The sequence below is a fragment of the Molothrus aeneus genome, chromosome 16 (genome assembly GCF_037042795.1).
Source record: "Molothrus aeneus isolate 106 chromosome 16, BPBGC_Maene_1.0, whole genome shotgun sequence".
NCBI classification, from domain to species: Eukaryota; Metazoa; Chordata; class Aves; order Passeriformes; family Icteridae; genus Molothrus; species Molothrus aeneus.
In genome coordinates this window covers 2,294,768-2,401,214 of record NC_089661.1, presented here as the reverse complement: position 1 = coordinate 2,401,214, position 106,447 = coordinate 2,294,768, and the positions used below count along the sequence as shown (strand labels likewise).

The 106,447-nt window shown below is 46.0% G+C and overlaps 1 protein-coding gene across 2 annotated transcripts; it reads right to left on the bottom strand.

Moving 5' to 3' along the window:
* Positions 1-17,973: 17,973 nt before the first annotated feature.
* Positions 17,974-104,274, bottom strand: ADCY9 (adenylate cyclase 9). 2 transcript variants are annotated; one of them, XM_066560518.1, is made up of 10 exons: positions 102,461-104,274; positions 56,137-56,309; positions 50,873-50,977; positions 46,069-46,286; positions 41,453-41,555; positions 37,867-38,075; positions 31,750-31,909; positions 28,763-28,911; positions 25,835-25,876; positions 17,974-20,097 (listed from the first exon to the last, which is right to left on the bottom strand). In XM_066560518.1, the coding sequence occupies exons 1-10, from the start codon at positions 104,157-104,159 to the stop codon at positions 18,909-18,911; spliced, it is 4,047 nt and encodes a 1,348-aa protein (XP_066416615.1). In that variant the 5' UTR covers positions 104,160-104,274; the 3' UTR covers positions 17,974-18,908. The 2 variants fall into 2 exon arrangements, with proteins under 2 accessions (XP_066416615.1, XP_066416616.1); XM_066560519.1 differs by lacking the exon at positions 50,873-50,977.
* Positions 104,275-106,447: the final 2,173 nt, after the last annotated feature.

Genomic DNA, 106,447 nt, shown 5'->3' with positions numbered 1-106,447 from the left:
TGTCACAAGTCACTGCATTTCAGGTGAACGTTGAGCCCTGTCACTCAGGCCAGATGAAAACCCAGCAACCCTGGGGAGAGCAGAGCTGCTGTGGGCTGACATGGGAAGCAACAAGGTGCTAGCATGGGCCTGGCACTGCCAGGGAGGGTTTGACAGTCCACAGCAGCAGCCTGGGGCTCCAGCCTGATGAAAGGGGGATGGATCCAGGCACCCTGAGCCCTCTCCCTCCCCAGCTGGCACGGGGCACTGAGCTTTCGGACCGGATGATCTCAAAGCACTTGGACAAGGCAAGAAATCCTCGTGGCTTCACCTCCCAGCTCCCTGCTTGCAGGCTGAGCCCTCCCTCCCAGTCTCTGCATTCCAACCCTGTGGTTGAAATGAGCTCATTTTGCTTGAAAGGCAGCGAGCCCCGGTGCAGGCACCGCTCCCCTCGCGTGCTGTCGCGCTCCGCAGCCACCGGTCCTGCGAGAGAGCTGCGGCTCATTTCAAGGTTGAATTTGTCCAGCTTCAGTCCCTGGGATATTTACATCTCTGGAAATGATCTGGGGATGCTGCAGTCAGTTACAGCAGAGCTGCTGCTTCCCTCAGTCAGATCGCTGGGCAAGTGCTTGGATTTTAACACTGCCATGTCCCCACATACACCCTGCTCTGTACCCTGTATTTTTTTTTTAAGATTAAGGAAAACATATTTTATTTTCAAGCTTTTCTTTGCAATTGCAAGCACCAGATACTCTTTCTAAATGACAAGAGATGAGAATCTCGTGCATTTGCATGACCCCAATGGTTTCAAAAACTCCTTTAACGAAACCATTGCCCAGATTTTACCAAAGACACGTGGGGCTGATGTACGTGAGGGCCACTGACACCCAGCACGGAGCACATGAGCCCTGAAGTACCTAAAATTATCTCATGTTGGCTTTTGAAGATAAGTCTCCACCCTCCATTCAGAATGACAACTTTTGGCAACAACAAGAAAACAGAAATGACAGATGGTAACAAAATCTGGTACACAAACATGACAGTAGGCAATATAATGAACATTTCACCCACTCCTTCATTTATGCTAATCGGTGCTTTTGAGCAACCGGAATTGTTCTGCCAGACAGCCACAGATCTGAAGCACAGCACAGCAAATCTCAGAGGGCCACCAACCTGAAACCAGGGTAAAACCCCACCAGGCAACTCCCTGTGAATGAAATTAAAGTATCACTAAACTCCAACCCTGCCAAAATCCCCCCACTCTTAAAAAGCACATCGACCTCTCCTCCTGCCCTGAAAACACCACATCCCCAAAACAGAGGCAGCTTGGTTTTCCTGCTACCCAAAGCTTCACCAAAATTCAGAGGAACCAGCAGAAATGAGAAGTAGCAACCTCGCAGTCAATGTGAATTGTGCTAAATAAATGTATTTGTTCCAGCAACAAAAATTTCCTTCCAAAAGCGTTTTTCTCCCAGACTCGGCTCTCTGGGATGGACTCTGTCCCTGCAGGAAAATGGTTACTCTTCCCTTTGAAGCCCACTTATCTCACGCTGACATTCTCAGAGGAAGGTGCTATGTCACCCACAAACCTCCTTTTATTTCCTATAAAAATGTAAATCAGCCTATTTTTTCCCCCCAACAACCTTATGTAATGAGCAGTGTCCTCGCTCAATCATTTTGAAGATGTGCTTTAGCCTCTATTTTATGCAGGAATCTGTAAGACTGAAACCATTCCTCCCTCTCCTTCCCTGATATTTCAGTGCTTGCTCCTTTGCCTGCTGATGCAAAGCTCTGTGGCCATTCCTGGCATGGGCAGGACCTAAAAACAACTCACAGGGCAACAACAACACCCTTATATTTTCCCAAGGATATAAAATAAGTTTTCCCACAAGTAAATTGCCAGTGCTTTCAGGAAAAGAGGGGCAACCTTGAGCACTTGCCCTCAGAGCCAGCTGGGATGTGTAATTGTACAAATCTGTCTATATTTGTAATTATAAATGAGGCTTGTTCTCCATGATCAAAATTTGAAGACACCATCCTTTACAGGACCCAATTTTCCTTTGCTTCCAGCACTGTCACACATTACCCACAGCAGATGAAATGCTCTCTTCTGGGGGCAGAATCACAGTGAAAACACAGGAAAAATAGGGAATTTTGGTCAAAACAATTCAGTTGCTTTTGAGGGCAGAGGTCTTGGTCGGTTTCCAGTAACCAGGTCTGCAAATCCTACACTTGGCCCCAGGAGAAGATAATCTTTGTGTCAGAGATTCATCCCATAGAACCAAAAATCTCTCACTGTCCTCATGAAGATCCTCCCAGACTTCTCTGACCTGGAGGAAACCTCACTTCTGCTTTCTGTCTTATTCACTTGTCATTTCCTGCCCTGGATGAAGCATCCCAGCCTGTATGGTTCTTCACTGGGTGAAAGCTACTCCAGTTCTTTAATTACCCTTGATGTCCATCTCCCTCTCTGGCCTTTTCTGTGCAAAGCCACATAGCAATTGTGAGTCAAGGGGATCTCAGCACATGGAGCTGTTGGAGCAAAATCCCACTGTGGATGGAGGCATGGCAGACCAGGGTTTCCTGTTCTCCTCTCTGCTTCAATCTCAATCATTCCTAAAAATAATTCCCAAATCAACTTCACACTTGAAATGCTGGAGAAGCACTGACCAGTAGGGCTGGGGTCTTCCAGAGACCTCCACACTGCAGCCCCTAGAAGCCTTCATAGCCCTTTTTATGGAATAGTTTGGCTTGGAAGGGACCTTAAAGCTCATCCAGTGCCACCCCTGCCATGGCAGGGACACCTCCCACTGTCCCAGGCTGCTCCAAGCCCTGCCCAGCCTGGCCTTGGGCACTGCCAGGGATCCAGGGGCAGCCCCAGCTGCTCTGGGCACCCTGTGCCAGGCCTGCCCACCCTCCCAGGGAACAATTCCTAATTCCCAATATCCCATCCAGCCCTGCCCTCTGGCACTGGGAGCCATTCCCTGTGTCCTGTCCCTCCATGCCTTGTCCCCAGTCCCTCTCCAGCTCTCCTGGAGCCCCTTCAGGCCCTGCAAGGGGCTCTGAGGTGTCCCTGGAGCCTTCTCCTCTCCAGGTGAGCATCCCCAGCTCTCCCAGCCTGGCTCCAGAGCAGAGGGGCTCCAGCCCTTGGGCCATCCCTGTGACCTCCTCTGGACTCACTTCAGCAGCTCCACATCCTCCTGATGCTGATGCCTCAGAACTGGAGGCAGCTGTGCAGGTGGGATCTCACCTGAACCCCAACCTCACCTGCTGCCCATGCTGTGGGATGAGCCCAGGATAACGCTGGGTTTCTGGGCTGCCCCTTCAATGGGGGCACCAAATGCCACCTGCTAAAAGAGAATCAAATCCTCTCCTTTTTTTGTGTTTTGTTTGTTTTTTAAAATTGTTTTGGCTTTTGTTTCAAGTCTTTTTCAAGTCTTTACACACACAGGCTTCCCATCCCCTACCATCCTGACTCTCCCTTTCCTCTGCCTCATTTCAGAGTAAGGAAGCCACACATGATGTTTTCTCTCCAGGACATGGTGAACTGGCTGGCAGGTTGTCTGATGAGAAGGGATCTGCCCCGGGACACCATGAAGAGGTGGGATCTTCTGCCTGTTGTTTGTCATGGAAAAGGGAAGATGGCTGGGTTCAGCTGCTGCTGAAACCAGGGATGCCAGCTCAAAACCGGGAACATCAGCTTGGGACAATGCTGCCCTGCTGCTGGAGGAGGCTCAACCCCACGTCCTTGGCCACCCAGGTGGGTTCAAAGGGGTCCCGGGGGTCCCTGGGTGCCGCGGCGCTGCCCGGCTGTGGGGTGTGTGGGGCACGGGGGGCCGGGATGTGCTGCTGGATGCTCTGGGTTGCTTTGCTGAAGCCTGGGCCAGGACCCCCGGCAGCCTCCGGCTCTGCCGGAGCCGTCCCCATGTCCCCAGCGGGTTTTGCCCGCTCGCTGGACACGCTCAAAGTTCACGGTGCTATAAATACCCGGGCACAGGGCTGCCAGCGCCGGCGGGCGCGGGGGGGCTGCTAAACCCAACCGGCTTGCGGTGCGATTAACCCTGTGCGTGCACGAGTCCCCTCCGAGCGCTCTGAAAAAGGGGAATCCTCCAATTCGAAATGTGTCTAAAGCCAGAAGAGAGCAGCAAACTCCTTCAGTGGGCTGATTCCTGCTGGGAAGAGCCTGGGATTGGAACCGGGACTGGAAGAGCACAGGGCGCTGGAGGAGGCTGCAGTGGATGGGAGTTTTGTGGCCAGGCACATCCACAGCTGCTGTGTGACCCCCCAGCTTGGGCAGCTCCTTGTGCTGGGGGTGCAGTGATGTGGATCCAGCATGGCTGGGGTCCCCCCATAAAGCAGAGGCTGCCTGTGCGCCCCATATTCCTCACAAGCATGGCCTCAGGCTACACAGCCCCATGCCCTGCCCCACATGGCCCCACGGAGCACAGCCCCACAGCCTGCCCTGTATGCCCCCATACACCCAGCCCTGTGTCCCCAGCACCATGTGCGGGACTTTTTGGAAGCGCTGAAACGCATCGGCAAACTTGGAGGGCACCAGAAATGCACTAAATCAGCACAGGCTCCAACCCCAGCTTGGGGACAGCCCCAAACCGCGGAGTCCCCAGCGGTGCCAGGTCACCCGAGGCAGAGCACAGCACTCACCTGCAGCACGGTGTGCAGCGGCTCCCAGGGGAGCCAAGCCGAGGAGACGCCGGTGACCCCACCCAGCTGTGCAGAGCCCTTTTGTGGTGCCAATCGTTATCTTTTTAACCATTTCCCTCCCACGCCTTACCCTGCCGGGCTGAGGGGAGAGCCAGTCTGTGAGGAAGAGCCTCTTGGCCCTTTTTCCTGCTCAAACCACGGGCGATGGGAAGCTCAGAGAGAACAGAGGAGGAGCCACAGGAGCTGAGCCCCGCGGGCTGCGTGCTACTCCCGGCTGCTGCTGAGCCCAGACACAACTCAGTGCACACATGGCTCATGACAACGCCTCAGCACTGAGCAAGGTCCTGCCGGCCGAAGGTGATCTCCAGTTCCAGGCCAGGCTGCCTCGAGCACGGGGCTGCACATCCCCATGGCCTCACAGGCAGGGGGTGACCCTGTCCCATGCCTTCAGGAATGTCACAGCTCCGAGGGACCCTTGGCTTGCTCAGGTGACACTGCCACCAGAACAACCTTATTTCAGCCTTGGAAATGTCACCTTTTGGGTCCTTTCAGGCCAAGCAAAGGAACATTCATCGCCTCACTCTCCACCATCTCCTCTCCTGCCATCACCACCGCAGCTCCTGCAATGCCAACTCCTCCTTGTTGCAGTTGGGTGTCGTGGCTCTTCCTGACGCTTACTTGAGCAGGATTTTCAGGTCATCACTCCTGTGGCCAACAGGGTCCCGCCCCACAGCTGTGCCCTGCCCCGTTCCCCACAGTCCCTGTGCTGTTCTGGTATGTGGCTGCCCCTGCCCCAGGGCTGGTCCCCCCACGCCCCAGGGCCGGATTCTGCTCGGTGCAGCACCGGAGCAAAGGAGCCCGGCGGGTGGCACTAGGGGGAGATGAAGGCCGGGAAATGCCGGGCCCTGCGCCCTTGCCAGCCCCTCCTGTCCCCTTGTCCCCAAGGCCACCCTAGCCCCAGCTGCTGGCGGGGACAAAGGGGAGAACTGCAGGTTTCTGCCTATCACAATCCCCTTGCTGTGTGGGGTCTTTCCTGGCATCTTCAGTCTTTGGGAAGCATCTTTGGCAACGAGGGGCCTTATGGCATTTACACCTTTATGCAGCAGGTATAAAAGCAAGAGACTGCCTTCTCCCACGTGCAGGTAGCACCATGTAGGACACCCCAAAACACCCATCCAAAAGGAGGAGAACAGATATAACTCCCAGAACGGGGGTCAGCAGGGAAGGATGAGTCCTGGTGCATGGCCTGGAAGCAGACAGTGACACATGCTGCAGACCTCAGCTGGAGGCTCAGCCTGTCACATCTGACTCCCCTTTCCCAATGCCCTTAGGTGCACTTGGCATCAGCACAGCTGTGACAGCCTTGACAGGACCCCACCACCAGCAAACTGGGCACCTTCAGGGCTAAAATCCATTTCAGGGGACCTCTGGGTCAAGGTACCATCCTGGTACCACACCAGCTCCTCTCTTCCCGTGGATGTTCCCTTCTACCACAGGCTCCCTGTGAGCCCTCTCAGCAGAGATGAGATGAGTGCAGCAGGCAGAGTTTGGGGGAGCTCCTGGCAGACAAGGAGCTGAACCAGCAGGACCTGTCCCCAACAGAGTGTTCATGCCCAGCTGGATCACAGTGGCACCTACAGGTGCAGCTGTGGCTCCTGTGGTGTGAATCAGTGCTGGATGCTGGGGCAGGAACTGTGAACAGCAGCTCTGCAGGCAGGATCCATGTGAGCGGGGCACTTTCCCCTTGTATTTTCTATGGATTAGAAAGAAAAGTTAAATGATTTCCTCTTTCTCCAGGAAGAAGGATTCAGAGTGCAGCTGGCACAGAGTTAACAAAAAAAAATGCTACTAATACATGTTTGTGCATCACTTGCAATGCTATCAAACCACTGTGCCCTGGGGGCCTGGGCTCCCCCCAGAAAACCCACACAAACTCCACACAAAAAACACCCCAAACCACCAACCTGCTGCAAAGTTATGTTTTCTCTTCAACTTCCCAGTTTGGTCACAACCACAGCACACAGAGACAATACTTGCCCTGCAGCCACATCTCTGGCTTGCTCATATTTACAATTATTTAGAGCTCCAGCTCCACAGTTTCCAACATTCTCTGTCCTAAACTCCACGACTGCCGGCGCTGGAGGGAATGGGGCTGGTAACGTGATAGGGGGCTTGGCCTGGGCCCAGGAGGCTGGAAGCAGAGGGTGGAAGGCAGAGGGGTGCCCAGGCTGGCATGTCATCCAAGCCCCTGCAGGAACAAGGTGTCTTTGGCTTGATGGGAGCTGGCACGAGTGAGAGGAGGGAAGGAGATCCTTCGTCAGCACTTTGCTATGCACTGTGCTCCCTGCTCTCCACTGCCCAGACACATGGACACCACTGCTGTGCTGGCAGGACAGCTGTTCCCAGGGCTGCTCATCCTGGGTCCTTTCTCCCCCTCAGACCTGCAAAATTCCATGTTCTGCTTCAGCTTGGTTCCAAACACATGCCCAAAAAGCAGAAACAACACAACATCACTGCTGTTCCCATGCCAGGAGGTGAGGGAGGCGCATGCAGCAGCACCTGAAGGGTCACCCAGTATGCCAAGTGTCCACTGACAGAGGTGGCTCCAACACAATTCTGTTGTATAGAAGAGCTGACAGTCTGTGCCCAGACCCTGTCACAGCCCCTAAACCCTCAGGGGGCTCTGGGGAAGTCTGGGGTTTGCATTGTCCCTAACCCAGGCAGAGCCATGGGTTTACAAACCAACCTAGAAGTACAAGCTCATTTTTTCTGCTATTTTTCAATAGCATTAAATAAGGACAGAAGCATTCCCTGAGACTGCTCAAGGCACCCAGTGCTGTGATTGCAGCATAGCTCCCTCCTGTGAAATGCATCATGTGCCACCACAGAATCCAGTCCATGATCTTGGGCCGCAAACAGGGATTGGGCTTTGTTTCAATTGTTTCCATGCTGGTTCTGCTTTTAACAGATCATTCCCAAGATTGTGCCATTCTGCCACATGTTCTACACATCATTTCCCATCTCCCAGCTTGGACACAGCCTTTGAAAAAAGACATTTCACCTCCAGTGTGCCCCTGGCCCTAACACAGCCCCTCTGCAGGCAGAGCCAGGCCCTTCCCAAAGGTTCCCTCTCTCAGGCACCTTGTGCCAAGCCCAACGTGGTCACTGTGTCATCGAGTGTCAAGTACAAAGCATATGCAGGACAGATGGGTATGAGGTTTATAAGATAATTAAGCATGCAAATGAAGCTCATTTGCATCTAGCTCTTAAATTCCCATAAACTCTGTGAGGCTGGGAAATGAGAAGTGCTGCTTGATGTCACAGAGCAGCAGAAGTTTAGCTACCAAAAGCAAAGTAGTGATTGATGAGTGAGACCCAGTGCTGCTGTGGCCAGGCTGAGCACAGCCCTGCAGGGCCCCCTGGCAGAGCCACCACACACGATGTCCCCCAGGCCACAGCCATCAATACAAACTGCTGTGGGCTTTGCTGGACTGAAATGTCACAGAACCAGAGAGACCAGGGGAAACCATTGCTCCAAAGAAAGATTTGACCCAGAGATGAAGGAAAAGCTCTTTTGTGTGAAAAGGAAACTCAGAGGCTGGTGTGGGAAGCCCACTTAGAGCACCCTCTCCATGGGCTGCCCCTGAAGCAGGACCAGGGCAGAGTCCTTTGATGAAGTTGTGGTGATGGCACAGAAGGGAGAGGCAGATGGGCATTCCCTGGTGTTGTCATTATATTGCAAAGGTTCCATATTGTTGTCCCCTTAATGCAAGAGTTTCATACCTCCTCCATGTTTCTCTAGGCAGCTCTGCTCTAAGCACTGACTCTTCCTTCTTCTCACAGCAGCCAACTGACTCCAGTTTCTCCTCAACCAACCAATCCACCCTTTTATAGCACTCTTCTTCTTATTGGCTACAGCTGTGGCCTATTAAAGTCAGGCCTGCTCCTAATCTTTAATAATTAGCCCAGCTGCAACTCCTTAGGGGCAAGATTACTTTCTATACTACCTTTATTTTCTTATATTCTATCCCCCTACACCTGGGCAGAGATGGAGCCCAGGGCTGTGACCCAGACAGAGCTGGAGCAGCCCCAGGAAAACAGGGGAATAGCTTGGAGTGGAGATTCCCAAGAAACCCTCAGGGCAGGAGCCAGATGTGCTCCACACCCACCTCCCACAGTGCTGGAGCTGGGAGGGCACTGGGGTCCTAAAACGTGGCCAGGCCTGGGCCAGAGGTCACCTGCAAGTTCTCACCTCCACAGGAAAGCTGCAATATCACCTCTGGTTAAGCAAGGAGGGCAAAGGCTGGGCACTTTCCAGCCACCCACAGGTCACAGGCTGGGAGATGGCTGCAGGTGCTGCAGCACCTCTCCATTACCCACAAGGTGATGGTGGTTCCTCAGAAGTGGAAACCCAAGAGTGGCACAGCCAGGCAGTGCAGAACCTGGGATAACACCAATAACCTGTGGGGTCGGGTACCCCTCACCTTCCCAGCACCCAGGGCAATCCTGGAGCCTCCTTCTACCAGAGGAGGAAGAAGCCAGTGGATCCCACAGAGATCCCATTCTGCAGCAGGCCTGGGGTGCCAGATCCCTGGCAGCACCTGTAGATGAGGGACATGGAACAGCCTCTGGGGTGGCCCTGCTGTCCCCCACTGTCCAGCTGGGCCAAGCACACCACGGCTGCAGGCTGAGCACCCAAGGCTCACTAGGGACAAACACAGCCCAGACTTCCAGGAACTGCTGTGAAACATCTCCCTGAGAGATCTTTGGGCTTTCCTTGTTCCACATCCCCACACAAACTCACCACACACAGGGTGGGTCTTTCAATGCACCCAACATTGGTGTACAACACGTCCTGACCATGAACCAAAGCACAGAGGGAAAGGAAACTTTAACATGGGCTTACCCAGGACAAGAAAAACTGAAAACAGCAAGACTGGATTAATTTGAAATACCTTGACCAGATTTATTAAAAAATATCCCTTGGCAGTTGACAATTACCACGATCCACAATCAGAACCTGACTGGACAACATTGGAACAGTTTTCACCTACAACAGAAGGCGAACACCTGGGAACACCCCAGCAAGGCCTGCGCACCCCTATTGGCATTAAACACTGGGCTGGCACTGAGGAGCTCAGGGCAAACCCTGGCTGTGGTACAATTACACCACAGGTATTACTGTGTGCTCTGATACTTACCTGCCTGGTGTGTGGGAAAAAAACAAATGTTCAAAAAATGGGGGAAAAGAATCAGTCCAGAGAAGGACCAGAGAAACTGGACACTGCTTTAATTCCAGCAGCTCTTGTGCTGCTGCAGCCGAGGGAGAGCAGGGAAAGGGAAGCTGGACAGGGTGGCTGGACACATTCAGGTGCTCTGGCTGCCTGGGGAGGGGGTTTGGTGCTGCAGGACACAATGGTGCTGGGTCACTGGTCCTGGACAGGCAGCAGGATCCACAGGAAACCTTAACATCCGCCAGGTCAAACCCTGATAGGGAACAGAGCCCAGGGCCTCACTAGGGCTTCCATTCCCCAGTGAAACCTGATGAACACACAGTGGGATGTTGACAAGAAACCCCGAGAGAGGTGGGGGGTGTGGGACAGACAGACAGACAGACACAGGGTTTGTTCTTTGGGCCAGATTCTGGTTTTGGAACTATCAAGGTTCCTCTTCTTGCCCAGCCAGTGCCACTCAGCCAGTCCTTGCTCTGTGGACACTCACTCTGGAAAAACTGCCTCATTCCCCTTTCCAAGCAAATTAAAGGGATCTGAATAAGGCACTGGAACTCCAGAGTAAACCATCAATGCTCTCTGCCAAACAGAAAAAGAACTATTTAAAGCACATCCCCAGTTTGGGCCAGCACAAGCTCCCTGTGGGGAAAGCTCTGCCCAACAGTGACCTAAGGTGGCTGCAGAGGTGGTGGCTGCAAGGCCCCTTCCCAATGCTCCAGAGCTGGATTAAAATGAGGAAAAATCAGGAAGGAGTTTTCTTCTCAGCCTGGGCCCTGGGAACAGGAAGGGCAATCACTGCCAACCAACATGTCAAAGTGCAGCACATCTATGTGACAAACCCCTTCCGGGTTTAAGATGCCTCCTAAATATGCACCTAATCAAAAATTAACTTGGTGGCTTCATGATTATCAAAGAAACATTGCTAAAAGCCAGATCCAAACCAAAGGGCTGAAAATCCTATTCCAAACTATTCTTCTTCCAGATCATGCGCCAAGGGCTGCGGCTGAAGCAGGGTTGGAGCAAAAATACGAAAGCAAAAACAATTTGGAGTTGACACAGTGTATTGTGAATTACTTCTCAGCTTTTCTACATCTAAGAGAGCATGAAATGATCGGTACAGTGGAGCAGTTTAATACACAGTTGATTACAGAGCCGCAGATAATACACGTTGGATCTATTTACACACACAGCTTAATATTTCACACATACAACTGTTTGTTTGCCATCTCGGTTTGTCCACGAAGCATTGGCAGAGTATTTACAGTGAGGCTGCTGCGAGGAAGCCCCGTCCCCCGTGCAGCCCCGGGCGAGGCTGCCCCGGCAGGGGGTGTAAACAGAGCGGTTCTGTCTTTCTGTAAGGGAGGGACAGGGTGGGAACACGGCCTGCGCTGGGCAGGAGGGAAAGGAACCAGAGATACCAGGAAAAAGTAATGTCCAGCTAACCTGGAGACTTCAAACCACTTAAATTTGCCTTTTAAAATATTTTAACTGGAAACTGTTCTCAATTAATTTTCAATTTGTACTTCAAGAATGTTTCAATGGCATTTTCAATTAATGCTTTCTATCCATCTGTATTTCTATCCATCCCCACGTGTGCTTGTGCAAGGACAGGGAGTGCTGAAGCCCTGGCTCAGTGCTGAGGGGGCTTCTCAAGGACGCAGGGGATGCTGGGGGCCTGTGCTGGCTCCCAGGCCCACTCCTTGCCCTTGGCAAACCAAAGCCAACCCTGGTTTCAGCTGATCACTCCAAAAATAACCTCCCTCCAGCTGTTTGTCATCAGCTGCCACCACCCTCGATGCCCAGTGATGGCTTTTACAGGGGGGTCACTGTGTGGCTGTCACTGAGGGTGGGCAGATCCAACCCCAACCCTTACCCCAGCCCCGGCCGGGCACAGCGCTGGTTCCCAGTGCCAGCTGAAATATGCTCCACGAGAAAATGGAGCCACCAGGCAGGAGGGGAGGTGCATTTGCAGGGTGTCCATGGCCTGGCTGCATGCAGCAGCCCAGGAGCAAACCTCCCCAGAGCCTGGGGACAGCCCAGCTGCTGGAGCTGCTGCAGCCCAGGCACCGCTATGGGACCCACATGGCAGCTCCTCCCTGGGGCTGCCTCGGGGGCACACCCAGCTCCTTCCTCCCTGTCCCATCATTTCCATCCCTGCCTTGCCCCCTCAGTGCTGGAAGGACCAAAGGGTGAGAAAGGAGGAATCCAGCCTCTGCCACCAGCAAAGACAAGGTTTGATGCTAAGTTAAGAACACTGTTCCATGGAAAGAAGGAGCTTTCCTGAGCAGTCCAACACCTAAAGCTCTCCAGCTGGCACTGGGCAGTGAGGTGACTTTCCTGAGAGCACACAGGGGAGCTTTTTTACCTGTTCCTGGGGAACTGGGTGAGGGTGGCCAAGGTCCTTGTCATCCTTGGACACTGCTGCTGCCTCCCAGCAAACCAGAGACACCTGCCATGAAGCAGGAAAAATTCCCAAATACTCAGCACGACCTTGGAACTGTACTTCTTGTCTCAGCAGCTGCTGGAGTTGTTAAGGCTCTTGGCTTTAAAGAGTTTATTACTTTGGAAGTTTAAAGCTGCACTTGCAGCAGGGTGCAGCAGGTCTCTGTCTCAGCACAGCTGTTATGTACCTCTGTATCTCAGCATGGGCTCTGAAACCAGAAGCAATGGAACTGGGGAGAGGGACCCTGGGACCTGTGGCTCCTGGAGCATCTGCTGCTGCCAGTGGGACCATGTGCAGTGGCCAAACATTGGCTGAGGCTGTGACACAGAGCAGAGCTGGCAGTGCTGCCAGCCCCTCCTTTGACATGATGGAGTGGTACAGCCAGTTCTGGAAATAAACCCTAAACACAGCTCTGGGCTCACCTGGAAAAGGCAAAGCTTCAGAGTCACTGCAGAGGCATTTCCCCTTGGGCACACCCACAGATGGACCACGTTATGTGTCCTTCCCTGCCCTGAGCTGCACCTGTCAGCACAACCCATACAAACCATCTTCAACTCCAAAGGTGGAATGCACCAAGGTAGAAACAAGTGAGACTTGAGTAACTGAGGGAGGAAAATGAGGACAAATTTGAGAAAGTCACTTTGATTCATCTGAATGAGGATTTGAGAATTGGTGGCCAAATCAGTGACATGCAAATGGTGGCACTGGCTTACACCACACATCCAGCAATGAGCTGGATGACAAATTGGTCAGAGCATCACCCATGAGAGTGGGAACTTAAACTTGTACCAACTGCTCCAACCAGGACCTTCTCTGCAGTTCAATTCAGTGAATGCTGCAACTTCTGGACATTAAAATCCATTACAGGCATGGAGATGCTCCAAGGGCTGGAGCCCCTCTGTTCTGGAGCCAGGCTGGGAGAGCTGGGGGTGCTCACCTGGAGAGGAGAAGGCTCCAGGGACACCTCAGAGCCCCTTGCAGGGCCTGAAGGGGCTCCAGGAGAGCTGGAGAGGGACTGGGGACAAGGCCTGGAGGGACAGGACACAGGGAATGGCTCCCACTGCCAGAGGGCAGGGCTGGATGGGATATTGGGAATTAGGAATTGTTCCCTGGGAGGGTGGGCAGGCCCTGGCACAGGGTGCCCAGAGCAGCTGGGGCTGCCCCTGCATCCCTGGCAGTGCCCAAGGCCAGGCTGGGCAGGGCTTGGAGCAGCCTGGGACAGTGGGAGGTGTCCCTGCCATGGCAGGGGTGGCACTGGATGGGCTTTAAGGTCCCTTCCAACCCAAACCATTCTGGGATTCTGTGCAATTGCTGCAGTGAGCCAGAGAACAGGGAGAGAATGCAGCAAAGCACAGCAAGGCAGGGACAGGAGATGCTGACAGTGGCCTGGGGCCTTTCCAGAAGTGCAGGACACCAAGGGCTGCAGCCTCAGACACTGAAGTGCAGCGTGGGACAGCTCCTGAGGAGGGGCTGAGCTGCAGCCCTGAGCAGGAGTGTGGGAAGACACTGAGCACCTGCCTCCAAGCTGGCTTAGGGCAGCACATGTTTAGCAGCTACAATAAGGAACCAGGAAAATAAAAAAGCTTTAAATATCTCCCACCAATCTTCCAAAGTAATCTTGTTTTGTCCAAAGTAATCTTCTTTCTCCCAAGCCAATATTGACTCCCAAAGGCAAGGAGCAAACAGTTCTGTACGTGCTGTACAGCCCAGCCCCTTATCAGGGCTGAGAACAAGTTCAGTTCACACCACAAAGACTTGGAAGAGATTTTGTACAAAATGTTTGTATTTTTTTTTCCTACCAGAGCCCTACCCAGCGTCTGCAAAGCACCTCAAACCTCCTCCCCATGGCACCCTCAAACTGCACCACTGTCAAGACAAGACACAATCCACCCATTTTATTTTCTCCTTCAACTTCTACAGAGCCTTTCATTTAATTTTAAACAAACTCTTCAAATAAGACAAAGGCAATAAGATCCTGCTGTCTGACTTTCACCAATAAAGCTCTCTGTACAGAGTTCAGGGGTGGTGTTAATGCAGATTTTAATAAAATCAGGCCGTTTTAAGGCTGTCTGGTTCCCCATCCCCAGAAAACAAGAACAGCTTGAGAAGCCAAGGCTCTGCTTCACACCTGAGACACCTCCCTGAAGAGCACTCCTGGACACACAGATCAGCCCTTGAAAGCAGCCAGGAGCTCATCCCACATTCCCCACTCCTTTCCCCCAGTTCCACAGCTGGAAGCACGTTACCACATGGAGCCAAAGGACACTGAGTCCCACCTACAGCTCTGAACAGAGACACCTTCACACCATGGCAGCACTCACACAGCTCCAGGCCTGCAGGAATTGCTCAGTAATGGTCACCAATTCCAAGTCTTTTATAGGATTTTGCAGAATCCCACTGCCACTGCCTGCACAGTTCAGTCTCAGCAATGGCAATTCAAGTTTTAGCCCAGGAAACAAACCAAGGACAGCAAGAGCCTGCAGAGAGAACTCAAAAGGAGAAAAGCATTGGAGCAAACGACTTTGCTGCCCAAACTGATGTTCCACAAGCAGCCAGTCAAGTCTCAGCAGCACTCTGAGACTTCAGCTGGCTTTTCACAGCTGCCTGGGCATTGAGATGGCAGTGCCATGGCACTGGGTCAGCCCTGCACCTCCACCTCGACTGTCCCCACATGCAAATCATTCTGTTCTTACAGTCAAACCACCCCTCTGGCATTTCCAGCAACTGGAAAAATCACATCAATAAACAACATCTGCATTTTTAAATTTAATTCTTAAATTTGACTGCAGGGATGTGCCTCTTCTGTATCTTCTGTCACCACCATGAGGAGGAAGCTGCAGCTGTGACCAGGCAGAATGGACCAAGGCATCCAAGCAAAGACATCTCCCCTTTGCTCAGGACACAGGGAGGCACCAGCAGCAACAGCAACACCTGGAAGGAGCCCTGAGCTCAGCTCAGTGCTGCTGTGCACTGAGAAACAAAGGTTCCCAAAGGTGAGGAGCAGAGGGCAACAGCCACCTGTGTGTCCCATGCAGATGGAGAGAATGAGACCACAGCAGGGAAGAAGGGAGAAAACAAATTTTTGAATTTGGCAGAACCTCCCCAAGCCAAGGTTCAGATTTAAACAGCCAAAGGCTGAAGTTAATCAATGGGAATGCCTTTTACCTGGTTCTCACTGAGAAATCTCTCACAGGAGCACAGGGAGGAAAAAGCATCTTGGTGTGTGAGCAGCAGATTGAGACCTCACTGCTGCCAGTGCTCTGTGCACTCCTTGTCACTCTGCACCCTGGAGCAGGGGCTGCAAGTGGCAGAGGGCAACATGGGGCTCACAAAAACTCAGCAACCTCCCCAGTCCCCTTCTCTGGACCATTTTAAATCACTGCCATTAAAACTCCCTGAAGACTGGAAGCACATCCACACATGGACTGTCCTTGTGGAATAAACCCTGGGGACCCAGCCAGCCCCCACACCCCCTGACAGCACTGCTGGCACCAACAGCACACACAGCACAGGCACTGAATGGAGTGAACTCTGCCTGTGGCCTCCCACAGCACTGCTAGAAACGCCTCCAGAGTCATTTCTGTGTCAGGAGAAATCCTCAAAAGCAAAAGGGAGGTGTGAAGGTTCAGCTCACACTGGTTTGCAACACAAACAGGCATCTCCTTGTACCTGGAAAACCTCCCCCTGCAAACCATCCATTGAGAACTGAGCTTCTTGATTTGGTTACTACCCTGCATTGAGGAGATTTAACCCCTGGCAGCCCCAGCTGTGGAATTCTTGCTGCTGTCCTGGCAAGGGGCAAAGGGGGCACCACTGCTCACCCATCAGGAGCCTTTTCCCAACCCAGATTAAGGCAGAGTACCATCACTGGCAGCTCCCAGAGCAGACCACAGTCCTTGATTTCTGAGTGCACCAGTGCTGCTGTCCTCAGTGCCTTGATTTGCTGAGTGCCAGCAGAGAGAGGCCCTGGTGGGTTTGGAGTTTGTATTTGGATGTTCCCATAAATCCAAAGATCCCACAGACCCTTGGGAGCCTTGTGTACTTTATGGGCTGGAGGAGAAGGATTCTGCATCCTGAACAATGAAGGGGAAGGTGGTTGGGGTTCAGGGTCCCATTCCAGCACCTTCTCCTTTCGGGTTTAACCAGAGGTTGCCAGCCTCTCCTGGAGCAGGGCTGGGGCTGCTGGAGGTTTGGTTATTGTGCAGGTCTCAAGGAGCCAGTGCCTCCTGAGTGAGCTCTGCCCTTGCACCCAGCTGAGCAGGGAGACAGCAAGGATGGGCAGGGTCTGTAAAACTGTGAGAAAGAGGGGTCAGGGAGAAAGGCTGGAACGACTCTAAGATGATAACACTGGAAGGCATGTAAACAATTCAGGATCATGTTAGCTCCTTGACTGTAGGAAAAGGAATACTGACACACCTTAACTGCACCAAGAACCCTAACAATGGTTTCAGGAACACATTCTTCAGATGCAAGAGGTATTTGCAGAATTACTACCTGAAAGTTGGAAGTACAACCCACTGTGGGGAGGGGGAAGTTGTAACCTTGGGAGTAGGAAGCTGCTGGAAAACTCTGCCCTCAAAACACTCACATTGCTGCTCATTGGGAACAGCCTCCAAACAGGCAACAGCATCTGTGGCACAGGGATTTGGGGGTGAGGATCCCCTGGTTTGTTGTGTGCTGGCAGATTGAGTGAAGAAGATGAATTCTGAGCAGCTCTGCTATCAAATGGAATACTGACATGGATAAACAGCAGCTTTGCAGGACCTGTGCACAGAGCTCTGTTTAACTGAGATCCAGAAATCCCACAGCCTCACATCTCAGCAAGGCTTCATGGAGTGGAGATGGATCTCCACCAGCTGAACAGGAACCCCACAATGGATACATTTATTACTCATACCCCAAAATCACATGGGGATGAGAGGAAGATTCAATACATTCTGACTCGAGTTCAGATGGAAAGAGCCCCCAGCTTCCATCAGCAGCCAGTGCAGCACCACCTTTCCCCAGCTCTTCCCTGGCTGATCAGCTTGCTTTGGGAATAAAAATCCTTTCACTTGATTTGGTGTCAGAGGGAGTTGGCTGCACTAGAACAGTTCAATGGTCAGTAGGATCCCCAGCAGGGCATCAAATGCCAGAGAGGGAGGTGGTGGAAGCATGCAGGGGGCAGCCTGGCACAGCCCAAGCCCCCAGGCCCAGAGCTCCCTCCTGGGCTCCCTCTGCTCCCAGGGGCCTGCACAGAGCTGTCTGCAGGGTGGGAAATGATTGTGCTTCTCAGCTCACTACAAGGACTCTGCTCCCTATTCCTGCTTGCAGCAGCAGGAAGGGAGCATTCTCATTTCCTCCCTGCTGCAAAAACACAGAGGGGTGGTGTGTGTGTGTAAAAATCCTGAAAAGTACTGTGCAGCACCATTGGTTCAGTCCAGAGGGAAGCTGGGATACTCAACTGTGTTTGGTGGCTTCTGAAGTGTCACCAGCTTGGAACCAAATATTGCCTAAGGTAACATCCTCACAGTGGTTGGTAGTTCAAAGAGGCTCAAACACTCACTGTCTTCTCACTCTCATGAAACCCATGAACAATTCATCTCTCCCAGTCCCTTCCATGAAAAGTCCCAAACGAAATTAACAAAACCCCAAAAAACCAAACAGGAATAAAATAAATAAATAAATAAAGGCATTCCCAAAACATTTATTTTGCTTCTCTCTTTGTCCCTCTCCAATCAGCTCAGAGACACCGATGTCACCTACCTTCACCCACTGAGCTGCGTGCAGGAGCCCTGAACTGCAGCGCTCCCGTGGTCTCTCCTGCTTCTGGAAATCTGTCCCCAGAGCTGGCACTGTCCCAACCCTCCTTGCATTCCCAGGATCAGTAACTCATTGGCTATATGGAAAAGAAGTGTATCCAAAGCACACGATGGCACATGGAGGCTGCAGAAGCATCGGGAAAGGAGAACAGAAGGGCAGCAGCTGTTCCTCCTGCCCTAACTAAAGGCTGAGCCACGGCACAACTCCCCTCCAGCCCGGCCCAAAGGGTGCCACCCCTCGCCCAGACATTCTTGTGGTGCATTACTGGCACTTTATAGCAGTCTCATATGGTAGATACATGCACATGTCTGTGTGTTACATACAAAAGGTCTGATAACAGTAAAACATTGTTCCGAGAGATATAAAAAACCCAAGGAGTTGCATTAGCCAAAAAAAGTGTTTTGTGAGAAACGACAATAAAAATGATATAACCACAGCTTTTCTTTTCTTTAAAATTAGATAAATACCCAAAGCTATGATTTCACTTGGGGCCTCTGTACCTTGACAGGGAGTCCAATGGAGTATATCTGAAGGCACTTAATATCCTCTACTCAGCTGTAAGATGGTTGCACAGGGAGCTGGGGAGCTTGGGATGTGGTTTGGGGCATGGAGGAGAGAGATGGATGAAAACAAGCCCTGAAGAGCCATGATCCACACAGCCCCAGGTGCCGAAATGAACACAAACGTACAGCCCAGGTGTGGAGAAGGTCTCTCTTGGAAAAGAAAACTGCCAATTGCAAAAGTCTGTGTGTTTCTATGGCCAGAGCACTTCATGCAACTCTGACAGTTCATCATACACTCTTAGAGATATTTAGCTTTGTCAGTTCATTGACCTCCTCAGTCCCTGTCTCCTCACAGTCATCCTTTTCCACGGCTTTGCCAAACCTGCACCTCTCCTCGGCCTTGGCCGCGTCTTTCTGGAGCTTCTTGGCGGAAGGAAGGATGTCCTTGGCTTCTGAGCTATCTGTGCCATGGGCTATCTTATCAGAGTTCTGTACAGAAGGCACCAGGTTGGCAATCTCATCCGTCGGAGACCGCCCAATGCTGCCATCCACTTGAACCCGAATGTCTGGAGATATGGACAACTGGTGGTGGGGCACGATGCCGTTGTCCATGCACTTGGGGTAAAGGTAGGTCTTCATCTGACCCTTGCCCTTCACATTGACCGTCCCCCTGTAGTCAAAGTCATAGCCCATCTTGCTGAGGATGCGGTAGCTCTCCTCACTCACCTGGATGCGGCACTCGACGCCGGTGGTGTCCATCCTGCTGGCGATGTTCACAGTGTCCCCCCAGATGTCATAGAGCAGCTTGGTGGTGCCGATGACCCCGGCCGTGAGGGGGCCGTGGTTGAAGCCGATGCGCAGTTTGAAGTTAAACCACAGCATGTTGTTGTTGAAGTCATCCACCACCCTCATCATTTCTTTGGCAAATTCAAAAAGGGTCTGCAGGTGCCCGTGGGGATGGCTGCTGTCCTGGCACTGCGAGGTGTTCAGCCCCGAGGCCGCCATGTAGGTGGCCCCGATGGTTTTGATCTTCTCGATGCTGCTGTAGTGGGGTTGGCTCAGCAGCTCGTCGAAGTCCCCGATGAGCTCGTTCAGGACCCGGTAGCACTCCTTGCCACCCTCGTAGTTCTCCTCGTAGAACTCGCTGAAGTTCACGATGCTGGCAAAGATCACCCCGCCGCTGTCGTGGTTTTTGGAATAGCTCTGGGACACCTTCAGCTGCTCGGCCACGTGGTAGGGGATGATGTTCCTCAGCAGCCAGTCAGCCTGATCCCTCATGCTCTGGATCTTGGTGCGGTGCAGGTCGGCCTCCACGTCCCCGTGGTAGTGCAGCCGGTAACTGACCTCGAACTCGCGGTTCAGGAACCAGACGAGCAGCAGCAGCAGGAAGGACACCAGAACCACCTCCTGGCCGATCAGCTCCGCCGGCCGCCGCGCGTCGCTCGGCACCGAGCCGTTGCACGGGCTCTTTCTGGAGCTGCACGGGGCGAGAACACACAGGGGCATTTTAACTTAGGGCATTGCCATCCCTGCCCCACAGTTAGGAATGCTGGAAAAGGAAGTGTGGGAAGTACAGTCACATACTGAATTATAAAATATCCATTGAAAACTTCAGCTGCTGTTAAGGAAATGCCAAAGAATTAATTTAATTCTTAAAACTCACCAAGTACTTCCATAAACCCACCAAGTATTTCTTTATCATCATGTTCAGTGGCACAGGCCAATCCTGTTTTAAGGACTTCACCAAGGAAACAGTTATTATTATATCTAAATATATAACTAAAAGCACTGTATGTAAATTTGTACCTGTGTGTGTGTTTAGGTACCTGAGTGCACTGAATGTCTCTATGTGGGGGTGTCTGTGAGTTTCGTGGAATTTATCTGGTTTTGTATTTTTTATTACCTCCAATACTCAGAACCAGCTGCTTTACACTCCTGTGCCTTTCCCTTGTGTCCTCACCAAGGACCAGGAACCTTTGCCAAGTGCCTTTAATGCTACACATGAAGGGTTTGGGAGAAGATGACCCTGTAAAAGACACATTGTGGAGAACCCCATGGCAGGAGGTTGGAACTTCATGAGCTTTAAGGTCCTTCTGACCCAGCCCAGTCTGGGGTTCTATGAACGGCATGGAAGTGGGGAACATGGCTGTGCTGACATCTTTTCTATGATAAAACCACTTCAGCTTTTCATGGCAGAGACAGAAAGTTTCTCCACGTGCCAAGATTACATAAAATAATCAAGAATTCCAGTCTGCCATAGATTGGGAGCAATATTTCAGATCCTCTCGACAGTTCACTGCCTGCCTGTGCAGATTATGAGGCGCTGATGGAGCAGCTGCCAGTGCCAAACCACCCTGAACGAGGAGACATCTGCACTCTCCAATCTCAACTTTCTGCTGAGATGCAAAGGCACAAACTGAATCTGAGCAGGCCCCACCTATGCACTCCCAGAGGCGCAGGCTGAGCGCAGACAGCTTGGCATGCAGTCATTTCTGCAGGGATCCAACTGCATTTTGGGATAAAATTGTGCCAAACTCGAGATCTGGTATGAGCAGACACACGCTGAAGTTTTTTGAGTTAAGAGAAGGTTTGAAAAGGGAAAGCATCACATTAACCTTGCTCCTGGAGAGCCAAGCAGGAATCCATACTCAGCACCTGCCTGCATTTCTCTGGGAAGGCAGGAAGGGATTAAAACTCAGCACAACTGGAGCAACAGCTCAAGAAGAGAAGGCTGAATTTGTTACTGTAACATATGAAAACATTCCTGAGTCAATTTTGTTGCTTCATGTCCATGGGGGACAGGCTTCCACTTTGGATATATTTCAGAACTGAACTTCATTACAGACACAGTTTTTTCCTGAGTTTCATTCTCAAATACTTGATTGACAGCAAAGTGTGATGAAACAAAACCACAGCACAGCTGTGAGACAGATGAACGTGCCCCACATCCAAAAACATTTCTCTGTGCCATAGTCTTTGTATCTGTTCCCTTTTCTACAGAAATCCTATGGGGAAAAAGTTTCTGGTGAGTGAAATATTTACAATACAGAGAGTGCAGGTTGAATTTCAGATGAAAGATAGGACAGATTACATTGAAAATTACTTCTTTTGTTTTCTACCATAAATACACTTCTCCCAGGAGAAGTGAAGGTGTATTCATTTATTCCCTCCTCACAAGGGGATCATGAAAGGAGGGGATGTCCCAACTCAAACAGAGCCCCACCATGGGGTTCCTGTAATTGCTGTACCAAGACACTCCTCCCTCCCTGATTCTCAACAGAACCTCTGCTATGAACCTGTTTATTTCCTGCCCTGAAAGACAAGTCAGAGACAAAGACAAAGACAAAGACAAAGACAAAGACAAAGCCAAGGTTTAGTGGTGGCCTTGGCTGGGTTAATGGTTGAACTCAATGATCCTTGTTGGTCCCTTTTATTCTGTGATTCCTGATCTTGGAGGTCTTTTCCAGCCTAAATGATTCCATAATTAATGACCAGAAGGGAACAATTCCTGAAATACAATCCCTGCTAATCCCCCTATTTTGGAGGTGACAAAATGCCCTCCTGGCTTGATGGGCTAATAAAATGATGTGGGTAAGAGAAAATATCTTGGAAAATAAGAAGAGGTGGGGGAAAGTGAGGAAGGAATCTGGATTAAGGAGCACAATTCAGGTTCTTCTCTGAATCTGAGTTTATTATTTCACACATCTTGTGGGCAGAGATCTGTTACTGACTCTGTTACTGCTCTGAGAGTTTGATCCAGATAATCCCCTCTAACATCAGACATTCCTGCCACAGGGATTTATTTAAGCCATTAAGGGCTTTTTATTTACAGTTTGCTGTACAAAACACTCCCAAAGCACTTTAACTCCTCTGCAGTGAATGAGGTGAGCACCCAAATGTTCTGTGAGGAGCAGTGGAAGGCAGGATCTGCCTCCAGGGAAGGAGCTGCTGCCTCCCCCTCCCCTTTCCTGGAGCTCCCCCTGAGCTGCTCAGCATGGCCTGACCTCGTGGGCTGAGATCTGCATGGGCAGGGAGGGACTCACTGTGCCCTGAGCTCCTCCCATGAATGGGGAATGGGCTGGGATCCCTTCTCCAGAGCAGGACATTTGATCCCATTGTGCATCAGCATGGAAAGCTCTGATTCCAGCCTGAAGGAGAGAGCAACTGCATCAGCCTCATCTGGAATTCCACCCTGAGATGTTGCAGTGACCAGGGTACAGGAGCTGCAGGGCTGGAAAACCCCTCAATCACCTCTCCCAGGCAGCAGCCATGACCTGGAGCCACCCTCTGGGATGAAAAGAAGAAAAACTCTCCCAACACCTCCAACAGACAAAATCAACCCCCTTATCCAATCTTTCTCAATTCTCCTTTTTATGAGGTGCTGCAGCAGAAAACTGACTTTAAAAATCATTCCAATTGAGATCTTGAGCTGACAATGTTTCTTTAACTCAAACTGGTGAAATGCTGCCTGGCACAGCCCCCTCACTATTAACTTGGCACCTCCATCCAGGCTGTGAACATGGAACAAGTGAGACTCCAGAGACAGAATCTCCATTGGCTTGATCACAAATCATCAAGATAATGGCTTTCCACTTACAGAACTTTCTGGAAAGCCAGTTTGCTTCTGAGCCAGTAACCCCTGTTTGCATTTGGATATCTTGCTATATTGAAAGAGGATGCCTCTGCCTGCTAAATCTGAGAAGAATGCAAGGAAGGAAAGGTGTGGAAAAGGGGATCAAACTGCTGCTGTCCATGAAAAACCTGCAGTGGGTGCCTACAAACCCTTCCCTGCTCCCAGGTGATTGCAGTCTCCCCTCAGGGGCCAATTGCTGCTCCCCTTGAGCAGCCACACTGGCAAGTGGCACCTCCCAGCTGCTCTGAGGTGAGGAAGGAATGAAAAGGAGAAATATTTCCTGCTTCAAAGACAAAGTGCATGCTTGTATCCTTTGGGCTGAAGAACTGGGCTGCCTGGAAAACAAGGGAAACTCCACATTTTTATTTACAGACAGTCCAGAGGTGAACTCTGTGCTAAGGCTTCATTACCATCACTACTGTCTCTCTTCCCAGGCAACATTAATATAATCTCTATTCTTGATCAAGGAAAGGAATAACCTCATTACAGACAACACACAACCTTGTCTAGCCCTCTTAGAACATGGGAAAACTTTAGTGCTGAGTGGGGTAAACAAGGAACCTGATTGATGTAATTCTGGCAGAAAGGTGCAGCAAAAAATTTTGTTAGGCTAAGAGAGTTTCACCTTTTGTTAGTCCATTACCAGAAAAAAAGGGGAAATTCTGTACTCTAGAAATGTGGTATTCAATAATATACAGCATAAGAGCCCTGAAGAAAGAAGCCAAATTCTGTTTAATGGCAGAAACAGAATAGGATTAACTCCCAGTTCTCTCTTTTAACTTCCAATGTTTGTTAATGTCCAGGTTTGGGCAGGGTCAGGCCAGGAGAGCTGGACTGTGCTGAGCAGAATTAACACATGGGTCTCTTCCTCAGCTGAAGGAGCACAGATAACATCCTAATAAAAAGGGGAAAATGAAGTTTAGGAATGTTTAACAGGTGACATTTTCTGCTCACTGCCCTACTTGGCCTTTAGATCACAAGCCAGGCCTTGCAAAGGAGGGAAAGCCTCACTCCACAGCTGCTCACCAGAGACACCTCCATGGTCTGCTCCTCAGCAGCTCTCACCTTCCCCTGTCATCAGTCAGAAGTTACATATTTATGGAAGAAAAGTATCTGCAGGAAAACAATGCTTGGCAGGTGATGTTTGCAGAGATTTCTGTCACTGAGGGGAACTCCCAGCTGTCCAAGGTTTAAGGCAGGTTCAATCATTGATCAGTGATTAGCAGCTGGCCAGGAGCCTGCTGGGGAAGAGCTTTGGAATTCTGAGGAGCACAAAAGCTTCACAAACAAAAAAACAAGGATCCAAACTAAGGCTGATCGTGAGACACTACTGGAGTGATCAGCACACTGATGTTTACCCAAAGAAAAACCAAAAAACCCAAAACCCAAAAGCCCCCTCTATTCTTTTGGCTTTAAATTTCCATTCTGGATTCAATGAACTGGAATTCTCTTACTAAAAAGAACTTTCATTAATCAAAACTAGGAAAAAGAAAAATCCATGTAAGAAAAGCCAGAGCCCCCCCAAACCCCAACACTGCAGTAAGAGCTGAGTCCTTGGTGAAGAAATACCCAAAGAAACACTGCTCTCATCCCTCTGTACCAAACCCCATGTGTTTTATAAACTACCACAGCATTTGTGGAGATGAGAGTTATTAGAAAGGAATTTTGTTTTGACACATCCTCCCAGGACAAGCAACGTGCTCCTGAAAATCCCTTTTACCAAAGTCACAGATCCACAGTTCAGTCAAACCCAGCATGGCCCAAAAATTGCCCCCAGATTTGCAATGAGCAAACCCAGACTAGGCTAATACCAAAGGCCAGTAAAAACACTTAAATGGTACTGCAAAAACTTGCAATAAACCCATGAGAAACTCAACACTGAAGTCACCAGAGTGAATCTGTAACACACTTCTTTTAAGGGGCCATTAATTACCCAGGAAGGGATTTTTGTTTGCTTTGAAAGGCTCCAGGTTAAATTTCCTTTGCTCTCAGTTTTCTGCCCCCCTGCCCTGCCCAGGGAAGGGGACAGCCAGGCCCAGACTGTCCCATCCCAGCCTGGGGAGGCAGCTGGCTGCACATCCAGCTGTTCCACAGGAAAGCACATCCAGCTGTTCCACAGGAAAGCACATCCAGCTGTTCCACAGGAAGCTCCTCTACCCCAGGGAATTCTCACCTGCCCAGCTGTGAGAGCATCCAGCTCCCACTGCTTCTGAAAGGTGCAAATCAGCCAAGGAAATCAAAGAAACAGCTCGTGGTGGACACATAATGCTCTAAAAACTGCTGCTACTGGAAAAACAGATGCTGTTCTAAATAGTTCCTCCACAGTTCTATTTCCTAGAAATCCAATTTAAGGAGAAAATATCATTACACAACTCTGTGACTGCAGCAGCAGCCCTGATGAGTTTTGGTCATACCCAAGTAATCTGTAAAGGAAATTACAGGAGAAGCTTAAACACAACTTGCTGAACCAATTTGTTGAATTCCCAAGTCATTACTGTGGATGCAAAGTTTTGCTCCATGTAATTCACTGAAAATGTTTCTATCCCTAAATATAAAGATGGTAATTTTATAAAAAGCTTACCTAAAGTTCTGTGCCAAATCTAGATGAGGAGCTTCCATGGAGCTGAAATGAGAAAAGCACTGATTCAGAGGGAAAGTTAAAGCAATAAACAAACATCCTGCAGCATTCCAGACAGAATTTTCAGTTCCCTATTGCACAGACCAGGAACTGCACTGCAGAGCTGATAAATGCACACAAACTTTGTCTGAACATGACTTATCTGCCTGGGAGAGGGAACCAGCCAGAACTGCAAATCCCTGGAAAGGGAAACTGGAACTTGGTCATGCCTGGAACAAGTAATTGTTAAACAATCCCATCTTACCCGGAAATAGGGAAAAGCAATCCCAGAATTCTAAAACTCCATTATGCCTTCATCTTATGTGAGAACATAGCACAAATATTTTAAAAATAATACACAAAGAGACAAACCCCAACATCTCCAAACAAAAACCAAAACAAAAAAACCCCAAACCAAAAACAACAAAACAAACAAACCAACCAACCAAACCATCCAAAACCAAAACACCTCCCAAATCCCCAAAACCCTAACACAGAACCTATTTTTTATGATGCCATTAGAGAAAATAAGTAATTCAAACATTTTGCTTATTTATTTGAATTACAATTTCTATATTGCAGTCAAGTAGCAAGAGAGTATCAAACTCTCAGGATTAGTTACAACTGGAAAAGGAAGTCAAAGTGCAGAATGGATCAGCCTGTGGTGCAAACAGGGCTGCAACTGCCACCATGATGAAAAATATTATCAGAATCATGGTAAGAGACAAACAAAAAGATTATTATTAACAAACTGAAGTAATGGGCTTCACTGACTAAACCTGTGTGACTTTTGTTCAGGATTAATTCTATCAATCACCTTTTCAGACCTGCAGCTGAACAGCTCTATTACTTGAAATATTTATTTTTGAGGGATGAAATAACAACATATTCCATAATTTCTGAACCTTGTCCACTAATGGTCACTGCTGTTCATACCACAGGTGGAAATAAGAGAATTATTAAGAGAATGGGGTTTCTTACCATTCACAGAGCCCCTTCAGCACTCAGCAAGAGCTGATGCTGTGACCTGACACAGCAGCAAGGTCTCCACCTCCCACCTTTGGAAGAGCCATTCCCAGTCCCTTAATAAAGCTGAAATGCAGGGAAAATCCCCAGTTCTGGATCTTTCTCTCTGCACAAAGTCTCAACTCAGAGCTTGTCCAGGAGAGTGCCCATGGCCCCTTTACCAGGCTGTGCCAGGAGCCCCCAGGAGCTCCAGGAACTCCCGCTGGGGGAATCAGGGAAGAGCAAGCAGGGAACCAAGAAATGGCATTGAGGGTCTGCTCTCCACTAATTCCCCTGGAAAACCAAACCTGGGTTGAGTTTGGAGCCAGGGGGGTTGGGCTCTGCTCCCCAGGAACAAGTGACACCTCAAGAGGAAACAGCCTCAGGTTGTGCCAGGGGAGGTCTGGATGGGTATCAGGGCAAAAAAAGCCTTAAGCAAAAGCCCTGGCACAGCTGCAGTGCTGGAGTCCCCACCCCTGGGGGATTTAAAAGCCCTGTGGATGTGGCACTTGGGGACATGGGGCAGTGCTGGGGAACACTGGACTTGGCTGTCTCAGAGGGTTTTTCCAAACTCAAGGGTTCTGTGATTCCAGGGCTCTCAGTGAATCTGAGCCAGTGCCACAAAGGGAAAAACCACAGGGGGAGATCTTTGTGACTGGGAGAGGGTCACTCAGGGCTGGGGACAGATGGGGGATCCTGAGCCCAATGGGACAAACCCATCAGGAGACCAGGGAGGCTTCAGAACCAAACACTCCCCTCCTGCACTGCAGCTGGAGAGATCTCCCCTGCCCTCCCTGCCCAAGTCCTCTGCAGACAGACAAGAAAGGGATTTTTCTGTGGTCAGTATGATTTAGGAATCATTTGTCAACTGACTCCAGCTCCAGGATATTTTGTTCCCAGGACTTTCTCCCTTTAACCCTTACAGACACCTCAAATCACAGATGTGAACAGGTGTAAGAGGTGACTTTTATTCTCTCTTTTTTAAAATATAAATTTGATCAAGATTAAAAGAGACCAGTGAAGACACTTAAAAGAGGCAATTAAGCTAAATACTCACTAAAATATGTATCTGCACACTCTTTTTGGTTTGTTTGGGGGTTTTTTCATGTTTTTCACCTTTTGATTCAGCAGGTCTCTGAAGGAGAGGAACTGACTGATTGAGGAGAAGACCTTGCTAAGTCCATCCCAAGGGGGGGTCTTAAGCCACTGAGAAGTGCAAGTTGATTATAAAATTTTGCCAATATGAGTAGAAGGCTGGAAGGACCCCCTTGACTCTCTTGGCAAGAAAACAGGAGGAGAATACTGCAAACAAGTTCTCCTTGTAGAAAATCATTTATGAGAGGAAAACTGGAAAAATTTAAGGTTATTGCAGAGAAACTGCATTATCTTGATTCCTCTGGTTACAGTTCTGCAGAGTCCTCTGAAAAGGCAGGAAACTGAGAATGGAACTGGCTATTAGATCCCATTAGATCCCATTAAACCTAAGGACCTGCCTTCCACACTGGAAAATGCATTGAGGAAGGAGGTGGAAGAATATGTGGATCCTAAGGGCAAAAATAAATCCAGAGGGGTGTTGGGGAGCAGTTGGGCTCTCTGGCACCACCAAATACCTGGGAAATTCCTTAATAAAACAGATTTTCAAACTAATGGTGAAAGGCAATTCTGTGGGTCTGTAACTTTGTCCTAGAAACACATCAGGAAGCACAGAGAGTCACACAGAAGAGGCACCCCTGAAATCCTTCAAAAATAAACAAATAATGAAGAAATAAAATCATGAAAGTTGAAATGCTGGAGAAAGTCATGGCAGACAGAAAGTCCTGTGCACCAGCCCCTTGTTTCCCTGGGAGGAGCCCAGCTGAGCTCCCTGCAGCCACGAGTGAGGCTCACCTGGAGGGGCACAAGGAGACGTAGAGCAGGATGAGCAGCACTGCTCCCACCACCGTTGCCAGCAGGGATCTCATCCAGGAGCTGAGCTGGCAGAAGTTACAGTACTGCACAATGGTGATGAGAATGGCACAACACATGAACATGGTGTACTGCAACAGAGAGAGAGAGGGGGGTTAACAGCTGCCCAGGGCCCTGCCACACAGGCACCATGGAGAATTCCTGCTGGATGATGGGCACAGGGAGTGATCCCACGTGGAGATGGAGATCTTCCCTTCCAGCAGCAAGAAAACCTTTAGCACTGGTGCTTTGTCACTGTTTTCCCTGGATGGAGGTTTTATCTCACACCCATTATTTCAATGATTTCCAGAGCCTCCAGCTTACCTTGGTCAAAGCTCAGTGCTTCTTCTCATTCACAAAAAGGGAAAAAAAGAAGGTGAAAATCCATGGTAACCTCCTCTCCACTGCTGGGGTTAGATCCTGCCTGCTTTGAACTGAATATTGAAATTCCATTGCATTGGAAATGCAGAGTGCAATTTCACCCACCTGCCTGCTTCTAGAAACATTCTCAGAGAAGTTCCCCCAGTGCCCTGTACCAGCTGAGTCCAGGAAGGAAGGATCTGCCTCAGTGACAAAAGGCAGCTTCACTCACTGCCAAAGGACAAGCTCACATTTTCTGTTCCAAATGCCTCATCTCAAAACCCCTTCACCTGTCCACAGCTTGACTGGATAAAGGAAAGAAAATGCAGATGCATTGCCCAGAGCACCTTCATTTCCCCAGGTACAACCTTACAGTGCTCAAAACTCTCAAGTGTGCCAGTGATGTGCCAATTTTGGTTTCCCAAGAATATTCATGACCATCCAAGCCAAACTAGAGACTCCACATTTGGATGAAGGAGTTCTGGTCTAGCTTTATGCTGTGTTTCACAGCATGAAGTGATCATTCTCTCCCTCTCCCTTAAGGTGTCCTGTGCAGCTGAAGTGCAGCCTCTGCAGCCTGGCAGTCCTGTGGCATAACAAACAAGCATGTGATTGAGAGCAGACACAGAGCATGGGAAAAATCCTTACATCATTCACCATTTTTAAACCTCAAACAACAATTGTTGGCTTTTAAAATGACTTAGAAAAGGATAAAAGGAATTTCAGAACCCCATAATTTAAACTTACTTTTTTCCCCCCATTTCAGGTCTCCTAAAGTGGCAGGGCACTGGTTCTCGCTCCAAGTGATGCCCCAGCATGAAGCCAGCCTATAGAGGGTCAGGATGTGCTGGATTTTACTATGGATGCATGGCTTTGGAAAGTTTTGTTTTTTTTTTTCATGGCTGTTTTTGTTAATTTTCATTTTATAATTATTTTAAATCCAGGGAAGGTATAAAATGCTATGAATAAAAAAAAACTTTGCAAAACCATGTCATAGTAAAGGTGGAGACTTACCTGACCCTCTATAGATTGACTCCATTTCCTAGAGCTCCATGAGTGTGGAAACACTGAGCACAAGCTGAGCTGGGACATCTCTTGGAGAGTGAGCCAACAGCCCCAGGACTCTGGAGCACCTGCAAGAGGAAAGAAAGCAAAGTTCATTCTCAGTTTGGTGATGAAAATCACCATTTTACTGCTGCTGCCTGAAGTGGTTTGACTCAACCTGACCTGCACTGAGAAGACACTCATAAAGTGGTTCTGATATTATCTGAAACATCTGGAGAGATGATCAAGGATGGTGATGAATGGGATGGTATCAAAATCAATGGACAGATTTGAGAGATTTGAAGGTTTTCAGCTCCCTTCCCTTGAGGAAAACATTCCTATGGTTAGTTTACTGATAATCATGGAGGGGAAAGACCATCATTAGACTGAATGAACAAATAAATCAATTTACAGCTTCAAATTTCTTCCCTAAAGCTCCAAAAGGTAGAAGCTGCAGAATGATCTTAAGCATGGGATGGAACAGAATGTCAACCACACCCTGCTGTGACTGTGACAACCACGGGACGTGTGTTTAAATCAGCAAGGACCAGAAAATGTGTGGTCACATGTTCCCATGGAACAAACAGCCCCCAGAACCCAGGAATAAGCTGTGATAGGAAGAGTGAAGAGGATCTGGTCATTACCTACACCCAGGGCCCTGAAATAGCAAAGCTTTGTGAAGTAGAATTCCCTGAAGATCCTGCAAAGGAAGGATTGCACACTGTGCTGCCTAAGAGAAACCTGCAGAGCAACAATCTTTCATCTCCAGCTTGAGGCCATTTTGTTCACAGGTTTTAAGCCTTGATTTTATGCTACAGTTGGCTTTTAAATTAAACTGTTCTCCCCCCTCCTCACTGCTGCCCATGGCTGCAACAAGAGGTGCCTTCCAACCCAAACCACTCTGTGATTCTATGAATGTTTAACCCCTTGTTCTCTCCTTCTGAGTGCTTTTAATAACAGAGGCACCAAATTCTCTATGGATCTCTGTGTCTGGGTTAAACATGCCAATTTCTTTCCATTCCTTTTCAGAAGGCAGTTACTGCATTCCTTTAGCCATTCCCACAGCCCCTGCAATGGCCATTCCTAGGCACCAAGTGCTCTCTCCTTTGAGTCCCTTCATCTCACTCTGCAAAGCCAAAACACCCCCCACTAATCCTGTTCCCATTGTTGAGGTTCACTGATACAGCTTCTCTGACTCCAAACTCCAAATCCAGCCCAGGACAATAATTCTGAGATAAACCACTTGCATTATCTCAAAAATATTCCTGCAGAAGTGCTTGGTCTAAGAGAAAAAGTTATGCAGGCAGCAGGAATTTCTATGTATCCTCTCCCCTTTTGTCAGAGAGTTTTCACCATGGCTGTGTTTACATAACAGACAAGGAATTCCATCATCCACAAAGCCCCATCCCTCCAAGGGATCTCTATCAAACAGATGTAAAGCAGGAGGGAGATGGAGGAAGGCAGGCAAGCAACAAGCTTGGGTAGCTGCAAACACTCACTTTAGGGAATGGAGTTCAACAACTTACATGTATATTTGTTTCAAAATCAGAGGTGAAGTGTGAAAAAACTGCAAGAGCTGGGAGAGAAACCAGGATTGCACCGAAGAAGTGTCGAGGCAGCCAGCCAGATATCACCTCCAGGAGACGCTTGGTGCAAGTCATCACCTCCTCCAGGAAGAAAGCCATCCTGGAACACAGGAAAGCAGGGATCCAGGCATTAATGGCAGCACATCTCCCTGTACCCCTCACTTACCTGTAGGAACACACCTTCAAATCCACCACTGAGGTTCTGTGAGCAGCCAAGCCACAGCACCTGCTGGTGATTTCAGGGAATAATCCAGCCTGGCCGCCCGAGTGTTTGCTCCGGTGAGGAGGGAGGCAGAGCCTTGGCATGGTGGCTTTGAGGAAGCAAATTGAAAGGCAAACTTCACTTCCTTGGAAGCTTAAGCAGAGGGAAGACTCCTCTCCATTCATAAATAAAGCAGGCAGGGAGAGGGGAAACTTTCACAAGTTAAAGCTACTGAAAATAACAGCAGGAACGTTTGAGGAGCAGAGCAGCTCCAGCACCCATCACACTGCAACCCAAACCAGTTCTCCCAGGTGCAAGCAGCCGGTCTGCAGGCAGCTCCCTGCCATTAGGGAAGGGGAAGGGGAGCGTGGGCTGCGGGCTGGCAGGAGCCGAGCCCGGCTGGCACCGCCCCGCTGGGTCCCGGCAGCCCCGCGGGGAGAAGCCGCTCTCGCCTGGAGCTGCCGAGAAAAGCACGGCCCCAACCTGGGCAGAGCTGAAGGAGCCAAGTGGAAAAGCTCTGGAGAGCAGCTTACCGGAGATGCTTCTCAAATGAGAGCAGCTCTAATTGCTAAAATGAATAAGGGAAGGGAAAAGGATGCTCAATGCTCAAGGGCATTGCATAGAAAACGAGTATTTATCCACAGAAATAAATCTTCGGGATAACTTCATTCTCAAAGCTCAACATTAGTCACTTGAGAACAACTGCAACTGCTGTTCAAGTGCCTAATTATTTTTAAGAAGCTGTAGAAAGGTGGTGGAGCACAGTTAGCTGCATCCAGAGCCATTAATGGCATGGGTGGAGTTATCAGACTCAGGCTAAGCAGGTGATTCTGGACTACAGAGCCCAAACAATACAGAATCACACCTTTTGTTTGGACAGACATGCTCACAGCTGAAAAAAACACCCAAAAAACACCCACTAAATACAAAATTCCCAGTCTCCAAAGTCACATAAATTACCCCATATCACCTATATCTCCAAAAAGAAAAACTGTATCTACTCATTTTTAACCCTGTTGTCTGAAATACAAGGTTTTATATGGGATAAAAGCCTGACACAAACAAGCTGAATTTAAATTTCTATATGCCAGTTTGACACTCATTCCACACCTTTAAATATAAATTGTTTGTGAATGAGATTTTAATTCTCCAGTCTGGAATTCTGTGACTTGCAATCACAAGTATTTTGTGAAGCATAAAGAACTCTTCTCTAATTGCATGTGTTGAAATCTGAAAATTATAGTTAAATTCATGGGAAAAGAGGAATTTGGGAGGAGGAAATACACTGTAATTCATTGGGAGCCCACGAGAGGGTGCTCACAGATTTACCAGTTTAATGGACTTCACTCACACCAAAAATTCTAACTGTATTCCATCTGAAAACAGAATTTCCAGCAAAGCACAGAAATTTCAGAACTGGATAGAAAAGATTTTTTAAAAGGCTCTCTAGAGTAAGACCTGGGGTTTCTGAAGGGTTACAGAGTGTCAGAACTGTCCCTGTGCCCAGGGGCAGCCCCTGGTCCAGGTCTGAAATCACCCCCCAACTTCCCCTCTGAAACCAAGCCCCATTCTCCAGCGCCGATGGGCTGGGATTGGCACTGCCAGGGCTGAGCCGGGAAGGTGAAGGGATGGCAGCCCAGGGCTCCCTGTGAAGGAAGGCAGCAGTGCCACCTGTGCCCACGCTCCCAGCTGCTGGCACAGCCCCTGTGGCACACGCCCAGCTCGTGTCTCTCACCCCAACCCACGCAGCAGGGACTCCACGGTTTGCATCTCCTCTGCTGCCAAACCTCCATGCCAGGAGAAATTCCTGTGGGAACCACAGCAACAACCCCAGGGGTGAAGCTGAGGGGTTAATCCTGCCAGGAGGACACTGCTTTATTCAGGCAGGTGCAAATTCCAGGGCAATGCCACCTTTCTCCTGCTGATCTTTACCTTCTTGCACTGATTTTTACGGGATGGGATTTAGCCTGGGGCTCTGCACTCTGGAATTACACGATGGAATTCTCCTCCTTAGCAGTGAATCCAGCCCAATGCTCCCAGCACAGGAAGTCAGGGGTGCATAAATCCAGACAGCAGTGAGAGCTGCAGACAGATTTAATGGCTACAGGGCAGTATCAGTAAATAATGCAGTGTCAGTGGGCAGCTCAACAGGGCTTAAATGCTAAAGCATCTGAGCTGTTTACACAAGCTGGAGTTCAAATTAGTAACTTTGACATAAATGATTAATGGCTAATGGAGACTGTTACCATCATTTTTGTATTTACTGGCAGTTTAAAATCAATTCCCAGAGTTCAAATCAAAAGCTTTTGGCATAGCAGCAATTTGGTGGGATATTAAATACCAGATGTTAGAAATAAATAAAGGCAAACAGACTACATTGTTTTCCTCAGCATCAATACTCTGTATCAGTTGTGTTAACAGATCTGCTTCATTAGGCTCGAGGGGCAGAAAGCAATTTCTGCTCCTGGCCGTGAGGAATTTAGGAAGATCCAATGCTGGCCACAGGTCCTGGCTGTGGAGAGACAGGGGTGGCACCTCAGCAAGGCTGGGAAGGCAAAGCACCAGGAAAAGGGCAGCTCTTTGGTCAGATAACAGCACAGCTTCCCTTCTGCTGCTGGACTGCACTTGCTTTCTTCATCCACAGGATTCTTTTCTGCTGTCTAGAAAGGTCCTTTTAAATTCATGAATCAACTGAAAGTGCTCCCACCTCTCACTTTCTTGAACAGGGCTAAACACTCACTCTTCTGCCCTCAACCCTTGCCTGAAGCACACTATCAAAAGCAACACATTTCTTGTAAATAAACTTATAAATAAGCAGTTTTATTCGAGGGCAACATATCAAAATTACCTAGTGAACAAAACTTCTATGTTTACACTAAATATTGGGCAGCTGCTGGGCAGAATCTCTAACCCCTATTCCTGCAGAGCCACTCCTCAGACTCCCAAGTGGAATCTCACACATCGTTGTACATTCAATGACAACGGGTTTTTTTTAAATACCAGAACTTTAGCATCTCTTACACTTCAGCTGAGCTCCTCAAAGTAGCTACATTTCAAGTGGGCAGAAGGACATTCTTCAGAGAACATTCACAGAGGAGATGACATCTTCCACGTGCTCACAAGTGAAGCACCAATTTTTGCTTGCAGCTTTATACAATTAATTTTCGAGTGGCTCTTGTGCTAACAGTGGGATGCTCATCTATAGGTACTCCAATAATTTATTATCAGACACTTCAGAGGAATCAAAACATCCTTCTCCCTCATAAGCTTTGCTCCATGAGGACTTCTGCTGCTGCAGAACTCAAGTTTTAAGGCCTTTCTCACTGCCCAGGCTGTGACAGTGCTGGGCTCTCCTCTCCCCTCCCACAGCTGGGCTGAGCCAGGGGAGCCCTTGCTAGGCTGAGCCCTGGATTTAATTACAATTTAGCTGATTTAAAGGCAGGGTGTTTAGCATCATGATAATGAAAATACAATGTGAAACTTAGGCAAGAATTTTCTGGTCTTAAAATAATCCCTTTTCCTGAAATTCTGGGATTGTGCCCAGCATTGTAGTCCAGTCTCCTCCCCAAAGATATCTCAGTGGTATTCTGTGATTGTCATTTGGGATGACATTTCTGCACAGGAAGTTCTGCACTGTTTCTGTGCATAATGAGTGGTCAGAGGGAGCAGTTCTCACTTGGAAGAGGATTTGAAGAGGAAAAAGATGATTTTCACCTCCCTGCCCAAAGGAACTGTAGAGAGTGTGTGCCTCAGGTTATGGAGACTGGGGTGGCCCAGAAGTGTGTTTTAGGTATTCACTATAAAGCAAACACAGAATAAAAATTCAAAACATCCCTGCTGGTTTGAAGGAGAGGACAGGGAAAGGCAGTGGTCACCTGCCCCATCCAGCCATTGCTGGTTCCCAAGGTAACCAGGACAATTTGAAGGGTCTGGAGATCCCAGGTCAGGCTGACAGCAAACCCCTGCACAGCCACTCACACACAAAACCACTCTGCCAACTCTATACAGACTGAAAACAACCATTTTCCTTCTCCTTAAGGAACCCATAAACCACCAATTACAGAGCAGGACTGCAATAAAATCTTATGTATCTACCTATAAATATTTCTAGGGTTATACCAATAATTTTTATAAATGTACAAAATAAAGCAAAAGCAATGTCCTGTGAGGAAAACAACAAATTGAAAAATACTAAAATGAAGTAAGAATTCACCTGTAAAGCAAGTGAACACAAATTTTCTCCAAATACACCTGGACAGCAGAAAGCAGCACTTCTGGAAAGTAGTGGTTGAGCTGCTCCCAGCTGAACAAGTTCATGGCCACCAAACCCAGACCACCTGAAAGAGCTGCCTGCAAACTGCCTGAAATTAAACTTCTGCCCCACCCAAACCAAAGTACAGACACTTCTGCAAAGGGGAAAATGCATTTCTGATGCAAGAGAGAGGACACATCAATAATTAACACAGTTTAGAATGACAGCTCTACCAGTTCAACCATCTCCCATACAGCTTTTAACTCCGAGTTTCTAGACTTTCTAAGAACTACTCAAATTGCAACAACCAAACACACCTGCTAAGAAATGCTATCTTTACAGCATTTCATAGATGGCTTCTCTCCACTCCACATGCCAGCTTTGATGTAAATCCACTTGCACACATTTATATGCCCAGTGAGGTACAAATTCCTTCAGTGACTAAAGCATTAATTCAGTATTTTTTACCTCGACCCTGCAAAGCCAAAATGAGAGTGCAAACTGCAATCTTTTGTTACTTTTGAAACAGCAGCAGAAATTGCTTCCAGCTCATAATTACAAAAGCATTTTGACTGACACATTCCTGACAGATCTGCAGAACTCCAGGAGAGGACACCCACTTGCAGACACCACCCTTATCCTGCTGCTGTGTCAGGGAAGGGCAGGGAACACCAGGATGAGGAGGGCAGAGTGAAGCGGCTCCCACAGGTCCAGACAAACAATCAGCTCATTCACAGGTCGATCCCCTGGGTTAATGACAGGTTACACCCAGGAGAGCAGGAGCTGCACTGAGCAAAGTGCTCTGAGTGTGTGAGTAACCCTGGGCATGGAGGAGTCACCACAGCAGTGCCCTGGAAGCCCAGAGCAGCCCAGCACTGGGGTGACCGGGCACAAATGGGGAATGAGGAGCTGCTGTTAAAAACCTGGCACCTGCAGCCAAATCTGCTGAGGGCACAGGAGAGGCTGAGGGGCAGGACAAGGGCTCAGGTGTGGGCTTGGCACCTCTGAGCACAGCCTTGCCAAGTGTCACCCCTTCTGCAGAGACTGAACAGTGCCCCTTCCCTTCTGGGGAAACACTGGACTCCTGTTATATGTCAGACGCAGAAAACATGAACTCCCTGTTAACCCATGAAAGTGCCTTCAGCAATTTCTCTTCTTTCCTTCTTTGAGGGGAGCATTGCTCTTTGCAGCCCTGACACATGATGTCAGTTTTAACCCCAGAACTCTGTCCTTTTATCTTGGAATTTAAAGGAGCAGTTTTCTGGGTGGGTTTGTTTGCAGGACAGATCAAAGTTTGCTGTTTGAATTCTGACAGTCCTGTGAGGAAAGAAGACATACAGTGGCACGTGGCATCCCAAGAACAGTCAGAGGGGCAGGGATGGGTTGAGGAATCCATCTCCCTGTGTGACCTCTATCAGAGTCCCAGTCCTGCTGCAGTTCCTGCAGGCAGAGCTCTCCCTACACAGGCTGTGCCATGAGCCTTGGCTGCACTGCCTCTGCTCTTACAGCCCGTCCCAGGCAGCTCCTGGGATGCTGTCAACCAAATGTCCCTGAGCCAGGCACCAGTGCAGCCTCTCTGCAGGCTCTGTCACCCTGTCCTTACCTGATGGAGATGACGAGGGACAGCACCTCCAGCAGGATGGCGATGACGAAGACGGCGACGGCGGCGGGCGGCGGCGGGGCCGGCACCATGCCGTGCCTCAGGAAACACGTGATGGAGAGGATGAGGAAGACTGTGGTGGACAGGAACACGTCCAGGAGAGAGCTGAAGGTTGCACTGGCAAATGTCTTCACTGGAGCATTCCTTATAACCTGTGTGGAGCACAGGGATTGAGGGAGAGGATGGAAAGGAATAAAGGATATTTTGTTGAATTCAACTGGATGATGAACAGCAGCTTCTAACAAATAAAGGAATGAGGGAATTCTGGCCACTTCAATAACCCAGTGTAAGCATGGGTTGGAAACAAGGAGCAGAAGAGGTGGTTTGATGGTGTCACAGCTCTCTGAGCAGACCATGTTGAGAAGAAGTATTGGTGGCACAACCCCCACACCTGGGGTGGTTTTTACACACTATTATGATATAGAAATAAAACAACAAGAAAATTGACTATTCTGTGCAAAGAAACATAAATATAATAAGTAGAAGATTAGTTATGGGATATTTTCTTCTATTATTTTAATTGAAAATAATAACAGATTTTACTATAACCTTTTTGACCTTAAGAAAACCCTCCTAACACCACTCCACAGACACAACTCCTGTGGCAGAATTCACATTTCCCTTTCAGACCAGATTAAAAGCTGTGTAATCCAAATTGACCAGAGCCCAGGACATCCAGTTCTGCTCTTCCATAACCCCTCACCACACATTCCCATCCCACCCTGGCCTGGCCCAGTGCTTGTGCAGCTGTGCTTTGTGCTGCCATGGCCAGTCCTGCTGAAAACCCCATCATGAGCTCCATGTGCTGGCTTATGAAGGTGAGCCCAGTCCTAGGAGTGTTTGTATCTGCCCAAGTTTAGAAAGCAAGCTCCAAAGAAAACCAGAAATTCTGTTATCAATGGCACCATGAAGGCGCCCAGTTGGAGCACTCTGGTTTAATTTGGAAGTTTCTTTTGTTCCTCAGAACACTTCCTGTGCTCAGCAATACTGGGAAACAGAACTTCTTCCTCATTTGCACCTCTCTGCAACCTAACAAATCCAGCCAGCATCACTTCAGTGCCAAAATGACCTTTTAACTTGAAGAGGTGGCAGAATCCTGTTCATCCACACAAAGTCCCATCAATTGAATTAAGGGAAGCAGCACTGTGTCCCCAGGTGACAGAGTTAGAGATGCTCTAACAGTGCTAAGTAGTGCCTTCATTTCCAAATGAGAACAGATTAAGGCTCTTGGGAAGCAGAGCTGATTCCAGAGAGGGATCACAACCTGAGCCTGCAGCTGGCACTGTATAATCAGAGGTGAATTCAGGGGTGCTGAAGTCACTTTTAGCAGCATTGACTGTCAGGCCATTATAGAACCTGGACTGTTGGCAAGTCTTTTCACTCTCCAAAATATTTCATTGTTGTTTTGAACCAGAACTCTGCTAACATTAAAACTTTAACAGGTTTTTGCCCCAGTGCTGCAGAGTTACTATTAGAGAGTGAAAATTCCCACTCTCAAGGAGGTTTATGTATTAATTTTCAAATTATTAGCTTGCCACTAACAAAGTGCACAGGCCACATTTCTGCTCTTTCTAGGAATTTCCTATATAGCTACATTAATAGGTCCGTGTGTATAAGCTTTACTATCTCTGCTTTGCTTCTCTTTCCAATCTTTCCACTGGAAACTACTTCATTTACTATTTTCTTTACAGTTTGCAAATTTTGCAGGCTGCATCCCACAGGAAGTTTCTCCCTGTTGTTGCTACAGGAACTTTATGCAGAGAGACACCACAAAATTACAGTGCTGCAAAGTGAGCTCCTGACCAAAGTGAAGCTCCTGACCAAAGTGAAGAGACTGAACTGCAGCACAACTGGGCTTTCCTTTGCTAAAACACAATAAATTAAGTGAGGTGTCACCTGGGAGTATTGGAAAACAAGCAAATATTGCTAAGAAGAATGTGACAACACTGCCCAGAACTGAAAGCAACAAACAGCAGAAGCAGAAATCCTGCTGCCCTCAGATGCAGGACACACTGGGAAGAAAAGAAACCCACCCCCAATTTCTCCAGATGCAGTTGTGCAGATGGATCACCCACATGAGCAGCTCATGCTGCTGGAAGGGAAGAGGGTCCACTCCCCTTCTGCTGCCGGACGCTTCTCTGCGCTGCTCGGGCACTGCCAACCCCTCAGAGCTGCTGCTGCTGCTTCCACCCAGCACAAAACAGCCCCAGATGGAAAGAGAAAGAGCCCCAAACAGAAAATAAAAAGAGCCCCAAACAGAAAACCAAACCATGAATATTTCATGCTAGGCCAGTAAATGAAGTGCTCAGAGCGGGGAAGGCTGAGAAGCACCAGAGCCATTAGAAGGAGCAGGGAGGAGGAGGAGGAGGAGGAGGAGGAGGAGCAAGGGGGGCAGAGCAATTGCCTTTTCTTGGCAGCAATTTTGCAGCTCCTGGTGGAAATGCAGCTCAGTTCTAACTGACACCTAATGTCACTCTAGGTAAATTTAAACTATCTTGCCAGTTCCTATCAGTCAGGCAGGAAAATCCAGTGCTGTGGAAAGCCTGTGATATTATTAGCCCCCAAGGGAATGAAGGAGTTTTTAGACTCAGTGCAGAATCCTGAAGAAAACACCAAGTTCCTTACAATTTACTGCTCCCTACAATTCCAGTGTTTTGAGCTCCACACTTATGGAATTAGGACATTTGAATTCAGGTTTGGATTCCAGAGGGATAAGCATGAAACTGTGACTAAACAAGAATCAAATTCCAAGTTACCATTCTCAAAGTTAGAATATTTGATGAGAAGACAAGCAGCAATTGCTCCTATCTCAGCATGGCTCTCTGGCCACCCTAAAGACTTGGAACATTAACCTGGACCTGGAGATAATCAGTGTACCTCACATTTCCAGCCCAAACACTGGGCCAGACTCAGGGCATGGCAAAAGATGCTCCAAGGACTGGAACTCCTCTGCCCTGATGTCAGGCTTGGAATGCTGGGGGTGTTCAGCCTGGAGGGGAGAAGGCTCCAGGGACACTTCAGAGCTCTTCCAGTGCCTGAAGGGGCTCCAGGAGAGCTGCAGAGGGACTGGGGACAAGGCATGGAGGGACAGGACACAGGGAATGGCTGCCACTGCCAGAGGGCAGGGCGGGATGGGATATTGGGAATTAGGAATTGTTCCCTGGCAGGGTGGGCAGGCCCTGGCACAGGGTGCCCAGAGCAGCTGGGGCTGCCCCTGGATCCCTGGCAGTGCCCAAGGCCAGGCTGGGCAGGGCTGGGAGCAGCCTGGGACAGTGGGAGGTGTCCCTGCCATGGCAGGGGGTTGAAATGGGATGAGTTTTATGGTCCTTTCCAACCCAAACCATTCCACAGTTCTATAATAAATTGAAAGGAGACTCTTCACAGAGGCAGCAATATCAAGCAGCAAATCACATTTGACATTTCATGACCCTTGTGAGGAAACAACTGCAACAAAATGTGTTAAAAACCCCAAGGACAGACAGTGGTTTAGACAGATCACAGACAGAAAGCAATGCCAGCAGAAACACACCTCCTCCTGGTAGCTTGTCCTGTAGGCCATCTCCAAATCCTGATCCAAGAAGTTGAGGCTCAGCTTGTTAATAGGTGGTTTAAAGAAGTAATCTTTCATGAGGCTGAAGAGAGAAGACAAAATCAACATCAGATTGTTCAGCTGTACCTCCTTCAGGCCCCCCCAGACTGTGGCTGCTGTTTCCAGGGATGCTGGCACTGGGCTTTGAAGTTCCTGTGGTTTTTCTTCTTTCTTGATCACCAAAGTATCCTCTTACCCACATCACTTGCTCAGTGAAAGGAAATATTCCACAAAAAAAGCAGACTTTTATATTTCCAGGAAGAGTCTAACAAGTCCTTCCAGAGATTTACCAGATCTAACTGATGAGTACAGATAATTGTAACATAAGCCAGCAAATAGTAAAGGTTAATTGCTGCTGCAGACACACAAGCTCTGGAGACACGTGGCTGTGGGATATTTGTGTCCTGGGTGGAATTCTATGGCTCAAAGCAAGCCAAGGATGACAAAGGTGACAAATTGTTATGGGGAAAAAAAACCCCATTGCCCATTTTAGAAAACAGCAGTTTCTTGTTATTTCAGACACTAAAATAACTCAGTAACTCAACTGGGAACATTCCCTTAATGATCCGGGCTGCAGAGAAGAGATGGAGAGTTGAGATTTACTTCTGAGCTGGGAGATTTGGAATGACCAGCACCATCACCAAAGGCACTGCCAACTAATGATATCAGGGCTAAGGAACCCAGAGGCAGCATCTACAGAGGGTGTTTATGCCCTCCTTCACCTTCATCTTTTCTACAGAAGGTGAGAAAATCCCACAACAACATAAAAGAGACTTCAATCATTGGAAGCCAGGTTTATTCCCCATCCTCTGGAAGAAGCTGTCTGAGTTTTGCATCAGCAGTATGAGGTTTATGAATGAAGTGTCCTGATGGCACTTGGTGCCAGTCTTTTGTCCCTGAGCAGGTGCCAGGGAGCTGAAGGGACTCCAGAGCACTGAGTGCTTCGTGCCCAGGGTCACAGAGCAAGGTCACACCTGCTTGTGGCACTGGTGTGCCTTTCCCCCCTGCTCTGAGCAGCTTCCACACACACTCATCCCTGCCTGGGAACCTCCTCTCATTTCCAACCAGCTGGGTTATTTACATGGGTTATTTCCAGGTTATTCCATGGGTTATTTCCAGGGAATTGTTTCTAAAATCCCTCTGAACCCAAGGCTCCTTTCCCAGTGCTATTCCCACCCTGGGAGCTGCAGCACCAGAGCCACAGGCAGAGTGGGCAATTTCCAAGCTGGTGACTCTGAGCAAAAACCAGAGATGCACATGAGGTCAAATTCCAAGCTGATGAAGAAGCTGAAAGAAAGATCCTACAGAGCTTGTCTGTGCCTGAATTCTTTTTTTAAGGGGGTTTGGTTTCGGGGTTATTTTCTGTTTATTTTTAGGGAACTCTTGCCTAAGAGGTTTTCTTGGAAGCTCCCAGCACAAGATGGCATGTGGGAAGCATTTTTTTTTTAAATGAGATGCAAGATCAACCAAACACACATTCCTAGACTGATGCTAGAGAAGACAAAGGAGTCTAAGCATGAATTTGGCCAATACTTGGTAACCTTTAAACATTCTGGCCTTGGCCAATGCATTAAAAATATCAGGATACTCTCACTTGAGTCACCCCTCTCTCTTTCATCCTTGTCTTCAGTCCTCACCTTTCTTACACATTTCTAAGAGCATCTTATAGTAAAAATTTTGAAAGTTTTTGGGTTGTTATTTTTTTAAGTCCTGTTGAATCCCCTTTTTCCTGCAGGGAAGCTCAGGGGAGGTGGTGATGGTGCTGCTGTGCTGGTGAAGGGTGTAGGAGGATCAGTCCAGCTCCACATGCAGCACGAAACAGAAGGTGGAACACGATGGAGCCAGGGGGAAGGCAGCATTCCTGGGCCTTCTCAGCTCCCTGTCAGCTCATTCTGGCTCCAAAAGGAAGATCCCACTTGATGAAACAGTCAAGTACAGAATCTGTTTCCCAGGAGGCCTCTGCCTCCCAGCACAGGGTGTTCCCCAGATCAAGCAAGACTGGGAAGTGGGAAATGAAAGAAATGAACAAATTTTAAAATAATAAAAAATTATTTCAACAAGAAACTGCCCCAAGGAGGGGATGAAGGGCTGCACAGAACCCAGTTCTGGGGGAGCTTCAGACATCCCTGAGCTTCTGCTCTGGAAGTCTGAAGAGATCATTGTGAGTACTGCCCTGATCAGGACACCAGTACTTGCTTCTTGTACTTAAGGAGGTTTATAACCTAAGGAATACCCAATTTTTGTTGGAAACAAAAATCCTCAAAGCAAGAATCCTTTGAGGATATTCCCAGTGAAATGAAATTCAAACATTCTAAATCTTACACTACAGTTTTCTTTTAAAGAGCACAATAATGTGCAGGTTACAATGAACAAAGAACAGGATTTTTACAGAAGTAAAGCCAGATTCGAAGCTGAAAGTATTCCCTGTTTGTCAAATATAGAGAATCAAGTTGTAAGAACTGGTAACTTTCATAAAAGAACTCTTTTGTAATGTACTAATACAAACATGCCACACTAATACTGCCTTTATTAATATTATTTTTAAAGAACATTGGAATTGTGCCCAGGTATCAGCTCCAAGGTGAAATCTTGGCATGCAAAACCCTCTCAGGCACACAGCTGAGCTCAATATCCCCAGTGTCCAGCATTTCCTCCCAGCCAGCCCCAGGCAGCTCCCTAATGCAGTCTCCAGGCTCCTGAACCCCCCCAGGGTATGTTTAACCCTTCCCAGCTCTGCAGGAAGCCTGTGGCATTAATTGATGCACTTTAGCACCGTATCTGGGTTAAGTAGTTTCTGTTAACAGGAATTTATATCCAAGTGCCCTGCAGTGGAAATCACTGCTTAGTGCTCAGGGAAGATCACTTGGCTTTGCAACAGCTTCAAACCAACACAGCAGAACTCAGTGAAAATTGGGATTCCTGTAAAATGACCATGAGGAAATTTGGTCCTCTCTCTGAGACACCTCAAATTCCCCATTCAAAAATCCTCAGAAATACTGGATTCATCAAGACCAACATTATGTTTTACAGAAGGGGACCAAGAACGTTTTTTAAATGGCTTATTCCATATAATTTCTCATTGAGAAATGTTGAAAAAAATCAGTGTAAACTGGTAGGCTTAAAGCATTTCGCATAGATCTAATTAATCAGAAGATTATTTTTGGAAAGTTATGTTTACATGAACTGAACTCAGCAGAGAAGTTTCCCTGGCAACAAGAAATGGCCCACTTAATATGGTAATGATGATATTTAATTGGGACCAAAAAAAAGCCAGGCTTTGACTGATCTCAAATCATGGTACTCCTTCCAAATCAGAAAAAATTACCCATTTTGGGAGTGGAGGAGGAAAGCACCAGAACACAAGAACTTGAGTGAGGTATCTTCAGCAGACCAACTGCATAAATTAAGCTACTTCTGTATCTTACAGTTTGCAGAGTGCTGGTTACATTTTTTAAAATATTAAAATATTCCTATTTGTTCTGGCCAATTTCTGCCAACACCTGGACATTCCCAATCCATCTATTTTCTGATATTTGGAAATATCAGCTAAACCCCCATTCTCAGCCACTAGTGACACACCACACACTGAGAAAAACAATAAAGAACCCGAAATTTTGACTCAAGTGGCAACAGGAGAAAGGTAAACTGACAAAATCTAGGAAGAGACTGGAGAGGGACTCCTGTCCCTCCTTCTCACTTCTCCCTGCCTAAGTCATGTTTCCATAAAGGTGATGGTGTCCCTGTTCCAAGCAGCTGAGTCCACAGGAGAACACAGTTTCAAGGATATTAGATAAAATACCCTCAATCTGAGTGGAAGCAACGAAATAAAAATAAAAATAGTCATAAATAATAACAAACTCCAGCTATCTGTTTAACTGTTCCAGTCAAGTCCCTGCCATAATGGAGATACGGTTGTGTGTTGATAAAAATCCCACACTACTAAATGTTAAAGAATATTTCCTCTGCCCAAAATAAGCTTTTTTGTTTGAAACAGAGAGAGAAACTCACTTTACAATATCTAAGTAGATAGCAAATCCATGAGAATTCACTCCTATTAATTCTGCTTCCAAGCCCAGTAGGATTTCATGATTAGCCACATGTTATCAGACATTCTTCTTTTACTATTAAAAATGTGAGGTTTGTGGTTCAGATTTTATGTTGCACCCTAAACTGCAGAGGAAGGTACACACTACATGCATTAAGAGGACTTTGGATTATAAAATGGAGCTCAGCTTCGTGCCAAGTGATTCAAAGAGCAATTTCCCCTTCAAAGACTCAGCTGAAGGAGGACTGACAGGACTGTTCACCCTGGAAGCAATGAAAAACTGGTTTGGCTTATTTTAAACAGAAAGTTTCTGACATCAGGTTTCTACTGTAGTTTAAGCAGAATAAAGACTAAAATCAAGAAAGTTATGATATTATATATATTGACAACAATTACTGAAATCAGACAAAAAGCACACAAATACTAAAGATATGAAACCCCAGTATGTCTTCTTGGGATTTTCCATTATACCTTTACAGGGTTTTCCACTGCCCAGCTCCATTCTCCTTACCTGTCTTCTTTAATCACATCCACAAAGTGGGCATCTGTCTTTTCCCTGATGTTTTTGAACCTCAGGGGGAGCAGAGCTGACTGGTCCAGGCTCACGCCGCCCCAGCGCCCCTTCTCCTGCAGCATCTCATACAGAGAGGTTTGGCTGTTGCTCAGCTTCTCCTCCTGGGGAGGACTCAGGAGCCCATTCTGGGTCTTTGGGCTGTGTCCTCCTGGAGCCTGGACAACAGAGAGCAAAACACAGCCAGGGAATGTTAGCAGAACAGACAGGAGAGGTGCAAGGAACAAACACTGAGAGGAGCTTTTCCCTCAGCACCCTGAGCTCTGCCTTGGCCACAGAGACCAAGCTGCCCCTGTCCTGAACCCACTCACATTTCCTGGGCTTGTACCTCCCACACCTCCCAGGTGCCTCTTCAGGTGCCACCTTTGTGCCTTCTATGAACCAACTCTCCAGGGAGCAGAAAACAAAGCACATTTTCACACATTACTCAATGACAACCAACCACAAGCCCAAATTTCATTCACTTATCTTATGGAAAAGATTCTTCTAGAAAGCTTTTAAATACACATTTAATTGGTGCTGACTCTCCCTGGGTCATGAGACAGCTCACTCTGCCAGCCCTTGCTGCTTTCCCAAAGGTTCCCCCCCTCTTCCCCACCTGTGGGATCAGCCCTTTTGTACATCCCATCCCACAACAAAAACTCCTGCATCTCATCCTACAAATTAAACATTCTACAAATTAAACTCCTGCAAATTAAACTACATCTCCTTCTCTAAGACATACTTCTTTTTTTCTGGTTTTCTTTTGCCTTGGTGTTAGTTAAGACAGCTTTAATTTTGACAGCAGCTTGCAACATGGCTTAGGCACACATTATCACCAATTCTGCTGTCATTGGAGAGCACAAATTACTTTTAAACAAAAATAATTCTATTTTTGTGGAGTCTGAAGTTCCCTCTTTTACATTTTGTTTGACCTAGACCAATATGTACTGAAGCAATTCCAAAAGAATTAGACAGCTAAGTGTGGTTAGAATGAAAATGAACTGCAGTTAGTCAGGATCATTTTCAAATGCAAACATAGAACAAACTTGGCATATTTGAGTGCTCATCTCCCCCCCTCCATATCTTATCACTTATCATGTAGCATTTATCCTCATCCTGAAGCCCACTCATGACAGAAGTTTCTCCATTCCTGCTTGTACAGAAGTGACAAGCTCCTCCAGAAGACTATTCTTGGATGCCACCACAGTGACCATAAATAAATACCATAAATATCACCACCACCCCAACCACGTGCTGAAATATGTTACTGACATTGTAAAATCAACTAAGTTAAAGTTAAAAAATATCTTCTTTCTGGCTGTCCATGCAAAATCAATTCCATTTCCTTGTGTGATCTGTCCTGTGAAGCAAAGGAGGCACATGAACACAGAGAGGTGAAGGGAAAGGTTCAGACACAGCCAAGAAAGAGGAGATTGATGGGGCAGCAGGAGAATCCTGTACAGGGAAGAGTCAGGAAACCCTTGGGCTTGGCTCCTGTCACAGCCAGGAGCTCCACTGCTAAAGCCATAACAAGGTGTGTTGGAATGGTTCCCTGGAGCTCCAGGAAAAGCAGGAGGGAGGTGGGTTGTGCTTCCCCTTCCTCCTCCCTCCCAGGGGAATGGGGATCCCCACCCTGCGGGCTGCCCTGGCCTGTGTGAGCCCCAGAGCCACGTGCTGGGAGCCAGGAGATGGAAGGAGTCCCAGTCTGGTCCCTTCTAGCCCTCACAGCAGTTGTTTTGGCAGCTTGCAGGTGCTCCCAGCACAGTGACAGCAGCTGAGGAAGGAATAGGAAATGGGGTGGTTTCCTTGGTGTGCTGCCAATGCTTTGCTGCAGACCATAATCACCAGAAGGGAAAGGGGATTGCAGCCACAGATCCCAGCAGGGGCCCACCAGGGGACACAGGGACACTCCTGAAAGGCAGAGGCACAAGAATTTCTCACATAAAATGTCACCAGGTTCTTTTCTAAGAGAAGACATCGAGCAACTCCTGAGCAAGTCCTCCTACACCTCTGCCAGGTTATCCAGCCTGCCCAGAGGGCACGGGGCTATGGAGCATCCTGCAGAGCCAGGCTGTAGCCATGATATTTTCTGAAAAATCCTTTCCTTAAGATTTTTCCTCCTGAGAAGCTGAGAAGCCTCAAGAACAAAATGTAACCAATGGTTATCTGCTGCTGTGGAATGCAACAGGTGCATCTGGGATTGGGCTCATGTGGTTGTTTCTAATTAATGGCCAATCACAGCCCAGCTGGCTCAGACTCTCTGTCCAAGACCCAAGCCTTTGTTATCATTCTTTCTTTTTCTATTCTTAGCCAGCCTTCTGATGAAATCCTTTCTTCTATTCCTTTAGTATCGTTTTAATATAATATATATCATAAAATAATAAATCAGCCTTCTGAAACATGGAGTCAGATCCTCATCTCTTCCCTCATCCTTGGACCCCTGTGAACGCTGTCACACCAGAGCAAACCCCTCTGGTTTTGAGGTGAGGAGGACCAGCAAAGGGAAACCAAATCAACTGACCAACCAGCTCTTAGTGAAGAGCCTTCATTGTTTGGTGGGTTGGTTTTTCTTAATTTATGCTACAGATTGTATTTGCTTAGAGCATCTCCCAGATCAACCTGAGGCCTAAAAAACCCTGAAAGTCATAGCTACCTTTCTTCTTCTTCTTATCTTTTTTTTCCTTTCTCTTCTTTGTCACCACTCCAGCCACTTGCTACTTGAAAAGCAGAAACCAAGAACTCAGTTTTTGCCATAATCACCTCAAATAAAAGATTTGGACTCCTAGGCACTGTCTGCTTTCCCTGCTGTTCCTCAAGATCATTTGAAAAATGCACTGAAAATTTCTCTCTTTCAAAGAAGGTCAGCATGGACTTTCTCTTTAGCTTCTTGGCAAAGGCTCAAATCCCCAAGAAAATTCTTCCCTTCAGTCAGCTCAAGGTTTCTCTGTGCTCTGTAAATCTTAACAGGCAGGGATTAGAGTATGAAACTGTTTGTGTAAGAGAAAATCCCTATTTATTAAATGTTGTTAGCTCCAACGTTACTGGGACTTCTGAAGGCAGCAGGCTGTAGGGTTTCCCTGAGAACTTGGAGGCTTGTGTGGAGTTTCCTCTCATCAAGAGACAAGGAAGCTCCAGAGGCTGTTGGGAGCCCTGTAAGTCCAAGGATATGATTAAACATCATTAACATTCCCTAAAGACGGGGGACTTGAGTGCAGCATGGCTGTGGGAAGGGAACACACATGGGCAGGGAGAGCTTACGTCTCTTCTTCCCAAGAGAGCTGAGGCTGCAAGGAAGTCTTGGGAACCAAATGCCACAGCAACTTTGTGCATGTGGCTGTCCTCTGAGCTTCCAGTTAAACAGGCATCCCAGACTTACTGCCAGCCATGACACAGCTCCCAGTTTTGGCTGAGCAAAAACTGAACCAAACCCAAGAAGGACGTGAGGTTTGGGCTCCACTGGCATTCCTCCAGTGCAATTACAGACCTCTTCCTCAACTCTGTATACAAATCTCCTCCAAGGAAGCTCTGGTGATTTGCTGATTCACACACATGAAGCCCATGCAGGTACAGTAGGAAGCAATTTAAAGCAGGCAGTTGGCACCTAAGGACAATCAATCCCTCTTCAGCTGGTTCTTGGAGATCCCTGCTCGTGGGCAGAGGCCACCTGGGGAAGAAGCATCTCCTGCCTACCATCTTGGCAGCCCAGGCAGATCTCCCACATGTTCTCTGTCTTGGAGATCTCCAGCTGGTTTGAGACAAGTCCCTGCTGACACCTCCCTCAAGGCTCAAGAGATCATGATTTTATTCTTTTCTTAGGCTGTTTCCTGGAACTCTGGCACAGAACTGCTGTGTAACACACCCCTCCATCCCAGTGAGGCAGGCCCTGCTTCTGAGCCTACAGTTCCAGCATGAGACAACATGTCAAGCACAGAGAGGGACAAACACAGATTAATGCAGTGGCTCAGCACTGGCAAGTTTTTCAATCAGCTTTACTGGTGAGAAGAGCTGTAAGACAGACATGAAGAACAAGCTCACTGTCTCAGAGCATGTCTACGAAGTAATTCTCTCCAGGGAGGGAAAACATTATATTTATTTGAATATATAACAACCAGGTAATGAGCACTGTCCTCAGTCTGCATTTAGCTGAACATTCAGGGAGGAGTGAGAGGTGACAGGCAGAGCAGAGAGGCTGCAAAGGCCACAAACAGGACGACAAACAGGCAGTGTCTGGCATGGCACAGGAATTAGGTGGCTTCAGTGAGAATATCAAAGCAACAGGCAAGGAAACAAGTGTGGCAGCAGCACAAGGAATATGAGAGAGGCTTTTCTGTAGGTCAGGAAAGGATGCAAACTGATTTAAAGCTGTGAATTCTGTGTGTGAACAGGAACGGTCTCGTCTTACAGTGGTGATGCAGGAGATGCTGGAGAGACACAGAACTTGTGGTGAGGTGACCCAGCCTGCTGCTGTGAGGATGGGGAGTGTGGAGTGCTCCTTGGGCCTTCCTCTTGGGGTACCATCAGCATAGTTTAGAGAGTCCTAATCTTAGGTCCTTCTCAGAATCAAGCTGAGCTCACAAAATTACTAAAAATTTTGAAAATTGGGGCAAGGAGACTCAACTAAATTTTTGAAGACAAAAAAATAAAAATCAGAATCAGTTCTGCTGCTTAAGAGCTTGGATAAAAGAATAGTGGTGCAAAAATAAGAAAGCTGGGGGAAGCAGAAAAATAAGGGGAAAAGGGAAGTGAGAACTACTTCAATTACCTTGGTACTGTTTTTATGTTCATCCTGACAACCATTTTGGATAGCTCCTTCATCTATGCTGACATCGCAGTGGGGAGCAAGGGTGGTACTACATGAAGGGCAAGGCTGAAATGAGACAAAAGAATTTTAGCCAGGAATGTTCTAGTGTCCTTGTAGTATGATGCAATTGGTAATTCAGTCCACTTGTATACTTGCAGCACGGTTCAAAGATAAACAAAGCTACAGAATGGGAGGCAGGGAGCAAAATTTGCCTGGAACAGAATGCGCCATTTCAAAAATAAATCACAGATTTGCTGTTTGCTGGAGCTCAATCTAATCCAGGAAAGCTTCACTAGTGTAAGATCACAGATAGACTGTAATCACTGTGCACAGGCAAAGGACTTCCCCAAGAGGAATAAAACACTCTTTAGTAGGAGAAGTGCAATTTCCCTGGGTGGAACCTGCCTGTGAAGGGATCTGAATGCCATTAGGAGAGAAGACAGCACAAAATGCAGCAAAATCCAGAAAAAACATGAAACACCATGATGCATTATGAATAGTCCAGGGAAATGGAGAGCAACAAATCTGAAATGAATAAAGGCAAATGCTTTTTCATACAGAGCCCTAAGACAGGGGAGGGGAGCTCAGGCTATTGGAGCCAAACACCCAGCAAATGTCACAGGGAACAAGGAAAGCAAAACCATCAGGATTTGTACCAGTTTCAGGTTGTGTATTTTGGAAGAAACTTAAAATGCTGCATTTGAGCTTTTAAAACAAGCTAATTCCTTCAAGTTAAAATGCAACCTTCTTAAGGGGAATTAAGCCTGGAATTTTATCTTCCACATTCTTCACTCTCTTCTCCAGTGCAGGCAGTGTTGAGGCAGGACCCTGCTCAGAGGGACCCCGAGTTCAGTTCTTTGGTGACCAGGCTCACCAAAGTCTGCTACTAAACACCACAGCAGGTTTTCCAGCAAGAACTTGAGCCTTTTGTCACATACTCAACATCCCATTTAATTTTGTCTGTTTGCTCTGGACATGTTCAAGCCTCTCTAGTCCAAGCCCACAACTTCTGCCTCCAGGTTCACTCCCCATTTCAGAGTTAAGTCTTTTCAGAACTAACCTTTCACCTAATGCTCCTTTTCCCCCTCTGATGTCCCACCTGAAAACACCCAGCTTGTTTCCTTTTCAGATGTTTCTCCCAGCCCACTCTCCCTGTGACATCTACCCACTCAGCAATGCCTCTCAAAGGCTTTCATGTAGGACCTGGAGCCTCCTCAGCAGCCAGCAGACCGTGCTGTCTGCTGTTCCTCAGGGACACAGTCCAGCCTGGGCACTGAAATTACTCTGAGTTTTCTAACCTGGCAGCAGATAAACAATTTACATCCAGTTCTGAACCTTTGCAGTCTGAACAAATACCAACACAGCTGAAGAAACTACGGAGTTGGTTCTCAAATGGTTTTGTTTAAAAATAATCTCTGACTAACCATCACAAATGTCTTGGCCACTTGGTGGAAGGCTTTGCTAGATGGACTAAAAAAAAAATTGCCAGTGGGCTACCAAGCCTTACTAAGTAACCCTCTGGGAGTTAGATTTAGATTTATCCATGGCAAAAGTCAGGTAATGGTGACAAAAACAAATACCTCTAACAAAAAATGAAGAAACCACTCCCTGTTTGATCCTGCTAATAAATTAGCAAGACCACCTCCAACACTCAGCTCCCAGGGTGAAGCCAGAAGACAAAGGGCTTGGAAAAGCAGCCTGACCTTTGAGAAGAGGCAGAAGTTCCTCTGACTTTCTCCATGTGTTCAAGTCAACATCATTAACTTCCTTCTCTATGGCAGGCATTCACAGGCTCCGTGTGCTGTGACCTCAGTGCCATGAATAAAACATTAATGCACTTCCAGCAAACACTAAGACAAGCAAAGGACTTTCTGTTTTCATACCAAGCAATCATTAAAACATTTTTACAACAGCTTATGAATCCCTGTCAAGTGAGGCATGTCATAAAGATGATAGGGAAGATAAACTGACACCAAAACCACTTCAGCAGGGTAGAGTGTTTTCATTCAAAAACCCACCTGCTATTATAGATTTACTCAGAGTTCTTACCCTCTGTGTTCACCATTTCAGTAATGTAAACACATCTTATTGACATTCAAACTGCAACAAGGTTTGCAGTTAAATGCACTACAGATACACCAGAGGAGGAAATACAATTCCTTTCATGGATCAATGACTGTTGCACTCTCCCTCCTGACTTTCCTTTACAGATTTTGTCCTCTAGAACATCCTTTTAAGCCCAAAATGTGAAAGTCATCCTTTGCATCCAATATAGCCACTTATTCCCTTTAAAATAAAAATATTTCAACTCGCTTGTAATTTTGCCTCTCCTGCTTAAGTCTCTTTTGCAGAGCTGGAGTCATCTCCTCCTACACTGACACCATTTACAGCTTTGTATTTAAAACAGTCGGCATGTAAGTCATGATTCTTTTGCAAATGATTATCTCCAGACCCTACCAGCAAGCTGCAGGCTTGAAAAAAAACCCTCACGAAAAACCCAAAAGCTGTAAAAAAGAAACCCACTCCTTTTCAAAAATTGTGCATGATCTCTGATCAAACTGCAGTCATACCTTGTGGGGGTTTTTTAACATACATATATATTTAAAGCAAAAGAGAGGAAATTTAAATTCAATACAATGAAGAAATTTTTTACAATGGGACTGGTGAAATACTGGCACAGGTTTTCCCAAGGAAGGTGGTGGCTGCTCCATCCCTGGAAGTGTCCAAGGCCAGGCTGGAGGAGGCTTGGAGCAACCTGGGATAGTGGAAGGTGGCATGGGGTGGAAGCAGATGGGCTTTAAGGTCCTTCCAACCCAAACCATCCCGTGATTCTGTGATTCTCCCCAGCAGAGAGAAGCTGGTGCACATTCCCCTCAAGAGCATGGTTTAGAGTCAGGAATCCCTGCAGCTGTGCTGGGAGAGGCAGGGCTGCTCCCCACTCTCCTGTGGGCAGAGACAGGCTCAGAACAGGTTGTTAAGGCAATGCTCACACAGTCACAGGGAAACCTGGGCTCATCCAGAATCCCCTCAGCACCAGGGCCCTGGGGCAAGGCAGGCTCAGGAGTCACAGCTGTGAGGCCACTTGGGAAATCCCTGGCCAGAGATGCAGTGCTGAGGGTGGTGAGTAAAAGCAGGCACCTCCAGACACAAACTGCAGCAGCTGGAGCACAGCAGGGCAGCCCAGGCAGCTGAATCTGGGCTGGCACTTGTCTGAGATGCTCTTCTGAGCAGCTTCTTTCAGTTTCTGCTTCTCTCACTCACAGCCATGCTGGTGTTTCTGCACTCTAGAGACTTTCACTCAGCAATGAAACATTTCAAGGGCCAGGAGCTGGACTGCAATGATCCTTGTGAATCCCTTCCACTCAGGATATTCTAAATTAACACCCAGCAGCGGTTCCAGAGCAGAACATCAGGGACAAAGCATGGTGGGGCAGCAGCATGTTCCACATCACATCCCAGCTGCTCAGAAGAGTGGTGCAGCTGTAGCTGCCCTTGTGCAAGGTAAATCACCCCACACCTCAGAAAACACAACAGAGCTGATCCTTAACACAGCCCTCATTTTGCACCCAGATCATTTTAGCAAGCACCAGCCCAGGTTTGTACACAAGAATGTTACCAAGCCCCAGCTGCAGGGGGGTCAGCCCCACCCTCCAGTGCAGTTTCAGTGCTCAGTCACAGCCTCCTCTGCTGTCTGACATTCCCAAGGCATCCTCACTGTCTCTCAGAACAGCAGCCACAGCTTCACTGCTTGGCTTCATCCCTCCTCTCTCCCTTCTGCTCCACACTGGCAGCTCAGCAATCCTGCTCCACTTGGCACATTCTTCTTCCTTCACTGCTTGAAATGAAGGAGTTTCTGTCACTGCCACACCTGGACCTCTGCAGGACCACAGCCTGGGCAGCACTCACAGGTTTACCTGTACAGCTCCCCCCAGCTCTAAGATATATTTTCCTGCCTTATTTGCCTTTGCCTTCACTGAAAGGCAAGAAGGAGCTGGAAAGCTGGTGCCAGTAGGATGCCAAATATATTCTTTCTTACACAGGAAAAGGAATAGCAACATATCACCAGTAACTTGGATGCTGTCAAACCACACTCAGTGCACATTCTGGGGAGGGATAAAGATGGCTGCAGCTCCCTTCTGTGGTTAACAGCCTGGCCTGCTCTCTAAGGAGCTCACTCCACTTTGGACCATCTCTTTGGGTCAGCCCTCCAGCTGATCTCACTTGTAATCCAGTGTTTTTACTTCAAATCTTAAAACTGGGAGCAGAGGCAGGGTAAAGGTGCCCTACTCATGCTCTTCTAATCCAGAAAAAAATGAGAAGCAGTAAAAACGAAGTAGAATGAAAATTATCCCCACATCAACTCTGTCAGCTGAGTCTCCAACCTGAGCTGAAGAGATCCAGTCAGGACTGAGCACACTGAAGTGTAAGGACAGGGACCTGCAGATGGCCACCCCTGGCTCTGACATTTGTGCCCACCTCAGCAGCCCAGGAGAAGGAATTCTTAGCACAAATGAAGAGAGAGAATAGACATCTGTTGTTTGGGAAATCTGTTCTGAGATGGAAGATGGAGAGTAACAGCAAAGCTCTGAAGCAATACACATTGTTTCACAGATTTCCTTGTCAAGAGATCTTGTGAGAGGTGTGAACATAACAAAGTGTCATCATTCCTCCAAGCTGAATCCATACAAATCCTTGCCCTCAGCTCCAGATATAGGTTTCTAGAGCAAGCAGATAAACCAATCTGCCAACCCACCAGAGCATTTTCTCCCATCACAAAAACAATCCAATTATCTTTTGCAGGATGTCTGTTGAATACTCATGGAAAGGCTCACAGGTACATGACCTTCATGACAGAGGAATGGCAGAAGCAGCAAAACCAGAAAATCCCAGAAGTTCCAGTAGCTGCATAAATCATATTCTTCCCCCCCCATAAAATCCAGACCATTTAAAAAGCATCATTGACCTCTCAGTCCTGAAATACAAATAGAAATATTTATGTGAAACCACCTTTGAGAAGTGCTCACCTTATTTTAGGGATTGTTTGCCAAGTGGAAAGCAAGCCATTTAACTTGGTACATTTTTCCTCCCTCAAACTCTGTTTTGTCACTCTATGTACACACACCCATACATATGTAAATATGTAAAGCAGTGCATAAACAAGCCCATAAGGTTTCCCCAGCCCTGCTATGAGATCTGTGCTGCTGGGCTTTGAGGGGACAGCTCACCTTGGGCTTTTCCACCTGTTTGGTTGTCTTGGAGGGGTCGCTGGAGCTGTCGGCTGCCGACGTTCCCGGAGTCCTGGCTCCGTCTGCAGACTCCAAGCCAGGAAGCAAAGCTTGAGAACAGCTGCACTGGGGCTCCTTCACCTTCTGACCCGAGATCAGATAGGTCTTTAAACCTACAGGAAACAGAAAAGACCAGTCAGAACTACAGAAAGGCAGAGAGAACACTCCATTGGGCTTCTCAGGCACAGTGACCACCAAAGCACTGCCACGACTCAGGAATACAGCACACAAAAAAGACAGTGGCTGGGAAAAACAACCAGGAATACAAATGTGATCTGTGCAAAGTGGTGGCAAAAAGGGTTCCCCAAATCTGCTGTTCCACACACAAGAGGTGACTCCAACATACAGCAACGTGCACTCTCTTTATTCCATTTTCACTCATGTACTTCTGAAAAACACAGCTAAGACCTTATGCATTTGCTTCTAAGTCATAATTTGAGCTTTCACTTTAACTCTTTACTTCTGGAAAGGATCTGCAGCCTGGTTTTCACTGATATCTGTATTAATATTCTACTTCTGAAAAAGCAGCATGTACTCCTTCACTTGCCAGAGAGATGTCGTGAACATTACTTAGTGCTGGTAGCACATTGAGAAAGGAAATGGCATTTAAGTGCTAGAAATTCTGATGGGTTTTCATAGTTAGTGCAGACTTCACATTTTTAAAGAACAAAATCAATCTCCCTCTCTCGCACGTACACCCACACACGCCCTCTGCAACTGGTGTATGAATTGAAGCATAATTGGAAAGCAGATCCAATATTAAAGGCCAGGCTGGTAAATAGCAGGTTGTATCAAGCTGAGCTGTATCAAAAACCTGTTCAAAAAATGAAAGATTGGAATATCATTTAACATAGCGCTTCTTTTACATCCTTGAACTTTGTGCTGCGGTGTTCTGGGCTATTTCTAGACACAAAGGCTGAGAAGGAGCTCTTAATCCCAGCTTTCTGAATTCACAGGAGTGAATTTGATTGCCACTGGATGGGGCAATGTCCTGCTCAGCATGGAGGGGAACCAACGTCCCCCAAAAGGAGTGTGCACAAGGGCAAAGTGCCCCTTTTTCTGTGGTGCCAGAGCCCACGTTCCCAGGGGATGCTGCCCCAAACCCTCCCTGCCCCAGCCAACCCTGGGATGGCTGCTGGGTCCCATCTGGGTCAGCTCTGCACCCCCTCCCTAACCCTGAGCCTTGGCTCCCAGGGCAGCCAGACAGGGCTGTCCCAGCCACCGACCCATGCAGTCGGCTCCATCCACAGGGTGAGCGCTGGAAATAAATGGGTCAGGCTGCAGCCTGAGGAAGAGGGCAGGCCCCTGCTCCCTGGGATAAGGTCACTCTCTCATAACCCCCTTCACAGACAGAAAATCATATCCCATAAACCTTGCTTTAGGTCTGGAATACGTAACACAGACTGTACGTGGCCAAAACCTTTCCAATAAAAATAACTCAGGCACACTGAGAGCAATTTTGCAGTTTCTCTCTTTATTCCACTTGTGCTTCAGCTCCTGATCATGACAAGCAGCACAGGGAGCCACATCCCTGCCCACCATGTCCCCCTCAGGCTCCAAAGCTGCTGGGAAAGCTCTGCTGCTCTCACCCAGAGCTCCAAAGCCAGGCTCACTTGCTGGCATCTCCAGATGTTACACCATAGCCAATCTTTATTTTTATATCATTTATAGCAGTGCTCAGATTTTATTTGGCAGTGCTGCTTAATAAAATCCTGACTGCTGCTGGCTTCCAGATGTCGAGCTCTCTCCTGCAGACTTCTGCTGATGGGGGCTGTTGTTTAGGAATTCACCACAATCAGCTCACAATTATATGTTTACTGTGGTAAAGGCTGGAGCATTAACTGACTACTCCTATTTTTAAAAGCTACCTTAAAGCAACAGGAGCAATTTCCCTACTCCTATTATTCCTCCAATTTTTTTTTTCCTACACAAACATCTTTTCTTTGTTTATTGTACTTTTGAAAAGGCACTTTTCATGTCTTACTGTGCCGTGCAGGAAAATTATTTTGTCAATCTTGTTGCATGCAGTAAAATTATCTTCAGTTTGAGCTCCACGCCGAGGAAAAGGAGGAAAAGGAGGAAAGGCTACAACACACCAGACATTGCAAATGGATTTGGGAAAGCAGAATCCTGCCTGAAACATCAGCTCCTTGGCCCCACTCCCCACCTTGTCCTCTCTATCCCTGGCAAACCCAGCAGCCCACGGCACATCAACAGCCTCCAGGCTTTAAAGGTGCCTACAATGCTTGGTTGTTGGCACCAAAGACTCTAAAAATCTCTTTATTCCCTCCTGGTGCTCCCCAGCCCCACCACACCCCTGCACATGGAGTGTTACTGAAAAGGGGGAATCTGAATTGGGACAGAAAGAGAAAAACCAATATCCTGCAAGTGTTTTGTGTGGAGCCAACAGGAGAGCTAGGAGGAGAAAAAAGATTATTTTTGTAAAGTTTTGGAAAATGAAGAGGTGTAAAAACCTTTAATCTTTACAAAACTTTGCTAATACTTGTTTGTTATTAAATCCCTATGATGGGAAAACTCCATTTGCTTCAGTGTTCCTTGGAACTCAGTGACACTCCACAAAGCATCTGCCAGGCTGAGTCTGAAATATTTTGGTATTAAAAAGGGTCATTAGTTGAGTAGAACTGCACTGGTGTAACTAAAATGCATCGTTTGAGAACAGTGTTCTCCCTCCTTTGACACTTCCAGGGAATTGGTACAACCAACACTGTCATTCTCCACACAGGCAGCGTAGGGAGTGAAAAACATCCACACCAGCACGTTTAAATCAATTGAGTAACATGACAATAAGGAATGAAGAAATAGAGGAGCTGCTATTTTATGTGAAAATGCAATTTTTGGGCTGCGTTGCTGTGCAACCAAGTAACTCAAGACATGGCAATGCAGAAAATGATCTGAGGTGCTTGGAGTGCTATTTATAAAGGCCAAGATCAATCTTGTACTCACTTCCTTCCCCGAAATTTATCCAAAATAAATGCTGAAGCACAACCTCCAAGTGCCTGATAGCAAATCTGTCCTCTGGCAAGCTTTAACCTGCAATTCTGCTTTTTCCAGAGGTGGTTCTTGGAAGCAAAGACAGGGAACAGGCTACAACAACCCCAATAAACCAACTGAACACAGGAATATTTTCTGCCCTGGGAAAAAAAATTCGCTCTCTCGTGTTTCTCTGAGGAACACAAACCATTCCTTTCACTGCTCTTCAAGGTCTGAGATCCTGTAACATTATAAAGAATAACAGCTCCTGCACACCGAGCCAAAACACTCATTGCTTGAAGTCATCTACTCTGAATATTGACATGGCAGTGTTTGCAAAGTGTATTTTTGACAAAATAATAACAGATGAGATCTTCACAGAACGACTGTGGCTTTCTTAGGTCCTACTCCTGTGGAATTTCAGAAGCATTAGTGAGTCTCTGTACTTGGCTCCTTCCTTCAGATTGCCTTGCTTTGATCCCTGGCATTTCTCTGAGCTTAGAAAAACAGCAAACCCACCCCAACCACTAAAAACCACCCCTAACAGCAACAAAAAATCCTATGCATGTGCTCACACACAGATTCCTTTCCGTCTGCACAAAAATAAACAGGAGTTATTATAAATAAGGCTGGGTATAAACATCCCAGGCTTCCCCCAGGTTGTGGTGGCGTGAGAAAAGCCAGGGGCTGTGAGCAGAGGGGATTCAGGAGCACAGGGAGAGCTGCAGCTCCCTCCTGCCATGAGCAGAGGGGATTCAGGAGCACAGGGAGAGCTGCAGCTCCCTCCTGCCATGAGCAGAGGGGATTCAGGAGCACAGGGAGAGCTGCAGCTCCCTCCTGCCCTGAGCTAAGGGGATTCAGGAGCACAGGGAGAGCTGCAGCTCCCGCCTGCACTGAGCAGAGGGGATTCAGGAGCACAGGGAGAGCTGCACTCCCTCCTGCCATGAGCAGAGGGGATTCAGGAGCACAGGGAGAGCTGCAGCTCCCTCCTGCAGTGAGCTGAGGGGATTCAGGAGCACAGGCAGAGGCTGCAGCTCCCTCCTGCCATGAGCAGAGGGGATTCAGGAGCACAGGCAGAGCTGCAGCTCCCTCCTGCAGTGAGCAGAGGGGATTCAGGAGCACAGGGAGAGCTGCAGCTCCCTCCTGCCATGAGCACAGAGGATTCAGGAGCACAGGGAGAGCTGCAGCTCCCTCCTGCCATGAGCAGAGGGGATTCAGGAGCACAGGGAGAGCTGCAGCTCCCTCCTGCAGTGAGCAGAGGGGATTCAGGAGCACAGGGAGAGCTGCAGCTCCCTCCTGCCCTGAGCTAAGGGGATTCAGGAGCACAGGCAGAGGCTGCAGCTCCCTCCTGCCCTGAGCTAAGGGGATTCAGGAGCACAGGCAGAGGCTGCAGCTCCCTCCTGCCCTGAGCTAAGGGGATTCAGGAGCACAGGCAGAGGCTGCACTCCCTCCTGCCATGAGCAGAGGGGATTCAGGAGCACAGGGAGAGGCTGCACTCCCTCCTGCCCTGAGCAAAGGGGATTCAGGAGCACAGGGAGAGGCTGCACTCCCTCCTGCCCTGAGCTAAGGGGATTCAGGAGCACAGGCAGAGGCTGCACTCCCTCCTGCCATGAGCAGAGGGGATTCAGGAGCACAGGCAGAGGCTGCACTCCCTCCTGCCCTGAGCAAAGGGGATTCAGGAGCACAGGGAGAGGCTGCACTCCCTCCTGCCCTGAGCTAAGGGGATTCAGGAGCACAGGGAGAGCTGCACTCCCTCCTGCAGTGAGCAGAGGGGATTCAGGAGCACAGGGAGAGCTGCACTCCCTCCTGCAGTGAGCAGAGGGGATTCAGGAGCACAGGGAGAGCTGCACTCCCTCCTGCAGTGAGCAGAGGGGATTCAGGAGCACAGGGAGAGCTGCAGCTCCCTCCTACCATGAGCTAAGGGGATTCAGGAGCACAGGGAGAGCTGCAGCTCCCTCCTGCCCTGAGCTAAGGGGATTCAGGAGCACAGGGAGAGCTGCACTCCCTCCTGCAGTGAGCAGAGGGGATTCAGGAGCACAGGGAGAGCTGCACTCCCTCCTGCAGTGAGCAGAGGGGATTCAGGAGCACAGGGAGAGCTGCACTCCCTCCTGCAGTGAGCAGAGGGGATTCAGGAGCACAGGGAGAGCTGCAGCTCCCTCCTACCATGAGCTAAGGGGATTCAGGAGCACAGGGAGAGCTGCACTCCCTCCTGCAGTGAGCAGAGGGGATTCAGGAGCACAGGGAGAGCTGCACTCCCTCCTGCCATCCCCAGGGACACCCAGAGCAGCCCTGGGTGAGTCCCCATCCCCAGCAGTGCCTGCAGAGGAGAAGCAGCCCAGGCAATCTGTGGGAAGTTACTGCAGGAAGGAACAGGGACAGGGAGAGGAAAGATTTCTGATCCTTCAAGCCCTTCATTCAGTCATTTATTCCTCCCTTTCAGCTCATTTATCCTCACTACTTCAGGTCACAAGTTGCTGTTATCCAATCCAATCTGATTTTTACAGTAGGAGAGGACATCCCTCCATGCATCTGTTTAGGACAGGATGTCTTTTCCCACAGGAAATGAAGGATTAACACAAATACTGATAAGAAATTCGAATTATTCAAGTTTCAATTTTTGAGGCCTCACCTGTTTGGAACTGGAATTTTTTACCCCTCTCTTGATAGCACAAAGGAAAATTTCTTACTCTAGCAAACGTTTTTACACTTCTCATGTCTCTGTGTAAGAAATTCCAATTCTTTTGAGACCCTTCTCAGCACTGATTTGAAGAGACACTAAAAGCAGTGACAACATTTCAGTGACAGCCTTATGGATCCATTTAATAAAAATACAGTTCACATACACCCCTGTTCCTCCCTCCCTGGATCACTTCACCTTTTCAGCTGCAGTATGGGCAGTTTAACAGGTGAGCATCTTTTTCTGATTAAATGTTTGCCAGTCCACAGCCCTCTGTGCTGGGAGACAGCAATATTCCTTCTATGGATGTCATAAAATCCAAATTGTATTGATTACAACCCCTTTGACCAAATAGCTTTACATTAATGCTGTTCTTTCCCTATTTAACTTTCCAACATTTCCCTTGCAGTCTCCATGCTTTAACCATTTAATCATAGCTCAGGTCTGAGCTCCTTTCTGAACTGATGGAATACATATATATGTATTATATTTCTGCAATTATACATATTACATAATATATATATTATATACAATACATATTATTATATTTATGTAATTAAAATAAATATAAATTAAATATTAATTAAATAGATTAATTAAATATTTAATTAATATATTTAATTAATTAAATAAATATATTAATTGAATATTTATATAAATAAATATAAATTAAAATAAATATAATACATTTATTATATTTATGTAATTATTTTATTATATATTTTAGAAATATTCTAAAATATATAACTCATTGCTGGGTTGTGCTTCTCTGCAATCCATCAGCTTTTTGCTTTCTCTTTTTACAAAGACAATAAAATGTTTTCTCCATGCCTTTCAAAGACATCTTTGCACTTTATTGTGAAAATACTGATATTCAGGCATTGCCAGTCTAGGGAAAGGAAACACAGACCAATGCTGAGGTTTTCTCACACAATAAAAGGTGCTGCTACACAATTTCATTAGACTGACTTGCTCTGTAAAATAAATTACTAACTGTGATTTCTGGAATGTAACATGACTGGCAAATAGTAATTAAAAAAATCCCACCAATGTATTTACTTCTAATTGCAGGGTTTTTTGGGCATCTCACTTCTCTGTGCTGGTTGTTTTTTTCCCTTATCAAAGCTCAAACGATTTTTCAGGCACTAACCTACTGTCCATGCAAGAAATAACCCAGCACAAACCACCAGCCCAGGAGCTTTAGCATCCTTTGGGTCCAAGCTGCTGCTGAATCTGAAGATGATTTCCAGTAGCAAATATTCTCCCCCATCCTTAAAGTTCAGCAGTTGCCAAATCTGTATTTATGGGGACTGTCTTCTCACTTTATTAGAGCCAGGGAGTTCACTCCAACTTCCTCCTTCCTCCCTGGACAACACTTCATCTACTGAACTGGGAACTGGGATTTTACACCACAACAAAAACCCTGTTGTTTTGTCACTACTCAAGGTTTGGTTTGGGAATTAGGGAAAACCTTTCAGAGAAAGGGCAGCTGGGCATTGCAAGGGCTGCCCAGGGAGGTGGTGCAGTCCCCAGCCCCAGGCATTTCCAAGAATGCCTGGAACGGCCCCTGATGTCTGCCCTGGGGGCTGCTCACAGACAGCACCTGCTCCAACCCAACTCACGGGGTGATTGTGTCAACCCCTGCTCTCCCAGCCTTGTGCAGCCCCAGAGCCCACCCTGCTCCCTCCAGCTGGGCTGAGGCTCAGAGCCAGCGCTGGCCAGGCTGCAGGGCCACCAGGAGCCCTTGTCCTGCCCTGCCCTTCCCCTTGTGCTCCTCACGCTCACAGCAACCTGGGCCCTGCCACCACAGCCAGCAGATTCCTTCCCACACGCTGGATTAAGTTCTTTTTAGACTTAGAGATGGGGTAACTGAGAGGGGTTTTAAAAATTTTTATTCTGTTTTTAGTCTCATGATTAGGGTGAGACAATACAGAGGTTATAATTCATGCTATTACACTTAGAAGCTATTTCTTAATTACTATATATATATATAGAGAGAGTAATTATTTATTATATATTTTATTTATTATATTTCTTAATTACTATATATATTTCTTAATATATATATAATATATAATATATATTAATATATATTTCTTAATTTCTTAAAATATATATTTTTCTTAATTACTATATATATAGAGAGTAATTATTTATTATATATTTTATTTATTATATTTAGGTAATTATTTTATTATATATTTTAGAAAGATTCTAAAATATATAATAAAATAATTCCATAAATATAATAAATATATAATTATTTATATGTAATTATTTTATTATATATTTTAGAAAGATTCTAAAATATATAATGAATAAAATATATAATTATTTATATGTAATTATTTTATTATATATTTTAGAATCTTTCTAAAATATATAATGAATAAAATATATAATTATTTATATGTAATTATTTTATTATATATTTTAGAATCTTTCTAAAATATATAATAAAATAATTACATAAATATAATAAATAAAAGATATAATTATTTATATGTAATTATTTTATTATATATTTTAGAAAGATTCTAAAATATATAACAAAATAATTACATAATACATATAATAATGAAATATTTAGAATATAAATAGAAATATAGAAAGAGATATAATAGATATAAAGATATAAATAGATATACAGATATAATAGAAATATTCTATTTCTCGAAAGTATTTAGTTTTTTCATAAGGCTAGTTTTTGAAACTTGTTTCTAGTTCTTTTTCTCTCTCAGCAATGTCTGTCTTATTCTATAGCATTTCTCAGTCAACATTTGTCTCAAAGTTTACAGACAAATGTATACTATGTCAGCCTTCTGTCAAGAGTTAAAAATTTTCTACAAATTTTTTCCCACAGACACATAATTAATGAAGAGTTTTATGTTAATTCTTATAACCCCATAATAACCCCATGTTTGGAGTTATTATGAATTTATTATTATAAATGATATTATTATAATTTATTATTATTATTCTATTATTAAGAATGTTAATTCTTATAAGCCCAGCTTACCATTTTCTACTCCTCCTGTGTGTGTAACATCACACACAGCAGTTCACTGAACACTTCCAGATCAAATACACCCTCAAGACCCCACATCATCAAATCCATTCCTGAAAAACAGCCAGGGAAGCACCAGTAAAGGTAAACACAATGCATCTGACTGCTCTGATGAAGGCTGTGCAAAATGACATGAAAAAAAAAATTCATGAGGGTTTTTTTTTCTATTTTAAAGCCCAAAAAATACCCCTAAGAGAATTGCAGCTTTTTATCTGCAGATATTTCAGTGATAAAGCTGGAAGCCAGAATCACACCACTGCCTTTTGTACAGCAGGCTTTGTGTCACTCACACTGCAGGACTGCACAAAAGGACACTGGATAACTCTGAAAAAAACTGAATTTTTACAACCTGCAAGTCCCACCCTCTAACCCACAGAAACCACTTCCAGCTCAGTGCAGACAAAAGCCTGCAACCCAAACCACCCAGATTCCAAACAAGCCTACCTGGAAAAGCACTTTGAATGTATGGAGCAACATTTCCTGTGGCTAAAATGAGAAAGAGAATTTCTGAGCCAACTTGCTATCTTAGGTCTCTGGAAAGCAGAAACAATGATAATAAGAAACAGAACTTTATAGACTGGAAAGACAAAAGAAACTCAAAAAAGCCAAAGCCCCAAACCTATCCCCATAATGTCCAAGGAAGAGCTGCAAAGAGCCAGAGAAACCAGAGGCATCTTCTGTATTATGGCAAACTGCTGTTTGCCTTCTGCCTCCTTTGTTTAGCAAAATACTGATTTTTGATCTTTTGATCCTCTAACAGACAACAGTGGGGTTGGAAAACGCTGATCAACAACACATGTGTAATTTTGGTATTCAACATCTGCCAGTTTTAAGTGGGGAACCCTGGACCCAAACCCACAATTTACATTTATAGCTAAGCTGCAGAAAGGAACTTGCAGGCTGGTAATCCATCCTTGTTCAGTGTCTTTTATCTTCTTCTCACCTGGGTGAGATAAAATAACCCAGCCAAAGGAAAAATACAGCAGAAAAAGCCTTGGCAAACCCAGCACAGACATGCAGCTCAAACACACTGGTCCAGCTGCCACTGATGGCTCAGGAATAAATATATATAAATATATATATAAATATATATATATATTAATAAATATATATAAAATATATGTTATATTATCATTAATATATATTATATGATTTATTGTTTATTATACAATTAATATTATTAATATATTATATTATATATTTATATATTATATAAGTAAATATATAAATATAAATAAGATATATATTAAAATATATAATAAAAATCTATTTATATTTATATTATTTTTATATATTTTTATATTTATATATTTTAATATATATTTATATATATACATATACATATATATATATATACACCTTTTTAATATTTATTTATATATATATATATATATATATATATATACACACACCTTTTTTTTTTTTTAAACTCTCCTGGGAGATGAAAGAGGCTGAAGAGAGACTGATCCCCACACTGAGCTTTATGACTGCCCTTATTTATGTTCAGCTCTGCTGGTGCCCAAGTGCCTCTGACCACAGCCTGAGAGTGAACAGCAGATGAGCCCATTCTCAGCGGTGACTCTGGGTTTTTAACTCATTTTTTCACCTCAGTACAGCTCACAGCTTGTCACCTTAATAGCAGAGAAAAGCAGCTTTAAGGAAAGGTAAGCCTGGGATTTTGCAGTCTTGCCAGGGGCAAGGGAAGCTTGAAGTCCAGCAAATTTACAAACATGCTGCAGGGAAGAGATTCTGTCCTAAGGGGCCCTCACAAAACCTAGGAGATATATCATGTTCCTCCATTGAAAGCTAAGAAGAGGCCCTAATTCCAGCTCTAGGATGTTGGGGATTAACTGGTAAAAACACTGTCTGGCTTTTACTGACACTGCTCAGCCATCCTGTAAACTCTCCTGCAGTCTGGGTCACGAAAACAAATTCCATGATGCAATCCCACGCCTGAAAAGGCATCTGCTGTTATTTTATTGACATTATTTTTCACATTTATTGACAATCCCTTTGCCCTCTGTGTTAATTTTAACACCTGGAAAGGAATAAGCACGCTAAGAGAACCAGAAATGTTTGAACAATGCAGGTGCCAAAGCATGAGTCACCCAAGCACACAAGGGCATGGTACTTGCAGGGGGGTCCCAACACTTCAGAAATGATCATATTCCTCCCACAGAATGCCTTTTCTGGAAACAGAAATGATAATGAATTAGAAACTGAACCTAATAAAGATACAGCCCATTTAGAGTTCATCATTTCACTGCTGGACTGGGAATGAGGTGCTGGAGCAGAGGTGGAAGAGCAGAAGGAGCAGCAGGGATGGGGAGCAAGAGCCTCAGCCCCAGGGCAGCCTCTGCCAAGCAGTGCCCAGCTCCCTCCTCACCCCCTGCCAGCTGGGGGCTGTGGGCTGCAGAGCTCCATCCCGTGGGTGTGCCTGCAGTGATGGGAACCAGGGTAAATACACTTTAGACACACAAAATGCCACTGCTGGCAGCTCAGGACTCTGCTTCAAGGAAAATTATAAGGTCACAGCACTGTGAAGTCTTTTGAAGACATTACTGAGAATCTTTTTCTTCCAGCTTCTTGTTCAGGATGCAAATGTGGGTTTGGAGTTTCTTCTCCCCCCTCATCATTGACAGGAAGGTACCTCAGAGCCCAAGCCCAGAGAGCCAAGGCCATAACCAACCCCAACAGCTCCAAAATGTCAAACACAGGGCACAGATCAGCCCCTGGAGCTCTTCTGTAACACAAATCCATTAGACACATCCCTGTCCATAGCTGAAATCCCTGCTGCATGGCAGCAGCATGACAGAGGAAACCTTTGGGAATAGTTTTCTGTATGGCCTCTGCAATCCAAGCTTTTGGGCAGGATCTGTCCATGTTTCCCTGGTGAATTTGTACACATGGGAAGTTCTGACATTCCACATCACCCAAAGAGTGCAGCAATCCTTTGGGATATGTAGAATAAAAAACTTCCTCTTATTATAAACAAAAAAAGCATTTCCAACTTAAAACTACTGTGGGAGGGAAACAAGCAATCTGAACACGGCACAGGAGATATCTCCAAGGCAAGGACTTCAAACAATTTATTTAAACAGCAGTGTTATAAACCAGAGATCTACGAACAGATAAGGATTTCTCAACAAAAATTCCACTGCTCTAGACAAGACAATTATACAAAGCCACAAACATCCAGAAAGACATCATATATATTACATTTTCTTCCCACACAGTAGCTGGCATATCTCAGGAACTATGGATGGCTGCACCAGCCTCTGCTACACACAGGCAGAATTAAAAAGAAGTCAAAGAAAGGCTCTAGGTGCAAGTTCTCTTAGCTCCAGGCTCTCAAGAATGGAAAATCATTCATTTTAAACTAAAAAGGCGAGGCCACAGTGAAAGCAGTTAGAAACTTATTAGAAATCCCACCCAGGAAAATTCCACTTGGGACCAGAGGATGCCACGGATCTTTTTGATTGATATTTTAGAATTAATGAATAACAAACGTGCAGGATGAGGAGAGGACTCCAATAAAAAACAATAGTCTGATGCAACTGGAGCCTGCTTGGCCCATGGTAACCGAGCGAGCTATTGTGGCTCTCTGGACTAACACTTTTTAATAGAATCCAGATTCAGTTTAAACAAGACTTTAGAAGCCTGTTTTGTTATACTGCTGCAATCTCTTTGTGTTGACAGGGCTACGATCAGGCAAATTCTTTCCCTGTTGCATAATGCAGGTAGCTGGATGCTTAATCAGCATTTTCTAGGGAGCAGGGCAATCCCACAGGCTGGCAGTGCCCTGGTGCTCCAGGGCTTCAGAGGGAAGTAAAACCCAAATCAGTAAAATCCATGTGCAAAGCTGGTGGGCTCTGCATGGGGAACACAAGTACCTTCCATGTTGTTACCTGGAACAACAATTCATTAGCTTGATTAGCCTTAAGACATACTCAGAGAACATAAAAGATTTGCCCTTAAGGGATCAAATTAAAAGAAGTAAATCTGCATATCTTAGATAATTCATTCCTGCATTAAAAATAGTTTTTTAAAAAAGTTGTATATGTCTGCATATCAGTGCTCCAAGCAAAGAAAAATGTCACCAGGGGTCCCCAGCCCAGGAAAAGGACATGGGCCACCATTTCCCCACCTGCCATCAGAGCCCACCAACACAGTCTGAAGACTTAATATTTATACCAAATACTTGTTCAACACATTTTATCATTACATCAGTTAATAATGGTATTTCTTCCCTCATCCAAGATCTTTGGTCAGAATTGACAAGTTACACAGTGAGCAAGCACAGTTTTGACAGAGCCTGCAAAAAAATGTTGCTCATCACATGGGCTGGAGTTGAGCACTCATATTCCAACACTTGGGAAGCCAGCATTCCCCCCAGGAGCACTGGCTGAGGGAATCATGTGAGCACCAGGGTATTTATTCAAATTGGCTGCAAGAAGGCAGCCAAACAGAAATAATGTTGCAGTAGTGAATTCAGTCATTTCACAACTCCCCCAGCGCCGAGCCTTGTGCAATCCAAACAGGCAGTTGTAATTCCAGGTAAGTTGTTATTCATAACTTACACACCACTTGTTTACATGTGGTTGACAGTTTTAAATGGTTACTAATTCAGTACTGAAAAATAAAGCTAATGCAAATAAAACTGCTGCAGGAGGCACTTCAGAATAACAATATCTCACAGTGGTATAAACACTGGGGAGGTGGTGAAGAAGAAACTCCCAAGAGCTGCCACCACCTAAGTATGTATCACTATACAGCTGTATTTTAACTGGCAGGCTTCACTTCACTTCAAATACTTTACTGAGTATTTGCAGTGTTTCTAGCTCAAAATAAGAATAATTTCAGAGGCACTGCTCTTTTCAGAGCAGCTACAGGAGTGTTGTGTCTCCCCCAGGCAGAGGATCAGCTTTTCAGTTTATTCCCCTCCTTAGGTAAAATTGTAAACAAATAATCATTTCCCAAAATAAAAACAATCTGAAAGTCCAAAACCAAGGTTTAACAGGAAATATTGCCAAAACTGTGTTTATTTACCCAGTCAAAACGTTTCTGAAATTCCTCCCATTTCCTCAGTGTACAACACTGAGGCAACCTCCAGTCCTGACAGGCCACATTTGAATTGTCCCCTCCTCTCTGCATACCAGGGTGGATCCACAGCATGGATCTCCTCCACCCAGGTGACACTAAACCCATCCTGGAGATGCATCAAGTGTTGCTCCACATGGAGCAGCCCTCAAGGCCACGGGGCTGCAGTGATGGCTGGCTGCAGGCCAGCCCTGTCACCCGGTGGAAAGGACACCGTGCTCTTGGCTTGGCACTGTGGTGGGAAAGCCATGGCCAGCTCTTCACTGCAAGAGTCTGTCCAACAGCTGATTCAACCCCAGTGAAGGTTCCCACCTTGTGCTCCTCAGGCTGTGGCCTCTAAGTGTGCCAAGGCACCCAAACTCTGAGGAGTCAGGAAAGCACCACCAACTCCAACCAAGAATCAGGAACTGTGGAATGGTTTGGGTTGGAAGGCACCTTAAAAACCATCTAGTTCCAAAATCCTCCTGCCGTGAGCAGGGACTTCTTCACTAGACCAGTTCCAACCTGGCCTTGACCTTCTAGGACATCTCCTACGGCTCTCTCTCTCCCACTGGATCAGTGTCCAGTGGATTTCACTGCATCTCTTATTTCAGGAAAACACTACGATGGGCAAAAAGGGTGATGACACCCCCTACCCCCAAAACTGCAAGGACAGAAAACAAACTCTCTGTCACACAAGCAGCTGTCGAGGGTTTCAGCCCATCCTTCAAAGCTCCGGGGGTGAAGTCATCAGAGCTTCCAGAGAGATCTCATGCCAAGCCTTAAACCATGTGTGGTGACCACAGGTGAACCTGTGCTCCTGTGCACTCACTGCAAACGCTGGATCACTGTAGCAGCACGTACTGCACCAAATAACACAGCATGATAGATTATAACGTGATTCATGCCCATAAAGAACATAACACAGGCAATGAATCCTTTCATGTAGCCACAGAACACCCAAGGAAACAGATATGGAGATTTGTCACTTGTTACCCAACAGATTTGCCTGATCATCATTACATCATGGCAGTAAATCTATCCAGTGGGAAGGACATTAAATAACATGCAGTTAAAGAAACATTCTCTAAATGCACATCCATTGAAACATTCTATTTGTTCTTTTGAAATGAGCCCACCCTCATACTCCCAGCAGCAAATCTCTGCCCAGTGCTGATGCTCAAACCTATTTTTAAGAGTGGAGGAGATACCAGCACCACCAGACAAACGAGTAGAAGTCCTTCAAGTGACATAAACCAGATATGGGTAAAATCAGCACTTCTGTTTCTCCAAGGTTTGAATATTCTATAAATCATCCATTATTATTCTCTGCACTTGGACCAGTCCTGGCAGCCTAGTTCATACCAGAGCAAGCCCCCAACCACCAGCTCCTCCATCAGCTCATGGCCCACATTTGATTTTTTCATCCTTTGCAAAAACATTCTCAGACTTTGCGCTAAAAACTAGCTGATTACATTTCAAACCCTCGGGCTAAAAGTTATTACTGGGGACTGCAGGAATGTGTCTGGAATGCAAAAACAACAGGGGTGAAAAATCAGTGGGCTCTGATCTGGTATAAATAGATAGTTCCCTGTGGAAACTCATCTCCTCTCAAAAACCAAACCCAAAGACAGTGGCCCATATCTCCTCCAGTTAATCTCACTGGAGAGAACCGAGCCATCTCCCAGCCCTGAGGAAGAGGCATGTCCAATCTCCACAAATACAACATCAATAATGTTTCTGTTGTGCTTGCATGCCAGACCCAGAAGCAGCCTGCGTAATCTGCTGATAAACTCGCGTAAGAGACAGTAGTTTCGTGAAATGCCAAATACTTCACATCTTGGAAAGAAATGGGGAAAAGTTCTTCTTAGGGAAGCTCTCTCTGTGGTTGAATGATGGCAGGTTTATTGACACAAAGTTTCTGGTATGCAAACTTACTGTGGCCCAAGCAAATTCCTGCATCAGCCTCCACCTGGAAGTTGAAGCTGATATTAAACCATGAGAGCACCACTGAGGTCTGGTCTCTCTCTGCAGTCTCTGCACTCAGCCAGAGAGCAGCCCTGCAAGGGCTTCAAACAGGATTTATGGCATCCATGGAAATCAGGGATCCATCCCTCCAGTTTGATTTTTGGGGCTTTGTGCTGCCCCTGTGTAACTTACATCCCTTCTCATTTGCTCTGGAGTTATTCTCAATCACTTGGAGGTATAGAGGACACTGGGGAAACTAAAGATTACAGGTCTCCAGAAGAAGATTGTTGTAAAAACAACCTATTTATTTGCAGCCTTTAGGCAAAAAAAAAGCTTTAAAAAACAACCTAAAGAATTAAGATCAAATGAAAGCACAGAAACAAAGAAAATACCCCTTTCCCATCAAACTCAAAAAAAAAAAAAAGCTCTTGGCTGTGCTTAGAAAAACTGAGAGAAATCCAACAAAGACTAAATATTTCCCTAACCTCTGTATTTGCCTCTCTGATGCTGCTGCCACAACTCTGTTAGAATTGGAAGAGACAACTTCATAGCCCAATGCCTTTGTACTTCCACAGAATCACTTGCCTAATGAAGTCTTTCATGGCTTATTTGAAGATTTAAGCATTCAAAAACAAAATTCCTCAATGAAGAATGAAGTGTTTTGTGGGATTACTCTTTCCCTGAGGTTAGGGATCAAGGTTTCTCAGAAACACCATGAGTCACAGTGGTTTTAGCTTACTCATCTTAAAAAGTGTGGCTTTTTTAATCTGATAACAAGCAATTCTTTTTTTTTTTTTTTCAAAAGTATTTGAGACAACTTGTTTGAATGAGAAACAGAATATGCTTTTTGTTACCCTCACACTTGTGTAAATTATTTTATGTAAAGGGAGGGTTTTATAACCAACTTTTGACATTTTTCAGCACGACCCTGAGATAACCAGTATGAGCTCCTGCTGGTTTAGAAGCAACAGCTTATCTAGAGTGCAGCAAGGCAGCTGCACACCTCAGAGGGGCAAAGCAAAAAAGCAAAAAAAAAATCCCAGTGCTAAAATCACCATTTGATTTACAATGTCTTCCCTCAAGGAAACTGAAATTCAAGAGACTGATATCACAGAATGGTTTTAAACAGAGTGCATGACTTACAGGTGAGCTCACAGCTTGATCAGTCTATCTATTCCTTGGCACCAACACCAAAATCCACTCTAAGTTTTCACATCACTGTGTGTACAGTGAGATCTCTGCTCTTTATGGACATTTTGCTTTCCTGAGTGGATTTCTGACTTCATTTCACTTGTCCTGTTGCTCTTGCACACTTTCATTCCTTAATCACCAATAGATAAATCATAGATTAATTTGATGTCAAAACTAAAGGTACCCTCCTAAATGATTAAGTCTAAAAAGCTTTGTTAACAAACTTGTTTAATGTTAATACTTTTCAATAAATGAAGAAAGATGTTGTAAAAGTAGATTTTAATATAAAGGAAGACTTGTTAGTGCTGTGGGTATCATAAGCAGGAGATTTTTCTCCCTTAAAAAGCATCAGCACAGGGTATCTCAGAAACACCAAGAAAACCAGAAGGGTAAGTATATTATGATACACAGAAACATGGAAATACACATTGCTAATACAATGGGGTTTGTTCCACCTGGGACACTTCCCTATGCTGGCAACCTCTACTGATGGCTCTTAGGAAAATGAAGCTTCAAATTGCAGAGCATTATCTTCCTGCAGAGCACAAAACCCAACCTATACCATTTTTTTTTGGTGCTAAATCCCTAATTTTATTTTTTTTTCAGTCAGGTTCCTAGTCCAAGAAACGACATTTCAATTTCTCAGTGATCTGTGCCACTGGAATTTCATGCAAGACTTTGCTTGGGAAACTGGAATGGAACTCTATGAACTTAAAAGTGAGAAAGGAAATATTTTTCTAATAGTTACTGGAGGGCTCTACTAAGTCCCAGCCATCTACCCAAGGTACTACACAACAGCTGGGTGTCCTCTTTGCAGAATACAGGGAATATACAGAATATGGAATTCATACAGTATTTCCTAGAAAGAATTCCTCATACCAAGCCTATACAGTAGTTTTAATTTTCTTTTTTTTATTTATAAAGCTGCCACAGTGTTAAGGAGCAAGGTCTGGTTTTAAAAGGAGGTGTGCTTTTCATCTTTTCTGTCAGAAGCATAGAAGTTGTTTACTTTAGAGGAAAACTGATTATTTGAAGTCTGCTCTCCCATTAGCACCACAGCACAAGCAAAGCATTTATCTTTTCTGCTGGACTTGGATTGTGCATGCATCCAGGGAAGCTGCACTTTCTCTCCCAGGCAAACCAGCAAGCAGAGAGGCCTGGGGGAAAAAAGATAATTAAAAATAAAATGTAGCTGTGCTCACTGAATCCTGAAGCTGTTACTGCAGTGTGAAAGCTGTGCTGGCCCTGGACCCTCTGGATCTCTGGTATCTCCCCAGTTTGCACATCCCTGCTGTGCCTGCAGCTGGGGCTGCCACAGGAACCCCTGGCTGGAAATGAAAACAAAAGGTGCTCCTTTCCTCCCTCCCCTGCTCGTGTGTGTGATCAGATGGATCATCTGTGCACCTCCACATTTCCGTGGTTTTATTGCCTGTTTCACTCCAATGAGAAGAGATGAAATCCATCTTGCAATTACATTTTGAAATGTTTCTCCTGAAAAAGAGGGGATAAAGCAAAATCTATGCTAAGGAAGAGCACAAGTCTTCCCAAAGCAGCTGAGATCCTCAGTGCAATCTGCAGGAAGGAGGTTGATTTTAGGTTGATTTTCTCTCTCAGCCTGTTCCACTGCGTTTGCCTCCGCACAGATGAGCCTCAGCGGCTGTGGGGAAAGGGATCCTCTCTCCTTGTGGCTGTCTCAGCCTGAAAGCAAGATCTGAGAGCAAGGTTTGGCACTTCCCCTCCTCCTTCCGCTGGGATTTACCAAGGTCTGTTTGCTGGAAGCTGATGAGGTGAAGCACTGGGGTCTCTCAAATGGAGATTTAGTCACCAGTGCTGCACACAGGTTTATTGTGGCTCCCTGCCACACAGAATGAGAGCTCAGTGTGCAGATCTCAGTCTGAGTAAGATGAAAACTTCAGGTCACCACTGAGTTCACAGCCAAGACCAAACTGGGGTGGGGGGGGACAGGACACAATGCCAAGATGGGAGCAATCAACAGACCAGGCTGCTCTTCAGAGAGACCTCAGCCCTGAGAGCATCCCGGTGAGCACTCAAAACAGCACCTGGAAACCACCTGCACCTCTGGGTTCCCTGAGATGCAGCTGGTGACAGCAGGCAGGGCGACACCAGGCAGGGCGACACCTGGGAGGGTGACACCAGGGAGGGTGACACCAGGGAGGGTGACAGCAGGCAGGGCGACACCGGGCAGGGCGACACCTGGGAGGGCGACACCAGGCAGGGCGACACCAGGCAGGGCGACACCAGGCAGGGTGACACCAGGGAGGGTGACACCAGGGAGGGTGACAGCAGGCAGGGCGACACCAGGGAGGGCGACACCAGGGAGGGCGACACCAGGGAGGGTGACAGCAGGCAGGGTGACAGCAGGCAGGGCGACACCAGGCAGGGCGACAGCAGGCAGGGTGACACCAGGCAGGACCCCACAATGATCAGGGACTGAGGCACTTGGTGTGCAAGGACAGAGCTGGATTTTGGGAGCTTTGAGAGATGAAAGCTACAACCACCTAACAGAGCAGGTTCTCCACAGAGGAGCACAGCACCAGGACAGGATGTGATGAGGACAAGTTACAGTGGGAGAGATCCTAAAACCCAGCTCCAAACCTCTGCTGAGCCCTGGTTTGGGCAAGGCACCTTCAGAGGTCCCTCAACAGCCTGTCTTATGCTGTTGAACCAAACCAATGGAAATCAAATGGCTGCCACATAGAAATCTACAGGAAAAGTCAGATTTGCCTCCAAGATCTGCTGTGTGCCCCTCTGGTTTACATTGTCACTGATGCAGCAGAACACATAGGCAGGTAGAAGTTTTCCAAGTTTTTGTCATCCTTGACTTTAAAATTCCATTTCATGCTCTAATTTTCCCAGAGAAAGGTCATATTAGGTGAATTTTTTGAATTCAGGTAAATATTAATTGCTTTCAGTTGAGATTTCAACATTTTCAGCATTTTTCCTTCAACATTCTTACTTCTGTTTCTTCAGAAACAACAAGTAGGTTAGAAATGAGAAATTCACTCTCTGTTCTGAGGAATTTCCACCATAACCTCACATGGCCTTGGAAAACACTGCCCACATTACTGGGACTGCATTTATGCACCATCAGTGAGATGCCTGTGTGGGGCAAGACCTCCTGATTCACAGTGGGAAATCCAATTTTCAGCTCCTGTTGTTGAAAGGAGAAAAACTGCAGAGGTGAACTGCTTCACCTGACTCAAAGCATGAAGGTTACAGCTGAAAAGTATCCATGTGAAATGCCAAAGGAGTTATTTTTATCCCTCCCTCTCATTTAAATTTAAAGCAGGACAGCAGTAGTGATACTGTGAGGTGCTAATGTTGTTGAAATGCAAGGGGAATCAATAGTTTTTCCAGGAAGAGAGAGCTTGGAAAAGGGATGAGCAGTTTAAAGTCTGCTTCACCTCTGCCAGCAGCAGCTTCAGCCACCTCCTGGATACTCAAAACCCAAATTATCTCCAACACCTCACTTCTGCCAAATACACTAATTTTTCTCTCATCATCTAACAAGTCCTTAGCTTGCACACTCTCAACAGCTCTTCTGAGTTAACATAATGAATAAAAAATATGCAGCATATTGAATTAAAAGAAAAAAAACCTGGGAACAGCTCTGGCTCTGGCATGCAGATTTGATCCCTCCTGCACAGGAGGCAGAGCACACTCACACAGCCACCCACCCACCTCCCAGCTCAGGAGAACACAGAGCTCCCATCAAGTGCTGCACTCCACATTTCCAGGCTGCAGGAGAGGCCAGAGCACAATTTCATGAAAAGTGCTTCTCGTTCTCACTCTCCATACGTGCCTCTGGAAACTTCCCACTAGGGCTATACATCACAGCTTTTGGGGTTTTTTTTTCTTTTTTTGGTTGAGCAAATTAATTATTGTGTTTGAATTGGCTTCCTTTAGAAACCTGTAAAATTCTTGTGTGTCGGGGCAGAAAAAAAAAAAAAAAAAGGAAGGGGAAAATGCAAACAAGTGAAGTCACAAAGCTTCCACAGCAAAATCCTTTTGAATTCCAATTCAATTGGAATACAGCAGCCCTGGAAATGATGGTTCTAAACCACAAACAAGCAAGGGAATGTTTGGTAACCCCAAGCAAAAATCCCCTGGCCTCTGCAGCAGCCCAGCTCAAGCCTGCAGCTCTCCATCTATTTATAGACCTGGGGCACATATCACTACAATAGCTGATTGTGCTTTGCAGCTGTTTTGTATATCTAGAAGGGCAGGAAAGAACAGACTGCACTTTGATCTTGCCCTTTTTTGGAGCAAAAACAACAACAAAAAAAGGCCATTAGGAAGGACTCAATATTTGGGAATCACAAGGGTCCATGCTCCCAAAGCCACAGCTTACACTTGGCATGGAGGGCTCCCAGCACATGTCCAATTGTTTACTGGGATTAGAAATCCAGTCAATATTTATTCTAGAAGCATGCAAACTATTTCACCTTGCATGAAAACATATGTCAAACCTAATTATAGGAATCCTTCCTCCCCAGAGCATCTGTTAAGTGATACACACATGAAATTAAGAGTCAACCTGAATGCAACTGCATCATAAATTAGCACTTTGTGTTTCTGGGAGATAAAAGAAATTAAATATTTGCTCAAGATAACATTGTTTGATAAGAATCAACTATGTACAACCTGTACAACATGTTGGGATTAAAGCTTTATAGATTATACAAATGTATTGGAGCTAATGCTGCTGAAGACAGAAATATGTTTGATTTACAGAAGTGAAATCAGTAATCCCTAGCTCAGGAAGTGAGCTGGTCCTTCCTGAGCTCTGAAATTAGGGAGGAAGCTACTGGAAAACTCTCACCTCCAGCATTCAAACACTTGGATGATGGGCAGTACTATGAGGAGAAAAAAAAATCGATTTTTTTTAGCACTAAAAAGAGAATAAGCCTAAAGCAAGCACCCTAAGTACCTGACTGTACCATATCCAGAATACCTGAAGAATATTTCTAATCAGTTACTGATGAATTTACAAACTGTAATAAAATATGAAATGGGATTTAAATGTGCTGCTTACAGTTACTACCTAAATGAGTTTGAGTACTTTGTTTCCAAACAGCCACATGGACTGAAGTATGTGAATATGCTTAAAACAAACACAGCAAGTGAGTCTGTAGAAGAGATTTTAAAAAGCACCTTTAGGAAAAAATAGAAGGTAAAAAGTGTGGATAGAAGGAAATAGAAGGGAAAAGGCTTTCACTTCTCTTAGCCCACCACAAGGCTCACCAAGGCTGGTGTGGGCTAAGAGAAGTGAAAGGCTGAGAGAACTGGAATTGTTCAGGCTGGAGAAGAGAAGGCTCCTGAGTGATGGAACTGCCCCTTCCAGCTCCTGAAGGGAACCTGCAGGGAAGGTGACAGAGACTCTGGACAAGGACCTGGAGTCACAGGACACAGGGAATGGCTCCCACTGCCAGAGGGCAGGGCTGGATGGGATATTGGGAATTAGGAATTGGTCCCTGGCAGGGTGGGCAGGCCCTGGCACAGGGTGCCCAGAGCAGCTGGGGCTGCCCCTGCATCCCTGGCAGTGCCCAAGGCCAGGCTGGGCAGGGCTTGGAGCAGCCTGGGACAGTGGGAGGGATGGAATGAGCTCTGAGGTCCCTTCCAACCCCACCCTGGCTGATTCTGTGATTCCAGGATGATGAGCCCTGGGGATCTCCCTGCTGCACAGCAGCTGCAGGGCAGCCTTGCTCTTCCACTGTCACAGACATCTTTTATGGAAAATCCTTTCCTTAGGATTTTTCCTCCTGAGAAGCTGAGAGGCCTCAGAAACAAAATGTAACCAATGGTTATCTGCTGCTGTGGAATGCAACAGGGGCATCTGGGATTGGGCTCATGTGGTTGTTTCTAATTAATGGCCAATCACAGTCAGCTGGCTCAGACTCTCTGTCCGACACACAAGCCTTTGTTATCATTCTTTCTTTTTCTATTCTTAGCCAGCCTTCTGATGAAATCCTTTCTTCTATTCCTTTAGTATCGTTTTAATATAATATATATCATAATAAATCAGCCTTCTGAAACATGGAGTCAGATCCTCATCTCTTCCCTCATCCTAAGATCCCTGTGAACACCATCACATTCCACAGCTCCCAAATGCTGATTCTGGAATGTCAGGGAGAGCAAATAAATGATGGAATTAGGGAGATGGAAAAGCAGCAGGAGGCTGCAAGAAATGGAGGAGAGAACAAATCTAAGAGAAGAGTTGGCAGGATTGGTCTTTTGTTAAGTGCTAAACAGCCTCTGAATTATCTGTATTGCATCATCAGCACAGCACATTTGATCATTCTGAACAAAGCTTTTAGACTTTTAAGTGTCTAAGATGGGACATTAAAGAGTACTCTCTAAAAGCTCATTTTGAAAGAAAATATTTAGGTATATTCCTATCCTGAATACCAATTCATTTCTGCAGTGAGCTGTATCTCTCTATCTTGTTTATTGAAACTAATACATAAAGGAATAACTTATTAATTAATTATTTCTATTGAGGTAATAACAAAAATGTGACTCACCTGAGAAGGGCTATGGGAGTGCAAGAGCAACTCTTTATTGCTAAATGTTTAAGCATGTTTCACATAAATTACAAAAACCAATAAATTAAATAAAAACCAACAAGAGAAAGCATGAGCTGACAAAGACAGCAGGGGTGTCTATGGGGCTCTGATAATGAGATTTAGAACCACTGACAAAGTTATTAACCTGGCCCAAGCAAACTACATTTCAGAAAAGGAATACTCTGAAAGGTTCCAGTGTCTTCACATCCTACAGGGCAATCCAACACTGAGGTTTTTTCATTTCAGACTCATTATTTTAAGAGATGGAAAAGCTGAAATTCAGAAGATCACTCACATTATTCTCTTCCAGAAAACTTTTGGTAAAAAACCTGTTTTCAGTACAAACTATAAGCAGATTTAGCTACAGTTACCAGCAGGATCACTAATACCTGTTACCACAATAACTTCTCAACAGAGGGATGCCTTCCTACAATATTATTTCTACAGCAAAACACGTTAAACATTAAGTTCAAATGTCAGGTTGGCTCAGCCTGAGCTAAACTTTAGCTCTGAGTAGTTTACAGCTCTTGTGCAATGTCACAGCACTAAAAGCTGCATTTTTGTGCCCATGTGGGAGCCATCCAGCCCTCCTGACACAGAATGGACAGGAAAATTGTTCATTGCTGCTGAACAGAACTGAGCTAAACCACCACTGGGCTCTTCCCTAAACCCACAAGAATGGGGATTCTAGAGGAGAGAACTCTCTCCAGAGGAGTGCCTTGACTGGGGCTGTGGGACAAGTACTCCAAGACACAAGGTAGGAGAAATTCCCTGCTCTTGCAAAACACAAATGCTAAAGATCAAGTTGCAAAGAAAAGAAGAACCAAACTGCACTTGTTGAGTGAGATGTCTGGGATAAGTGAACTCCAGTATCTCTGAGGGGGAGCACACACATCCCCCAGAGCAGCCCCCAGGGAATGCTGCTCTGCTGGAGCCAGGCAGAAACCCTGGACCTCAAACGACTCCACACTGGCATGTGACAAAGCCAGCTCCCATTCCCCGACCATATTCCTCATTTTCTCACTGGACAGCACCAAATCCAGCCTGGAATAGACGGATAAACCTCCAAGAATTGTAAACTTCACTGCCCATCAATTTGTGCTGCTCTGACCTGCACCGGGGCCGAGTGACAAACACGTAAGGGATCCATGTCAGAGACGTATTTGTGACCACTCTGGGATCTACTTTCCAAAACAGAAATGCAGCTTTTGGAAAACATTCCCATTTTAACAAGCAATGGTGCACACTAATAGAGTCCTAGAAATAGTTTTACAATTGAAACATTACACACAGTAACCACTATTTATACTTCAATATGTCAGCCTTAAATATTTACTTTTCCACTCACTTAGTTTACATGTTGTGCCAGCAGAGCACTTTCTTGCATCATTTAAAGAGCTTATAGAAATTTAAAACTATCAGAGCAATGAAGAAAAGTATTATGAAGCAAGAAATTAAATGATGAGGCAAAATATATTTGCTACATTTATGCAAAAATTAATTTCATGCAGAGATGCACGATTTCTACAAGTAATTAGGTACTTCACATTATTTGTTCTGATTAAAAAAAACAACTTTTTTTGAAAAGCAAACTGTTTTGAACTTTAAACTCTATCCAGGCTTTCCATTGCTACATGGAGACCATTCATCAGCTGGCAGCATTATGTTATTCCCCTGCCACATGGGCTCTGAAAAACCAGTGAGTGAGTTCAGAGTAAGTAAATGTTTCTAGGTAGAGCTGCACATCACACAGCTGTACCAGCAGTTACTGGCCATTCTTCCCAGAAAGCAAATGGGCTGGGCAGCTGTATTTTGACAAGAAAAGTTGTTTCCTTTTATGGGCCAGAGTTGGTGGCTGTGGTCTGGGGTGGGAAGGCAGTGGGCAAACACCCCAAGCTTCGTCCAACAGCGCTGCCATCCCTGGTCCAGCTGGTCTTTCCAGAGTCACCCTGATGGTTCCCTTCTAGCACTCACTTATTTTCAAGTGCAGAAGAAACACTCCAGATAGGATATTGTATTATTTACTTTCCCTTCTGCTCTATTTTAGGTCCCATAAACCCAGAGTTTAAACAAACGACTCGGACTGAAAACCGTTTATGGGCACTTCCCAGCCCACCGGATTTGGGCTCCTCTCCTGCAAAGAACCAAGGACAGGCTCAGCTGCTCTGCCACTTTTCCATTTGTATATTTAAATTTTTGTGCCATTAAAACCAGCTAAAATGGATTTTGAAGAACAAATGGCCTGGAAATTCACTGCCAATTCACCAAGACTGAGATTGCACAATGTCCCATGTCGTGGCCGTATAAAATTAAAGGATGACTGTGACCATTTCCAATCAAGTTTTTGGCTGTTTCCTTGGGAATTCTGAACTGATGGGCACTTAAACTGGAACAACTGCAAGGAAGAAAGCAAGAGAGCAGAGGAAGTGGGAAAGCCCTGTAGCAGATGAGCTGCAGATAGACAAGGAACACCTGTCCAGGAGATCTGCTGAGCAGGATCCCAACCAGCCTCCCTGCCTATACTTACTCCCATTCCTTCATTTACTTCAGCTCTTCACTTGCATCAAACGCTGAACCAGCCCTTTCTCATGGCTTTAATCTCAGTGTGGAAACCTGGAAGGAAAGACTGGAAGGAAGAAAAGGGCAATGGGGAAAAGAAAGACGCTGGAGGCATGGAAGAAAAACATTTCTATAAGGAAGATAAAACAAATTTTCCAAAGGGTAATTGGAAATTCAACAGTTCTAATCTACACGGAAAGTGGAAGGCCAAGAAATCAGGGCTGAACAGTGTCTGCATCATATTACAAACAGCAAAGCATAATTACCTCCCCTACTTAAAAATGCTTATCTAACTTCTTATCTTTTCTAAAACAAAGCAAAACTGACATTTTGATGAAGGCAAACTCAAGCAGCATTCACAACCACTGCACAAGCAGAGGGGAACCAGCCTCTTAAACTGAATGAGCTTTCCCATGTGGTTCCTTATTGAATAAAAGAGAAGAAAGGGGGAAAACCAGAGTGCAAGTGAGCAGCAGGAGCCTGAGGGGCATTAGTGCTGAGCCTGGAGGCTGAGCTGTAGGGATGGAGCTCTGCTGGTCAGTTATTTGCACAAGCTTTACAGGCATGGGAAAACTGCAAAGGTTGTCAGGAAACACAAAACCTCCTGTGATGGAAAATCCTGCAGGGAAACACATCCTGGCCACTGCCTGAGCCCCAGCCTGGTTGGGCTTCTCTGCTCCTCCTGCAAACAATGTGCAACTCCAGCAATTCTGAAAAAACTGGGCTTGGAAACTGAATGGAGAAATTAAAAAACTCATCTCCTTTCTGGCACAGGGTGCCCAGAGCAGCTGGGGCTGCCCCTGCATCCCTGGCAGTGCCCAAGGCCAGGCTGGGCAGGGCTGGGAGCAGCCTGGGACAGTGGGAGGTGTCCCTGCCATGGCAGGGGTGGCACTGGATGGGCTTTAAGGTCTCTCCAACCCAAACAAGTCTGGGATTCCATGATTCTGTGAGAAGGAGGGATTTAGATTTTTGGAGTAAATCTCATTTCTATTCCAATTACATTGATCCCACAGGAGTGGGAGACTGGACAAACAGGCCACCAGTTCTCCCCATTGTTTCTTGGGAATGTGATTATCATACCAAGGGTTTCTTCAAATGAGTGAAATTATTTATACTTTGCTTTTCTTCCCCAATTCAAATTTAGAACTCAGTTTCCACAACTTGTAGATGGAGAGATCAAAATGAGTTAGGGACACAACTCCCACTAATTTTAAATTGCAAATTTAACGCAAGCCATAGCCTGGAGAAACTTGGGTCTTGTGAAAGTTCAGTGTTGTAGGAACTGTTTAAATTGTAAGAAGGTTATAATGGGAAATTTAAATAGTTAGATCTGGCACTGTTACATCAGACTTGAACAAAACCAAATAAAAAATTCAAGTTTCAAACTTGGAGAGAGAACAAATTATTGAGGAAACTGGATACAAACATACAGTGGCAGCCTTTCATAATAAACATGGCCATGTGCAATTTACCAGGGAAATTAAAGAGGTATAAAAATTAATAAAATAGATGCAAAGAAATCCTTACATAAAAAGAATTATATTTTAAATATATTTATTATATTATATATTAAATTTATTAAAATTTATATGTTAAATATATATTTAAATATATTTATTATATTATATATTAAATTTATTAAAATTTATATATTAAATATATATTTAAATATATTTATTATATTATATATTATATATTTTAAAAGGATGTATTTTACCTTGATAAAAATTAATCTAAAAAATACAATTCCTTAAAACTTGCTGTGACCCTTAAAAATTAGTACTTCAAGGCAACAATTTTCCCAATTAAGAAAAGAAACAGAATTCATTTGAAAAAATTCCTAAAACAACAAAAAAAAACAAATAAAACCACCCAAAAAAGGCACCACAAAACCCCAAAGTGTATGGGAGGGAGAGGGAAGACAGTCTCAAGTTTTCAGTACCTAAAAACAGCCCTTGAAGTGCTCCTCCCCTAAGGATATTTTGATCTTAGTCACATGGGTTTTTAAGGTATTTTTATTTAGTCTCCCTGTAGATAACTGCAAGGAGGAGCTGCTAACACAATATTAAATTAATGATTTGATGGTTGCCCTCATGGCTGAGAGAGGCTTTAAGTCTGAAATATTCCCAACAAACCATTAGGGCTCAGCAGGCTCAGAGAACACTCACAGACACACACACACACTGCTTCCATCACTTGCCAGCTTTGTCTCAATCAAAAAAATCAAATTTATTTTCTTCTTCTTTGATATTTACCTGCTTATTGATAAGCCTATATAATTGTACAGGTAGATAAGGAAAAATGAAAATAGAAAGGGAAAATATTTGAGAATGTCTTATGATACAAGTGCTCTTGTTTGCACAAGGAGGAAATGGATCTTTTCCTACTGTGGCTCATATTTTCACCCAAATCACCTATTTTTCATTTTCATCTGACCATTTGCAACATAATTTTGGAAAATCTACAGAAAGAACAGCTCACACAAAAACTTTTCCAGATAGCTACATCTGGTTTGCTTTTGTAAGTTTAGACAGTGTGAGTGAAGTTTCCAGTTAAAAGGACTTGGAAATGCAAGAACTGCAGAGCAGGGCAGAATAAATTCCAACAACAAACACACTTGTAATCACAAAAACTTATCCCTCAAGTGTACCCACAACAAAAGCACCTTCAGAGCAGGGATCAGCAGCTCTGCAAACCGGGCTCAGTGCACTGGGATTGGACTCAGTTGGCCAAGGATAAACAAGGAAAGAGAAGACACAACAGGCAGATTTGCACAGGCACTGCTGCCCTGGGCTGGCACACCCACCTGCAGGGACATGGGCTGCTCCTGCAGCTCCAGCACCAAGCATGGAAAGAGACATCCAACTTCTGGCTTGGCATTTGGAAAGGCTGCAGCATCCAAAGGTTTTCACATCAAAAGCAAAACAACCCCCAAATGTTCCTTTGTGATGTATTTTTTTCAGTTCTGAACTAACTGAATCAATGGGTTTATTTATATACTTATACATGTGCACATAGAGACAAAAATTAGTGTCATTGGGTGTTGGATTTCTATCAATAGGAAAAACTTGGGTAATGAGAAGCAGAGACTGATTGAATGCTAAAATAGAAAAGAAGAAAAAAAGAGACTGTAACCCCCTGAAGCCCCTTGCTCTGCTCAGGCAGCTGTCATCCCTTCCAGAAATGGGTACCACAGTACCAACATGCAGCTGGCACTGGGTGGGCAAACCTGGACCTGTGCAGCCCTGAGCTCCTTGGGCAACACAGCCCTGGGATGGGCACCTCTATCCCAGCAGTGAGGAGAGGCACAGCTCCAGCAATACACTGGCTCCATGTGGCTCTTGAAGATCATCTCCACCTACTTTGAGTGCAGCAATTCTCTTTCATTCCATGGCCTGGACAAGCCAGACAGTTCACAACACACAGACAAATCCCAAAACAACAACCTCAGTAAATCAGCAACAGCTCTATGCCAAATTATTCAAATTATTCAGAAAGAGGATTAAAATTCTTGCAATGCCCTCTTGCTGAAACACCGTGTGGTTATTCCCAGTGGCACAGCACTGATCCATCCTCTGATCCATGGCTGCTCCAGTGCCTCCTGGCAGGTGCTCAGTCACCTTCTGACCACTCCAGGCCCACCTGCCCCAAGGCCACAGCCCCAAGCTGCTCCCACAGAGCTCCTGAACCCCTGCTGGAGGTGTTGGTGTTCCCCCCAAGGCACTGCTCCTGCAGCATTCCAGCACAGGGCTTCCAGCTCCTTCCCCTCCAGAAGTGAGCCCTTCCTTGCCTGGAGAATGTGGCCATCTCTGCCATCTGGAGCTTTTCCCTCCAGACTGCAGGAACTGCAGTTCCTTGCTCTTTTCTAGATCTCCATCCATCCATCCATCCATCCATCCATCCATCCATCCATCCATCCATCCATCCATCCCTATCCATCCATCCATCCCTATCCATCCATCCATCCCTATCCATCCATCCATCCCTATCCATCCATCCATCCCTATCCATCCATCCATCCCTATCCATCCATCCATCCCTATCCATCCATCCATCCCTATCCATCCATCCATCCCTATCCATCCATCCATCCCTATCCATCCATCCATCCATCCATCCATCCATCCATCCATCCATCCATCCATCCATCCCTATCCATCCCTATCCATCCCTCCATCCCTATCCATCCCACCCACTTGCTCTCTCCATTTTGTTCACATCTCTTTAATTGATGTTTCTTCTACTATTGAAACCATTTCTGAGATTTAAGGACTAAACAGAAAAGACCCTTCAGATTTGTTTCCTGCAAATTTCAACTTCTTACAATCTCTTCCCTCACACCGTAACCCACCATGCCTTTGGCTTTCACTTCCAGTTTTTCCAAACACCATCATGAAATTCCTCTCTAATTTACTTCTCAGAAGATACAATCTAATGAGTAATTAAAAATACAAAGGAAAATTTAGGAATAAGTATTTTCCCTTAACAGCTTCCATGCCATTAAAATATTTTGCAGTCATAATGCCTACAGGGATTATCTTCAGTTGCAAGAGAACAATGAAAACAAACACTTAAAAATTATCATAAAAAGCCACAATATTTTGAGAAAAGCTGCCCCAGTGCTATGGGACCTTGGAAACTTGCACCAAAATATGTGAGATACTGCTCAGAGGTCAGTTTTGCTCTTCAGTTCTATGGCTAGAAACAACAATATTGCTAATATCTGCAAATCCCACCTTTCCTATTTCCTATCAGCAAGTTGCATTGGCAACACTATTACAGCTCCCACCATGAAATCCACCACTACTCGTTTATGGTTTTGAATTATTGGCAAACAAATACTGCAGAACATTGAAGTAAATAAAAAGAGGGGAATAAATGAGAGAATTAACATATAACCAACTATATGAAACTTAAAAATATGAAGTACTTTTTATCTGGGGGACAAGGACTGCGAAGTTTGTTTATAAAGGAGCCTGGTTCTCTTCCAAGCTTCATGTTCCAGCCTGAAAATAACTTCTTAAAACAGCTGTCAGGTTTTTTTGGGAGGAGGAAGAATGATCTACCAGCAAATACGACCTTTCTTTAGAGCACATGAGTTATCATGGCTCGTGCTTCACAGAGAAAATTCAACTCCTGTGTGGCCCCTAAAGTCTGCAATCAAGAACATGGAAGAGCATCCAGAAGGAAAACCCAGCCTTAATGGAGAGCTCACAAAATAGAGAAGCACAATGGTCTCAGTGCTCAGGAGACCATGGGAATGAATCATCCCCCACTGGGCCAAAGATCAGCTGTTAATCTCCCTTTCACTTAGATTATTTTAAAACATTTTTTTATCAATTAACAGCTTATTTAAGTAGATTTAAAAAAATCAAAAAGGGCAATATATTTTTTAATTAAGCAATTAAAGCTCCTAATAGTATATTTTCGATTCAAACATGAAGAAATTCAACAACTGAGTGACTGTGTTGTTAACATCACTTTAGTGATGAGCTCTCAGATTTTCATGGTTTATATACATTTGCTCTCTGCTGTCTTGGCTGATAAAAGAGCAGCTAAAAATATGAACTTTTTTGTACAATGTACACTGATAGTTCAAAAACTCCCAATTTCTCCCCACATGGAGACACGTTGACAACAGAAGTACTCACATAAACAGTTGTGCTAAGTAGTCCCTGTATCCAAAACAAAATTATTAGCTGGATTTATTTACTCAATCAGCCACTTCCACATCTGGCACAGGTGGAGGCTCCTCCATGTTTTAAAGGTCCTGGAATTTTCTTTGGGGAGCATAAAATAACAAAAATAATCTTGGATATAATCTTGTTGCTGTTGCAGCACGTTCTTTCTATTCCAAATACCCAAAAAGTTAAATTTTGGTTCAGGAAACAGCAGGAATTGACCCAGATGCAAAGCAGCATTTGAAAACTTTAGACCATTAAAGAATCATTTCCTTCCTCCCAAAAAGTGTCACTTAAAACCCCCCTGTCTTCTAGAGCCAGTGTGACACTGCAAAAGAAAGAGTAGTCATTAAATGCTTTGTTTTTAAACATATAAGTAAACAAACTACAAAAAAATTAAATTTCAAATGTTGCTGTGCTGAACTTGCAATCCTTCATCCCATTTTTGGAATGACAGTGCCTGGTATGCCCAGAGTCCCCCATCTCTTTTCATTCTAATATCCAAAAGCAGATTTGACTTTTTATGACCTCCCATTATTTTATGAAGGATTTCTTCTGCCACAAAGTAGAATTCTCCCCTTTATTCCCCCTTCAACGTGTGAATAAAAATGCAGTAGGCTGAAAATATGTGAGACTGTGATATGAGAAAATAAAAAGAGTGAGACACCCAGTGTCCTATGAAACAGTAATTGTCATTTTAGCTGCTCACAATTCACTATTTAGTCTATTTAACCCTGCTCCAGTAACAAGCACCTGGATTTCTGGACAAACCTCAAATACAGCATCTTGGGAGCCACTGTCACCAAAACATTAGCACAGTTTCTTATGAATAAATGAGTTCATGTCCCTGCCTCAGCACAGGGCAGCACTTTGTGTCTCCCATGAACCACAGGCACAGTTTAGAGGTGGACACAGGGGTGATTGCTTGGGATTTAAACCTGGCTTTAGGATTCCCACAGCACAACGTTCAGGAGAAATCTCAAGCAAGGCAACATCTTCAGGATGTGTCTGGTGTCACATTAAAAATTCCTCACACTGGCAACAATTCCACTTCATGGAACAGGAAACAGCAGGGTTTTCCACAAGTTTGAAGCAGGGTTTTCCACAAGTTTGTAAGGGCAAGCAGGAGCACCACAAAACAGCTCCTGAGACACCCAACAAGGGCTTCAAGTGGAGTTGGATCAAGGACCCACCTCCTCTGGCAGGTTATTGAACTGGCATGGCCAAAAATGACACACTCAGACAGTCAAATGTTGGGACAAAGGGGTTTTAGGAATGGGCTCTACAGCTACAGATGAGGAGTTTATTCATTAGGAAAATTAAAAGACTCTATATACAGAGTTTTCAAACCAAGCACCTGACCCACCCTCTTTTACTGCAATATCCATGCACAAATAAGACATCTTTAATCCACACCAGTTATTCAAATACCTGGTGATCTTTGCAGTGCCTGTACTGTGCTAATGTGGGAGACTTTTATCCCCTGACAAAGGAAAGAGTAAATACTAAAGAGTAAAATGTCATCCTCATTTATCATGGTTCAGCTATATATTAATATGGAAATAACCAAATGTATATAAATCAAAACTTTCTTGAAAGTAAAGCATGATTTCCTTCAATTTAGGAGACAGGGTGAAGTCACACCAGGAGAAGAAGCAGCTCAGAAAATGAGAAGCATTTCTCTGTCCTGCAAGGTTCTAACAGAGCCATGAGCAGCTCTGGCACAGGGGTGGGATCCTTGCTGGATTTACTGGACTGTGGCCCAGCCCTGAATTCAGGCTGCCTCACCTTCCTTCCTTGACAAAGCACAGCCCCTCAGCCTTGTGGAGCAGGACAGCACACGTGGAGTGGCTTCTTGGGGTCCTCTGCTGTCACTGGGGGAACACAAACCTCACTGGGGCTCAGCCCCACGGGACCCTCAGCACCTGGGCAGCCCAGGCAGCAGCACAGGCTTCATTAGCTCAATGCTGCTCCTTGATCAGAGGTGCCTCAGTCTGCAAATGCAGCTCCAAGGATGAAGAACTCTTTCAATGATATCGAACACCAGCTACACTTCACAGCCTCACTCTCCATAAGATTATCCTCCAACAGTCATTACAGCAGGGTTGTAATTTTATATATGCATTGGAAGGGCAATAAAACCTCTCATAAATACTGCAGGCCATCCTTCTTCTGACCCCAAAAATCTGTGCTTATACTGTAACTCTTTGTGCTTGCTGCCCAGAGAAGCTGTGGCTGCCCCTGGATCCCTGCAAGTGTCCAAGACCAGGCTGGGATGGGGGCTTGGAACAACCTGGAGCAGTGGAAAGTGTCTCTGCCCATGGCAGGGGGTGGAACTGGACGAGCTTTAAGGTCCCTTCCAACCCAAGCCCTGCTGTGATTCTCTGATTTTATACTGAATCACCTAAATACAGCAGCAAAGACTTTTGGAGCAACATTTTGCTTTACTTATATCAGTGAGTCATAGGCTACATTTAAAGCTGTTTTATTTAGACAAGCTATAGGCATGCTCAATGTATATTAAATGCAGTTCCTGAATTGTGTTCTGTATTTCCCTCACGCAGGCTGTTGTGTTACCATAACATCCCAAAGATGACATTTAACACAAACAACCACATTATTTCCACAAATCAATAATTCTGCTATTTAAAACCAACTTAATTCAATAATTTAAAACCAACCAGCTCCTCTTTGAAGTGTCACAATTCAAACTGTAAACTTCAACAAGTGCCATTTGAATTCAGAGGATTTGGTGTTTCAAAAGCTGCCCCAAACACTGGTGGGGCATGGTCCAACTCCTGCACTAATAAGCAGCACAAGAATTAACAAATCCTTTGCTCCAAATGAGGCAGACAAATAATGCCCCGTCAGCACAATCCCACTCCATTACAGCAGCAGCACCACTCACAGTGATTTATGACCCTCTTGGCTGCACACTTGGCTGTGGCTGATATTAGGATCATACAACTCCCATCACAACCTAAATCCCAAAATACATAACTAATACCATTTCTGTAAGTGCTCTGCAAATACACTGCTTCAAAGAAACACTGGTGAGGATGGAAGCCAAGCAGGCAAATCTCCTAACTTGGAAAAACAAAATTTTAATCTGAATTTGAAGACAAATTCCAACTTTGTCACCTCCTGAAATCTTGGAAAGAATGAAATGCATAACAGATGTACTCCATTTTAAATATAGCCACATCACGCACGCGTTTTTTAGAACACACAGAAAACACTGTGCCTGATAAAAATGCCTCCCTTATGCTCTGATTCACTTTCAGTACCCCATTATGGACACAAAATCATTCCTGACTCCTAATCAGCAAACAGCCATGGCCAAACTGGCTCTACCTCCAAGCAGGGATAAGCAATAAAGCAAAAGGATCATCCCAGTGCTTCACCAGGGCTCAGAAACCAGCACCTTCCTGTCAGGATCCTCTGCCTTCACACTCAAAAATGGCATTCTTGATGTGCTGAACCCACCTTGCACTGCCAACAGGTAAATCCTCTGATGCTCCCTATTAAATAAAGCCAAGGAAAACCTTTAGTCAGAAGTGTCACCCAGTTCATGAACATGCAGCCATTCATGCTACAAGAATTAAACACGTTTTCCAAGCTGACTAAACACCATCCAAGCATCTGATTCTGGAGAAATAACAGACTGCAGCAACAACTCGGATCATCTTCATATAAAAAAACATTCTAAGGGTGCACACAGTTACTGAAATGCTATATATACACATATACATGGGGAAAGAGAGAGTAGGGAGTGACAGGAGAAGGGGGAATGGCTCCCACAGCCAGAGGGCAGGGATGGATGGGATATTGGGAATTAGGAATTGTTCCCTGGGAGGGTGGGCAGGCCCTGGCACAGGGTGCCCAGAGCAGCTGGGGCTGCCCCTGGATCCCTGGCAGTGCCCAAGGCCAGGCTGGGCAGGGCTTGGAGCAGCCTGGGACAGTGGGAGGTGTCCCTGCCCAAGGTAGGGAAGCAGAATGATGATCTGCTTAGATGATCTTAGAGGATCTTCAAGGTCCCTTCCAACCCAAACCCTTCCACAATTCTATGAACTCAACAGCTTTATGTAAGATTTTTGGACTTATTTGTGGAAAACTATCATGAAATATCAAACTAAAGCATCTGACACAGGTAAGAAAATATGACTTCAGTGAAGACTAACAGACCTTTTGTTTATTTCTGTATCCGCAGAAATTTCCAGCAGCAGCAATGTTTCATAACCAAAGACATATATGTTACTTTAACATTCTCAGCAGAAAAATGCAGTTGCTGATCAAGGATTCCAGAACCTCGGGTGAGGCACGGGGTGTGTATGTTTCTCTTAAACAGTTTATTGGAATTATGAAACGACTTATAATAAATTTTCTCATCCTCACGTGGTATTTTTAAGAACACTCTCTGCTTCTAGATGATGCCACATTGCCAAGCAGCAAGTAGAACATTAAACACTACTCATATTGTCTCATTAGTAACTTATATGTGCATGAGAGAGAATCTCTTTCATAACATGGATCTTACTAGCAAGGTCAGTCCCAAACAGGAAGTCAGACAGATGCAAACAACTTCCCAAAATCATGGAATGGTTGGGGTTGGAAGGACCTTAAAGCCCATCCAGTGCCACCCCTGCCATGGCAGGGACACCTCCCACTGTCCCAGGCTGCTCCAAGCCCTGCCCAGCCTGGCCTTGGGCACTGCCAGGGATCCAGGGGCAGCCCCAGCTGCTCTGGGCACCCTGTGCCAGGGCCTGCCCACCCTCCCAGGGAACAATTCCTAATTCCCAATATCCCATCCAGCCCTGCCCTCCAGCAATCCTTGTCTTGTCCCTCCAGACCCTGGTAAATAACCTCTCTTCATGTTTCCTGTCAGCTCCCTTCAGGTACTGGAAAGCCACAACTAGGTCACCCCAAAGCCTTCTCTTCTCAGGCTGAACATTCCCCACTCCCCCAGCATTTCCTCATAGGAGAGGTGCTCCATCTCTCTAATCAACTTAGTGGCCTCCTCTGGACCCTCTCCAAATAAAAGCCAAGTTTTAAAATCTGGAAATAGACGGGAAAAGCTGGAAAAGCCTTGGATCAAAGCCTGGTTATCTGCTGGTGCACAGTCACAGTGTGTGACACCACAGGGTCCCCGTCCCTGCCCTGGAAGCCTGGGGCCACTTCATCTCCAAGCACAGGCTGAGTTCAGACCTGCTGGAAACAGCTCTTCCCAAGCATCATGCTGTCTAAACAAAGGAAATTTGGAGCTGATGTTGTACCTGGTCTCTTTGCAAATAATGCCCTTATAGAGGAACATTTCCTCATTACATCCTGCCTGTAGCACCACTCCTGTCAGGCCCTGAGCAATTCCAGGAGATTTATCTGCTGCTCGCTCGTCCAAGTCGGTCAGAGGTTAGAGACACTCAGTACCTACAGGACACACTTCAAATGTCCACTAAACACCACTTAAAGAAGCAAAGAATTTGATTCCAAGAACTACTGGAAACACCTACAAAAAAGCTTCCCAGGGAGATCTTCTGAAAACAGCACAACCAAAAATTAACTTCTACTCTATCTCTCAGGCATGTGCATCTGAGTCAAACAGCAAAGCTGCACATTTAAAACTGAAAAGATCCCATTTCTCACTCAAACATCCTCGTTTATTTAATAAACTTAAAGAATTAAGCATCCAACATCAGAAGTTGTTTTCATACATTTCCCATGGTCTGTGTCAATGTTTCATAGCATGTTTTATTTCAATTATAGACTCTACCTTTTTTTGAGGTGGGTTTTGCTGAGGATTTTTTTTAGCTTATTGTGCAGTTAAATGCAGTCAAACTACAACCAATTTGTCCCTTCAAACATACAAATAATTGTTAATATCAATGGTATTGTTTATCAGCTAGTTTTGCTTTCCACTTTTCCCCCTTTGTATTGAAGGCCTTCCCATCAAGGCTTAAAAATCAGTAACACTGGAAGGAAATTGAATCTTTACAAACAGAGACAGCTGGATTTGGATGCTTTTGGGCTCCTTTCTGCACAGCCCCTTTGTCCCCATTGCAGTGGCAGGACCTCTGCTTTATGGAATCATGGACCCAGCAGGTGCTCTGGGAATTCCAGCCTGTGATGGCATCCACACAAACAGATTTGAGTTAACTTCAGCTGAAGGGGAAAAAAAAACCCACCAAAAGGAAGCAAACTGCTCTTTAATGAGCAGATGATCAAGATGTTACTTTTCCTTTGTTTGCATGTTCCCATACACATTAAGCAGGCAGGCAGAAGGAAAGATCCCATCACCAAGCTAGTGGGCTTGATTCAGCCAGTTCTTCTGGACTGTGCCAATTTTGGAGATTTTAGAAGTAATGCTATTTTATGACAGCAACGTGAGTTCTAAATTTATCAAGTCAAGTTGAAGACAACAGTTTTATACGTGCAACAAGAGGAACATTAAGTGCTATCAGTGAAATAAAGACTTGCAATATAATCGTTATTTACATGGTTTGCCAAGAATTCCCACAGTAACTTACTGTAGCAAATAAAAACTCAAAAAATTTACAGGCAGTTCAGAGGGAGATTTTGATCCTGAGGGATGTTAGCTGAAGAAATATATCTAGAACATGTTGTTCCTCCACAAAGAAATTTCAGAACCATGAAAAAATACCAATCGCTCAAAGTAGGCTTGTTGCTCAAGGTTAAAACATTTGGGGGGGCAAATGAAAGAGAATATTAATTTGGTAGAAACAATTTGGCTTGAAAGGGCAGCAAAGATTTCTGGGGTAGTCCAATACTGACAAATGCCTTCCCAGAACCACCTCAGCAGCCAAATCTGTGCTGCTGCCTAAGACAGAAGCCGTGCCCAAACACGACCTCTGAGGAAAGAACGAGCTGTAATTCCATGGTACACCCCCTATTCAGGCTTCTTTTCCAACTGCCACTTTATATTTTCACAAATTATTACTTGGAAGCAAGCAGCTACACTTTCAAACCCTGCATGGCTCCTCTTTAAATTGAGTTCCAACAATTCCCTCCAAACCTATGAAAGAGCCATCACAATAATGCAAAGTTATATAACAGAACCTGTTAAAATGTGTTAATGAGACTATATTGACTAGCTGGCTTCTCTGCAAAAGCAACTCCCACTGGAAGTTAAAAATTTAAAGGCTAGGAAATTTTTTTTTCATCCTTTCTTTTCAAAGGACAGAAATGAGATTGAGAATCATCTAAAAATAGCTGAGAATTTTCAAGTGTCAGCTGTAACAGAAAGAGGAATGGCTGTCTCTCCTTACAGAGCCAGGATGGATGGAGGGAGCTTGTGATCCAGGATCAAGAGAGAGAGCTTACACACAAACTGTAGATGGTAAGAAATAATTCCAATTTCCTCATTTTAATAATATTCCAGGACAATCTACAGCAAATTGAAATCCAGTGAAATTGTACTTTAAAACTGGTGAATGTAAATTCTTATATTCTTTGTCTACCAGCAGAAGTGAAATACATATTGTGAAATAACAGCAAAAAGTTTTAAACAACCCATTCAAATAATGCATCCTCCTCATGACAGAAGATGAATATAAATTATATGTCTTTGACTTTGTTTTGTCTTTTCCATCAATCTTTTTCCCCAAAAAGCACCGTGTCAAGGCTCTTATTTAAAGAGGGCGATCTCTCACATTTAAACAGTTCCCTACCTCTGAAGATTTTCTGATGTAAACAGGAGAAGAAAACTCAGATTTGCAATTGGTAGGGTACCTGTGTACATCATGCACCCAGATTTGGGGTAGCCAAAGACAGAAATACAGGTCAAAGGCTCTGCAGGTGATCAAGGATGCAGCAGAAGCCACGGTGTCCCTCCAGTATGCCAGGACCTGAGATTTCTGGAATGAAGCTCCACTGTGGCCATGCTCACTTCAGTTCCTGCAGGATGTAAATGTTTTAAGGTCTGTTCAAACTGTTCCTTCACCCCACAGTGTTCAGGGCTAAAGGGCTTAAACAGGCAGAGCTGCAACACCTGACAACCAGACCCTCAGTATTGCATTGACTTATTTATTAACTCGTGTCAGGAGATGGGAAATTGAAATCAGAGCCCATGTTGTTAAACCAAGTGGATGGTTAGGCTCCATCCCCTTCAAAGTGAAGAACCTTACATGAGTTCTAACTATGCTTATAAATTATTTTTCACTGTGTCCAGGAAATGAGCCTGTAAATCAGTTATCAAAACTCAAAGCCTCTAATACCAACATCCAAGTTTCCCTTAAATAATAAAAGCAGCTGAAGTGTGAGTATTTTTAATGGAGAGATTTTTCTACTTGGTTTTCCACAAATAAAAGCAGGAGCAACTCAAAAAAATCTTCCTCAAAATTTGGAGAAATTGTGACCTTCCTGTCCAGGTCTGGCAGTACCTGCACATAAACTCAGGCTTACTTAGAGAAAAAGTTCTGTCATTTCATCAAGTCATATTTGGAAAGCTCAATAATCACTAGGTTTTCCTACTGAGTTCTTTCTTTTGTTTATAGCTGTGAAAGACATCTTCAAAGAGTGAAGACTTGACAAGAACCAGGTTGAGCAACTGCAGTCACTATTTACCTCCTTTTCTTTATGCTATTACATGGTAAAATTACAGATCATGTCAAAATGTTAAATCAATGTAGAATTTGCTTCTCCCTGGCAATATGCCTTTGTGCAAATTACCTCTAATTATTATTCTTTACCTGTCACTGAATACTTTCTATTTTTAAATTACAGGAGTGAAGTCAACCTGTGTATGATATTTTATTTTCACTGTCACACATAAAATCGTCAACCTCACAACATGAGGTTCACTACCTTATGTCACACATAAAATCATGAACCTCACTACCTCAACAACAGTTAATAGGTCAGATTATGTAAAACTGATAAATTGACTGGTCACTACTATTTTCTATCATGATCAGCACTCAAAATTCTGTTTGTGGGAAAGCAGAAATATATACAGATGCTTACCTAATTACCACTTTTTTAAAAAATGGACATTTGTTCTGTCTACTTTGGCCTGATCATCAGATCAGTATCAGAACACATGAAATCCAGAATCAATGTGTCACAAAGCCAGCTCAATAAATATAAAAAGCCTGTATCTAAAGACTTGCATTTATGGAACACAATGAAACCAGAAATTGAACAGAAAGACCTGCACAGCAGCTGGCAAGACACAAGACAAGCACCTAAACCCCCTCATTGACTCCAAAACCCTCACTGGTTAAAGACTAAAGCTGCCCTTAGCCCCAGAGCAAAGCTGAATCTGCAGAGCTCTCTGCAGAGCCATCCTGCTGGCACAAGCACAAGCCTTCTAGATTTACACTGTGCCCAGCAGGCTGGGCTCAAAAAGCCAAGGGAAACTTTCATCTGATCTTTCATCTACCTCTGAACCTCCAGAAGCACATGACAGCTACAGGTTCTCTGTGCACAGAGCTGGTAAAGGACAGGGAGCCAGGGCAGGCAGGGCAGACTCCAGGGCTTGTCAGGGGTGCTCTCCCCTGAGCAGCTGCAGAGGGCAGGAAGGGAAGAAAAATTCAATTATTTCTCTTCATAACCTGACCCAAGATTTTTGTCTTTCAGGAACACCCATGTCCTGCTCCTTGCAACCCAAACATGAAGTAGCAGTGGGGTATGAAGTCACCAAGCAGAGCTGCAGCACATGTGGCATGGGAGAAGCATCCCCTGGCTCATGGGCTGCCATCCTGAAAAGAGCCAGGCTATTCATGGACTAAAAGGTTTCACCATTGAGCAGGCTGGGCTCAAAAAGCCAAGGGAAACTTTCATCTGATCTTTCATCTACCTCTGAACTTCCAGAAGCACATGACAGCTACAGGTTCTCTGTGTACAGAGCTGGTAAAGGACAGGGAGCCAGGGCAGGCAGGGCAGACTCCAGGGCTTGTCAGGGGTGCTCTCCCCTGAGCAGCTGCAGAGGGCAGGAAGGGAAGAAAAATTCAATTATTTCTCTTCATAACCTGACCCAAGATTTTTGTCTTTCAGGAACACCCATGTCCTGCTCCCTGCAACCCAAACATGAAGCAGCAGTGGGGTATGAAGTCACCAAGCAGAGCTGCAGCACATGTGGCATGGGAGAAGCATCCCCTGGCTCATGGGCTGCCATCCTGAAAAGAGCCAGGCTATTCATGGACTAAAGGGTTTCACCATTGAGCAAAATGGTGATTTATATAACTAATTTACTTATTACTAAAGAAATATTTCAAATTGTTAGTAAATATTAAAAGAAACACAGAGAACAGTGAAAGCAGCACCTCAGCTGGAGATCTTTGAAAAGCTTTATCAGGAACTGCTGGCCACAGGTGAACTGGTGGGTGCTCCTGCAGTGAGTGCTGTGTGCCACCAGCCCTGGCTCAGCCAGGTGACAGAGAGCACAAGAATCCCTCAGCATTTTCCCCATGATGAAATAAGGGATAAAATCAGAGAGAAAAGTGTGGCTGTATTATCAAGAGTACAGCAATAAAGCCACTCCTCGAGGCAAACTTAACAAGGAGATGTCTGGCTGCAAAAAGTTTGGGAATTATTTTGGGTATCAGTGCACACAGAGAGGCTCCAAATGAAATCTTGGTTCTGCTGTGCTGTGCCCTATAAACACAGAGAAAGCATTCTTGCCCCAACATGCTTATTTTGAGCACTCAAAAAACAAGATGCTGGTGACCCTGGTATTTCTGGAAGAGTTGCTGGCTGGTAAATAGCAATATTGTGACCTCCCAAGCAACAAGGAAGAGAAATGCAAACAACCAAGAAGAACAGAGCAAAACAAAAATATTTCCATAAGCAGAAGTTTTTCTATCCCAAGAGATCTCTGCCTCCAGAGCTCGAAAGGGACACATTAACCTGTGTTATGTGACTCTCAGTACCTCATAATCCTCAATAAATTTATTTGCTAGGAAGCTCTGCAAGACAACAGAAAAAGTGAATTATCTCAAATCCTACAGGAAAATTATTATGGAAGATATAATTGAACTGATGACTGGGGTTTATCTGTGGATCTCAAAAATGTCACTGTAAAACTGCTCTCCTGCACTCCCTTCGTATCCAAGGGGATCAGGCACTTGAAAACAGGGGAGTAAGGAATCTTAAAACATAGAGCAGTCAGAAATAGGCAAATTTTTTTTACAAGGCATCAGTGGTAAGCTCTCCTTGTTGGTTTCTCCTGGACACCATCTATTTAATTCCAAAGTCAGAAACTGGAGGGAACACACCAGGGCCTCCCTGCTTGCACTAAGGAGCCAAGGAAGCAAAGGAGGAAGAAAAGATATTCCCATCCTAAGATTCCAGAAAGAAATTTAGCTTTGCCTCATCTCCAAAACCAGGAAGAGCAGCACTAGGACAACTTGGGGCACATCAAGCTGAGCATTTCAAAGGGAATGGGGAGCAGGGTTTGGAAGCAGTTTGCCCAAGTGATTCCCCCCAGCCTGGCCTGGTGCACGCTGCAGAGCTGTACCTGGATTCCTTCGGGGTGAGCCCAGCCAAAGGAGCACGCCTGACGTGCTCCAGCCACAGAGGTGCTTTTGTTCCAAGACCTGCTCCAGGAGCAGTGTGAGGTAGAAGTCCTGAAGTGTGCAGAACATGGACATCGTGTGCTCAGCACCTCCTCCTTTTGCTCTTTGAAGAGTTTACTTGCTCCTGTTGACTCAGCCTCAAAGATAGCTCTGACTGCTGCAGCTCAGACAATTAAGAGATAATACACTAGACATACAGCATAAAAAATAGGATATAATTAAGATATCAAAGGTTGAAAGGAAGCTGAGAATTGAAGTACTGGAAGGGAAATAAAGCTTATGTCTGCTATCTGTACAGCACTTTTATACTTGAAGAGAGTACAGGGTATGAGATAATTAAACAACCACTACAAACTTCCTCTTCTCTATTGCTACTATCAACAGATTCTCAGGGAAAACAGTAAAGCAAAGCTTCCTAATAGCACCTCCATTCACAGAACTGAGCAGGTGCTTGGCAGAGATCAATTAATTAAGAGGTGAAATCTCAGTTCTCCTTATTAAATCTCAGAGCTGCTCCCTAAGAAAACCCTCCCCTGCAGCAGATCCTACACACCAGCCCGTGGCACTGCTGTTTGATGGCTTTTATCATTGGCTTTGATGTGTTTTTTTCCCCTGATGGCATTTACCTGTAAGCTGAGTAATTTGGCTGCAGAACAAAGTTCTGAGGAAACAGGAAAAAAACGGGCAGCTCTGAAGCACCCACTAACAACCACATCCCCTGAGGGTCTGGGCATGGGGGGAGCAGAGTTCAGTGTGCTACAAACCTGTGCCTAAGGGCACTCATGGCAAAGGTCTGCTTGGCTTAGAAATACACACAGCCTGATTTCTATAACTGCATAAGACATTGGGAAGAAATGGCAGCTGATTACAGTTCTACAAAAAAATACAGAAGGGAAATGGGGAAAAAGCAAAGCCCAACCCATATTCCTTGTTAAAGTAATTCCTACCACATGCTCCAGCTGCTTTCGTAGCTACATTTCAGGGTAAGAAGAGACCATTAAATGTCAGTTCACAAAGCAAATTTCATCTTATCTAGACTGCATGTCCAGTTTGTCCATCTGTAGTACCCTGGCTGAAGCAGGAGCTGTGAAAGGCATTCAGAGCTGCAAAATCCAAACCTCTGTACTGAGGAGGCAGAGCAGCCTGTGCCCCCTCAGGATAAATGGCAACCAAGGACAGAACAGAAGTCTGAGAAAGACCATGAAAAACCCACTGCTGGCATGTGGTATAATTGCTCTACACAGTGTTCTTGTGATCTCCTAGAAAATATAAACAAATAAATAAGAATATTTAGGAGCAGTACCATCAGTCTCCACAGCTAAGTTCATGTCAGTTTGGGATTAATACTAAGAACAGCAATAAATGCAGCAAAAATACTGAATTTTATTTGTTGCTACAACACAGCCTTCACACTGCATTTGCCTGTAAAGGTACATGGAAGGGGGAAATATCACAGGGCTGTTTCTCTACAACCTGTTCAATTTACTTCCATTAGAACAGCAAAATTCATCTTAGAGTAACAACGAGGTTACATCTTGTGCTGTTTTCTTGAAAGCACACTCCCACTGAAATCCATCAGTGTCAACACTTTCCAAAGAAATTCACTGAATTTGTATTTTTAGAAGCTAAGCAGAAAGCCCAAGCCCAGGGACACACATCTGCTTCAGCCCTGTGGCTCCAGGCACCAATGTCACAGCCGATGTCGCTGCTCGCTGGGAGGCTCTGCTGCAGCCCTGCTGCCGTATGCATGCAGACAGCTCGCTCACCAAAAATAAGTTTTTGTGTCACATCAAAACAAGCACCTGCCAGGGGCAAGCAGCTGCCACTGCCACCACTGCTCTGCAGTGCTGTCCCCATGTCCTTACTCACTGACCTTTCTACCACCATCCTGGCCTCCTTTTGTGTTTGTTGCCACAAATGTCTCCTTCCTCCATCACAATGCCAGTTTATGACTCCTTCGGCTTCTTCCACTCAGTTTTCCAGCTTACTTCATCAAAATGGGTACTTTTATAAGCAGAACAAATAAATTCACAGACCATACCAGGGTTCGTTACATATTCCACTCCCATTTAGATCCATCTGCTCCCCACCTTGGACTACGAGCACTGCAGACAACAATCTCTCTGTGAGACAAAGGCACGGCACTGGAGAGACACAGCTTTGACAAAAGAGACAATTAAATCCTCAGCTCGTACAATCCTCCTGCACGCGCCTCTAAGTGCTGCTAGAAAGCAGCCAGGAGTTTCGCTTCAAAATGAACATTGTAAAAAAATGAAAATCAGACTCTGAACCAAGGGGAACTGAAGGATCCTTCATTTTCTTCTCCAAAAGGCAAATTTGCCATTTCATCCCCAGATCCCTTGAGCTGCAGAAATGAGAGCATCTGCCAGCTCACTGAGCCACCTGAGTAACTTTTTCCAGCCTAACTCCAAACTGCAACGACTTGCCATATCACACTGCCAAATCTACAGTGCTCATTTCTTTCTGTGAATCCAGCTGTCATTTTTCCCAAATGCCTTCTCAGTCCCAACTCTCTTGATGCCAAAAAAACCTTTTCACAGATATACATAATTTTGCAAAACACATATGCTCTCTGTATGGCACATGAAGTCAATTAACAAGTTTACTTACTGAATTAAAGGATGACACACAACAGTAAAACAAAAACCTCTTGCAGACAGCAAACACATGAACCTTCTCCTCCCTACAAGGCAACACTCTCAGAAGGAGCGCTGAGTTTCAAAGCCTATGTTGAGTACCACAGATGATCTTTCCCGCTTATCTCCCTGGCATCTTTTATTCTGTAATCCCCTCGGTGTTTGTGATCATCAGCACACTGAGTTAAACGTAAACCACGGTCAGCAAGCACAGAGCAGGCACTGGGGCAACTCTGTTCCCTCACAAAAGAAAAACAAGCACAAAATAAAAGCACGTACCTTTTAACTGGTCGGCTACCACGCTCTGACCGACGCGCTCAACCACCTTTCCATCCTCCATTTCATAGCGATCATCCAAATATTTGGCAGTAGCTTCCGAAATATGGACCTTCCCAGCCACCCCGAGCTGCTCCATCAGATTGGCCAAATTGACATCGTTGGACCACACATCGAACTTGAACCTCCTCATGCCCAAAATGCCACACAGGACTGTCCCGGTGTGAACGCCGACTCTCATGTTCACCATTTCTTTCTTCTCCTGGCAGAACTGCTCGATGGCTTTGATCATCCCCAAGCCCATCTCGATGCAGCAGTAGGCATGATCTGCCCGGGGCTCAGGGCAGCCGGCCACGCAGTAGTAACAGTCTCCCAAAGTGCTGATCTTCTCACATTTAGTGTCCTCACACAGACGGTCAAAGCGTCCAAAGAGGTCGTTCAGGAGTCCCACCAGGGCGTGGGCTGATTTGTTGGCGCTCATTTTCGTGAAGCCAACGATATCTGCGAACAAAATGCTCACTTGCTCGATCTGCTGCATTTTAAAAGGACGGAATATTATGGGGGTTTTCTGTATGGAGGGCTTCTTCTTCCTGTTTTTGGGGCTTGAGGTGGAATGACGTTTGATGGAGTTTTCACTTTCATCATCCCCCTGCTTCATTAAGTCATCGGCTATTATTCTTGGCATAACAGAATGAATCATCCTCTCTTTCAGGGCTTTTTCCACTTCCAAGTCTTTTCCATGCATGATGGATTGCCCCACTTTCAGGAATGTGCTTCTTGATCTGACTTCGGACATGATAAATAAATGAATACCGATGGCGTGGATGCAGATGTGCAGGAAGGCTTTACTCAACAGCTCCCAGTAAACCGCACCAGCTCCCAGAGGTGTGAAACAGTTCTCATCACGGAAGTGATAACCAAAGGTCTCGAAGAGGACCGAGTACGACAGTCCCAGGAACAAGCTTAAATACAGGGGTAAGTGCATCACTGTGTAAAGCAACAAGAGCACTTCAATACACATAGAAAAACTGCCCACTTGAGAAAGACAAGTGTCCGTGGGATCTGCCGGGAGAGTCCGGTTGGATGTGTCACCACTTCCTGAGACAGGCTTCAGAGCCTGGAACTGCGGAGCGAGGGTCAGAGCAAACACCAGGAGGGTGAGTATCAGCGAAGTCCATACGTAATGGCGGGCATAAGTCTTAGTGAAAGTGAACACAAAAAAAGCTACACATACCAGAAGGAAGCACAGAGCCGGCACCATGAAAACAATCTGTTTCTCTCTCATGTGTATGCCGAAGTAGATGCCCCAGAGCAGACAGGCCACGCCAATGTAGAAGAGGGCATAGCGAAACCTGCGCTGGGTCTGCGGGAAGCATCTCTCCATACAAGCCTCCTCCAGGTTATTGGAGTCGAACTTGGGGTTCCACCACTTGGAAGAGGCCCTCTCGAAGAGCTGCGGCAGCTTCTTCTGCCGGCGGAGGCCGGAGCCAGTGCCGCCCGCTCCGCCGGCTCGGCGGGCGCCCCCCGACTCCCCAGAGCTGCAGCTGGAGGAGATGCTGTACTTGCAGTGCTTGGAAGAGGTGCAGCCCTGGTGCTGCTTGGGGTTGATTTTCACCGTCACGCTGTTGCTGTCCCCGCTGGAGTCGCAGCTCACCTCGGTGCTGTGGTGATGCAGCAGCTGCTGGTGCGGTGGGGAAGCCATGTTGTCAATTCCTCCTCAAGAGCCCGCGCCGGACTTGGGTCTCTGGGGTTGCCGAAGCCACCGGGCTCCTCGCAGAGTCGCCTCTAGTCTCCTCCGGTCCCCGCCGCGTAGGGGCGGCCGGGCAGCGCCGCGGCGATCGGCCGCTCGCCGGGCTCCGCACACTGCGCGCCGGGGCAGCCCCGCATAGTCCCCTCGCCTGGGCCGAGCCGGGCCGGGGCTGCCGCCGCCCGCCGCTGGCCCCGCTCCCCCGCAGCCCTCCCGAGGCGCGGGGCGGGCGGGCCGCTGGCTCAGCCCCGCGGGGGGGACGCCGGGCCCCCGCCGGGAGGGGACCGCTCCTCCATGTCGGCTGCAATTGCCCGCCGCTTCCTCCCCGCACAGCCGCCGACGAGGGGCCGCCTCCCGCCCTCAGCCGCCCGCCCAGCCGGGACGGCAGCAGCAGCCGCTCTCCTCTGCTCCGCCCGCCCGCCCGTCTGAGGGGAGGAAGGGGAGCGCGGGGACGCGCTCAAGCGGCCGCCACCATCTTCCTCACGGCGCGGGGGGGGTTCGGGGGGGCTGCGGGAGCGCGCCCCCGCTGGCCAATTGGGCGCGGCGGCGCGGCGGGAGCGCGCCCCCCCCTACACACAAACACACACTTCCCGCCTCAGTGCGAGGGTCGCGGGCAGGAGCGGGGACGGTCCCCTCAGAGAGGGACGGGCGTGATGTCGATGGCGCTCTGCGTGAGGCAGGGACGGGACAGCGAGGGGTGGCGGGAGCCGGGCGGCACCTTAGCGGGGACAGTCAGCGGGGCCGAGAGCCGGGGCTCCCGGACTGCCCCCGCCACCGCCCTCCCCACCGGCTGACATTTGCCATGCGCAGACAACACGCACTTCACCAAACAATTCAGCCCGAGCCCCGCTGCAAATTCGCTGGGTTATTTTTCTCCTCGTTCTCCGCTTGTTTATGGCTGACGCTATCTCGCCTGCACCGCTCCCTCGGTTTCATTATCTCTCCTCGCAGATGGACCGTGGCTTTTCTTCTTCACAGGACTTCTCTCTGCTGGTGCTAGAGCTCCCTCTCCTCTCCCCAGCTCTGCATCCCTCACTCTTGCTCACAGATGATGTTCCCAATTTGGTCCCACCTCATCCCCCTCAGCTCCAGCCCCAGTCCTTCCTGCCGTGGCTTCTCCTTCCCTGAATCCCATTTACTTTATTCCAGGTGAGCCTTCCCCAGTGAAGCGCTTCACTCCAGCCGTCCTTCCTCCTGCAGCAGTCCTTCCTCCTCCTCTGAAGAGCCCAGCGTCCCGTAGAATAAAGCCAGTGGCGCTAATGTAATAATAGTGACATTGTGGCCATGGGAGCAGGGCATGACCATCCCCTGTGCTGGGGCACCTCCAATCCCGGGGTAAGATTTCAGCCCCTCAAGATAAGACAGATACTGAGGGGCTGGCGAGTGTTCTGGGCAGGGTCTGAAGCACCAGGAGGGGCTGAGGGAGCTGGAAAGGGGCTCAGCCTGGAGAAAAGGAGGCTCAGGGGGGACCTTGTGGCTCTGCACAGCTCCTGATAGGAGGAGACAGCCGGGTAAGGGTTGGGCTCTGCTCCCAGGGAACAGGGACAGGATGAAACAGCCTCAAATTGTGCCAAGACCAGTTCAGATCAGATACTGGGGAAAATTCATCGCTGGAAAGGTGGTCAGACACTGGCACAAGGTGCCCACGGCAGTGGTGGAGTCACCATCCCTGGAAGCATTCAAAAAACAAATGGACATGGTACTTCACAATATGGTTTAGTGGGCACAGTAGTATTGGGCCAAAGGTTGGACTCAATGGCCTTGGAGGTCTTTTCCAGCCATTATGATCTATGACTCTCTATACTCGTTTTCAAAAATAGTAATAAAAAATCTGTGGCCACACAATTACTGAAATTGAAACCTGCCCTATTTTCCATTTCCTTTGTAAAGATGTCCTGTAACCATGCTGTAACATATGTTCCTAGTATTATTATTTAGAAGAAATTTGTATTTCCTGACGTGCTCAAATATCAAAACAATCTCTAAAAATTCCAGTCAATAGCAATAATTGTTCTGGTTTTGCTGTGGTATAGTTGTCTCTTGAATTCCAGCTAATGGCTCAGCTGATCAATATTTTATAGGGAGTGCTGCTTACCATGCAGCTCTTACATAAACACTGTTAGGAAGAGAGAAATCCCTGAGCTGACAGAGCAGAAAGGCAGGATGGCCTCCTGGGCTTGGCTATTAATTGATAAATTTACTAAAACTTCTTTCCAGCCTTTTTATTGATTCATCTAAATATA

What these genes read in the sequence shown, in the direction of transcription:
- ADCY9 (XM_066560518.1), bottom strand. Translation starts at nt 104,159, where the DNA reads ATGGCTTCCCCACCGCACCAGCAGCTGCTGCATCACCACAGCACCGAG. An exon ending in AACATAAAAACAGTACCAAG is followed by an intron (nt 46,287 to 50,872) that starts GTAATTGAAGTA and finishes TCTGTTGTCCAG; the next exon opens with GCTCCAGGAGGACACAGCCC. An exon ending in GGACAAGCTACCAGGAGGAG is followed by an intron (nt 38,076 to 41,452) that starts GTGTGTTTCTGC and finishes TGCTCCACACAG; the next exon opens with GTTATAAGGAATGCTCCAGT.